We start from the raw sequence: 134,153 nt of genomic DNA, 5'->3' as shown, positions 1-134,153 counted from the left end.
ATTTCCTTCATTTCAGTTTTCTTCCCTCCCCAGGATACCTGAAAATTCACTATCGCATATTAAAGGCTGTACATGTAATACATCTACTAATAAAGATGGACATTAAAGTTAATTATTAAAAAATTACACTTTTCATTAAGACATGTATTGATAAAATTATTGTGAATAGTTGTGGTGTCTGGAAAGCAATTTTTGTTAAATATAACAATTTTCAGGCGAGTGGTGCATAAGCTTGTTATTTAGTGACTAAATTATTTCCACTGCATTCACAACAGTTCTAATGTGTTTGCTTGTTCCACATGGCCTGCTACTGAGTTGTTTTCGGAACTGAAACCTATAAGAACATTAAGATGCACCATGGCCCAGAATCGTTCATTGGAACTAGGATTAATATCAATTGAAAGTACTCCAAAATAAAAGATTTAACCTGAATATTAAAAGGGTAGGAAAGTATTAAAACGACACCATAACGTCTTAACTTCCAATCTTCTTCCTGGTTCAGGTCATGTACAGTAAAATGACATAATCAGTGGAGTCATGCCGAGGTTGAAAGTTTAAGCCTCACCTGGAGCCTGGTTTTCTGTCTTGAAAAAAAAATGTTGTTCCACAACGGCATGAAATGATCACGTCTTTCACTCTACTTCTCTCTTGTAGTAAAGCAGATCTTGCTAGGCGAGCATTTGCTCCGGTAAATTAGGTCACTTTTCATGTTAACTCACGTCTTCTAAACACAACATTTCCTGGTGCATGTTTTCTCCATGAAAAAAAAGTCATTTTCCCTTACATGATTTCTCGCTTTGTTTCATCAAAGAGTGCAGAAAGAAGAAAGAAAGGAAAAGCGTCGTAAATGAACTCTGCAGCCCTTGGGAGATGTCAAGCGCATTGGACATGAAAAGTGCCCAATAAAGCCATTTCTCTTCGTTTCTCTTACAGTCGGGGCTCCTGTTGCGTGTAAAGGAGGCAGCTTGCTCAGCCAGCAGACTCAGTGCTTACTGAACGCAGATGGCTCAGAGCGGTGTGTCCAAGCGGCTGTAAAAGAGGAGAATTCTGCTGGCGCCGTAGCTTAGTTGCTTTAAGTATCTGTGTCGTTAACTGGAGATCCTGGCTCCACATCCCAGCTGTGCCTTTCTTCCTGTCTTTTCGTGCAGAAAGTACCATTTTGGACAACCGCATAGGGCTTGATTTAGTTTAATGCATGAATGCATTTCCTTTCTGCAACAACTTGTTTTTCAAGAAATTCATACAGCTTGTGAAAAATGAAATTTAATTCTTGGCTATCAGAGCAGAAGGAATATTGCCGACTGGCAAGAAAATGCAAGCAATGTTTATTTTTTGACCGGAAAGGTGCGAATGGAGAAAAGCCTCTCTCGTCAGTCTCTGTGGCGCAATCGGCGAGCGCGTTCGGCTGTTAACTGAAAGGTTGGTGGTTCGAGCCCACCCAGGGACGGGCTTCTTATTATTGTCAATGTGAACACTGGCTCCGCTAAAGCCGAAACCTTAACCCTCTTTATATTTGCCGAAAATGCGAGTCTTTTGCCCGTGTCCAACAACAACACTTGAGACCGGGGAAGTCCAATAGTGACCAACACCGCAACTCCCCAGACAACCATATTCACCCATGGAAAAGTATCTTCGAAGGGCTGGCGGGAGATATCATTTATACTCCTGTTGCGTCCTCTGCTAAAATAGTTTAGAAATACAACGCAGATTTGTTTGAAAATTTGACAAGCATTGTTACGTTAGCACTGTGAAGTTGGATGTTGATATTTTGATATATTTACCTTCATTTTAACATAAATATAAACATAAATGCTGTACAATCTATGCTGTACAATCAAACACAGGCATATTTTGAGTCTCGTGCTGATCGTCCTGTGGATCCAAAAGAAAATTTTAAAGCTGATACATTTTCGATTGTAATTTGCATCTAGCTACAACGTCCCTGGAAAAGAGATTTTATTAGTTGCGTGCAATCGGTATCTTTTACTTTACGTGTGGTCGTGGAAATAGTTTTAAAAATGTTTTCTAAAGAAGATTGTATTGCCAGGACCTGCCTTTAGCGCTCAGTAGCGATTACGCTGTTGATATAGATGGAGAAGAAATGTCAGATGAATTGATGATCTAAGCTAAAATAGCCCTAACACGCCTCCTGTAACAGTGTTTGTATTCATAGCAAGAAATATTAGTTTTCAAACCCGAACGTTGCTTTTGCTTAAGTGTTATGTAACCATTAGCGGTTTCGGTAGCTTCTGAAGAGCGCACTTTTCCAAACTGAAGCCTATAAGAACATTATTCAAGATGCACCATGGCCCAGAATCGTGCATCGGGACAAGGATTAACATCAACTGAAAGTACTCCCAGATAAAAGATTTGATCGAAAAAAATTGAAAGAGTAGGCAAGTTTTAAAACAGCGCCATGACGTCTCGATTTCCAATCTCTTTCCTGGTTCAGGCCATGTCCAATGACATGAGCAGTGGAGTCATACCGAGGTTGTGAGTTCAAGCCTCACCTGGAGCAGCCTGGTTTTCTGTCTTGACAGGTAAACAGTGTTTTGTGTTATTTGCTAAATGGAGAGAGGATTCTGTGTTAATTGTGCTCCTCCTGGGAGAGGTCAAGATGAGAAGTTCACCAGGCTGGTGGTAAATATCCTGTCCAGGAATATCGTGGCTGTAGGGGGTCAGATCTATAGATGTAGTAAACACATCAGTGGAGACGGTGTGTCTGCTCTCTGTGAGAGAGCCGGGCGGGAAGAATAATCTGTGGTCTGGGAAGAAAAGACCCTCGTTGGAAGAGCGGCGCTCCTCACAGGAGAGAATGGAAAAATATCTTTTTCAGGGACGCTGATTTTTCTCTTTGGGGGAATTAAAAGCACATCTTGCGGGTGGTTTCGTGGCGCAGCGGTAGTTCGTTTGACTCCAGATTAGAACCTTGTGTGTTTAAATCACGTTGAAATCAGCTGATGTGTTTGCAGGTTCTGCTGGTACCAAACCTGGAAATTACACCATGCAGTTCAGTTTCATCTGAACGAAATAACAGTAGTACACACCACCCAGTCAGGAGCTTATGCAGCGAATCATCTTGAACACGACAAGAGAAAAGCCACACTGCACATCCGCGAAACATCACATCCGACTTTAGAGACAGTAACATCTGAGAACTGAAGCTTCAGACCTCGTTTTTATTACAGGTTCAAGCATACCTGAAAGTTAGGGAGTGTTTGGTCACTTTTGCATAAAAAAGTGTCTGAAGCCTGTAATTATAATTTGTCCTTTTTTAATTGTGGTTGAAATCCACTCCCATGTACCAAGACCTACAGTATATTCATGTTTGACTAACGATATTGGACATTAGCTGGTGTTTTTTGTAACGATTTGCTATTTCATGCAGGAAAGAAAGGAACCCAGACCCAACGTTTTCTTTCAGGTGCGGTCTATTTAAATACTGAACATTTATTTCTGAGGAGCCTGATTTAAATCACACAACCCCGGTAGAAGTCGAATCGACAATCTTATAAACCGAAATCAGACGCGTTATCCATTAAACCACTAGCCCCTTACTGTACGTAACTGAATTGCGCTTTGGTGAGTTCAGCGCCGCTACTAGTACACCACCACATCTACAATTTGTGAGAAACGTGTTTTTTACATTTTTATCAGTTTTAAAAAAATCATCACTTTTAAACAGACAACGCGTTTATGTGTCGCTCTGAATTTCTAATTGATTTAGAATTCAAAGAAAATAGCGTTTTGTTCCACAACGGCGTGAAATTATCATGCCTTTCACTCTGTCTCTCTTGTAGTAAAGCAGATCTTGCTAGGTGAGCATTTCTTCCGGTAAATTAGGTCACTTTTCATGTTAACTCACTTCTTCTAAACACAACATTTCCTGGTGCACGTTTTCTCCATGAAAAAATACATTGTCCCTTACATGATTTCTCGTTTTTTTTTCATCAAATAGTACAGAAAGAAGAAAGAAAGAAAGGAAAAGTGTCGTAAATGAACTCTGCCGCCCTTGGGAGATGTCAAGCGCATTGGACATGAAAAGTGCCCGATAAAAGCCATTTCTGTACGTTTCTCTTAGTGTCGGGGCTCCAATTGAATGTAAAGGAGGCAACATGCTCAGCCAGCCGACTCAGCGCTTACTGAACGCAGGTGTCTCAGAGCGGTGTGTCCAAGCGGCAGTAAAAGAGGAGAATTCTGCCGGCGCCGTGGCTTAGTTGGTTAAAGCACCTGTCTAGTTAACGGGGAATCTTGGCTCCAAATCCCAGCAGTCCATCGCCTGTGTTGCACTGGACACCCTGTAGATCATCAAAAGCATATTGAGCTAAATGGGTAAGCCATTTCACATCCTTTCTTAACTTGCTCAGCGAGCAGGCTCACCGCACACCGAACAAAGATGTGACAGAGCAGTGTATCCAACTGGCTGTAAAAGAGCAGTGCTTTGCTAGCGTTCTGGCTTAGTTGGTTAAAACGCCTGTTGAGTAAACTGGTGATCTTAGGTTCAAATCCCCGCGCTGCTTTTCTTCCTGTCTTCTCGCACCGTTTATTGTTATAGACAACATGCTTCTGCATTATGTTTAAAAGAAGTGTTCATTTCGTTTTTGGCACAACTTATTTTTCAAGAAATCCACAAATTGCGAAAAATAAAGGGCTCATCTTTCTTATCAATGCAAAATAATTACTGCCAGCTGGAAAGAAAATGACAACGATTCGTTTTTACTTTAGCCAAAAATCTGTGAATGTAGAAAAAATACGACACGTGTCAGTTTCTATGCCACACTCAGTCAGGGTGTCCTTCAGTTAAACACAACGTTGGTAGATCAAACGCACCCAGAGACACACTTCGAATTAATCCGATCTAAACATTACCTTCTCTAAATGTGACTGAGTTTCTTTCCACGTCCTTAGCCATCTTGATGTTTGGAGAGATTTTCAACTTTGGACACAAGTCAAACTACAAGTAAATAGTTGAGTACCTAAGTCAATATCACCGGGAATGTGAATATAAATGTAAACATCAATATTTCTGCTGTCTCCTGAGAAACACAAGTATAGAGTCAAAACACAATAAATAATGCTAAAAAAATATTCAGTTAACACCCAGATGTGACAAAACACATTTAAGACTTACATCCCCTTTAAATATGTATTTCCTTAATATCATTTCTCTTCCCTCCCCAGGATACCTGCAAATTCACTATCGCATATTAAAAGCTGTGTGTAAGTCTTACATGTGTTCTGTCACATCTGGGTGTTAAATAAATAGATGTGTTGTGTTATTTAATATGATTTGACTCCAAGATTGTGTTTCTCGGGAGACAGCAGAAATATTGGGGATTTGCGGCTACAGAAAATAATGTGAACTTTACAGGCAAAAGTAAGGTTACATTAAAGAAACAAAAACGTATCGTCACCCTTTTAAACGTGATTTTTTAAGACATTTAAAAATAGTATATCTTCTCTTGTCTGTGGCTGTTATCCTACAATAACGGTGGTGAAATAGCAGGAATGGGCGGAAAGAATCGGAGATTGAACAGAAGACTCATCCAGTCGATAGTAAGGTTGTGTAGGACCGCATACACTACGATGTCAGTGTTGAGTAGTGTGGTTTAAAAGCTTTTTCACTAACCAGTAAGGAGTCGAAACCTACAGTCTTCTGATCCGTAATCAGACACGTTATCCATTGTGCCACTGGCGTTTGCATCGCACTCCCATACAGCACCACATTGAGTTCGGAGCAGCTAGTAATACTGTACATCGCCACGGTCAACATTTTCTCAATTAGATTCATGTGTTTTGTACGTGTGTCTAATTACTCCGTCTTTCATTATGTCTGGTTTAAATTAATGTATCTTTAAAACAGACAAAGGGTTTATGTGTCTCCCTGAAATTCACACACGAAGAATAAAAGATATCGCGTTTAAAAAGAATACAAAGATGCCGGCGATAGAAAACGAAGAGTCTTAAGTGCGCGCTATCACTGAACTAAACTCCCGATCGGTAACTTGTCGGCGGGTTTTTAATTGTGTTAGGAAGCGCAAACAGTCAACAGTGTACATTTTAAAGGTCTAAGCAAAACAATCAGACTTGAGGATTAATCAGAACAGGAGCCTCTACTTCTTTGTATACTGAGGTTTCGGGTGAACATCAAAGTGAAAGACAAATTCGCAATTTTCACTTTTTGATTAAGGAACAAGAAAACACCATCATTTGAACTGGATTCAAACTAGAGACATAAGAAATGCCTGCTGTTTTTGTCTACAGTCTTAAGAGCTAGCAACTGAGCTATCGAGAGGTCGGAAAGTAAATGTTTTGTCACACGCGTAGCCCAATGCAGTGTAGTGTTCCTCTTTATTTAAATCCCAGTTCGATATCAAAATACTCACTCCCATAGTCTCGTTTAGTAGAAGAAATGGACCAGGCTTCTACTCTATAAACGTCCAGAGTTCTTATAAAACATTTGAAGGGACATCAGTGCAGGCAGAAATTGACTCTTTTTCTAGTGGGATCAGGATCACATAAAACCTTTCTTTTGAATTGAGAAGAGGATCATGGTGACACTCAAAACATACTTGTCTTTGCTTCTTTCGAGGACGAATGGATTATTGAACTGCAAACATTGGAACATCGGATCAAATCTCTCCACTACCGCAGTTGCTTCTTTGAGAGCTTCTATAAATATTTGAACTGAACGTCAATTTCAATCTTACGGATTTTGGTTTTCTTTTGATCGAAATTGCATTAAAATCCGAGCCTCTTTCACAGTTGTATAATACTTTCCCCTGCATCCTCAGATAAAAATTCTAAATACCACAAAGTTACAATATATGGAATAGCATTTATTTTAAATGTATTTTAAAATTTGCATTTATTTAGAGCTGCATTTAGTGCTAGGTAAAGATAACATTGCTAATATTGATGGAGTACAAATGGAAGATGGATTTATGAGCTAAAAGTCCTAAAATGCCTCTTGTAACAACTAAGGACTCGTAGCAAGATTTTTTTTCAAATCCAAACTTTGCTATTGCATTGCGTATTATGTAAACACGACCAGTTCCGGTTTCTGGTGCGTGCATTTTTTTCAAACTGAAATTCACAAGAATATTTTTCAAGATGCGCCATGTCCCAAAACCGTTTATCAGGACTACTATTAATATCAGGTGAAAGCAGTACAAAACATAAATTTAGCCGAAATATTAAGACACTATTGTCTGTCAGCTACTAAGCCATGTTCTCCAACGCTAGAAATATTGCTGCTCTCCTAAAGTAGCAAAAGACCGCCAACCCAACTTAGAAACAGAACACAAAGGCTCAAACCGACGGGAGTTGGATTCGAGCCCACGCGTGCAGAGCCCGATAGATTAGCATTGCGAATTCGTGCCAAAACTATTGAAATACATCAGAATCGTACCTGTACGTGGCTGGACGTCTTTGGATTTTAGGAAATTTATTTCAGCGTGTTTATTTTTTCTGCCTGTGATCTCGGAAAGAAAGACGCACTACCTGTTCACCGAAATATTCCGGGAGTTTGCTGTGGTTTAAGAGGAGTGTATGAAGGTAATAAAGGAGGGAGGACACGTGAATTGTATAGCTGCTGAACCCGGACACACACCGTCTCCAGCTACTGTTGAAGATTTACAGTTCAGAAAACTGCTGTCTCGAGCAGAAACTGATCTTCCTGCTTTAGTCAAGGTTATTGGAATCGGAGGTTACCGTGGGGTATAGCGCTTATATCTCTCTTCTCTGGCTAAACGGACAAGTTTAAGTTTACAACTGTAAAGTATAGAAATAGACAAAAAAAAGCTAAAATACTTCAGTAAGGCCGAGTAGATAGGAAAGTTTAATAAAATGTTCTGTAATATCAATTTCCGTCGATTTCCGAACTCTCTGTTCGAGCTCTGATATAATCTCGCTGCTCCTGCCGCTGTCACTGGGAGAGTGACTGCATTCCGTAGGGCTACAGGTTGATTTCACAATGCCACATTTAAAGGATAAACCGCAAGGAAAACAGATATGTTTTAATAAATCTTCTTCTGGCTTTATATTTCGGTCTTCCACATTTGAATACATACTTTGCAGTAAATCTTTACTCGATTACAGGCAGCCCGAACGTAAGGGAGAATCGAAGCCTATTTGACTTTCTGCTAATCACATTGAAGTGTTCACGAAGCATTTCCCTGCCCATTATGTGCCCGCAAACCGGTTTCTCCGTTTTCCTCTTCCTGTCATTGTCAGCGAGAGCAACAAGACGGGAAAATGCAGGACAGAGAGAAGGTATTATTTGTCAGGAGTGGGATTTGAACCGACACCTCTATTCAGAGACCAGAACACCCAAGCAATGGAAAGAAAGGAGCCCGTGAGTCTGGCGCCTTAGACCGCTCGGCCATCCTGACGAACTACACTTAGACATCTTAAAAGCACCAGTAGTTCACTAAACTGAGAAATGCTTTGCTGGATAAACGTAAAATTGCCTGTTGTAGCCTAAACGGACCGGGAAATTAAATATTCGGATCGATTCAGAGTGTGCTTTACAGCCTTCTTGTAATATTTTGATCTGCTAGGGCGCAGTCGTTTTTACAATCTGGATTATTTCAAAAAGACCGACATCAGAGTAATACAGCTTTCACGTTTGGGAACAGACCTTGTATTGTACATTTCTTACAGGTTTATTTTCCTGATTGCAACATACTGTAACATACAGCTGCATAAATCTCTATTACACGTCATTTATGAAGGCGTTTCAAATAGCAGCCACTGCAGGATTAACGCTTTTGGAGCATGTATTATATTGTAAATAATCTTATTTAAATAAGTTTAAATTCGCATACTGTTTTTCAGACAGCGCAAACTGTCTGAACTGTCTGACCTCCTACAACTTTCTGTGCCGCTGTCTAGATCTTAAAACAGCTGCAGCCAGAGTAGCCGTAATGGCAACACAGTGCTTTGAATTCGGCTTTTCTTATTTCTTCTGCAGAACCACCGGCATCGGAATATACTGATCCGCAAAAGAAGCGCTTTCGGTTTCTGATCGTTTTATTGAGCGCTGCTCTAACTTTACATTTGCTCGTAAAAGTTTTTCCCATGAAAAAAGTCATTTCCCTCATTACATGATTTCACTTTTTTTCTTTTCAACCAGTAGAAAGAAATAAAATATAATTCCATATAAGAGACACAGGTTGGATGGTTGGTGGTCTAAGGCATTGCGTTTAGGTTGCAGCTTTTCCTGGAGACCTTTGTTTAAATCCCACTTCTGACAAAGTAGAAACGATAAAATCCCTAAGTAGAAAGCATCTCGCATTTCACGTGTTTAATGTTAATTGTCTCAGCGGTTGCCTCGGTTAATGATGGATCTTCTCTCTTGCAGGGTGACGGCAAACTTCTTCAGAGAGGGGATCTCCCACGCACGGCTTTTCTTCATCAAAAGCAGAGACAAAAGAAACAGACTTCAAACTGAAATTAATTACTTCTTGATCGTTTATGACCGTCTTTAAAAAGCTGAGAGAAGGCGAAAACGTCTTTCGAAATGAGGAAATGTCTGCTGACAGTAAACACAGCTCCTCAGTGCTAAGTACCCGTTTGTTGCGCGGCAGAACGGGGTACGTTTCTGTGACAGGGCCCTGGTTTATTTTTTTAAATAGTTGAATCATATTGAAATGTTAAACAACGGAGCAAAAGTCGCCGTTGATCAGGATGGCCGAATGGTTAAGGCGTTGGATTTAAAAGCCAATGGGCAACTGTCCACGTGGGTTCAAACCCCACTTCTGGTAGAGTCTTGTAAATATTTTGAAGTGAGAGATAACTTTTAAGACTTACACTCTATTTAAATGTCATTTTACTTAATTTCAGTTCTCTTCACTCCCTGGGATAACTGAACTCACAATCGCATACTGAAGGCTTTACATGCATTACCTGTGATACAGCTTCTAATAAAGACGGAATGAAACTGTATTAATAATAACTCAGGTGGGTAGCTGCGTCAGCATGCGTAGGCTGCAAAGGAACAAGTAAGAGGTTTATTCCATGCTGAAAAAAAGAAGAAAGAGAACACAACGTTTCGGCCGTGGAGCCTTCTTCAGGTGACACCTGAAGAAGGCTCCACAGCCGAAACGTTGTGTTCTCTTTCTTCTTTTTTTCAGCATGGAATAAACCTCTTACTTGTATTAATAATAAATGACATTGTTTTAAATAAACGTGTATCGATAAACTTCATAATTAATAAAAGTGGTGTGACAGGAAAGCAAATTAAATATTACAATGATATTCCAAGCAACTGATGCGTAAATTCATTAGGTCGTGAAAGTTTTATTCCCACTATAAAGGGTAATATTCTAATGTGATCCAGTGTTCCGCTTAGTCTGCTTTTGAATTTCTTCATTTCAGTCAGTCCTCTATTTCAGTAACCTCTGGAGGGCTCAGGATTGGGTTCCTTGAAGTTAAGAACAGGTTAATTAAGGAGCTGCGGGCTGAGTTCGTTGTAGTCTTAAATTCAAGAATTCTTCGATTTTAAGAAAAAAGACAGGTATGTTTTGTGTCTCATGGGGATCCTCTTCTCGATCCAAATGAAAGGTTTAATATGATCCCTCTAGAAAAAAATAAGTCAATTTCCGCCTGGAGTGATCGATGCCCCATCAAACATTTCGTAATAGTCCTGGACGTTTATACAGTAGAATCCTGGTTCGTGTCTTAAATTCAAGATAAACAAGACTAAGGAAACGAGTTGGAAACTTGATGTTAAACTGGGATTTAAATCACCCGGAACATGACACTACATTGGGCAGTATGCGTGAAGAAACGACTTCTCTCATTCATTCGATAGCTCAGTTAATAGAGCGGAGGACTGTTGTGAAAACAGCGTTGAATCCTTAGGTTACTGGTTTGACTCCGGCTTGTAGGAAGGTGTCTTTTGTGTACTTTAATCAAAGACAATAAATAATTTTCACTCAGACGTTGATCAGAAGCTCAATAAACGACGAAGCAGAGGCTCCTGTTCTGAATTCCCCTCACGTCTGATGGTCTTGTTCTGACCGAGATCAATCTAAAGTGGTACAAGGGATTTTAACAAATCTGTTCTTTGAATTCAGGGCCTGCTCTGTCTGCTTTGTAATTCAAAAATAGATGCAAATGTCAAGTTTTTTGTAGATAAACGTATTTTCAAAAGTTAGGTACTTAATTGACTTTATGATTTGGTTTTGATTTTGAATCGTTATATTATTAAGTTTGTGCTTTCTCTGTTTTTATCGTATTGTGAACTTATTTTTTAAACAAATGCTTGCAAAGGCAAACAGGACACACAGTACAAGATACTGTGCACTTTTGGGAGTATAACAGGTTCGATATAAAATCGCAAAAATGTAAAAGGGGAAAATACCCCAGACTGCGTGTGAAGCCCTCCTTGAGGTAGGCTGTTGTTCTTTTGTTAGATAAATACGACGTACTGCGCACAAAATGCTGCATAAAACAACCTGATATTTTAATAATTATTATTTTATAATTTGATAAGCGTGAAGCCCCGGATTCAGTTCCCGTTATCTTCAGTCCTGATTTTTTTTAAACATGAGATCTTCCCTTCCTCTAGTTGAAGTCACACGATGAGAGCGAGTGTTTTTTCACGTTGCGATCCAAACAGTCTGACAGTGACCAAACCAGAACGGATTCTGCTGGGAGCCGAACTGAGCTCATTCTCACTCCCTGTGCTGAAAATGGAATTAGTTCTTCCACGAGCACCGTCTACAGCTGCTGGACAGTGCTCTGCGTTCTACTGCTCCGGCAATGCTTTTGACGAAAGACAGCTCACATGTGCGCTTTTAACCTTCTCGCAGCTACAGGCGAGACTGAAGCTGGCGATATGAAGACCCGCTGGTACACCTTATCTAATTTTCACAATCGCGATAGACTTCTTAAAAAAAGTAGCTATAGCCCTGAAAAAAAAGCATTACCTTTATCAGTTTTTACATGAATCGATTTTGACTCAAAATCGATTTTTTGATAGGTTCAATGTATATTTAAATTGAAATATAGCGTGCATACCTCATCAACCAACGGGCAGAGCAATATTTTACGTTGCCTTCCAGAGCTTCCAACATGTGGTGGATTTGTATGGTACCACTACAGCACTGGCGCAGGTGCAAAATCTACTTTCACACGACTATTTCAGTGTCTCTCACACATGATCCGGAGCGCAGGAGCCTATATCGCAGAGTTCAAATGTTATTGATTGGTGATCGTTCAGCGGGGGTCCGGACGTGTATAAGCGTATAGATGAAAACTTTAATGTATTGTTCGGTTTCAATCAAAATGCTTTACTACTACAAGAGAGAAGTATAGTAAGAAGGATGGAACAAAATGTATGATTTATTGGAAGAAAATTGTTTTTATTTGCATTCAAAATGAAGCAGAATTTTAGCGCCACACACAAACCCTTTGTCTTCATATTTTTAAACAGACATAAGTGTAGAAAACGTGTTTTTTTTTTACTTAGAAATTTTGGACTGGGGGCAATGTATTAGTAATAGTGTCGCTGAGTTTACTATGGTGCAATGGAGTAATAAGACCAGGGCCAGTGATGTAATACCTTTTCACCAAGAGATCGTAGGTTCAACTCCTGCCTGGTTCGGATTGCGTTATAACGGTTTACCTTCCTTTATATTGTAACGCCCTCGCCTGGTGGTGAGGAGGAAGCGCCCCTAGGCGCTCGTAGTACCGCGGGGCATGCTGGGAGTGGTAGCCGGGGAGAGTCTGAGGGTCAGCACGATGACCAGCGGCTGACCCTACCTGTGTAAATAATGTCCTAGTAATTCTAGTGCCCTGTGTAGTCCTGTAAAAGTGTAGTGTGTTGTTAGGTAATTACCACCCTAACAATGTGTACGTGTTCCGTCAGTCTCCTCCTGTGTGCGTAGATCCTGTGTTTGGTTTCGTGTGGTTTAAAACAAATAAAGCTAATGCTTGTTTGCTGATACCTTGATCAGCCTGTAGGTGGAGTTGTTGGATTGTTTTCTTGTTTTGTGGAAGCAGTGTTTGTTTTGCAGTTTACGAAATGGCAACTTTTGGATCCCGCAAGAATGCTGTGCGTTATGAGCTTTTGGATGACCTCTTCATGGATCGTATGCAGTTCAGCAGAAAAGTGTTGCAGAAGGAACTTGGCTTTGAACCTCGGCACTTGGATTTCATCTTTGCTCTCCCAGGTCAGAAAGCATTTGAGGTTGTATTTGCTACCTATCCTCTGTTTGAACAATGTGTGGATGTGTTTGAGGCAAAAAGAGGGAAAGTTCCTTATCTTGAGAAGATCAACTTGCAGCCTTTGACACAGAGAGAGAGGAAAACGGTGCATGTTGTTATGTTCTCGGAACTGGCAAAGACGGAGGACATTCACACCTGGCTTAACCAGTACTGCACCGTCCACCATGGAACTGAGGTTAGAGATGTTGACGGTATAAAAACAGGAGCAAGGAAATTCGAGGTTCGCTTGCTACCGGACAATGTAAATGGAGGCTTAAGGCACCTGCCCTCTACAATCCGGCTGGGCGCCTGCAATGGCTATGTTTTTTATGTGGGACAACCAAAGGTGTGTCGGCGCTGTGGTGCAGTGGGACACCTGGCATCGTCCTGCACTGTGAAATGCTGCAAGACCTGTGGCAAACAGGGACATTTAGCCTCTGCCTGTTCAATGCTGCCAAAGTGCAATTTATGTGGCTCGGAAGGACACGTTTTTAAGAACTGCCCTCACGCCTACGCCAATAAACTCAAAATGAGAAAGGATGAGGCAGTGCTTGTTTCAGCCAAACCGGCCCGAAAAGCCAAAGCAAACAACAAGTCAAACAAAGAACCCTTGTTGGACAAAGACTCTCAGCCTCCAGCCAGGATCAGTCCTGCTGTGGCTCCGGGGCCAGTGGAAGAGAGATCCACTACGCCCCCACAACCGCAGACTGCACCAGACAAGCACGAGGGTTTGAAAACCCCCGAGAACAGCGAGGACCCCTCCCCCACTCCTGCTCCTCAGAACGAGGGCCAGTGTGGGGCCCCCCGGTGGAGCGGGTCCAGCGAGGATACCCAGGATTCAGCGGAGCTGCTTTTCTCAGACTCTGCAAGTGCTACAGATGCCCTCCTCTCCTCCATCCAGTCCATCACGGAGGATCTGCAGCAGCTGGTGGGTGAGGGGGAAGAGGAGACTGGTGCATCGGCTGCACCCCTTTCCCCTCAGTGCTCCCAGGAGCTGGACGTGAGGAAAAGGAAAAATGACTCTGTTTTCTCCCCGAGCGAGGAGGAAGGAGAGCATGGTGATGGGAACAGCTGGAACCCCTCCACCCCTCCCTCTACCCCCTTCCTTGAAATGGACTCCGTGAACGCTTTTACTGCTGCCACCCTGATGAAGGCTCATTCAGAGGATGGCTGGCAGGAAATTGGTAAGAAGAAAAAGAAAAAGAAGAAGGTAACAGGTGAGACAGAAGAGAAATGTGTTTTGTAAAGACTGGTTCCACTTTCTTACGTAATACGGCTCTAAACATAATTTCTCTTAACACCAGAGGTATCAATGACAGAGTTAAATGCCAGTCTGTCTTTGATTACCTCCAGCAGAGAGAGGGAGATGTGTTGATGTTGCAGGTGTGTCCTTTAGCCTATCAAGAGAGGTATAAAAGCTTTGAAGATAGGTGGGATAAAGGGCCTTCTGTTTGGTCAGGGGACAATAACAACAGAGCCTCTGGCGTGGCCATTCTTTTCAAAGGATGGGCATTCATATTGAAAAGTATTCAGAGGGTCATAGATGGCAGGTTGCTTTGTGTGGCTGTCGAATGGGGGATCGTTAACCTGCGTCTAATCAATGTGTATTGTCCTACTGACGTGGGAGGAAGGGTGGAGCTACTCAAGGCACTCTTTCCCCTATTGTTATGTAGCACAGATGTGATAGTGGGAGGGGATTTTAATTGTATCTTAGAGCACACAGACAGGCAGTCTAGCTCTCCGATAAAATTGGATTCCAGCTCACTGGCCCTGCAAAACTTAGTTCAAGACTTTAAACTCTCAGACACATATAGATGTATATATCCCACAACAGCAGGATATACATGGTCAGGGAGGAATAGCAGCCCTAGAATTGACTATTGCTTTGTCTCAGAGAGAGTGAAAGTTGTTGGGGTCACTCTTCAGCCTGTCTTCTTCTCAGATCATCAGGCTTTAGGGTGTAGAGTGGAACTCCAGGGTGGGACTGTCTTTGGCCCAAGCCTCTGGAAACTCAACACAAAGCTGCTAGAGAACGAGGGGGTAGTATCCCACTACAAGGAGAAACTATCACAGTGGCTGTCCTTGCAGTGTCTGTACAGGTCAGTAGGAAAGTGGTGGGAGGAGGTGAAGGTGAGGACGAGGGCCTTTTTTATGGTGAGGGAAGGAAGGCTGCTGCCAGATGGAGAGGAGTGCTAGCCAGGAAAATAGCCAGCTACAGGTTGGCTATTTATCAGTCTTATTGCCTGGAGGTAGAAGCTGTTCTGTAGTCTGTTGGACTTGGACCGAATGCTTTGGTACACTTTACCGGACGGTAGGAGGGAAAATAGTTTGTGAGTTGGATGACTGGAGTCCTTGATAATGGACCTGGCCTTCTTCAGACATCTAGCTGAGTAGATCTCCGGGATGCTTGGTAGCTCAGAGCTGGTGATAAGCTGCGCTGACTTCACCACCCACTGCAATACTTTGCGATCCTGGGCGGAACAGTTCCCATACCAGGCACTGATGCAACCAGTCAGGATGCTCTCAATAGTGCACCTGTAGAAGTTGGCCTGGATATGTGATGGCATGCCGAACTTCTTTAGCCTGCGGAGAAAGAACAGGCGCTGCCGTGCTGTCTTGACCACAGTGTTGGTGTGGTGGGTTTAGGTTAAATCCTCTGAGATGTTAACTCCCAGGAACTTAAAGGTGCTGACCCTCTCCACTGCAGTCCCATTGATGTAAATAGGTGTGTGGGCTCCTCCTTGATGTTTCCTATAGTCCACAATCATCTCCTTAGTCTTACTGATGTTCACAGAGAGGTTATTCTCCTGGCAACATACTGCCAGGGTTTCAACCTCCTCCCTGTATGCAGACTCCTCACCATCTGAGATCAGGCCAATGACTGTTGTATCATCCGCAAACTTGATGATGGAGTTTGAGTTATGCCTGGCGACACAATCATGGGTAAATAAGGAGTACCTTCACCACCTGCGGACGTTCCGTCAAGAAGTCCAGGATCCAATTACAGAGGGAGGTGTTCAGTCCCAGGTCCTGGAGCTTGATGACGAGCTTTGAGGGCACTATGGTATTGAATGCTGAGCTGAAATCAACAAACAGCATTCTCACATATGTTCCTTTCTTATCCAGGTGTGAGAGGGCAGTATGGAGGGCAGTGGCAATAGCATTTTCTGTTGACCTGTTCTGGCAGTATGCAAATTGCAGTGAGTCTAGGGTGTCAGGCAGTGAGGAGGTGATGTATGCTTTGACCAACCGCTAGAAGCACTTCATGATAACTGATGTGAGTGCAACAGGGCGGTAGTCATTTAGGCAGCTGACTCTGGATTTTTTAGGAACAGGGACAATGGTGGTTTTCTTAAAGCAGGAAAGAACTATAGACTGAGCTAGGGAGAGATTAAAAATGTCTGAGAAGACATCTGCCAGCTGATCTGCACATGCCTTCAGAACACGGCCAGGGATGGCATCAGGGACAGGAGCCTTGCGTGGATTGGTCTTTTTAAGAAACTTTACAAACATCCGCTCTGGATACAATCAGTGGGTTTCCGTTTTGGATTTCTGGAATCTTCCTGACTGGATCTGCGTTGCTGACCTCAAACCGAGCATAGAATGAATTTAGCTCATCAGGAAGAGAGGCAGACTGTTGTGCGATATACAGTGGTGTGAAAAAGTGTTTGCCCCCTTCCTGATTTCTTATTTTTTTGCATGTTTGTCACACTGAAATGTTTCATATCATCAAACAAATTGAAATATTAGACAAAGATAACACAAGTAAACACAAAATGCAGTTTTTAAATGAAGGTTTTTATTATTAAGGGGAAAAAAAATCCAAACCTACATGGCCCTGTGTGAAAAAGTGATTGCCCCCCCTGTTAAAACATAAATCAACTGTGGTTTATCACATCTTTGGAAAGCTGAGTTCAATTTCTCTAGCCACACCCAGGCCTGATTACTGCCACACCTGTTCTCAATCAAGAAATCACTTAAATAGGACCTGCCTGACAAAATGAAGTAGACAAAAGATCCTCAAAAGCTAGACATCATGCTGCGACCCAAAGAAATTCAGGAACGAATGAGAAACAGAGTAATTGAGATTTATCAGTCTGGAAAAAGTTATAAAGCCATTTCAAAAGCTTTGGGACTTCAGCGAACCACAGTGAGAGCCATTATCCACAAAACATGGAACAGTGGTGAACCTTCCTAGGAGTGGCCAGCCGACCAAAATTACTCCAGGAGCGCAGCGACGACTCATCCAAGAGGTCACAAAAAACCCCACAACAACATCCAAAGAACTGCAGGCTCCACTTGCCTCAGTTAAGGTCAGTGTTCATGACTCCACCATAAGAAAGAGACTGGGCAAAAATGGCCTGCATGGCAGAGTTCCAAGACAAAAACCACTGCTGAGCAAAAAGAACATAAAGGCTCATCTCAGTTTTGCCAGAAAACATCTTGATGATCCCCAAGACTTTTGGGAAAATACTCTGTGGACTGACGAGACAAAAGTTGAACTTTTGGAAGGTGTGTGTCCCATTACATCTGGTGTAAAAGTAACACAGCATTTTAGAAAAGGAACATCATACCAACAGTAAAATATGGTGGTGGTAGTGTGATGGTCTGGGGCTGTTTTGCTGCTTCAGGACCTGGAAGACTTGCTGTGGTAAATGGAACCATGAATTCTGCTGTCTACCAAAAAATCCTGAAGGAGAATGTCCGGCCATCTGTTCGTGACCTCAAGCTGAAGCGCACTTGGGTTCTGCAGCAGGACAATGATCCAAAACACACCAGCAAGTCCACCTCTGAATGGCTTAAGAAAAACAAAATGAAGACATTGGAGTGGCCTAGTCAAAGTACTGACCTGAATCCGATTGAGATGTTGTGGCATGGCCTTAAAAAAGCGGTTAAGGCTCGAAAACCCTCCAATGTGGCTGAATTACAACAATTCTGCAAAGATGAGTGGGCCAAAATTCCTCCACAGCACTGTAAAAGACTCATTGCCAGTTATCGCAAACGCTTGATTGCAGTTGTTGCTGCTAAGGGTGGCCCAACCAGTTATTAGGTTTAGCGGGCAATCACTTTTTCCACACAGGGCCATGTAGGTTTGGATTTTTTTCCCCTTAATAATAAAAACCTTCATTTAAAAACTGCATTTTGTGTTTACTTGTGTTATCTTTGTCTAATATTTCAATTTGTTTGATGATCTGAAACATTTCAGTGTGACAAACATGCAAAAAAATAAGAAATCAGGAAGGGGGCAAACACTTTTTCACACCACTGTAGCTGGGTTGCGTTTTGTAGTCTGTAATGGTGCGTATACCACTCCACATTGTCCGTGTGTTGCAGCCGTGATAATATGACTCTAGTTTTACTCTGTAGTTGTATTTAGCTCTTTTGATGGCTTTCCTGAGGTTGTATCTGGATTTTTTGTATTTACCCATATCGCCAGAATTGAAAGCAGCTGTCCTAGCTTTCAGTTTGGCACGTATCTCACCATTTATCCACTGTTTCTGATTTGGATATGTGCGAACAGTAATCCTGGGAACCACGTCTTCAATACATTCGCTGATGTAGCCAGTAACATAGTCCGTATACAGATTGATATTATTTTCGGCAGCTTCGCGGAAGATCTGCCAGTCAGTGGTAGCAAAACAGTGATTTAGTATAAAATCGGATTCATCCGACCAACGTTGAATGGTTCTTAACGCTGGCCTCTCCTGTTTAAGCTTCTGCTTGTAAACGGGAAGTAGCAGAACGGAGGCGTGATCAGATTTGCCGAAAGGAGGTGGGGGGAGGGCTTTGTAACCATCCCGGAAGGGAGTGTAAACATTGACCAACGTGTTTGTTCCGTGCGTCGGGCAATCGATGTATTCATGTAGATTAGGCATTGTTTTTTTCAAGTTCGCACTGTTGAAATCACCCGCTATGATGAATGCCCCCTCAGGATGTGTATTCTCCTGTCTGTTAAGGTGAGAGTGTAGTTCATCCAGTGCCTTTGTGTAATTTGCCTGTGGTGGAATATACACCACTGTGAGAACTACCGATGTGAACTCCCTCGGGAGATAGAAAGGGCGACATTTTATTGTCAAATGTTCAAGATGTGTAGAGCAAGATGTTGAAATAATCTCCACGTCTGTACACCAGGAATTGTTTACCATGAAGATTACCCCGCCCCCTTTGCTCTTACCCGAATCCGTTGTTCTGTCCTGACGGTGAACAGAAAATCCTCTCGGGAGGATAGCAGAGTCCGGAACAGACGGGTCAAGCCAGGTTTCAGTTAATGCCAGCACATTGCTGTTCTTGATGTCCCGTTGGAAAGTAAGTCTTGCTCTCTGTTCACCCAGTTTATTGTCCAGTGACTGAACATTAGCAAGAAGTATACTCGGGGCTGGGAGCGATTTGCTGCGTTGCCTCAATCTTACCAGAACGCCTGCCCGTTTACCCCTCTTCCTATGATGCCGTCTTCTTCCCAGTACAGGTACAGGTGAGACACCACAGTCCAGATAGTCGGCAGTAATTATTGGTGTAGATTTAACTGTGCCAATATTCGATCTTATGTTTATAAGTGTTTGTCGGTTATAACTAATCACTGAGCAAGCAGTATGTGCAGTTAGCAGTACGAAAAACAACAAAAAATAAAAAAATAGACAAGGACGAATGGGAGCTCGCAGGACGGCAGCCTTCCCTGTCGGCCCCATCTTGCATGTTTTCTCCTGTGTCTCGGTGCAGTGTCAGTGAACTGTAGCATCCACTCAGTTTGTGAATATTGGGGTGACAAGTGCTCTGTGCTAGTCTATCTAGGTGCTATAAAATCCCTTTCATTTGTAGGAGAACAAGTCTTGTTCTGCATCTGCAGTTCATGCTTTTCTGATCACTGTGGCTGAACATTTCCTTTTGTTGGATTCAGAACCTCACCCGGACAGAAACTAGGATGAAAATTATTTTATTATTTTCAGTTCCTTTTCACGTTATCTATGTTCAGGCAACTCAAGTGTGTTTGACTACTTGGTGTTTATCTAGTTTAAAAAATGAGCTTTGACAATTTAATTTAGACAAGGTTATTGATGATATTTCCTTGCTATCTCAAAATTAAATTTTTTAGCCTCTTATGTATGAATATTATTTCCTTTTGAATTCTCCTCTAAGATCACATTAAAGGTTTTATTCTCTTCTCCTGTGTTTTCAGGGTCAGAGGCCAGTGCTCTCCCTGAAGCTGGGGAAAGGGCTCCTCTTGAACAGCAGCACAGTGAGGGGGAGTGGGGCTCCAGTCTGATGCAGGAGACAGAGCTCACTGCTGCAGAAGAGAAAGAAGCACTCAGTGAGCAGCACACAGACAGCAGACAGAGTGTCAAGGATCTGGACTCTGTGCCCATGATGAAGGCAGAGCCGGAGAGTGAGACACCTGGGCTCTTAGTATCTGAGGACTTTACAAAGAAGATTAATAATCTAGATACTAACAATATTAGACAAGGTTGTAAAGAACTTGACTGTGACTCTGTACAAAATCACAAAAAACAACTGTATGCATTTAATCTTAAAAAGCAGGATGTGGATCCTCAGTTGATTGACCCTGCAGATCAGCAGACTGATGTACCTGAAGAGAACAGTACTGAGTCACACACAGAGTTAGGACAGGGAGGAACAACAGCAGCTCCTACAGCGCTTGATGATAATAAGGCCTTGTTCTGTTAGAGTGGAGAGACTGTCATTGCAGAAGTGTTTTAAACAAATGAATAATGCTTTAGTATATAAGAACTTTACAGAGATGTATAATAATGTGGACACTAAGATTATATCAAAGATTATATCTGATGTGCTTGGTCCAATATCAGATATGGAAGAGTTACGACACCACAAACTGCGTGGCTGCGATAGGATCCCAGTTCGAAAGGAGTCGATGACACTGCTGGTTCTCGGTTTCTTTTAGTTAGAGGTCCGGAGAGGCATTTCAAGCTGGTTCCGGACATTCATTCCCTTTTCAAAGTCAGTTGTTTTGCTGTAGTCTGCATTATTTAGGCTGATTATCGAGGTTAGCCTTTATTTGGTCATGGGGACCTCGGTACTGTATGCTAATTCTAAAGACAGTTTCACCCATTTTCTGATTGCTAGGTTCTGTACCAGTGCAGACATGTCAAACAGTGAATGGCTGTACCTCTATTGTATCCGTGCTCAATGAATGAAATCAGTAATAAATTAATATATGTATAGTTGTACGAAAAACAAGTGGTTTATCGACTCATCTTCATTTGTAGATTTCGAGGCAGCTTCGATATTCGTTTTACAAACGGGGTTTTTTTTTATATGGGTCACACACATGCCATAGCAACAAAACATCTCTAGAGATGAGGCTATAGATCACCTTTCCATCCTCCAGGTTTTCCTCCCAAAGCCTACGGCACCAATGGCGACCCCTGCTGGCCGAGAGAGCAAAAGCTTGCAGCACCAGGTATTCCCAGGCGGTCTCCCATCCAAGTACTAACGAGACCCGACCCTGCTTAGCTTCTGAGATCAGACGAGATCAGGCGCGTTGAGGGTGGTGTGGCCGCAAGTGAAAGCAGTGGCGCCTGACTCGCTACTTGAAGCTGTGTGTGGCTGGGGCTCCGTGCCCCCCGAGCAGGACTGAAGGATCGATCGTGTGCAACTCTTTGGAAAGGAGCTTCATTCCAAATCGCATTGCGTGCCTGGATGTTGGCGAATGTGCTCCCTAGTGTTGGCTTGTCTCGCACTTGAGGAGGACAAACAAACTGCACGGAGGAGCACAAGGCAAGTCTTCACAAGACAAAAACCTCCAGTGCACAGCACTCTGAAAACATTTCTGGGCTGTTGCGTGTTTATTTCAGCACATAAAGCGCACCAGTCCAACACGTCGGCCGGGCGCGCGGCGCCTCCGCCCTCTTGTGGCCTTGCGGCGTCAGAGCAAGAGGTTCCTTCTCGCTGCCTTTCCGCTGTGTTGCAGAGCCCCGAGAGGGAACCTGGAGCGCACACTTTCTGGGGGGGGGGGGACAGTGTTCGCGCTCTGCCCCCGGTCTCTTGCACGAGTACTAAATCTCACGGCGCCAGCCAGCGGCCAGGAGACAAGTACAATATCGCGGGACAGGGGGGCCTCTTCATTGATTGTTACATATGAGACGGGGATTAGGAGGAGACCCCGACTGATTGGTAAAGGGGAACACTAACACCAGAGTGACACCCCCGGCGTCTCTTTTTGAGAGACGTCTTGGGATTTCTTAATGGCCAAGGAGGGTCGGGACCTCGGTTTTACGCCTCCCCCGAAGGACGGCGCCTGTTTGTGCAGCAGAGTGTCGCCATCAGGATGCTGGGGCATAAGAAAGCCACACAGACCGCAGGGTGAGCGCTCCCTACTGGTCCCAGTCACACCTCTTGCAGGAGCAGCAGCAACCTGAGCTTTTCCGGGGGGAATCTCCCATCAGGGTGCCGGCTAGGCTCACACCTGCTGGGCTGCTGTGGGTGAGCCCAGTCGAGAGTCGCAGGGTGAGATCTAGTCACCGGGGAGAAACGATACAAGCGAAGGATTACTCGGCTCCCAGCACTTGAAATGACCGACAAATGACTCGTTCCTGCTGGAGCTGAATGTACCTGCATGTGTCGTGTCGTCTTCTTCCTCCGCCCCGCTGTGTTTGCTGTATTGTCATTGAAGCCGGCCCCCGAGACGAGACGGGCTGTTCCTGTGCCCCAATTAACACTTTACAGGTGCCATTTCCCGGCATTGTGGCCATTGTCGGTGGTCACACGCGATAAGATAAGGTGGAGGAGAGCGGGGCATGCCCAGCGCCAGACATTCAAGGAGGGGGCTGTGCGAGGTGAGGTGAGGTGTGACACACCGGCTGTGCTGACCCCTGCGAATTCCCCAAATGTGGGAATCTCAAATGCATAATTTCTGGGAGTGGGGGCCTGCGTTCGCGCTCTCCCCTGATGTGCTTGGTCCAATATCAGATACAGAAGAATTACGACACCACGATCTGCGTGGCTGCGATAGGATCCCAGTTCAACAGGAGTCGATGACACTGCTGGGTCTCGGTTTCTTTTAGTTAGAGGTCCGGAGAAGCATTTCAAGCTAGTTACACTACTCCTTCCGGAGATTCATTCCCTTTTCAAAGTCAGTCGTTTTGCTGTAGTCTGCATTCTTTAGGCTGATTATCGAGGTTAGCCTTTATTTGGTCATGGGGACCTCGGTACTGTATGCTAATTCTAAAGACAGTTTCACCCGTTTTCTGATTGCTAGGTTCTGGACCAGTCGATAAACCACTTGTTTTTCGTATAACTATACATATATTCATTTATTACTGATTTCATTCATTGAGCACGGATACAATAGAGGTACAACCATTCACTGTTTGACATGTCTGCACTGGTAGATGTCCGATGATTCCGATGTCCACTTCCAAAATTTACTGGCGAACTGATGTCACTCATACGTGCGTGTCTTAAAGCGACAGCTACCAATTTCAGTGTAAGATTTCAAATATCCACTCCGTAACCACCCGGTTACACAAGCAAACTACATAAATATGAGAAAACACGCAAGAGAGTTGTCACTCAGAGTGTCGAAGGGTTGATGTATACTGGAGCTCAGTTGAAATGCAATGTCAGGACTTTTCCGAATTATGTCACACGAAGAGAGCAGAGCCTTTTCCACCCTGCCACATGTGTCTTGGTAACTCGCCATGATCGTATAGTGGTCAGTACTTTGTGTTGTGGCTGCAACAACCCCAGTTCAAATCTGGGTCACGGCAGAATAGGGGCGTCTGCTTTTACTACTTGCACGAATGAAGGCAAAAAAAAGTCAATCGATGGGAACGAACGGCGCTTTACAGAGGAGTACTGCCTGACTGGATCGTTGATGAACGACAAAGGCCACTCCGACCTCTTCTCTGTTTTCTTCAATGACTTACTAACGATCTTCTTCACATTCGCCCATGCAGGGGAAGCCAGTTACACCAAAGCAAACGCAGGAAAGTGCATTTCAAGCAGAGACCAGGAGGGACCTGTTTACACCGAGAGTGGTCGGAGTATGGAACAATGCGCCCAGCCCTGTTGCTGGAGCCGATTCTTGATGAGATTTTTAGCTCACTAAGAGGCCCCCGCTTATCTTTTGCTTATCTTTCTGTTGTTCTCGCAGGTGCTGCGCTGCTTTTGAGCCGACAGAGCTCATCTTGGTCTGTCGGCACAGCCCAATTGCAAATGATTGGCTCCGCGTACAGAAGGAACGTGCGTTTGGTACAAGAGTACATGAAGGCACCGGAAATACATTGGGAACAAATGACCGGTCGCTCAAGACCTCTGTGAAATACGGGAGCATGCAAAAAGAGGCTGTTTCCGCCCGGTCTCAAACCAGGGACCTTTCACATGTGAGGCAAACATGATTACCGCTACAGTACAGAAACCTGCAGGGGCCGCTGCTGGTGTCTCGCTTGCGTTTCGGGCTGAGAAAGGGAAGCGTCACTTTAGGCAGGGCGCGCTGGAGAGAGGAACAAAGGGCGTGATGAAACAAAATGCCGAAACCCGCGATCAAACCAGGGACCTTTAGATCTTCAGTCTTACACTTTCCCAACTGATCTATTTCGGCTGTGCGCGCTGCACACATCCACCTGCTCCAGCCTTCCTGTGTTGCGGCATGCGCACACCAAGAGGAGCGGGAGAGTGTTGCAGGAACGTCACTCAGAAGGAAAGCCACCCAGCTGCGCCCTCTGAGCTCTGCCCAGCGCATCTTGATCGCGTGGACTCCTGCCTGCGACGGGCAGGAAACAATTAGCAAGAACAGAACAACACCCCACAGGTGTCTCATGACCACACCTAAGGTTGTGACACGTGGAGGGGTGAGGGGTTGCCGGACTACTTTGGAGCAGAGCTTGGGCGGAGGGGGGGCGGGAAAGCAGACAAAGAGGTGACACCTCAAGGTCTGCACGATCACAGCTCTCCGCCGCCCCAGGCTTCAGCTCGATAAGCTACTGGATACACCTGCCCCTCCTCACACAGACCGTGGAAAACCCCCGAGTGGCAGGGCACTCTCTTCCTCCCAGGAGCCCTTGGACACGATGCACAGATAGAGCGACGGGAACCACCGCCTGCAACACGGCTCCAGGCAGGACTCCACTCCGCAGGAGCTGCAGAGCAGAGGAGATGGGGGCTGCTTAGCTCCTATGCAGAGACTTGAGCTGTTGTTGCTGCAGACACTGTATTTTCTTTTCTCAGGGTAAGAGTGAATGTTGAGTTGCCCTTAGAAATGAAGCAGAACACTTCAACGGTACTGGTGTGTGTTTGTGTGAGAGGGGGCTTAGCCCTCTTACATTTGCTAGTTCAAAGTTGTACAACCCATTTGTATCTGCTAGGCGGCGCAGCCGTTGTGTACAAAGAACGCTTTGAAAGGTGTCAAAAGCAACTCATTCCGAGTTGGTCGTTTGTGTTTTCGAAATGCTGAATTGCTGCGAAATGCTGAAATGATCTCACGGCTCCTTGGTTGTCATTATTTCTCCGTAAAGGAATCACAGCACGCGTCGGCTTCCAGCACGGTGGGTCGGGACATGATGCCGGGGGTCGACAAGAGCAATGTCTTCCTCGTTAGTATAGTGGTGAGTATCCCCGCCTGTCATGTAGGAGACTGGGGTTCGCTTCCCCGTCGGGGAGTCGCTCTTCTTCTACCTCCTTAGAGAAAGGACTGCCTTTCACTTCTCTGTGTCTTCTTTCACAGCACCATACATCGTTTCATTGCTCTCACTTTCAGAGCCTCTGCATGGCACACGACTCGACATAAGGACGCGCGTTAAAGTGAAAGCAGGAAGCGCTCACAAGTGACTCTGGACCTCAACACCTGTTGATGGGTTACATTTGTCAGACACAGCAGTGGAGCCCAAGCCCACCTATACACATACTCACACACACTGACAGATATATGCACACACACTCACACATTATCACACACTGAAAGACCCACATCCAAATATTCACACACAGACACTACACACACACACAGACACTACGAATACTTATAGACACACATCCACAAACTCACAAACATACACTCACACACCACACACAAACAGACACATACACTCATAACTACAAATACACTATAAATAACACTAATACAAATGCCACTAATATTGCAACAGTAACACTATCACTAAGACTTACACTATCATCCTCTCTAACACTGACACAAAATACTACTACACTAATAATACTAATAATAACAGTAATGCTATCACTAAAACTAACATGACTACTAGTGTAAATAATCTAACCTTATCTCTGTAATTATCACTAATATTAACAGGAATACTAGCATTAAAACAATCAATAGCACTATCATCATTAATACTCACATGAAAACTATCATTAATATTAAAACTACCGATTGCACTCACACTAATATTAACATGAAAACACTAATATTAGTATTAGTTGCTGTCCGTGACGTCACACTGCTCTTTGTGACGAAGGCGAGACACCTAGCCGTGGACAGTGACGTGGCGCCTGTTGCTGTGGTTACCATACTGATGATTTGTAAACAGTGGAAAAATGCATTTAAACTGTTACCTACACAAATTTATCAACTTGGAACATAATTTTTAAGCTCTAGCATACAATTCCTAAACAATCATTTGAATAATAATTCTTTAATTTCAGATTGAACATTGTTAACACTAAAGGCAATATGGTAATTGATCGATACAGGCTGTATTGACTGTTTTCTAGATATTAAAAACAGGGTCAAAATGGGAAAAGAATTAGTAGTCACCAATCCGTGAAGTTAATCAATTATTCTACGGTTCTCCAGTTGAATTAATTGGTTGTCGATAGATAAGTGATCAATAACTCTCCTCCGTGCGCTCTACTCGCCTCCCGCGGTCTCGCTCTCTGATCCTGGTGCTCTAGCTGGTGTCCGTGACGTCACAGCGCTCTTTCTGACGGAGCAGACATGTCTCCGCTGGAAGAGAGTGCTGTCCAGAGCCCAGGGGGCTTTTCTTACAGATATAACATCTCCAATAATAAAGACGATTCGTAACAGCTGGAAATGGAGAGTGACAAACCAAGGAATAAAATTCATTAAACCAAAAAAAATAGTTTACTTCACAGACTAAAATAATTGTATAGCATACTCCCGTAGAGCAGAAGAGAAAGGGCACAAGTCCCTGTAATGAGCTCTTTTAAGCATTTTAAACGAATCTCCACAGGATAGAAGCCAGGAGGATCAGACACCTGATCCTGAAGGTTGAAGAGTATCTCCTGGTTTTATTTCCACCCGAGCTCTCAGCTCCTCAGCCGGTTTGATGATTTAATTAACTGTATAACTGTTATCAGACTCTGTTTAACTGTATATTTATAAGACTGTCTGCGAGAGATGTGTGGGAGACGCTGAATCCCAGGGCTGGTGTGGAATCACACACAGACAGGTCTTCTGTGTGATCTGAGTCCCACTGCTCAGAGCTAAAGACTGGTCAACTGGTCACTATTGTAGACACAACCATTTGTCTGCTGCTGCTGAGAATCATAATACACTGGTAAGAGTGGCAATACTCACAACCAATTAATTCAACTGAAGAACCGTAGAATCATCGATTAACTTCACTGATTGGTGAGAACGAATTATTTTCCCATTTTGACCCTGTTTTTAATATCTAGAATACAATTCAACTGAAGAACTCAGATTGTCAGGATAAAGAGAAGGATGGAGATGAGCTTCTGTCTGTTCAGGAGGTAGGAGTTTTGGTAAAGTACTGAGGGATCCAATGCTCTGTGTGTGAGTCTGAGCTGTGAATCTGACTGAGAGGAGATACATTTTTTTATTCTGCCTGTGAGAAGTCTTTTCCTTTGCCAATCAATGTAACATCCCATTCAGATACTCTACACAGACTGTCAGAGTGAGAGAAAAGGAGAGAGAGATGGACAGATAAGAGCACACACGGCGAGAGAGACAGGAAGTGGGAGAGAGAGGAGAAGGAGCAGGAAGAGAGTGCAGGTGTTCAACCACACTGTGACCACAGGAGACAGGAGGCTTTTCTCAGCTGCTGAGGAGCTCAGGGCTCATGGCCACTCAGGCTCAGAGGCTCTGGCAGCAGTCAGGTCTGGGAGCTTCTCCTCATACTGACTCTGGAGCTCTAAGAGTCAGCCTCCATTCTGACAGGAATAGCCCCTCCTGTTCAGCCCTGAAAGACACACTGAGAGAGCTGTTAGAGCCCTGAGACAGCTGTGTGGGTAGAAGACCTGTCACCCTGTAGAGCTCTGAACACTGGGCTCCCCTGTGTTCCTCACTGTACAGGAACAGAGCTCTGACTGGACTCCCTGTGTGTCTCTGTACAGCAGTAGAGCTCTGAGCACTGGGCTCCACTGTGTGCCTCACTGTACAGGAACAGAGCTCTGACTGGACTCTCTGTGTGTCTCTGTACAGCGCTAGAGATCTGAACACTGGGCTCCCCCATGTGTCTTCCTGTACACCTCATCACACTGCACTGCACAAACCACAAACTCACTGCACAGTCTGACCTGCAGTTCCAGTAAAGCTCTGTCGAAACAGGCCCATTTCCTAAAGACAGGGGAGTGAAGAGATAGTGCAGTTTTACTGAAGATAATATGTCCCTCTGTAAAAATGTGCTTTCATGTCATTATATGACATTTTTTCATGCTTGCCCAGCAGGAATTGTGGCCTTAAATCACAGCTGTTCAGCTGTAATAACAAGAACTGATTGTTTCTAGTTAATCATTTTGTTGTTTTTTAGTACTTTGAAACAGACTCCTGCTCTTCTGCTCCTGTAGTTATTATGGTGAAGCTGCAACAAATACTACTGCTGCTATTACTACCACTAAATACTGCTACTACAACTATGACAGCTACTACTACTGCTGCCACTGATACAACAGCAACTAGTAATATTTTACTGCTACTACTAAACCTACTGGTACTACTGTTCCTACTGCTGCAGGTACTAGTGTTACTGCTACTACTGCTGCCACTGCTACTACTTCTGCTACTATTAATAAGGAGGATGAGAGCTGTGTTCTCACTGTTCAGCCTTGGTCTATTAACAAGTACTGATGTTTTCTTTTTGTTGTTTTTCCGACTTTGACTCCTGCTCTTCTGCTCCTGCTGCTGCAATTATTAAAGTGAAGCTCCGACACAGCTCTACTATATTGTTGAACTAAAGATTTTAAATACAGCATAACTACTACTACTATTGTTACTATTGCTCATGGTTCTAGTGTTACTACTGCTACTACAGCTACTACTACTGCTGCCACTGATACAACTGCAACTAATAAAATTTTACAGCTACTGCTACTGCTACTACTAATGTTTCTAAAGCTACTAGTAGTACTGTTACTGCTACTAATACTGCTGCTACTGACACAACTGCTACTACCACTACTACCATTATTACTGCGACCATGACTTAAGATTCTAATACTAATTCTGATACTAATACTCCTGCTACTATGACTGCTGTCATTACTACTAATAGTGATACAAACAGAGCACTCACAGCTCTGTAGACATTGGTCTGGACTCTAGAAAGTGATTCGATTTGCAAGCAGCTTTGGACCTCAACACCTGTTGATGGGTCACTTCTATCAGACACAACATTGGAGCCCAAGCCCACCTACAAACACATTCACACACACTGAGAGATACAGTATACACCTACACACTCACACACATTCACACACACAGACACTACACTTACCGACTTGCACCATACGCATTTATACACACAATCAGACACATACATGCACAAATACAAACTAGCACACATTCACAGACACACACATACTGTAGACACTACACTCAGAGATACACACCCACACACTGATACGCACACAATTACAGAATCACACATAGACAGTACACATACTCACAGACACAAACTCACACACTGACGGACACCACATACACTCTTACCTACAGTTACACTATAACAAACACAAACAAAAATACCACTAATATTACAACAGTAACACTATCACTATGACTAACACTATCATTATTACTAACAATAACACAAACTTACTACTACACTACTAATACTTATAATAACAGTAATGCTATCACTAAAACTAACATGACTACTAGTGTAAATAGTCTAACAGTAAATCTATAATAAGCACTAATAGTACATGAATACTAGCATTAATATTAAAACTACCAGTTGTACTCTCACTAATATTAACAGGAATACACTAGCATTAGTATTAGTAGCTGTCCGTGACGTCACACCGCTCTTTGTGACGAAGGTGAGACGCCTAGCCGGGCACAGTGATGTGGCGCGTGTCATACTTATGATTTGTAAACAAATGGAAAATGCATTTAAACTGTTACTTTAACAAATTTATCAACTTGGAATATAATTCTCTAGCTCTAGGATTAAATTCCTAAATAATAATTTGAATAACCATCCTTTAATTTCGGATTGAACATTATTAACACTAAACGCACTATGGTACTGTAATTGATCGATACAGGCGGTATTGACCGTTTTCTAGATATTTAAAACAGGGTCAAGAACGGGAAAAGAATCAGTACTCACCAATCGGTGAAGTTAATCGTTAATTCTACGGTTCTTCAGTTGAATTAATAGATTGTTGATAGATAAGTGATCAATAACTCTCCGCAGCGCGCTCTGCGCGCCTCCCGAGGTCTCGCATTCTGATCCCGGCGCCCTGGCTGGTGTCTCTGACGTCACAGTGCTCTTTCTAAAATATATAACATCTCCAAAAAAAAACACACCGGGCTTTGAAGAGAGGCGATTCATAACAGCTGGAGAAGGTGTGATATTTGTGTGCGTTAGCAGTGAAACTGCATGTTGATTGATGAAGGGCTGAGCGGGAAACAACGGTTGCTCAGGGTCACAGGTCATAGTGAATTTAGGAGCTAACTGGTTCGGAGTTACAGGTTAAATAATAAAGAGTTTGTTCGAGTGTCACATCTTCGTCCTGGGTTCTTAATTTTTACACTATACGTGTACGAGAAACAAGACAGTGTGTGTGTGTGTGCCCTGGTGATTCTGGGAGACAGATCGAACCTGGGCTAAAAGAGAGGGGGCTTAGCCCTCTTACATTTGCTAGTTCAAAGTTGTACAACCCATTTGTACCTCCTAGGCGGCGCAGTCATCGTGCACAAAGAACGCTTTGAAAAGCGTCAAAAGCAAGTCATTCCGAGTTGGTCGTTTGTGTTTTCCGTTCAGACGCGAAATGCTGAAATGATCTCTCGGCTCCTCGGTTGTCATTTCTGCTCCGTAAAGGAAACACAGCACGCGTCGGCTTCCAGCACGGTGGGTCGGGACACGATGCCGGGGGTCGGAGAGAGCGATGTCTTCCTCGTTAGTATAGTGGTGATTATCCCCACCTGTCACGCGAGAGACCGGGGTACATCAGGACGCGCATTGAAGTGAAAGCAGGATGCGCTGCGATATGCACTGTGCAGATCCCGCCACACTAAGAGGTGAGTGGGTCTGTTCGATCACAGCTCTAGGCGAATCCCCAAACAGTGTGCGTGGCGACAAAAGAAGCCGGTCTGTTTCCGCCCAGTTTCGAACCGGGGACTTTGCACGTGTGAGTCGGACATGATAACCACTACACTACGGAAACGGTGGGAAACTGTGCCCAGCGGCCCAGTGCTGAGCTTAGTCAATGCGATTCAGCTGCTTCCAGTGCCTTTATTGGAGTGCGCTGATGGACCGTGCTCTCTCTCCAGAGACTAGCATGCCTGTCATGGACGGAGCAGGAAAGGCGGCGCCACATTCTACAGCCCTCTCCACGCAATCGACGAAATCGGGCTACAGAAGTAGAGAATTCTACAAGGCAGCGCCACATTCTACACATTCTATTGGGCCCGATTTTCTCGGTTCGAAACCGGGCGGAAGCAGGCCCGTTTAGTTTGACGCCACGCACACTGTTTGGGGATTTGCCTAGCGCTGTGATCGAACAGACCAACTCACCTCTTAGTGTGGCGGGATCTGCACAGTGGATGTCGCAGCACATCCTGCTTTCTCTTTAATGCGTGTCCTGATGTACCCCGGTCTCCCGCGTGACAGGTGGGGATACTCGCCACTATACTAACGAGGAAGACACCGCTCTCTGCTTAGTGTGCAAAACACTTACTTGGAGCATTGTGGGTGCTGTGGTTTAAATGCTATTGGTTTGTGAACAGAATACCCCTATCCCAGTGCATTGTGCCACATTAAATAAACGCACGAGAAAAAGAGATTCAGAACGCAAAGCTGTGTCAGTGTTCTGTGTAAAAAATCGGTTTGAACTTCATGGGAGCTGTTTTTAATAAGCTGCTGAGTAAAGAATATTTTAATCTTTCTGCTGTATTGTGCATATAGTTGACTCTTACCTTAATGAAAACAGGACGTAAAGGAAGAGTTTCTGAATTCAGACAAAGCTTTATTCCCGTGCTTACAGTCTGAGTAATTGGAGACTGCACAATTCTGTTGCCTATGGTCATATACGGGTTTTTCGCATGAAGCCGTATTGAACAGTATTTCTCGCGTTGTGAATACAGCGGTCCCCCGAGTTCCAGTTAGTGCGTAATTACGCATCGATGAAAAACCGGTTTAAAAAAAGATAATTAGCTCACTGATACTTTGATGTAGAGGCTGTGGAAATATCCACATGTGGTGGTCTTTAAAATGAATTTGGTTTGAAGGCGTTCTGTGCTTCCGTTGCGAAGATATGGACAAAAGAATATTCGTGCTTGGTCAAACAAATGTCATATAAACGAAAAAGTAAAGGCTTAGAAAGCATTCACAATGTATTTTATACACAAAGGAAGTATTCTCGCGATTCTAAGAGGTTTCGTGTAAAATCGTTTTCGAACTTCAAGCTAACTTTACCCCAGTCTATATTTAGCGTTCGGTAGCGATAACACTGCTGATATTGATTGAGTAAACATCTGCAATGTATTGACACCTTTATCTGAAGCGATAAGTCCTCGAACGCCGCTTATGAAGTCTTGGGATTCATACCAAGAAATACTTTTTGTTTTCCATCCCAAAATGCTGCTATTGCATTACACATTATATGAACATTACCAGTTTTGGTAGCTTCTGGGTGCGATTTTCCAAAACTGAAACTAATTACAAAATTATTTGAGATGAACCATGTCCAAAAATTGTAAATCATGACTAATATTAATATCAACTGAAATTACTACAGAAAAAAAAGATTTAACCGAGACATTCATAAGGCTATGCAAGCCTTAAAAGTAGAACAATTAATTTAATATAACTTTTATTTTTTTAGAAATGGGCTCATACAGCTGAAGACACTAACGTTTCTCTCCGCTAGAGTACGTGAATAACAGTTTAACCCAGAATGTTTGTAATTGTGATTTTGTTCAAATGCAATAAATCGTCTATCAGCAGTAAGAAATTATTAAGAAAGTATGAAATTGTTTTATTTCATAAACTGTAAGACGTGAAGAGAGTTTACAGTTCGTATCCTTCGTTTTGTCTTTTAACTTAAGCGTTCAGGATCCAAGCCCGTGTGCGGACGGTTGTGTTTCTTGAATCTCTTCGACTAAAGTCGTTGTTTAGTCTTCAGTTTTTTTCTCGAGTTGTACCATGGATATTTTATACGATTCAGCTTTCAGCTCAGTGCGGAGTGCAGAAGGAGGACTCGCTCGCTGAACGATCTCTCAAGAAATCCCGGGTAAGATTCAACAGGTGGTTTCCTCAACAGCCACGACAAGTCTGACTTTCTCTGAATTTCCTGAATATACTGTAACATTAAATTAGTTCAAATAATTTGGTAGTTAACACAACTAAATGCTTTGGAGGTATATTTAAAACAGCAGAAGAAGACTTCAGGCACTTCGAGTATGCATTAAATTAATTGTGTAAACCTGGATCTATATGAACAAGAGTTCTCTTGTTCATAATATCTTTTTATATTTGTTAATTGAATATATCAATTGAGTATATCTATTATATTTTTGAATGGGATGGGACTGTACACTGGTGGTTCCCAGGTGAAAACAGGGTTATTAAGCCATTGGACATTCAGAGATTATATGTTGTGTGGGCGAATGTAACCGTGTGCGAAAGTAAAAAAATCCTCTTAGATGATCAAAGAATAAGTTGGGTGGGTGAATGTAATTTTGCTCTAACAATCCTCTTAGATGAAGCGCTACAGATGCAGCCCCTGAAAGTGTATTCGACTTACCTGTATAGTACTGCTGACACAAATGTAGCCTCTACATCAGACAGAAAAGGCAATGTGTTTGCTTAATCGTGTGAAGGATCTCCTCGTGAATCTGTCTCATTCATCAATTGAAATAGAAGCCATTAGAATACGATACATGTTCACCCTCAACCCCGGAGCTGCTGGACGAGCTTGTTTCAGCTCAGTGAAGTTGGCCCCCTCCAAACAGCAAAAACGATGAAACCCACCTTGGTCTTTAGTGCTGTGTTTGTGCCGTTGAAAGTAGCATTTGTGCTACATTAATAATATTTTCTTGGAATACAGAAGTTGTCAATTTTAAAACATATTTGAATCGAAATGTGGTTTTGAGTTAGATATTGGCGTGTTCATGTAATTAGTCTGTGTTTGTCATTACTATATATATATATTGCCATGTTACTAGAACTTGTAGCTGAAGTTTACTAGTTGTGTTTTTATGATGATTAGCCATATGTTGATAACAATATTGTATATAATGTATAATTTGAACTACATATTTTCCTGGTGTGAATGATTGTATATTTTCAGAATAAATTTCTAAACCAAATCATTGGCTTGATTTACTAGTTTCTACCCCATAACATCTATCTTTGATGTATAATAGACCTTTAACCATATATGTATAATAGTCCTCTAAAGTTATCCGTATAATAGAACTCCAACCATTTATGTATAATGAACATATAATCATAGATGTCTAATTGACCTATAGTGACATACGTATATTAGAATTTCATTCTAGAGGAATTATGGACCACATTTATACAGTACGTCTAAGATATGAGTTTAATAGACGTATATTCTACATCGTTTGCCCATTGGGATGTCCCGATTTTAATTGAACAAAGCTAGATACACATTTTCTAATGCAGCCTTTATTACAAGACAGTTTATTTCTCGAAGGCATGTTATGTAAAAAAGAGAAAAACAAAAATATATGGATGACAATCTTTTAAAGCTGAAGATTTTACTTATGAGAAATTGTCATCTTATGTATCTAAATGCTTTTCAACCGCTGGTTTTAGAACTTTGCTGTGCTTCCTGCATCATTTTCAGTGTTATAAACTGGGTGTAGAGGGAGCCATCACTTTGTAGAGCAGTTGATAGGCTGGAGCTGTTCAGACTACTCTTGTTATTTCTCAAATGCTTCCATTGTTTTTCTTTCACGCTAGGACGCGAGTCTGTACATGTGTTTGGTTTTCGTTTCTCTGATTCTCATTGAAGATTTGGGAATTAACGATGAAAGAATCAGTTGCCTCGGAAGGCAGAAGCTTTGGTTCTCAATGATCTTGAAGAAACGCCCATGTAGCGTAGCGTGTGATGATTTGTACTACAAAACACCAAGTGCTCAATGTGACGTCTGCGTTTACCGTTGAAACTTTTCATCTCGGGTGAAAAAGCAGTTGTGTTGAATAGCTCCCCTCAGCAAAACCATGCTGGGCCCCTTACCCTGAAGTCGACAAATGGAAACCATCCTCTGCTATAAGCATTTTGCGCATGATTGATAAGTACACCATCAGTTTAATGAAGTGCATTGAAACTGATTTTTTCTCTCGTGTGTGCAAACTTCACACTTATGGTGCTCTTTAATCCTTACAAATATGCAGATGCCCAAATGTATCTTTGGATGTTCTAAGATCCTTGATAGTTTCCTCAAATTCTTCAAATGAACATCCATATCAAAGCAATTATGTTTATATATATATATTCCAGATGAGGTACATATAAAAAATATCAACGTACATTTGTACAGTGCTCATTTAATAAAAATTGTCAAGTATTGTCAAGTTCTCTAACAAATCTGTTTTCTAATTTTAAAATATTTTTGCTAAGGATACAACAGGTGTATAAATAAATTATCCCGAAAGCCAGTTGAAGATAAAATTCCACACGTGAAAATGTTTTTCTTGGACATTGACGTAGGTACTTAATTCTTTACTTGTTGTAGTTCCACACGAGTAAAACACATTTCCTCCAAAGTTCAAAAGGGTTTGCAAAGAAATCCCATCAATGTTTAGCGGAGATTATGTTTACATCGTAACAATCTGAGCTTGAACCACTAGCCCTTTGTTTAACAGCTGCACAGGGACACATTTTTTCACCATTCATACGTTTGTAGTTAAAGAAAATAAAATACTGGCATTTTCCTGCCAGCTGGCAGTATTTCTTCTGCACTGACGAAGAATAATCAAGAACTTTATTTAATCTTTCGCAGGCTATAATTTCCAGAAAAGGAAGTGAATACTTGTATTAAGCTAAATCAAGCCGACGGAGATGCACTGCTGTTGTTTTTCTGCACTTTTCGTTAAAAGGAGAAAGAATCACTGACATTTTTTGCAGTATTTCTTCTGTCCTCATAAGCAAGATTTGTATTTTATCTTCCAGAAGTTGTATGAATTTCTTGAAGTTTGGAAACAGCTTGTTCTAGAAAGGAAATGAACACTTGCTTCAAAGTAAATCAAGACATATCTCTCTCGCTGTGTGTGCCCTTATCTGTCCATCTCTCTCTTCTCTCACTCTGACAGTCTGTGCAGAGTCTCTGAAGGGGATGTAACACCACTTGGCAAAGAAGAAAAATTCTGAGGCAGAATAAAAAATCATTATTCTCTTCTTAGTCAGATTCACAGTTTAGACTCACACTCAGACTGAAGTTCAACTCCATACTGCTCTCTATCCTCACAATCCAGAACAAGAGTACATTCAGACAATCAGTGCTGCTACATGAATAATATCAGAACAGCCTGGACTCAGGTCACATCTCCCCCTTTTCTCCTTCCTCACAGCCTCTTAGAGACAGAAAAGAGCTCCTGGTTCTCCTCTTCGTGAACAGGGCTCAGGGTTCACTGATCTGGCAGCTGTGGGCTCTGTTCCAGGTCAGAAGCAACAAGTTTCTATTAACCCTTTCCAGGACTTCCAGCCCTTCAGTATTACTTTCTTTACTGTATTTCAGCCTCCAAAGATGTTTTTTATAAACGTTTTATAACACAAGTGAGTGTGGAATTATCTTAGTATTTATGTAATTAACACCAGTAGTGACACTGTGATCAGTATATTGATTATCAGTAGCCAATGGTCTGAAGGTCATGTCTACAATAGTGACCAGTTGACCAGTCTGTAGCTCTGAGCAGTGGGACTCAGATCAAACAGAAGACCTGTCTGTGTGTGATTCCACACCAGACCTGGGATTCAGCATCTCCCACACGTCTCTCAGAGTCTTATAAATATACAGTTAAACAGAGTCAAATAACATTTATACAGTTAATTAAATCATCAAACCCGCAGAGGAATTGAGAGATCAGGAGTCTGAAGATTACACTGAAGATTCGTGTAAAACCCTTAAAAGCGCTTATTTCAGGGACTCGTGCTCGTTCTCTACTGCTCCACATGGGTACGCTTTGTAACGCATTAATCTGCGAAGTCAACTATTTTTTTCTGTTTAATGAATATTTTTCCTAGGTCCGTCGCTCTCCTTTTCCAACTGTGATGATTCACTTCTCTTCACAGCCCGGTGTTTTCTTTTTTTATTTGGAGATGTTATATCTTTAAGAAAAGCCCTCTGGGCTCCGGACAGGAGTCTCCTCCAGCGGAGACGCTCTGCTCTGTCAGAAACAGGGCTGTGATGTCACAGACACTAACAGGATCGCCGGGATCAGAGAGCAAGACCGCGGGAGGTGCACGGAGAGCACGCAGGAGAGTTATTGATCACTTATCTATCGACAACCAATTAATTCAACTGAAGAACCGTAGAAAAATCGATTAACTTCACCGATTGGTGAGTATTGATTCTTTTCTCAACCCTGTTTGAATATCTAGAAAACAGTCAATAAAGACTATATCAATCAATTACCATAATGCGTTTAGTGTTAATAATGTTCAATCCAAAATTAAACAATGATTATTCATATTATTATTTAGGCAACTGTATCCTAGAGCTAGAAAATTATATTCCAAGTTGATAAATGTATGTAACAGTTTAAATGAATTTTTCCAATGTTTATAAATCATAAGAATGGTAACCACGGCGACAGGCGCCCCGTTGCTGCGTGCCTCTAAGTGTCTTGCATTCGTCACAGAGAGCGGTGTGACGTCACAGGCAGCAACTAATACTAATACCAGTGTCTTCATGTTAATATTAATCAGAGTACAACTGGTAGTTTTAATGCTAGTGTTCAAGTGAGTATTAATGACAATAACGCTACTTTTAATGTTCATTTTCATGTTAATATTAATTATAACTAAAGTGTTACGGTTAGAGTATTAACACCAGTAGTAATGTTAATTTTAATAATATCATTCCTGTTATCATTAGTAGTTTGTGTCAGTGTTAGTGATAGTGTTACTGTTGTAATATTAGTAGAATCAATTTGTGCTAGTTATCATGTATCTGTAGATAAGTGTGTTTGTGGTATCTGTGTGTGTGTTGTCTGTTCATGTGTGGGCTGTGTGTCTGTGAGTGTCTGTGAGCTTGTTGTGTCTGTTAGTGTGTGGGGTCTCTGAGTGTGTGGTGTCTATAAGTGTGTGTCTGTAAGTATGTGTAATGTCTATTTGTTTCTGTGAATGCATGCCTGTGAATGTGTGTGTATGGTGTGTGTCTGTGAGTGTGTGGTGTCTGTCAGTATGTAGTTTTATATTTGTAAGTGTATGTGTGGGTATGTCTGTCAGTGTGTGTAGTGTCTATGTGTCTATGTGAGTATTAATGATGATAGGATTACTGATAGTTTTAGTATGAATGCTAGTATTCATGTTAATATTAGTGAGAGAATATCTGGTAGTTTTACTAATAATATAAGTAAACATGTAAGAGTTTGTGATGATAGATACTTTTAATTTTAGTTTTAATGGTAGTATTCATGTAAATATTAGTGATAATTATACTGTTAGTGTCAGAGTATCATCATCATGTTAGTTTTCATGACAGTATTACTGTAATTATAAGTATTATTAGTCTAGTAGTAGATTTTGTCAGTGTTAGTAACAATGATAGTGTAAGTTTTGGTGATGGTGTTATTGTTGTAATATTAGCAGTATCTGCATTAGTGTTAGTTATAGTGCATCTGTACCTAAGAGTGTATGCGGTGTCTATTTGTGTATATAGTGTTTATTTGTGTGTCTGTGAATGTGTGTGAGTAAGTGTGTGGGTGTGTATCTGTGAGTGTGTGAGTGTGTGTATAATGTGTGTTGTGTCTGTGAGAGTGTGTTGTATCTGTGGGTGTAAATGTGTGTAAGTGTGTAGGTATATATCTGTCAGTGTGTGTAAATGAGTGTGGGCTCCACTGGTGTGTTTGACAGAAGTGACCCATCAACAGGTGTTGAGGTCCAGAGTAGCTTGTGAATTGAAACACGTTCTAGAGTCCAGACCAACATCCACTGTGCACAGCTGTGTATGTACCATACACTGATCGATTGCACCACTGGACCTCTGTAAGCCAGGCTCCTACACAGATTGTAAAACTGGCACAAACGTAGGGTGAAACACAGGGTTTTGGCTGTGGATACATCTCAACATGGGGGAAAGGGACAGTAAAATAGTAAGGAAAATACAAAAGAAGAAACTGAAATATATGTGCTCACTGTAAAGTAGGAAGAGGTGGTCAGACAAGCAAAACAGCTTTGCAGATAATGCGTAGCGACATTATTTTGTGTCAATCAGCTCACAGATTTCACTTCATGTGCCTTAAGCTGTGATTTGTATGATTGTTGAATGAGATTCTTCACAAGCCTGCTCAATTGCCAGTGGAGAGCTTCACGACACACACCTTCATGAAGACTCTCTTTAAGATGATTACACCTTTCATTGTCATGTCGCCTTCTTTGCATACAGTAGTAGCACCAACACCAAGAGAAAGGATGAGAAATGGCTTTTATCAAGTGATTGCAGTGTTTGTTTGACTGAGGATCCTTGTGTGCTGAACTGTGTAGTGCAGTAAAAGAGAAGGTTTGTGTCATTCAAGACTGTAACAGAACAGAACAATACAATTACAATGCTTTTATGAGCGTAAATATTAGTGGTACATCACAGTTCACAGTATAATGCTGAAAACAGGAGAACCTTCTCTACATTTTTGACTGATGTATTTAAAAGGCAAGAAATACTATCATTATCCAATTGAGCTCCTCTAAATGTTGTAGACTGATGATAAAATGTATAGAATTAGGTGACAATATTGGAATTCATTCAAATGCACAAAATTTATTTTCAGCAACAAAAATGCGCTCGAAAATATTTTACAAGAAAAACCTTACATTCACCCTCTACATTAGCAGAGAAAAGTAGGACAGATAGTTAGTGTCACTGGACACTGCGTCACAGAGGCTGATCTCTTCTCCCTCATTATGCAGGCTTACCCACTCATGAAGAACTGTCCTCCAGCGATATTCAGCTGCCATCACTGACTCAGACATGATGTTCGTGTACATATTATACCTTAATTGTACCTGGCACTGCATTTCAATAATTTGATCAAAATGTCTAATGAACAAACAATAATCAAATATTTCTTTCCTTCTTTTAGTAGATAAAGTCTTTGTCCAAAAATGAAGCATTTGTTCCTTTCCTCTCCTACCAGCCTTTATATGTCACCCAGTTTTCTCTGAGCCAACAGTGTGAAGTATGAGGCAGTCAAGGCTAACACAGCCGAGCGCTCTAAAGAGCTGGATTAAAGCTCCAGTCTCTTTGGGGGCGTTGAGTTGGATTCCCACTGCTGCCAAATATCTCCAACTATCTCTGTGTCAAGAAGAACTTGTTTTTTTCTTGTTACATCCCTGTGGTTTCAACCAATTTCAGACCAATTAATTTAAACAACCATGCTGTTCTTATGGCACGGCAAAAAAAAAACATGACACCGTCTTTAAAACACACATTTGCTGCAGAGGGAACAGGAGAACTCAGTCTTATAGTGTAATGTCATTTTCTCATGCTTGTTTTTAGATGATTGTGATCGAATCTATGATCAGATCTATGACCCTTTATAAATGTAGCACACATATAACGTGCCACGTTTTCAGAGAATTGCGTTAAATACAGGTCAGAAGAAAGTGACAAAATGTCCGCTAGGCAGTTCAGCAATTTCATCTGTGTTCTCTGTTGTTTAGGTGTAGAGTGCCAGCCGTTACAACCAGGAACCACACAGTTTCAGGCGTCAAAAAGACTTCCCCAAAACCCTGATTCTCTCCTTGCTCCGATGATGGCATCCACACATTTCCTGCAACAAAGCAGGGATACGGTCTTCAACAACACAATTGAAAAGCTTGTTTAGAGAACCACACAGTGTCAGGAATCAAAAAGACTCCCCTAAACCCTGATCCTCTCCTTCCTACAATGATGGCATCCAGACAATTCCTGCAACAAAGCCAAAAAAACGAGTGAAAAGAATACTCCCTACCCCTGCAATCTTTCGCAATGAAGGACCGTGTGTGGTCTGTGTTAAATACACTGTTCATCATTTATAATAATCATAAACCTTATTTTATATAGCTCCTTTAAAGGTGGTTTCTCAAAGTACTTTACAGAATGATAACAACAATAAAATAAAAAAATACACAAGATAAGCAGGATGAGGATATACAGTTAGAGGAGACAGTAGATGGTGGTACTAAGTACAGTAGAAGCAGAGGGGTAAGGAACAGTTAAATAAAGGTTCTTCTAAAGAAGAAGGTTTTGAGTCTGGATTTGAAGGAGCTTAGAGAAGGTGACTCTCTGATATGCTTGGGGACAGAGTTCCAGAGCTATGGGGCATAACGGGAGAAGACCCTGTCACCCAGGGAGTGTTGACGGGCTTGGGGGACATATAGGAGACCAAAATTAAAAGAGCAAAGATTGCAAGGTGGGGAGTTGGGCAATAACAGCTCAGAAAGGTACTGAGGTGCCAAGCCATGCGGAGCCTTATAGGTGAGCATGAGGATTTTGATGTCGACACAAAACTTGACAGGCAGCCAGTGCAAGGACTACAGGATAGGAATAATGTGATCACTGATCAGGCATAGTGCTAATTTCTCCATTGTGGGCGCTGGTTCATTTTCGACTGTCAGCTATTAATAAGTCCTCTATTTGACTTGATCAACACTAATCCCCAGAGATTAAATCAGTGAAAGATTTATTTGACAGTCTGTCCTGAGCTAAGTCTTTCAAGATAGTCTTTGTCAGCTGAACATCAAGGCAGAAAAAAGCTTTAATTTGTCTTCTCAACAGAAATGCTCATTGGTCCCTTCAGCCTTATGCTGGCAACAACAGCTGCCGAGAGTCAGTACAAACCATAGTGTGCCATCAGTTCCACTTAATATTGCTTTTGGCTACACCACAGAGAAAATATAATATCATGCCAGCAGCAAGGACTCGCTCGTGTGTACCATTGTGCTCAGCCTCTTGATGTGGAATTGGGAGTCCAACGGTTCTGTACACCTTCTCACACGCCTCAATTCATCTCTGATCTCTATAGGAGACTCAATACCCACTTCTGAAACTCTGAAATCATTCACATTTTGTATCAGCATTTGAAAGGAATTAGGTGAGGATTTTCTTACACTATTGTTATATTAGCATTACTGTAGTGTTGCTAATGTGCTACATGCAATTTATAATCCTACATTTTTAAAATTCCCACATTTGTAGTTGATTTTGTGTGATCTTCACCTTCACACTATTTTATGTGTCATTTATTGCTTATTAACGTACTATTTTTAACCAAAATAATATTAAGTAAGACCTGTATGTATTCAAATAGTATTATTATTATTTATACTTACTTGTCAAAAGAGGACTTCTGAGATTTTTGCAGATTTCTTCTTCGTTGAAAAACGTGAAAGTATTTAACCAAAATGGTGACTAACGAATATCAGCAATGCATTGTGGTATATAACCGGAAAAGTTACTGTGTTTCCAATGTCAATTATATATGCGTTTATTAATGTTGTCGATATTACGGTTGCAATTTAACATTGATAATACATTGCAGCAATGTGCTCCCTGCTGTGTGCTGATGTGCAACTTTAACGCATGCAGTTAGTAAGGAAACAGTCACTGTTGTAAGGTATTATATATAATGACATTATGGAATAGGATGGGGACAGGCCTGGCGTCACGGGGGGAGGGAGGAGTGTCGCCCCCTCAGTTCTGGACAAAAGGATTTTTGAACACATTCTCTCACTTAACCTGCACCCTAAAAAAAGTTGTACTTTGTCAATGGTCAGATAACACTAATTGACACTAACAGTCACTCGGACTGTTTGATGTGAAGGAGGGCTATCCGTCCAGGAACGGCACATATCAGTGTCATTATTGGGTGTCAACATTACGATCCTGTTTGCTCAGCTGGACCGATTCCTTGCAGTAGTTTATCCTTATACTTAAAATTCTTATATAACTAGACTAGTTATAGCAGTCTGTGCTTTCTGTTGGTTTTACAACTATTTTTTCTTAACGATTCAGAATCTCGTTACCGTCAGATGTAGCTGCAAAAACGAACGCGTTAGGTACTTTGTTGCTCCAGGCAATACTAACCGTGAGAGTGCTGAAAAATGTGAAACTGAACTTCATTGCAAATACCAGATTGCTAGTCTTTATTACAGAGATGAAGACAAATTTCAGCGGCCAAGTTCGTTGCAATCGACCCATTGTAGATACTGATCAGCCTCAAGAAAAAAACATTACTTGTGCCTTTAAAACAAAAAAAAGAAAAACAGAGTTGTAGGTATTGAGGTAATTTCAGGTAGAATGTAAGAACTAAAGTTAACTAATCCCACAGTAATGCGTGGGGTCCTATCAATAGAAAAAAATAGTTGTAACCCGAAAACACAACAACCACAACACGAGAAGTCTTCCGGAAACCTAGGTAAATCCCTGTAGAGGTCTAACAGCTATAAAAACAAACAAATGAAACAACTTAAAAAGATTGCAGGGTCCAACCCCGTCCATTCCTATTTCGTTTGCCAAGATTTACTTTATCTATATCGTCAATTGTCTTGCAATGTAGAAATCTCTGTAATAAGAAGAAAAGAACTATCAGTAGTAGTTAATAATCCTTCGACAAAGAAACGGGTGCATTCAAAACACCAGCCTCCACTGCTTGTTAGGATGGCTGAGTGGTCTTAGGTGCCAGACTCAAGGACTCAATCATGTGTAGTGACAGTTTTATGTTATTCACAACACGGATTTCCATTCATGTTTATTAAGATCTGTAATTTGTATGTTGATTGTATGAGAACAGTTTCTTCAAAAGTCCTGTCAATTAACAGTGGAGACCTAGCCGACGTATGTCTTCATGAAAACGCTCTTTAAGGCGATTACAAATGTCTTGAACAAATCTGTGTCATATTTTTAAAATAGTTTAGCTCAAGATGCAACGGGAGTATAAATGAATTCTCCCGCCCTCCATTCCAAGATAAAACTCCATGTGTGAATCTTATTTTACGTGAAGTTGATGATGTTGGTCACTATTGGAAATTGCCCAGTGATATTGACTCAGGTACTCAGTTGTTACATGCTGTAATTCGATACATGCAAAGCATTTGCATTCCCTCCAATTATCAATAAAGTCAATAATGTATTAAGCATTACATGCCACTTCTTCCCTAGATGATGTTCATGTTGGATCAGTGAGAAAGGCATGCCAGGTTGTACTTTAACCAGCACCTTATTATCATTTTAGTCCCAACCTGACCGCACTAAGCAATTGTACCACAGAGACTCAAATGGGTCGGTTTTCTCCATTTACGGTTTTTGGGAAAAAAATAATCTGCATTTTTAAGCAAGATTGTATTTCAAATTTCACAAATTGTAAGTATTTCTGGAAAAACTCTGTTGCAGAAAGAAACTGAGTAGACGGGAATAGCCCAGTCAGTAGAATATCGAACTTTTCTTCTCAGGGTCCCTATTCAGGCGGCTGATATTCTTGCAACTACTTATTCCATGCTGAAACGAGCAGGAAACAACATTTCAGCAGTGGAGCCTTCTTTGGGTGTGATATAGAATAAACCTTTACTTGTTTCTTTCAAATGAATTTAAACCTCATCTCCAGCACCTAAACTCGTCAGTTGCTTTCAGTAGCTAAAGACGCAGGCCATACTGCTCCAGGTGAGGTTCAAACTCACAACCTCGGCATAGCTCCGCTGGGTACTGCCATACTGTATGTGGTGTACAGGTACAAGTTCACTGCGTGTTGTAGATTACAGGTTTGGTACCAGCAAAACCAGCAAACACATCAACTGATCTCAATGTGATTTGAACACACAAAGCTCTAATTTGGAGTCAGAGTCGCTACCATTGTGCTACAAAGTCACTCACAAGATTTGCTTTTAATTCCCCCAAAGAGAAAAATCAGCGTCCCTGAAAAATATTTTTTTCATTCTCTCCTGTGAGGAGCGCCGCTCTTCCAACGAGGGTCTCTTTCTATGGGTGAATATGGTTGTCTGGGGAGTTGCGGTGTTGGTCACTATTGGACTTCCCCGGTCTCAAGTGTTGTTGTTGGACACGGGCAAAAGACTCGCATTTTCAGCAAATATAAAGAGGGTAAAGGTTTCGGCTTTAGCGGAGCCAGTGTTCACATTGACATTAATAAGAAGACCGTCCCTGGGTTTGGCTCGAACCACCAACCTTTCAGTTAACAGCCGAACGCGCTCGCCGATTGCGCCACAGAGACTGACGAGAGCGACTTCTCTCCATTCGCACCTTTCCGGTCAAAAAATAAACATTGCTTGCATTTTCTTGCCAGTCGGCAATATTCCTTCTGCTCTGATAGCCAAGAATTATGCACCAGGAAATGTTGTGTTTAGAAGACGTGAGTTAACATGAAAAGTGACCTAATTTACCGGAGCAAATGCTCGCCTAGCAAGATCTGCTTTACTACAAGAGAGAAGTAGAGTGAAAGACGTGAGCATTTCACGCCGTTGTGGAACAAAACGCTTTTTTCTTGGAATTCTAAATCAATTAGAAATTCAGAGCGACACATAAAGGCTTTGTCTGCTTAAAAGTGATGATTTTTAAAAACTGATAAAAATGTAGAAAACACGTTTCTCACGTAGAAATTTAAGATGGGGGTGGGGTATTACTAGTAGCGGCGCTGAACTCACCATGGTGCAATTCATTTACGTGACGGGCTAGTGGTTTAATGGATGAGGCGTCTGATTTCGGTTGATTAGATTGTCGATTCGACTTCTACCGGGGTTGTGTGATTTAAATCAGGCTCCTCAGAAATAGATGTCCGTAATGTAAATGAACCGCACCTGAAAGCAAACGTTGGGTCTGGGTTCCTTTCTTTCCTGCATGAAATAGCAAATCGTTACAAAAAAACACCAACTAATGTCCAATAGCGTTAGTCATTTAAGTAAACATGAATATACTGTAAGGTCTTGGTACATGGGAGTGGATTTCAACCACAATTAAAAAAGAGCAAATTATAATTACAGGCTTCAGACACTTTTTCATACAAAAGTGACCAAACACTGCCTAACTTTCAGGTTTGCTTGAACCTGTAACAGAAAGGAGGTCTGAAACTTCCATTCTCTGATGTTACTGTCTCTAAAGCCGGACGTGATGTTTCGCGGATGTGCAGTGTGCCTTTTCTCTTGCCGTGTTCAAGATGCTTCGCTGCATAAGCTCCTGACTGGGTGTTCCGTACTGCGCTGTTACTTCGTTCAGATTACCCATGCGGTGTACAGATAAAACCCAACTGCGTGGTGTAAGTTCCGGCACCAGCAGCACCTGCAAACTCATCAGCTGACCTCGACGTGATTTGAACACGCGACCTTCTGAACTGGAGTCAGTCGCGCTACCGTTGCGCCACGAGGTCACTTGCCTCAAGTGCTTTTAATTCCCCCAAAGAGAACAATCAGCGTCCCTGGAAAAGTTTTTTTTCATTCTCTGCTGTGAGGAGCGCAGCTCTTCCAACGAGGGTCTCTTCTTCCCAGACCACAGATTATTCTTTCCGCCCGGCTCTCTCACAGAGAGCAGACACACCGTCTCCACTGATGTGTTTACTACATCTATAGATCTGACCCCCTACAGCCACGATATTCCTGGACAGGATATTTACCACCAGCCTCGTGAACTTCTCATCTTGACCTCTCCCAGGAGGAGCACAGTTAACACAGAATCCTCTCTCCATTTAGCAAATAACACAAAACACTGTTTACCTGTCAAGACAGAAAACCAGGCTGCTCCAGGTGAGGCTTGAACTCACAACCTCGGTATGACTCCACTGCTCATGTCATTGGACATGGCCTGAACCAGGAAAGAGATTGGAAATCGAGACGTCATGGCGTTGTTTTAAAACTTGCCTACTCTTTCAATTTTTTCGGTCAAATCTTTTATCTGGGAGTACTTTCAGTTGATGTTAATCCTTGTCCCGATGCACGATTCTGGGCCATGGTGCATCTTGAATAATGTTCTTATAGGCTTCAGTTTGGAAAAGTGCGCTCTTCAGAAGCTACCGAAACCGCTAATGGTTACATAACACTTAAGCAAAAGCAACGTTCGGGTTTGAAAACTAATATTACTTGCTATGAATACAAACACTGTTACAGGAGGCGTGTTAGGGCTATTTTAGCTTAGATCATCAATTCATCTGACATTTCTTCTCCATCTATATCAACAGCGTAATCGCTACTGAGCGCTAAAGGCAGGTCCTGGCAATACAATCTTCTTTAGAAAACATTTTTAAAACTGTTTCCACGACCACACGTAAAGTAAAAGATACCGATTGCACGCAACTAATAAATTCTCTTTTCCAGGGACGTTGTAGCTAGATGCAAATTACAATCGAAAATGTATCAGCTTTAAAATTTTCTTTTGGATCCACAGGACGATCAGCACGAGACTCAAAATATGCCTGTGTTTGATTGTACAGCATAGATTGTACAGCATTTATGTTTATATTTATGTTAAAATGAAGGTAAATATATCAAAATATCAACATCCAACTTCACAGTGCTAACGTAACAATGCTTGTCAAATTTTCAAAGAAATCGGCGTTGTATTTCTAAACTATTTTAGCAGAGGACGCAACAGGAGTATAAATGATATCTCCCGCCAGCCCTTCAAAGATACTTTTCCATGGGTGAATATGGTTGTCTGGGGAGTTGCGGTGTTGGTCACTATTGGACTTCCCCGGTCTCAAGTGTTGTTGTTGGACACGGGCAAAAGACTCGCATTTTCGGCAAATAGAAAGAGGGTTAAGGTTTCGGCTTTAGCGGAGCCAGTGTTCACATTGACAATAATAAGACGCCCGTCCCTGGGTGGGCTCGAACCACCAACCTTTCAGTTAACAGCCGAACGCGCTCGCCGATTGCGCCACAGAGACCGACAAGAGAGCCTTTTCTCCATTCGCACCTTTCCGGTCAAAAAATAAACATTGCTTGCATTTTCTTGCCAGTCGGCAATATTCCTTCTGCTCTGATAGCCAAGAATTAAATTTCATTTTTCACAAGCTGTATGAATTTCTTGAAAAACAAGTTGTTGCAGAAAGGAAATGCATTCATGCATTAAACTAAATCAAGCCCTATGCGGTTGACCAAAATGGTACTTTCTGCACGAAAAGACAGGAAGAAAGGCACAGCTGGGATGTGGAGCCAGGATCTCCAGTTAAAGAGACAGGTACTTAAGCAACTGAGCTACGGCGCCAGCAGAATTCTCCTCTTTTACAGCCGCTTGGACACACCGCTCTGAGCCATCTGCGTTCAGTAAGCACTGAGTCTGCTGGCTGAGCAAGCTGCCTCCTTTACACGCAACAGGAGCCCCGACTGTAAGAGAAACGAAGAGAAATGGCTTTTATTGGGCACTTTTCATGTCCAATGCGCTTGACATCTCCCAAGGGCGGCAGAGTTCATTTATGACACTTTTCCTTTCTTTCTTCTTTCTGCACTCTTTGATGAAATAAACCGAGAAATCATGTAAGGGAAAATGACTTTTTTTCATGGAGAAAACATGCACCAGGAAATGTTGTGTTTAGAAGACGTGAGTTAACATGAAAAGTGACCTAATTTACCGGAGCAAATGCTCGCCTAGCAAGATCTGCTTTACTACAAGAGAGAAGTAGAGTGAAAGACGTGAGCATTTCACGCCGTTGTGGAACAAAACGCTTTTTTCTTGGAATTCTAAATCAATTAGAAATTCAGAGCGACACATAAAGGCTTTGTCTGCTTAAAGTGATGATTTTTAAAAACTGATAAAAATGTAGAAAACACGTTTCTCACGTAGAAATTTAAGATGGGGGTGGGGTATTACTAGTAGCGGCGCTGAACTCACCATGGTGCAATTCATTTACGTGACGGGCTAGTGGTTTAATGGATAAGGCGTCTGATTTCGGTTGATTAGATTGTCGATTCGACTTCTACCGGGGTTGTGTGATTTAAATCAGGCTCCTCAGAAATAGATGTCCGTAATGTAAATGAACCGCACCTGAAAGCAAACGTTGGGTCTGGGTTCCTTTCTTTCCTGCATGAAATAGCAAATCGTTACAAAAAAAACACCAACTAATGTCCAATAGCGTTAGTCATTTAAGTAAACATGAATATACTGTAAGGTCTTGGTACATGGGAGTGGATTTCAACCACAATTAAAAAAGAGCAAATTATAATTACAGGCTTCAGACACTTTTTCATACAAAAGTGACCAAACACTGCCTAACTTTCAGGTTTGCTTGAACCTGTAACAGAAAGGAGGTCTGAAACTTCCATTCTCTGATGTTACTGTCTCTAAAGCCGGACGTGATGTTTCGCGGATGTGCAGTGTGCCTTTTCTCTTGCCGTGTTCAAGATGCTTCGCTGCATAAGCTCCTGACTGGGTGTTCCGTACTGCGCTGTTACTTCGTTCAGATTACCCATGCGGTGTACAGATAAAACCCAACTGCGTGGTGTAAGTCCCGGGTTCGGCACCAGCAGCACCTGCAAACTCATCAGCTGACCTCGACGTGATTTGAACACGCAACCTTCTGAACTGGAATCAGACGCTCTACCGTTGCGCCACGAGGTCACTTGCCTCAAGTGCTTTTAATTCCCCCAAAGAGAACAATCAGCGTCCCTGGAAAAGTTTTTTTTCATTCTCTGCTGTGAGGAGCGCAGCTCTTCCAACGAGGGTCTCTTCTTCCCAGACCACAGATTATTCTTTCCGCCTGGCTCTCTCACAGAGAGCAGACACACCGTCTCCACTGATGTGTTTACTACATCAATAGATCTGACCCCCTACAGCCACGATATTCCTGGACAGGATATTTACCACCAGCCTCGTGAACTTCTCATCTTGACCTCTCCCAGGAGGAGCACAATTAACACAGAATCCTCTCTCCATTTAGCAAATAACACAAAACACTGTTTACCTGTCAAGACAGAAAACCAGGCTGCTCCAGGTGAGGCTTGAACTCACAACCTCGGTATGACTCCACTGCTCATGTCATTGGACAAGGCCTGAATCAGGAAAGAGATTGGAAATCGAGACGTCATGGCGTTGTTTTAAAACTTGCCTACTCTTTCAATTTTTTCGGTCAAATCTTTTATCTGGGAGTACTTTCAGTTGATGTTAATCCTTGTCCCGATGCACGATTCTGGGCCATGGTGCATCTTGAATAATGTTCTTATAGGCTTCAGTTTGGAAAAGTGCGCTCTTCAGAAGCTACCGAAACCGCTAATGGTTACATAACACTTAAGCAAAAGCAACGTTCGGGTTTGAAAACTAATATTACTTGCTATGAATACAAACACTGTTACAGGAGGCGTGTTAGGGCTATTTTAGCTTAGATCATCAATTCATCTGACATTTCTTCTCCATCTATATCAACAGCGTAATCGCTACTGAGCGCTAAAGGCAGGTCCTGGCAATACAATCTTCTTTAGAAAACATTTTTAAAACTGTTTCCACGACCACACGTAAAGTAAAAGATACCGATTGCACGCAACTAATAAATTCTCTTTTCCAGGGATGTTGTAGCTAGATGCAAATTACAATCGAAAATGTATCAGCTTTAAAAATTTCTTTTGGATCCACAGGACGATCAGCACGAGACTCAAAATATGCCTGTGTTTGATTGTACAGCATAGATTGTACAGCATTTATGTTTATATTTATGTTAAAATGAAGGTAAATATATCAAAATATCAACATCCAACTTCACAGTGCTAACGTAACAATGCTTGTCAAATTTTCAAAGAAATCTGCGTTGTATTTCTAAACTATTTTAGCAGAGGACGCAACAGGAGTATAAATGATATCTCCCGCCAGCCCTTCAAAGATACTTTTCCATGGGTGAATATGGTTGTCTGGGGAGTTGCGGTGTTGGTCACTATTGGACTTCCCCGGTCTCAAGTGTTGTTGTTGGACACGGGCAAAAGACTCGCATTTTCGGCAAATAGAAAGAGGGTTAAGGTTTCGGCTTTAGCGGAGCCAGTGTTCACATTGACAATAATAAGAAGCCCGTCCCTGGGTGGGCTCGAACCACCAACCTTTCAGTTAACAGCCGAACGCGCTCGCCGATTGCGCCACAGAGACCGACGTGAGAGGCGTCTCTCCATTCGCACCTTTCCGGTCAAAAAATAAACATTGCTTGCATTTTCTTGCCAGTCGGCAATATTCCTTCTGCTCTGATAGCCAAGAATTAAATTTCATTTTTCACAAGCTGTATGAATTTCTTGAAAAACAAGTTGTTGCAGAAAGGAAATGCATTCATGCATTAAACTAAATCAAGCCCTATGCGGTTGTCCAAAATGGTACTTTCTGCACGAAAAGACAGGAAGAAAGGCACAGCTGGGATGTGGAGCCAGGATCTCCAGTTAAAGAGACAGGTACTTAAGCAACTGAGCTACGGCGCCAGCAGAATTCTCCTCTTTTACAGCCGCTTGGACACACCGCTCTGAGCCATCTGCGTTCAGTAAGCACTGAGTCTGCTGGCTGAGCAAGCTGCCTCCTTTACACGCAACAGGAGCCCCGACTGTAAGAGAAACGAAGAGAAATGGCCTTTATTGGGCACTTTTCATGTCCAATGCGCTTGACATCTCCCAAGGGCGGCAGAGTTCATTTATGACACTTTTCCTTTCTTTCTTCTTTCTGCACTCTTTGATGAAACAAAGCGAGAAATCATGTAAGGGAAAATGACTTTTTTTCATGGAGAAAACATGCACCAGGAAATGTGTTTAGAAGACGTGAGTTAACATGAAAAGTGACCTAATTTACGGGAGCAAATGCTCGCCTAGCAAGATCTGCTTTACTACAAGAGAGAAGTAGAGTGAAAGACGTGAGCATTTCACGCCGTTGTGGAACAAAACGCTTTTTTCTTGGAATTCTAAATCAATTAGAAATTCAGAGCGACACATAAAGGCTTTGTCTGCTTAAAGTGATGATTTTTAAAAACTGATAAAAATGTAGAAAACACGTTTCTCACGTAGAAATTTAAGATGGGGGTGGGGTATTACTAGTAGCGGCGCTGAACTCACCATGGTGCAATTCATTTACGTGACGGGCTAGTGGTTTAATGGATAAGGCGTCTGATTTCGGTTGATTAGATTGTCGATTCGACTTCTACCGGGGTTGTGTGATTTAAATCAGGCTCCTCAGAAATAGATGTCCGTAATGTAAATGAACCGCACCTGAAAGCAAACGTTGGGTCTGGGTTCCTTTCTTTCCTGCATGAAATAGCAAATCGTTACAAAAAAACACCAACTAATGTCCAATAGCGTTAGTCATTTAAGTAAACATGAATATACTGTAAGGTCTTGGTACATGGGAGTGGATTTCAACCACAATTAAAAAAGAGCAAATTATAATTACAGGCTTCAGACACTTTTTCATACAAAAGTGACCAAACACTGCCTAACTTTCAGGTTTGCTTGAACCTGTAACAGAAAGGAGGTCTGAAACTTCCATTCTCTGATGTTACTGTCTCTAAAGCCGGACGTGATGTTTCGCGGATGTGCAGTGTGCCTTTTCTCTTGCCGTGTTCAAGATGCTTCGCTGCATAAGCTCCTGACTGGGTGTTCCGTACTGCGCTGTTACTTCGTTCAGATTACCCATGCGGTGTACAGATAAAACCCAACTGCGTGGTGTAAGTCCCGGGTTCGGCACCAGCAGCACCTGCAAACTCATCAGCTGACCTCGACGTGATTTGAACACGCGACCTTCTGAACTGGAGTCAGTCGCGCTACCGTTGCGCCACGAGGTCACTTGCCTCAAGTGCTTTTAATTCCCCCAAAGAGAACAATCAGCGTCCCTGGAAAAGTTTTTTTTCATTCTCTGCTGTGAGGAGCGCAGCTCTTCCAACGAGGGTCTCTTCTTCCCAGACCACAGATTATTCTTTCCGCCCGGCTCTCTCACAGAGAGCAGACACACCGTCTCCACTGATGTGTTTACTACATCTATAGATCTGACCCCCTACAGCCACGATATTCCTGGACAGGATATTTACCACCAGCCTCGTGAACTTCTCATCTTGACCTCTCCCAGGAGGAGCACAGTTAACACAGAATCCTCTCTCCATTTAGCAAATAACACAAAACACTGTTTACCTGTCAAGACAGAAAACCAGGCTGCTCCAGGTGAGGCTTGAACTCACAACCTCGGTATGACTCCACTGCTCATGTCATTGGACATGGCCTGAACCAGGAAAGAGATTGGAAATCGAGACGTCATGGCGTTGTTTTAAAACTTGCCTACTCTTTCAATTTTTTCGGTCAAATCTTTTATCTGGGAGTACTTTCAGTTGATGTTAATCCTTGTCCCGATGCACGATTCTGGGCCATGGTGCATCTTGAATAATGTTCTTATAGGCTTCAGTTTGGAAAAGTGCGCTCTTCAGAAGCTACCGAAACCGCTAATGGTTACATAACACTTAAGCAAAAGCAACGTTCGGGTTTGAAAACTAATATTACTTGCTATGAATACAAACACTGTTACAGGAGGCGTGTTAGGGCTATTTTAGCTTAGATCATCAATTCATCTGACATTTCTTCTCCATCTATATCAACAGCGTAATCGCTACTGAGCGCTAAAGGCAGGTCCTGGCAATACAATCTTCTTTAGAAAACATTTTTAAAACTGTTTCCACGACCACACGTAAAGTAAAAGATACCGATTGCACGCAACTAATAAATTCTCTTTTCCAGGGACGTTGTAGCTAGATGCAAATTACAATCGAAAATGTATCAGCTTTAAAATTTTCTTTTGGATCCACAGGACGATCAGCACGAGACTCAAAATATGCCTGTGTTTGATTGTACAGCATAGATTGTACAGCATTTATGTTTATATTTATGTTAAAATGAAGGTAAATATATCAAAATATCAACATCCAACTTCACAGTGCTAACGTAACAATGCTTGTCAAATTTTCAAAGAAATCGGCGTTGTATTTCTAAACTATTTTAGCAGAGGACGCAACAGGAGTATAAATGATATCTCCCGCCAGCCCTTCAAAGATACTTTTCCATGGGTGAATATGGTTGTCTGGGGAGTTGCGGTGTTGGTCACTATTGGACTTCCCCGGTCTCAAGTGTTGTTGTTGGACACGGGCAAAAGACTCGCATTTTCGGCAAATAGAAAGAGGGTTAAGGTTTCGGCTTTAGCGGAGCCAGTGTTCACATTGACAATAATAAGACGCCCGTCCCTGGGTGGGCTCGAACCACCAACCTTTCAGTTAACAGCCGAACGCGCTCGCCGATTGCGCCACAGAGACCGACAAGAGAGCCTTTTCTCCATTCGCACCTTTCCGGTCAAAAAATAAACATTGCTTGCATTTTCTTGCCAGTCGGCAATATTCCTTCTGCTCTGATAGCCAAGAATTAAATTTCATTTTTCACAAGCTGTATGAATTTCTTGAAAAACAAGTTGTTGCAGAAAGGAAATGCATTCATGCATTAAACTAAATCAAGCCCTATGCGGTTGACCAAAATGGTACTTTCTGCACGAAAAGACAGGAAGAAAGGCACAGCTGGGATGTGGAGCCAGGATCTCCAGTTAAAGAGACAGGTACTTAAGCAACTGAGCTACGGCGCCAGCAGAATTCTCCTCTTTTACAGCCGCTTGGACACACCGCTCTGAGCCATCTGCGTTCAGTAAGCACTGAGTCTGCTGGCTGAGCAAGCTGCCTCCTTTACACGCAACAGGAGCCCCGACTGTAAGAGAAACGAAGAGAAATGGCTTTTATTGGGCACTTTTCATGTCCAATGCGCTTGACATCTCCCAAGGGCGGCAGAGTTCATTTATGACACTTTTCCTTTCTTTCTTCTTTCTGCACTCTTTGATGAAATAAACCGAGAAATCATGTAAGGGAAAATGACTTTTTTTCATGGAGAAAACATGCACCAGGAAATGTTGTGTTTAGAAGACGTGAGTTAACATGAAAAGTGACCTAATTTACCGGAGCAAATGCTCGCCTAGCAAGATCTGCTTTACTACAAGAGAGAAGTAGAGTGAAAGACGTGAGCATTTCACGCCGTTGTGGAACAAAACGCTTTTTTCTTGGAATTCTAAATCAATTAGAAATTCAGAGCGACACATAAAGGCTTTGTCTGCTTAAAGTGATGATTTTTAAAAACTGATAAAAATGTAGAAAACACGTTTCTCACGTAGAAATTTAAGATGGGGGTGGGGTATTACTAGTAGCGGCGCTGAACTCACCATGGTGCAATTCATTTACGTGACGGGCTAGTGGTTTAATGGATAAGGCGTCTGATTTCGGTTGATTAGATTGTCGATTCGACTTCTACCGGGGTTGTGTGATTTAAATCAGGCTCCTCAGAAATAGATGTCCGTAATGTAAATGAACCGCACCTGAAAGCAAACGTTGGGTCTGGGTTCCTTTCTTTCCTGCATGAAATAGCAAATCGTTACAAAAAAAACACCAACTAATGTCCAATAGCGTTAGTCATTTAAGTAAACATGAATATACTGTAAGGTCTTGGTACATGGGAGTGGATTTCAACCACAATTAAAAAAGAGCAAATTATAATTACAGGCTTCAGACACTTTTTCATACAAAAGTGACCAAACACTGCCTAACTTTCAGGTTTGCTTGAACCTGTAACAGAAAGGAGGTCTGAAACTTCCATTCTCTGATGTTACTGTCTCTAAAGCCGGACGTGATGTTTCGCGGATGTGCAGTGTGCCTTTTCTCTTGCCGTGTTCAAGATGCTTCGCTGCATAAGCTCCTGACTGGGTGTTCCGTACTGCGCTGTTACTTCGTTCAGATTACCCATGCGGTGTACAGATAAAACCCAACTGCGTGGTGTAAGTCCCGGGTTCGGCACCAGCAGCACCTGCAAACTCATCAGCTGACCTCGACGTGATTTGAACACGCAACCTTCTGAACTGGAATCAGACGCTCTACCGTTGCGCCACGAGGTCACTTGCCTCAAGTGCTTTTAATTCCCCCAAAGAGAACAATCAGCGTCCCTGGAAAAGTTTTTTTTCATTCTCTGCTGTGAGGAGCGCAGCTCTTCCAACGAGGGTCTCTTCTTCCCAGACCACAGATTATTCTTTCCGCCTGGCTCTCTCACAGAGAGCAGACACACCGTCTCCACTGATGTGTTTACTACATCAATAGATCTGACCCCCTACAGCCACGATATTCCTGGACAGGATATTTACCACCAGCCTCGTGAACTTCTCATCTTGACCTCTCCCAGGAGGAGCACAATTAACACAGAATCCTCTCTCCATTTAGCAAATAACACAAAACACTGTTTACCTGTCAAGACAGAAAACCAGGCTGCTCCAGGTGAGGCTTGAACTCACAACCTCGGTATGACTCCACTGCTCATGTCATTGGACAAGGCCTGAATCAGGAAAGAGATTGGAAATCGAGACGTCATGGCGTTGTTTTAAAACTTGCCTACTCTTTCAATTTTTTCGGTCAAATCTTTTATCTGGGAGTACTTTCAGTTGATGTTAATCCTTGTCCCGATGCACGATTCTGGGCCATGGTGCATCTTGAATAATGTTCTTATAGGCTTCAGTTTGGAAAAGTGCGCTCTTCAGAAGCTACCGAAACCGCTAATGGTTACATAACACTTAAGCAAAAGCAACGTTCGGGTTTGAAAACTAATATTACTTGCTATGAATACAAACACTGTTACAGGAGGCGTGTTAGGGCTATTTTAGCTTAGATCATCAATTCATCTGACATTTCTTCTCCATCTATATCAACAGCGTAATCGCTACTGAGCGCTAAAGGCAGGTCCTGGCAATACAATCTTCTTTAGAAAACATTTTTAAAACTGTTTCCACGACCACACGTAAAGTAAAAGATACCGATTGCACGCAACTAATAAATTCTCTTTTCCAGGGATGTTGTAGCTAGATGCAAATTACAATCGAAAATGTATCAGCTTTAAAAATTTCTTTTGGATCCACAGGACGATCAGCACGAGACTCAAAATATGCCTGTGTTTGATTGTACAGCATAGATTGTACAGCATTTATGTTTATATTTATGTTAAAATGAAGGTAAATATATCAAAATATCAACATCCAACTTCACAGTGCTAACGTAACAATGCTTGTCAAATTTTCAAAGAAATCTGCGTTGTATTTCTAAACTATTTTAGCAGAGGACGCAACAGGAGTATAAATGATATCTCCCGCCAGCCCTTCAAAGATACTTTTCCATGGGTGAATATGGTTGTCTGGGGAGTTGCGGTGTTGGTCACTATTGGACTTCCCCGGTCTCAAGTGTTGTTGTTGGACACGGGCAAAAGACTCGCATTTTCGGCAAATAGAAAGAGGGTTAAGGTTTCGGCTTTAGCGGAGCCAGTGTTCACATTGACAATAATAAGAAGCCCGTCCCTGGGTGGGCTCGAACCACCAACCTTTCAGTTAACAGCCGAACGCGCTCGCCGATTGCGCCACAGAGACCGACGTGAGAGGCGTCTCTCCATTCGCACCTTTCCGGTCAAAAAATAAACATTGCTTGCATTTTCTTGCCAGTCGGCAATATTCCTTCTGCTCTGATAGCCAAGAATTAAATTTCATTTTTCACAAGCTGTATGAATTTCTTGAAAAACAAGTTGTTGCAGAAAGGAAATGCATTCATGCATTAAACTAAATCAAGCCCTATGCGGTTGTCCAAAATGGTACTTTCTGCACGAAAAGACAGGAAGAAAGGCACAGCTGGGATGTGGAGCCAGGATCTCCAGTTAAAGAGACAGGTACTTAAGCAACTGAGCTACGGCGCCAGCAGAATTCTCCTCTTTTACAGCCGCTTGGACACACCGCTCTGAGCCATCTGCGTTCAGTAAGCACTGAGTCTGCTGGCTGAGCAAGCTGCCTCCTTTACACGCAACAGGAGCCCCGACTGTAAGAGAAACGAAGAGAAATGGCCTTTATTGGGCACTTTTCATGTCCAATGCGCTTGACATTTCCCAAGGGCGGCAGAGTTCATTTATGACACTTTTCCTTTCTTTCTTCTTTCTGCACTCTTTGATGAAACAAAGCGAGAAATCATGTAAGGGAAAATGACTTTTTTTCATGGAGAAAACATGCACCAGGAAATGTTGTGTTTAGAAGACGTGAGTTAACATGAAAAGTGACCTAATTTACGGGAGCAAATGCTCGCCTAGCAAGATCTGCTTTACTACAAGAGAGAAGTAGAGTGAAAGACGTGAGCATTTCACGCCGTTGTGGAACAAAACGCTTTTTTCTTGGAATTCTAAATCAATTAGAAATTCAGAGCGACACATAAAGGCTTTGTCTGCTTAAAGTGATGATTTTTAAAAACTGATAAAAATGTAGAAAACACGTTTCTCACGTAGAAATTTAAGATGGGGGTGGGGTATTACTAGTAGCGGCGCTGAACTCACCATGGTGCAATTCATTTACGTGACGGGCTAGTGGTTTAATGGATAAGGCGTCTGATTTCGGTTGATTAGATTGTCGATTCGACTTCTACCGGGGTTGTGTGATTTAAATCAGGCTCCTCAGAAATAGATGTCCGTAATGTAAATGAACCGCACCTGAAAGCAAACGTTGGGTCTGGGTTCCTTTCTTTCCTGCATGAAATAGCAAATCGTTACAAAAAAAACACCAACTAATGTCCAATAGCGTTAGTCATTTAAGTAAACATGAATATACTGTAAGGTCTTGGTACATGGGAGTGGATTTCAACCACAATTAAAAAAGAGCAAATTATAATTACAGGCTTCAGACACTTTTTCATACAAAAGTGACCAAACACTGCCTAACTTTCAGGTTTGCTTGAACCTGTAACAGAAAGGAGGTCTGAAACTTCCATTCTCTGATGTTACTGTCTCTAAAGCCGGACGTGATGTTTCGCGGATGTGCAGTGTGCCTTTTCTCTTGCCGTGTTCAAGATGCTTCGCTGCATAAGCTCCTGACTGGGTGTTCCGTACTGCGCTGTTACTTCGTTCAGATTACCCATGCGGTGTACAGATAAAACCCAACTGCGTGGTGTAAGTCCCGGGTTCGGCACCAGCAGCACCTGCAAACTCATCAGCTGACCTCGACGTGATTTGAACACGCAACCTTCTGAACTGGAATCAGACGCTCTACCGTTGCGCCACGAGGTCACTTGCCTCAAGTGCTTTTAATTCCCCCAAAGAGAACAATCAGCGTCCCTGGAAAAGTTTTTTTTCATTCTCTGCTGTGAGGAGCGCAGCTCTTCCAACGAGGGTCTCTTCTTCCCAGACCACAGATTATTCTTTCCGCCTGGCTCTCTCACAGAGAGCAGACACACCGTCTCCACTGATGTGTTTACTACATCAATAGATCTGACCCCCTACAGCCACGATATTCCTGGACAGGATATTTACCACCAGCCTCGTGAACTTCTCATCTTGACCTCTCCCAGGAGGAGCACAATTAACACAGAATCCTCTCTCCATTTAGCAAATAACACAAAACACTGTTTACCTGTCAAGACAGAAAACCAGGCTGCTCCAGGTGAGGCTTGAACTCACAACCTCGGTATGACTCCACTGCTCATGTCATTGGACAAGGCCTGAATCAGGAAAGAGATTGGAAATCGAGACGTCATGGCGTTGTTTTAAAACTTGCCTACTCTTTCAATTTTTTCGGTCAAATCTTTTATCTGGGAGTACTTTCAGTTGATGTTAATCCTTGTCCCGATGCACGATTCTGGGCCATGGTGCATCTTGAATAATGTTCTTATAGGCTTCAGTTTGGAAAAGTGCGCTCTTCAGAAGCTACCGAAACCGCTAATGGTTACATAACACTTAAGCAAAAGCAACGTTCGGGTTTGAAAACTAATATTACTTGCTATGAATACAAACACTGTTACAGGAGGCGTGTTAGGGCTATTTTAGCTTAGATCATCAATTCATCTGACATTTCTTCTCCATCTATATCAACAGCGTAATCGCTACTGAGCGCTAAAGGCAGGTCCTGGCAATACAATCTTCTTTAGAAAACATTTTTAAAACTGTTTCCACGACCACACGTAAAGTAAAAGATACCGATTGCACGCAACTAATAAATTCTCTTTTCCAGGGATGTTGTAGCTAGATGCAAATTACAATCGAAAATGTATCAGCTTTAAAAATTTCTTTTGGATCCACAGGACGATCAGCACGAGACTCAAAATATGCCTGTGTTTGATTGTACAGCATAGATTGTACAGCATTTATGTTTATATTTATGTTAAAATGAAGGTAAATATATCAAAATATCAACATCCAACTTCACAGTGCTAACGTAACAATGCTTGTCAAATTTTCAAAGAAATCTGCGTTGTATTTCTAAACTATTTTAGCAGAGGACGCAACAGGAGTATAAATGATATCTCCCGCCAGCCCTTCAAAGATACTTTTCCATGGGTGAATATGGTTGTCTGGGGAGTTGCGGTGTTGGTCACTATTGGACTTCCCCGGTCTCAAGTGTTGTTGTTGGACACGGGCAAAAGACTCGCATTTTCGGCAAATAGAAAGAGGGTTAAGGTTTCGGCTTTAGCGGAGCCAGTGTTCACATTGACAATAATAAGAAGCCCGTCCCTGGGTGGGCTCGAACCACCAACCTTTCAGTTAACAGCCGAACGCGCTCGCCGATTGCGCCACAGAGACCGACGTGAGAGGTGTCTCTCCATTCGCACCTTTCCGGTCAAAAAATAAACATTGCTTGCATTTTCTTGCCAGTCGGCAATATTCCTTCTGCTCTGATAGCCAAGAATTAAATTTCATTTTTCACAAGCTGTATGAATTTCTTGAAAAACAAGTTGTTGCAGAAAGGAAATGCATTCATGCATTAAACTAAATCAAGCCCTATGCGGTTGTCCAAAATGGTACTTTCTGCACGAAAAGACAGGAAGAAAGGCACAGCTGGGATGTGGAGCCAGGATCTCCAGTTAAAGAGACAGGTACTTAAGCAACTGAGCTACGGCGCCAGCAGAATTCTCCTCTTTTACAGCCGCTTGGACACACCGCTCTGAGCCATCTGCGTTCAGTAAGCACTGAGTCTGCTGGCTGAGCAAGCTGCCTCCTTTACACGCAACAGGAGCCCCGACTGTAAGAGAAACGAAGAGAAATGGCCTTTATTGGGCACTTTTCATGTCCAATGCGCTTGACATTTCCCAAGGGCGGCAGAGTTCATTTATGACACTTTTCCTTTCTTTCTTCTTTCTGCACTCTTTGATGAAACAAAGCGAGAAATCATGTAAGGGAAAATGACTTTTTTTCATGGAGAAAACATGCACCAGGAAATGTTGTGTTTAGAAGACGTGAGTTAACATGAAAAGTGACCTAATTTACGGGAGCAAATGCTCGCCTAGCAAGATCTGCTTTACTACAAGAGAGAAGTAGAGTGAAAGACGTGAGCATTTCACGCCGTTGTGGAACAAAACGCTTTTTTCTTGGAATTCTAAATCAATTAGAAATTCAGAGCGACACATAAAGGCTTTGTCTGCTTAAAGTGATGATTTTTAAAAACTGATAAAAATGTAGAAAACACGTTTCTCACGTAGAAATTTAAGATGGGGGTGGGGTATTACTAGTAGCGGCGCTGAACTCACCATGGTGCAATTCATTTACGTGACGGGCTAGTGGTTTAATGGATAAGGCGTCTGATTTCGGTTGATTAGATTGTCGATTCGACTTCTACCGGGGTTGTGTGATTTAAATCAGGCTCCTCAGAAATAGATGTCCGTAATGTAAATGAACCGCACCTGAAAGCAAACGTTGGGTCTGGGTTCCTTTCTTTCCTGCATGAAATAGCAAATCGTTACAAAAAAAACACCAACTAATGTCCAATAGCGTTAGTCATTTAAGTAAACATGAATATACTGTAAGGTCTTGGTACATGGGAGTGGATTTCAACCACAATTAAAAAAGAGCAAATTATAATTACAGGCTTCAGACACTTTTTCATACAAAAGTGACCAAACACTGCCTAACTTTCAGGTTTGCTTGAACCTGTAACAGAAAGGAGGTCTGAAACTTCCATTCTCTGATGTTACTGTCTCTAAAGCCGGACGTGATGTTTCGCGGATGTGCAGTGTGCCTTTTCTCTTGCCGTGTTCAAGATGCTTCGCTGCATAAGCTCCTGACTGGGTGTTCCGTACTGCGCTGTTACTTCGTTCAGATTACCCATGCGGTGTACAGATAAAACCCAACTGCGTGGTGTAAGTCCCGGGTTCGGCACCAGCAGCACCTGCAAACTCATCAGCTGACCTCGACGTGATTTGAACACGCAACCTTCTGATCTGGAGTCAGACGCGCTACCGTTGCGCCACGAGGTCACTTGCCTCAAGTGCTTTTAATTCCCCCAAAGAGAACAATCAGCGTCCCTGGAAAAGTTTTTTTTTCATTCTCTGCTGTGAGGAGCGCAGCTCTTCCAACGAGGGTCTCTTCTTCCCAGACCACAGATTATTCTTTCCACCCGGCTCTCTCACAGAGAGCAGACACACCGTCTCCACTGATGTGTTTACTACATCTATAGATCTGACCCCCTACAGCCACGATATTCCTGGACAGGATATTTACCACCAGCCTCGTGAACTTCTCATCTTGACCTCTCCCAGGAGGAGCACAATTAACACAGAATCCTCTCTCCATTTAGCAAATAACACAAAACACTGTTTACCTGTCAAGACAGAAAACCAGGCTGCTCCAGGTGAGGCTTGAACTCACAACCTCGGTATGACTCCACTGCTCATGTCATTGGACATGGCCTGAACCAGGAAAGAGACTGGAAATCGAGACGTCATGGCGTTGTTTTAAAACTTGCCTACTCTTTCAATTTTTTCGGTCAAATCTTTTATCTGGGAGTACTTTCAGTTGATGTTAATCCTTGTCCCGATGCACGATTCTGGGCCATGGTGCATCTTGAATAATGTTCTTATAGGCTTCAGTTTGGAAAAGTGCGCTCTTCAGAAGCTACCGAAACCGCTAATGGTTACATAACACTTAAGCAAAAGCAACGTTCGGGTTTGAAAACTAATATTACTTGCTATGAATACAAACACTGTTACAGGAGGCGTGTTAGGGCTATTTTAGCTTAGATCATCAATTCATCTGACATTTCTTCTCCATCTATATCAACAGCGTAATCGCTACTGTGCGCTAAAGGCAGGTCCTGGCAATACAATCTTCTTTAGAAAACATTTTTAAAACTGTTTCCACGACCACACGTAAAGTAAAAGATACCGATTGCACGCAACTAATAAATTCTCTTTTCCAGGGACGTTGTAGCTAGATGCAAATTACAATCGAAAATGTATCAGCTTTAAAATTTTCTTTTGGATCCACAGGACGATCAGCACGAGACTCAAAATATGCCTGTGTTTGATTGTACAGCATAGATTGTACAGCATTTATGTTTATATTTATGTTAAAATGAAGGTAAATATATCAAAATATCAACATCCAACTTCACAGTGCTAACGTAACAATGCTTGTCAAATTTTCAAACAAATCTGCGTTGTATTTCTAAACTATTTTAGCAGAGGACGCAACAGGAGTATAAATGATATCTCCCGCCAGCCCTTCAAAGATACTTTTCCATGGGTGAATATGGTTGTCTGGGGAGTTGCGGTGTTGGTCACTATTGGACTTCCCCGGTCTCAAGTGTTGTTGTTGGACACGGGCAAAAGACTCGCATTTTCGGCAAATAGAAAGAGGGTTAAGGTTTCGGCTTTAGCGGAGCCAGTGTTCACATTGACAATAATAAGAAGCCCGTCCCTGGGTGGGCTCGAACCACCAACCTTTCAGTTAACAGCCGAACGCGCTCGCCGATTGCGCCACAGAGACCGACAAGAGAGCCTTTTCTCCATTCGCACCTTTCCGGTCAAAAAATAAACATTGCTTGCATTTTCTTGCCAGTCGGCAATATTCCTTCTGCTCTGATAGCCAAGAATTAAATTTCATTTTTCACAAGCTGTATGAATTTCTTGAAAAACAAGTTGTTGCAGAAAGGAAATGCATTCATGCATTAAACTAAATCAAGCCCTATGCGGTTGTCCAAAATGGTACTTTCTGCACGAAAAGACAGGAAGAAAGGCACAGCTGGGATGTGGAGCCAGGATCTCCAGTTAAAGAGACAGGTACTTAAGCAACTGAGCTACGGCGCCAGCAGAATTCTCCTCTTTTTCAGCCGCTTGGACACACCGCTCTGAGCCATCTGCGTTCAGTAAGCACTGAGTCTGCTGGCTGAGAAAGCTGCCTCCTTTACACGCAACAGGAGCCCCGACTGTAAGAGAAACGAAGAGAAATGGCTTTTATTGGGCACTTTTCATGTCCAATGCGCTTGACATCTCCCAAGGGCGGCAGAGTTCATTTATGACACTTTTCCTTTCTTTCTTCTTTCTGCACTCTTTGATGAAACAAAGCGAGAAATCATGTAAGGGAAAATGACTTTTTTTCATGGAGAAAACATGCACCAGGAAATGTTGTGTTTAGAAGACGTGAGTTAACATGAAAAGTGACCTAATTTACGGGAGCAAATGCTCGCCTAGCAAGATCTGCTTTACTACAAGAGAGAAGTAGAGTGAAAGACGTGAGCATTTCACGCCGTTGTGGAACAAAACGCTTTTTTCTTGGAATTCTAAATCAATTAGAAATTCAGAGCGACACATGAAGGCTTTGTCTGCTTAAAGTGATGATTTTTAAAAACTGATAAAAATGTAGAAAACACGTTTCTCACGTAGAAATTTAAGATGGGGGTGGGGTATTACTAGTAGCGGCGCTGAACTCACCATGGTGCAATTCATTTACGTGACGGGCTAGTGGTTTAATGGATAAGGCGTCTGATTTCGGTTGATTAGATTGTCGATTCGACTTCTACCGGGGTTGTGTGATTTAAATCAGGCTCCTCAGAAATAGATGTCCGTAATGTAAATGAACCGCACCTGAAAGCAAACGTTGGGTCTGGGTTTCTTTCTTTCCTGCATGAAATAGCAAATCGTTACAAAAAAAAACACCAACTAATGTCCAATAGCGTTAGTCATTTAAGTAAACATGAATATACTGTAAGGTCTTGGTACATGGGAGAGGATTTCAACCACAATTAAAAAAGAGCAAATTATAATTACAGGCTTCAGACACTTTTTCATACAAAAGTGACCAAACACTGCCTAACTTTCAGGTTTGCTTGAACCTGTAACAGAAAGGAGGTCTGAAACTTCCATTCTCTGATGTTACTGTCTCTAAAGCCGGACGTGATGTTTCGCGGATGTGCAGTGTGCCTTTTCTCTTGCCGTGTTCAAGATGCTTCGCTGCATAAGCTCCTGACTGGGTGTTCCGTACTGCGCTGTTACTTCGTTCAGATTACCCATGCGGTGTACAGATAAAACCCAACTGCGTGGTGTAAGTCCCGGGTTCGGCACCAGCAGCACCTGCAAACTCATCAGCTGACCTCGACGTGATTTGAACACGCAACCTTCTGATCTGGAGTCAGACGCGCTACCGTTGCGCCACGAGGTCACTTGCCTCAAGTGCTTTTAATTCCCCCAAAGAGAACAATCAGCGTCCCTGGAAAAGTTTTTTTTTCATTCTCTGCTGTGAGGAGCGCAGCTCTTCCAACGAGGGTCTCTTCTTCCCAGACCACAGATTATTCTTTCCACCCGGCTCTCTCACAGAGAGCAGACACACCGTCTCCACTGATGTGTTTACTACATCTATAGATCTGACCCCCTACAGCCACGATATTCCTGGACAGGATATTTACCACCAGCCTCGTGAACTTCTCATCTTGACCTCTCCCAGGAGGAGCACAATTAACACAGAATCCTCTCTCCATTTAGCAAATAACACAAAACACTGTTTACCTGTCAAGACAGAAAACCAGGCTGCTCCAGGTGAGGCTTGAACTCACAACCTCGGTATGACTCCACTGCTCATGTCATTGGACATGGCCTGAACCAGGAAAGAGACTGGAAATCGAGACGTCATGGCGTTGTTTTAAAACTTGCCTACTCTTTCAATTTTTTCGGTCAAATCTTTTATCTGGGAGTACTTTCAGTTGATGTTAATCCTTGTCCCGATGCACGATTCTGGGCCATGGTGCATCTTGAATAATGTTCTTATAGGCTTCAGTTTGGAAAAGTGCGCTCTTCAGAAGCTACCGAAACCGCTAATGGTTACATAACACTTAAGCAAAAGCAACGTTCGGGTTTGAAAACTAATATTACTTGCTATGAATACAAACACTGTTACAGGAGGCGTGTTAGGGCTATTTTAGCTTAGATCATCAATTCATCTGACATTTCTTCTCCATCTATATCAACAGCGTAATCGCTACTGTGCGCTAAAGGCAGGTCCTGGCAATACAATCTTCTTTAGAAAACATTTTTAAAACTGTTTCCACGACCACACGTAAAGTAAAAGATACCGATTGCACGCAACTAATAAATTCTCTTTTCCAGGGACGTTGTAGCTAGATGCAAATTACAATCGAAAATGTATCAGCTTTAAAATTTTCTTTTGGATCCACAGGACGATCAGCACGAGACTCAAAATATGCCTGTGTTTGATTGTACAGCATAGATTGTACAGCATTTATGTTTATATTTATGTTAAAATGAAGGTAAATATATCAAAATATCAACATCCAACTTCACAGTGCTAACGTAACAATGCTTGTCAAATTTTCAAACAAATCTGCGTTGTATTTCTAAACTATTTTAGCAGAGGACGCAACAGGAGTATAAATGATATCTCCCGCCAGCCCTTCAAAGATACTTTTCCATGGGTGAATATGGTTGTCTGGGGAGTTGCGGTGTTGGTCACTATTGGACTTCCCCGGTCTCAAGTGTTGTTGTTGGACACGGGCAAAAGACTCGCATTTTCGGCAAATAGAAAGAGGGTTAAGGTTTCGGCTTTAGCGGAGCCAGTGTTCACATTGACAATAATAAGAAGCCCGTCCCTGGGTGGGCTCGAACCACCAACCTTTCAGTTAACAGCCGAACGCGCTCGCCGATTGCGCCACAGAGACCGACAAGAGAGCCTTTTCTCCATTCGCACCTTTCCGGTCAAAAAATAAACATTGCTTGCATTTTCTTGCCAGTCGGCAATATTCCTTCTGCTCTGATAGCCAAGAATTAAATTTCATTTTTCACAAGCTGTATGAATTTCTTGAAAAACAAGTTGTTGCAGAAAGGAAATGCATTCATGCATTAAACTAAATCAAGCCCTATGCGGTTGTCCAAAATGGTACTTTCTGCACGAAAAGACAGGAAGAAAGGCACAGCTGGGATGTGGAGCCAGGATCTCCAGTTAAAGAGACAGGTACTTAAGCAACTGAGCTACGGCGCCAGCAGAATTCTCCTCTTTTTCAGCCGCTTGGACACACCGCTCTGAGCCATCTGCGTTCAGTAAGCACTGAGTCTGCTGGCTGAGAAAGCTGCCTCCTTTACACGCAACAGGAGCCCCGACTGTAAGAGAAACGAAGAGAAATGGCTTTTATTGGGCACTTTTCATGTCCAATGCGCTTGACATCTCCCAAGGGCGGCAGAGTTCATTTATGACACTTTTCCTTTCTTTCTTCTTTCTGCACTCTTTGATGAAACAAAGCGAGAAATCATGTAAGGGAAAATGACTTTTTTTCATGGAGAAAACATGCACCAGGAAATGTTGTGTTTAGAAGACGTGAGTTAACATGAAAAGTGACCTAATTTACGGGAGCAAATGCTCGCCTAGCAAGATCTGCTTTACTACAAGAGAGAAGTAGAGTGAAAGACGTGAGCATTTCACGCCGTTGTGGAACAAAACGCTTTTTTCTTGGAATTCTAAATCAATTAGAAATTCAGAGCGACACATGAAGGCTTTGTCTGCTTAAAGTGATGATTTTTAAAAACTGATAAAAATGTAGAAAACACGTTTCTCACGTAGAAATTTAAGATGGGGGTGGGGTATTACTAGTAGCGGCGCTGAACTCACCATGGTGCAATTCATTTACGTGACGGGCTAGTGGTTTAATGGATAAGGCGTCTGATTTCGGTTGATTAGATTGTCGATTCGACTTCTACCGGGGTTGTGTGATTTAAATCAGGCTCCTCAGAAATAGATGTCCGTAATGTAAATGAACCGCACCTGAAAGCAAACGTTGGGTCTGGGTTTCTTTCTTTCCTGCATGAAATAGCAAATCGTTACAAAAAAAAACACCAACTAATGTCCAATAGCGTTAGTCATTTAAGTAAACATGAATATACTGTAAGGTCTTGGTACATGGGAGAGGATTTCAACCACAATTAAAAAAGAGCAAATTATAATTACAGGCTTCAGACACTTTTTCATACAAAAGTGACCAAACACTGCCTAACTTTCAGGTTTGCTTGAACCTGTAACAGAAAGGAGGTCTGAAACTTCCATTCTCTGATGTTACTGTCTCTAAAGCCGGACGTGATGTTTCGCGGATGTGCAGTGTGCCTTTTCTCTTGCCGTGTTCAAGATGCTTCGCTGCATAAGCTCCTGACTGGGTGTTCCGTACTGCGCTGTTACTTCGTTCAGATTACCCATGCGGTGTACAGATAAAACCCAACTGCGTGGTGTAAGTCCCGGGTTCGGCACCAGCAGCACCTGCAAAATCATCAGCTGACCTCGACGTGATTTGAACACGCAACCTTCTGATCTGGAGTCAGACGCGCTACCGTTGCGCCACGAGGTCACTTGCCTCAAGTGCTTTTAATTCCCCCAAAGAGAACAATCAGCGTCCCTGGAAAAGTTTTTTTTCATTCTCTGCTGTGAGGAGCGCAGCTCTTCCAACGAGGGTCTCTTCTTCCCAGACCACAGATTATTCTTTCCGCCCGGCTCTCTCACAGAGAGCAGACACACCGTCTCCACTGATGTGTTTACTACATCTATAGATCTGACCCCCTACAGCCACGATATTCCTGGACAGGATATTTACCACCAGCCTCGTGAACTTCTCATCTTGACCTCTCCCAGGAGGAGCACAATTAACACAGAATCCTCTCTCCATTTAGCAAATAACACAAAACACTGTTTAGCTGTCAAGACAGAAAACCAGACTGCTCCAGGTGAGGCTTGAACTCACAACCTCGGTATGACTCCACTGCTCATGTCATTGGACATGGCCTGAACCAGGAAAGAGATTGGAAATCGAGACGTCATGGCGTTGTTTTAAAACTTGCCTACTCTTTCAATTTTTTCGGTCAAATCTTTTATCTGGGAGTACTTTCAGTTGATGTTAATCCTTGTCCCGATGCACGATTCTGGGCCATGGTGCATCTTGAATAATGTTCTTATAGGCTTCAGTTTGGAAAAGTGCGCTCTTCAGAAGCTACCGAAACCGCTAATGGTTACATAACACTTAAGCAAAAGCAACGTTCGGGTTTGAAAACTAATATTACTTGCTATGAATACAAACACTGTTACAGGAGGCGTGTTAGGGCTATTTTAGCTTAGATCATCAATTCATCTGACATTTCTTCTCCATCTATATCAACAGCGTAATCGCTACTGAGCGCTAAAGGCAGGTCCTGGCAATACAATCTTCTTTAGAAAACATTTTTAAAACTGTTTCCACGACCACACGTAAAGTAAAAGATACCGATTGCACGCAACTAATAAATTCTCTTTTCCAGGGATGTTGTAGCTAGATGCAAATTACAATCGAAAATGTATCAGCTTTAAAAATTTCTTTTGGATCCACAGGACGATCAGCACGAGACTCAAAATATGCCTGTGTTTGATTGTACAGCATAGATTGTACAGCATTTATGTTTATATTTATGTTAAAATGAAGGTAAATATATCAAAATATCAACATCCAACTTCACAGTGCTAACGTAACAATGCTTGTCAAATTTTCAAAGAAATCTGCGTTGTATTTCTAAACTATTTTAGCAGAGGACGCAACAGGAGTATAAATGATATCTCCCGCCAGCCCTTCAAAGATACTTTTCCATGGGTGAATATGGTTGTCTGGGGAGTTGCGGTGTTGGTCACTATTGGACTTCCCCGGTCTCAAGTGTTGTTGTTGGACACGGGCAAAAGACTCGCATTTTCGGCAAATAGAAAGAGGGTTAAGGTTTCGGCTTTAGCGGAGCCAGTGTTCACATTGACAATAATAAGAAGCCCGTCCCTGGGTGGGCTCGAACCACCAACCTTTCAGTTAACAGCCGAACGCGCTCGCCGATTGCGCCACAGAGACCGACGTGAGAGGCGTCTCTCCATTCGCACCTTTCCGGTCAAAAAATAAACATTGCTTGCATTTTCTTGCCAGTCGGCAATATTCCTTCTGCTCTGATAGCCAAGAATTAAATTTCATTTTTCACAAGCTGTATGAATTTCTTGAAAAACAAGTTGTTGCAGAAAGGAAATGCATTCATGCATTAAACTAAATCAAGCCCTATGCGGTTGTCCAAAATGGTACTTTCTGCACGAAAAGACAGGAAGAAAGGCACAGCTGGGATGTGGAGCCAGGATCTCCAGTTAAAGAGACAGGTACTTAAGCAACTGAGCTACGGCGCCAGCAGAATTCTCCTCTTTTACAGCCGCTTGGACACACCGCTCTGAGCCATCTGCGTTCAGTAAGCACTGAGTCTGCTGGCTGAGCAAGCTGCCTCCTTTACACGCAACAGGAGCCCCGACTGTAAGAGAAACGAAGAGAAATGGCCTTTATTGGGCACTTTTCATGTCCAATGCGCTTGACATTTCCCAAGGGCGGCAGAGTTCATTTATGACACTTTTCCTTTCTTTCTTCTTTCTGCACTCTTTGATGAAACAAAGCGAGAAATCATGTAAGGGAAAATGACTTTTTTTCATGGAGAAAACATGCACCAGGAAATGTTGTGTTTAGAAGACGTGAGTTAACATGAAAAGTGACCTAATTTACGGGAGCAAATGCTCGCCTAGCAAGATCTGCTTTACTACAAGAGAGAAGTAGAGTGAAAGACGTGAGCATTTCACGCCGTTGTGGAACAAAACGCTTTTTTCTTGGAATTCTAAATCAATTAGAAATTCAGAGCGACACATAAAGGCTTTGTCTGCTTAAAGTGATGATTTTTAAAAACTGATAAAAATGTAGAAAACACGTTTCTCACGTAGAAATTTAAGATGGGGGTGGGGTATTACTAGTAGCGGCGCTGAACTCACCATGGTGCAATTCATTTACGTGACGGGCTAGTGGTTTAATGGATAAGGCGTCTGATTTCGGTTGATTAGATTGTCGATTCGACTTCTACCGGGGTTGTGTGATTTAAATCAGGCTCCTCAGAAATAGATGTCCGTAATGTAAATGAACCGCACCTGAAAGCAAACGTTGGGTCTGGGTTCCTTTCTTTCCTGCATGAAATAGCAAATCGTTACAAAAAAAACACCAACTAATGTCCAATAGCGTTAGTCATTTAAGTAAACATGAATATACTGTAAGGTCTTGGTACATGGGAGTGGATTTCAACCACAATTAAAAAAGAGCAAATTATAATTACAGGCTTCAGACACTTTTTCATACAAAAGTGACCAAACACTGCCTAACTTTCAGGTTTGCTTGAACCTGTAACAGAAAGGAGGTCTGAAACTTCCATTCTCTGATGTTACTGTCTCTAAAGCCGGACGTGATGTTTCGCGGATGTGCAGTGTGCCTTTTCTCTTGCCGTGTTCAAGATGCTTCGCTGCATAAGCTCCTGACTGGGTGTTCCGTACTGCGCTGTTACTTCGTTCAGATTACCCATGCGGTGTACAGATAAAACCCAACTGCGTGGTGTAAGTCCCGGGTTCGGCACCAGCAGCACCTGCAAACTCATCAGCTGACCTCGACGTGATTTGAACACGCAACCTTCTGAACTGGAATCAGACGCTCTACCGTTGCGCCACGAGGTCACTTGCCTCAAGTGCTTTTAATTCCCCCAAAGAGAACAATCAGCGTCCCTGGAAAAGTTTTTTTTCATTCTCTGCTGTGAGGAGCGCAGCTCTTCCAACGAGGGTCTCTTCTTCCCAGACCACAGATTATTCTTTCCGCCTGGCTCTCTCACAGAGAGCAGACACACCGTCTCCACTGATGTGTTTACTACATCAATAGATCTGACCCCCTACAGCCACGATATTCCTGGACAGGATATTTACCACCAGCCTCGTGAACTTCTCATCTTGACCTCTCCCAGGAGGAGCACAATTAACACAGAATCCTCTCTCCATTTAGCAAATAACACAAAACACTGTTTACCTGTCAAGACAGAAAACCAGGCTGCTCCAGGTGAGGCTTGAACTCACAACCTCGGTATGACTCCACTGCTCATGTCATTGGACAAGGCCTGAATCAGGAAAGAGATTGGAAATCGAGACGTCATGGCGTTGTTTTAAAACTTGCCTACTCTTTCAATTTTTTCGGTCAAATCTTTTATCTGGGAGTACTTTCAGTTGATGTTAATCCTTGTCCCGATGCACGATTCTGGGCCATGGTGCATCTTGAATAATGTTCTTATAGGCTTCAGTTTGGAAAAGTGCGCTCTTCAGAAGCTACCGAAACCGCTAATGGTTACATAACACTTAAGCAAAAGCAACGTTCGGGTTTGAAAACTAATATTACTTGCTATGAATACAAACACTGTTACAGGAGGCGTGTTAGGGCTATTTTAGCTTAGATCATCAATTCATCTGACATTTCTTCTCCATCTATATCAACAGCGTAATCGCTACTGAGCGCTAAAGGCAGGTCCTGGCAATACAATCTTCTTTAGAAAACATTTTTAAAACTGTTTCCACGACCACACGTAAAGTAAAAGATACCGATTGCACGCAACTAATAAATTCTCTTTTCCAGGGATGTTGTAGCTAGATGCAAATTACAATCGAAAATGTATCAGCTTTAAAAATTTCTTTTGGATCCACAGGACGATCAGCACGAGACTCAAAATATGCCTGTGTTTGATTGTACAGCATAGATTGTACAGCATTTATGTTTATATTTATGTTAAAATGAAGGTAAATATATCAAAATATCAACATCCAACTTCACAGTGCTAACGTAACAATGCTTGTCAAATTTTCAAAGAAATCTGCGTTGTATTTCTAAACTATTTTAGCAGAGGACGCAACAGGAGTATAAATGATATCTCCCGCCAGCCCTTCAAAGATACTTTTCCATGGGTGAATATGGTTGTCTGGGGAGTTGCGGTGTTGGTCACTATTGGACTTCCCCGGTCTCAAGTGTTGTTGTTGGACACGGGCAAAAGACTCGCATTTTCGGCAAATAGAAAGAGGGTTAAGGTTTCGGCTTTAGCGGAGCCAGTGTTCACATTGACAATAATAAGAAGCCCGTCCCTGGGTGGGCTCGAACCACCAACCTTTCAGTTAACAGCCGAACGCGCTCGCCGATTGCGCCACAGAGACCGACGTGAGAGGTGTCTCTCCATTCGCACCTTTCCGGTCAAAAAATAAACATTGCTTGCATTTTCTTGCCAGTCGGCAATATTCCTTCTGCTCTGATAGCCAAGAATTAAATTTCATTTTTCACAAGCTGTATGAATTTCTTGAAAAACAAGTTGTTGCAGAAAGGAAATGCATTCATGCATTAAACTAAATCAAGCCCTATGCGGTTGTCCAAAATGGTACTTTCTGCACGAAAAGACAGGAAGAAAGGCACAGCTGGGATGTGGAGCCAGGATCTCCAGTTAAAGAGACAGGTACTTAAGCAACTGAGCTACGGCGCCAGCAGAATTCTCCTCTTTTACAGCCGCTTGGACACACCGCTCTGAGCCATCTGCGTTCAGTAAGCACTGAGTCTGCTGGCTGAGCAAGCTGCCTCCTTTACACGCAACAGGAGCCCCGACTGTAAGAGAAACGAAGAGAAATGGCCTTTATTGGGCACTTTTCATGTCCAATGCGCTTGACATTTCCCAAGGGCGGCAGAGTTCATTTATGACACTTTTCCTTTCTTTCTTCTTTCTGCACTCTTTGATGAAACAAAGCGAGAAATCATGTAAGGGAAAATGACTTTTTTTCATGGAGAAAACATGCACCAGGAAATGTTGTGTTTAGAAGACGTGAGTTAACATGAAAAGTGACCTAATTTACGGGAGCAAATGCTCGCCTAGCAAGATCTGCTTTACTACAAGAGAGAAGTAGAGTGAAAGACGTGAGCATTTCACGCCGTTGTGGAACAAAACGCTTTTTTCTTGGAATTCTAAATCAATTAGAAATTCAGAGCGACACATAAAGGCTTTGTCTGCTTAAAGTGATGATTTTTAAAAACTGATAAAAATGTAGAAAACACGTTTCTCACGTAGAAATTTAAGATGGGGGTGGGGTATTACTAGTAGCGGCGCTGAACTCACCATGGTGCAATTCATTTACGTGACGGGCTAGTGGTTTAATGGATAAGGCGTCTGATTTCGGTTGATTAGATTGTCGATTCGACTTCTACCGGGGTTGTGTGATTTAAATCAGGCTCCTCAGAAATAGATGTCCGTAATGTAAATGAACCGCACCTGAAAGCAAACGTTGGGTCTGGGTTCCTTTCTTTCCTGCATGAAATAGCAAATCGTTACAAAAAAAACACCAACTAATGTCCAATAGCGTTAGTCATTTAAGTAAACATGAATATACTGTAAGGTCTTGGTACATGGGAGTGGATTTCAACCACAATTAAAAAAGAGCAAATTATAATTACAGGCTTCAGACACTTTTTCATACAAAAGTGACCAAACACTGCCTAACTTTCAGGTTTGCTTGAACCTGTAACAGAAAGGAGGTCTGAAACTTCCATTCTCTGATGTTACTGTCTCTAAAGCCGGACGTGATGTTTCGCGGATGTGCAGTGTGCCTTTTCTCTTGCCGTGTTCAAGATGCTTCGCTGCATAAGCTCCTGACTGGGTGTTCCGTACTGCGCTGTTACTTCGTTCAGATTACCCATGCGGTGTACAGATAAAACCCAACTGCGTGGTGTAAGTCCCGGGTTCGGCACCAGCAGCACCTGCAAACTCATCAGCTGACCTCGACGTGATTTGAACACGCAACCTTCTGATCTGGAGTCAGACGCGCTACCGTTGCGCCACGAGGTCACTTGCCTCAAGTGCTTTTAATTCCCCCAAAGAGAACAATCAGCGTCCCTGGAAAAGTTTTTTTTTCATTCTCTGCTGTGAGGAGCGCAGCTCTTCCAACGAGGGTCTCTTCTTCCCAGACCACAGATTATTCTTTCCACCCGGCTCTCTCACAGAGAGCAGACACACCGTCTCCACTGATGTGTTTACTACATCTATAGATCTGACCCCCTACAGCCACGATATTCCTGGACAGGATATTTACCACCAGCCTCGTGAACTTCTCATCTTGACCTCTCCCAGGAGGAGCACAATTAACACAGAATCCTCTCTCCATTTAGCAAATAACACAAAACACTGTTTACCTGTCAAGACAGAAAACCAGGCTGCTCCAGGTGAGGCTTGAACTCACAACCTCGGTATGACTCCACTGCTCATGTCATTGGACATGGCCTGAACCAGGAAAGAGATTGGAAATCGAGACGTCATGGCGTTGTTTTAAAACTTGCCTACTCTTTCAATTTTTTCGGTCAAATCTTTTATCTGGGAGTACTTTCAGTTGATGTTAATCCTTGTCCCGATGCACGATTCTGGGCCATGGTGCATCTTGAATAATGTTCTTATAGGCTTCAGTTTGGAAAAGTGCGCTCTTCAGAAGCTACCGAAACCGCTAATGGTTACATAACACTTAAGCAAAAGCAACGTTCGGGTTTGAAAACTAATATTACTTGCTATGAATACAAACACTGTTACAGGAGGCGTGTTAGGGCTATTTTAGCTTAGATCATCAATTCATCTGACATTTCTTCTCCATCTATATCAACAGCGTAATCGCTACTGTGCGCTAAAGGCAGGTCCTGGCAATACAATCTTCTTTAGAAAACATTTTTAAAACTGTTTCCACGACCACACGTAAAGTAAAAGATACCGATTGCACGCAACTAATAAATTCTCTTTTCCAGGGACGTTGTAGCTAGATGCAAATTACAATCGAAAATGTATCAGCTTTAAAATTTTCTTTTGGATCCACAGGACGATCAGCACGAGACTCAAAATATGCCTGTGTTTGATTGTACAGCATAGATTGTACAGCATTTATGTTTATATTTATGTTAAAATGAAGGTAAATATATCAAAATATCAACATCCAACTTCACAGTGCTAACGTAACAATGCTTGTCAAATTTTCAAACAAATCTGCGTTGTATTTCTAAACTATTTTAGCAGAGGACGCAACAGGAGTATAAATGATATCTCCCGCCAGCCCTTCAAAGATACTTTTCCATGGGTGAATATGGTTGTCTGGGGAGTTGCGGTGTTGGTCACTATTGGACTTCCCCGGTCTCAAGTGTTGTTGTTGGACACGGGCAAAAGACTCGCATTTTCGGCAAATAGAAAGAGGGTTAAGGTTTCGGCTTTAGCGGAGCCAGTGTTCACATTGACAATAATAAGAAGCCCGTCCCTGGGTGGGCTCGAACCACCAACCTTTCAGTTAACAGCCGAACGCGCTCGCCGATTGCGCCACAGAGACCGACAAGAGAGCCTTTTCTCCATTCGCACCTTTCCGGTCAAAAAATAAACATTGCTTGCATTTTCTTGCCAGTCGGCAATATTCCTTCTGCTCTGATAGCCAAGAATTAAATTTCATTTTTCACAAGCTGTATGAATTTCTTGAAAAACAAGTTGTTGCAGAAAGGAAATGCATTCATGCATTAAACTAAATCAAGCCCTATGCGGTTGTCCAAAATGGTACTTTCTGCACGAAAAGACAGGAAGAAAGGCACAGCTGGGATGTGGAGCCAGGATCTCCAGTTAAAGAGACAGGTACTTAAGCAACTGAGCTACGGCGCCAGCAGAATTCTCCTCTTTTTCAGCCGCTTGGACACACCGCTCTGAGCCATCTGCGTTCAGTAAGCACTGAGTCTGCTGGCTGAGAAAGCTGCCTCCTTTACACGCAACAGGAGCCCCGACTGTAAGAGAAACGAAGAGAAATGGCTTTTATTGGGCACTTTTCATGTCCAATGCGCTTGACATCTCCCAAGGGCGGCAGAGTTCATTTATGACACTTTTCCTTTCTTTCTTCTTTCTGCACTCTTTGATGAAACAAAGCGAGAAATCATGTAAGGGAAAATGACTTTTTTTCATGGAGAAAACATGCACCAGGAAATGTTGTGTTTAGAAGACGTGAGTTAACATGAAAAGTGACCTAATTTACGGGAGCAAATGCTCGCCTAGCAAGATCTGCTTTACTACAAGAGAGAAGTAGAGTGAAAGACGTGAGCATTTCACGCCGTTGTGGAACAAAACGCTTTTTTCTTGGAATTCTAAATCAATTAGAAATTCAGAGCGACACATGAAGGCTTTGTCTGCTTAAAGTGATGATTTTTAAAAACTGATAAAAATGTAGAAAACACGTTTCTCACGTAGAAATTTAAGATGGGGGTGGGGTATTACTAGTAGCGGCGCTGAACTCACCATGGTGCAATTCATTTACGTGACGGGCTAGTGGTTTAATGGATAAGGCGTCTGATTTCGGTTGATTAGATTGTCGATTCGACTTCTACCGGGGTTGTGTGATTTAAATCAGGCTCCTCAGAAATAGATGTCCGTAATGTAAATGAACCGCACCTGAAAGCAAACGTTGGGTCTGGGTTTCTTTCTTTCCTGCATGAAATAGCAAATCGTTACAAAAAAAAACACCAACTAATGTCCAATAGCGTTAGTCATTTAAGTAAACATGAATATACTGTAAGGTCTTGGTACATGGGAGAGGATTTCAACCACAATTAAAAAAGAGCAAATTATAATTACAGGCTTCAGACACTTTTTCATACAAAAGTGACCAAACACTGCCTAACTTTCAGGTTTGCTTGAACCTGTAACAGAAAGGAGGTCTGAAACTTCCATTCTCTGATGTTACTGTCTCTAAAGCCGGACGTGATGTTTCGCGGATGTGCAGTGTGCCTTTTCTCTTGCCGTGTTCAAGATGCTTCGCTGCATAAGCTCCTGACTGGGTGTTCCGTACTGCGCTGTTACTTCGTTCAGATTACCCATGCGGTGTACAGATAAAACCCAACTGCGTGGTGTAAGTCCCGGGTTCGGCACCAGCAGCACCTGCAAAATCATCAGCTGACCTCGACGTGATTTGAACACGCAACCTTCTGATCTGGAGTCAGACGCGCTACCGTTGCGCCACGAGGTCACTTGCCTCAAGTGCTTTTAATTCCCCCAAAGAGAACAATCAGCGTCCCTGGAAAAGTTTTTTTTCATTCTCTGCTGTGAGGAGCGCAGCTCTTCCAACGAGGGTCTCTTCTTCCCAGACCACAGATTATTCTTTCCGCCCGGCTCTCTCACAGAGAGCAGACACACCGTCTCCACTGATGTGTTTACTACATCTATAGATCTGACCCCCTACAGCCACGATATTCCTGGACAGGATATTTACCACCAGCCTCGTGAACTTCTCATCTTGACCTCTCCCAGGAGGAGCACAATTAACACAGAATCCTCTCTCCATTTAGCAAATAACACAAAACACTGTTTAGCTGTCAAGACAGAAAACCAGACTGCTCCAGGTGAGGCTTGAACTCACAACCTCGGTATGACTCCACTGCTCATGTCATTGGACATGGCCTGAACCAGGAAAGAGATTGGAAATCGAGACGTCATGGCGTTGTTTTAAAACTTGCCTACTCTTTCAATTTTTTCGGTCAAATCTTTTATCTGGGAGTACTTTCAGTTGATGTTAATCCTTGTCCCGATGCACGATTCTGGGCCATGGTGCATCTTGAATAATGTTCTTATAGGCTTCAGTTTGGAAAAGTGCGCTCTTCAGAAGCTACCGAAACCGCTAATGGTTACATAACACTTAAGCAAAAGCAACGTTCGGGTTTGAAAACTAATATTACTTGCTATGAATACAAACACTGTTACAGGAGGCGTGTTAGGGCTATTTTAGCTTAGATCATCAATTCATCTGACATTTCTTCTCCATCTATATCAACAGCGTAATCGCTACTGAGCGCTAAAGGCAGGTCCTGGCAATACAATCTTCTTTAGAAAACATTTTTAAAACTGTTTCCACGACCACACGTAAAGTAAAAGATACCGATTGCACGCAACTAATAAATTCTCTTTTCCAGGGATGTTGTAGCTAGATGCAAATTACAATCGAAAATGTATCAGCTTTAAAAATTTCTTTTGGATCCACAGGACGATCAGCACGAGACTCAAAATATGCCTGTGTTTGATTGTACAGCATAGATTGTACAGCATTTATGTTTATATTTATGTTAAAATGAAGGTAAATATATCAAAATATCAACATCCAACTTCACAGTGCTAACGTAACAATGCTTGTCAAATTTTCAAAGAAATCTGCTTTGTATTTCTAAACTATTTTAGCAGAGGACGCAACAGGAGTATAAATGATATCTCCCGCCAGCCCTTCAAAGATACTTTTCCATGGGTGAATATGGTTGTCTGGGGAGTTGCGGTGTTGGTCACTATTGGACTTCCCCGGTCTCAAGTGTTGTTGTTGGACACGGGCAAAAGACTCGCATTTTCGGCAAATAGAAAGAGGGTTAAGGTTTCGGCTTTAGCGGAGCCAGTGTTCACATTGACAATAATAAGAAGCCCGTCCCTGGGTGGGCTCGAACCACCAACCTTTCAGTTAACAGCCGAACGCGCTCGCCGATTGCGCCACAGAGACCGACGTGAGAGGCGTCTCTCCATTCGCACCTTTCCGGTCAAAAAATAAACATTGCTTGCATTTTCTTGCCAGTCGGCAATATTCCTTCTGCTCTGATAGCCAAGAATTAAATTTCATTTTTCACAAGCTGTATGAATTTCTTGAAAAACAAGTTGTTGCAGAAAGGAAATGCATTCATGCATTAAACTAAATCAAGCCCTATGCGGTTGTCCAAAATGGTACTTTCTGCACGAAAAGACAGGAAGAAAGGCACAGCTGGGATGTGGAGCCAGGATCTCCAGTTAAAGAGACAGGTACTTAAGCAACTGAGCTACGGCGCCAGCAGAATTCTCCTCTTTTACAGCCGCTTGGACACACCGCTCTGAGCCATCTGCGTTCAGTAAGCACTGAGTCTGCTGGCTGAGCAAGCTGCCTCCTTTACACGCAACAGGAGCCCCGACTGTAAGAGAAACGAAGAGAAATGGCCTTTATTGGGCACTTTTCATGTCCAATGCGCTTGACATTTCCCAAGGGCGGCAGAGTTCATTTATGACACTTTTCCTTTCTTTCTTCTTTCTGCACTCTTTGATGAAACAAAGCGAGAAATCATGTAAGGGAAAATGACTTTTTTTCATGGAGAAAACATGCACCAGGAAATGTTGTGTTTAGAAGACGTGAGTTAACATGAAAAGTGACCTAATTTACGGGAGCAAATGCTCGCCTAGCAAGATCTGCTTTACTACAAGAGAGAAGTAGAGTGAAAGACGTGAGCATTTCACGCCGTTGTGGAACAAAACGCTTTTTTCTTGGAATTCTAAATCAATTAGAAATTCAGAGCGACACATAAAGGCTTTGTCTGCTTAAAGTGATGATTTTTAAAAACTGATAAAAATGTAGAAAACACGTTTCTCACGTAGAAATTTAAGATGGGGGTGGGGTATTACTAGTAGCGGCGCTGAACTCACCATGGTGCAATTCATTTACGTGACGGGCTAGTGGTTTAATGGATAAGGCGTCTGATTTCGGTTGATTAGATTGTCGATTCGACTTCTACCGGGGTTGTGTGATTTAAATCAGGCTCCTCAGAAATAGATGTCCGTAATGTAAATGAACCGCACCTGAAAGCAAACGTTGGGTCTGGGTTCCTTTCTTTCCTGCATGAAATAGCAAATCGTTACAAAAAAAACACCAACTAATGTCCAATAGCGTTAGTCATTTAAGTAAACATGAATATACTGTAAGGTCTTGGTACATGGGAGTGGATTTCAACCACAATTAAAAAAGAGCAAATTATAATTACAGGCTTCAGACACTTTTTCATACAAAAGTGACCAAACACTGCCTAACTTTCAGGTTTGCTTGAACCTGTAACAGAAAGGAGGTCTGAAACTTCCATTCTCTGATGTTACTGTCTCTAAAGCCGGACGTGATGTTTCGCGGATGTGCAGTGTGCCTTTTCTCTTGCCGTGTTCAAGATGCTTCGCTGCATAAGCTCCTGACTGGGTGTTCCGTACTGCGCTGTTACTTCGTTCAGATTACCCATGCGGTGTACAGATAAAACCCAACTGCGTGGTGTAAGTCCCGGGTTCGGCACCAGCAGCACCTGCAAACTCATCAGCTGACCTCGACGTGATTTGAACACGCAACCTTCTGATCTGGAGTCAGACGCGCTACCGTTGCGCCACGAGGTCACTTGCCTCAAGTGCTTTTAATTCCCCCAAAGAGAACAATCAGCGTCCCTGGAAAAGTTTTTTTTTCATTCTCTGCTGTGAGGAGCGCAGCTCTTCCAACGAGGGTCTCTTCTTCCCAGACCACAGATTATTCTTTCCACCCGGCTCTCTCACAGAGAGCAGACACACCGTCTCCACTGATGTGTTTACTACATCTATAGATCTGACCCCCTACAGCCACGATATTCCTGGACAGGATATTTACCACCAGCCTCGTGAACTTCTCATCTTGACCTCTCCCAGGAGGAGCACAATTAACACAGAATCCTCTCTCCATTTAGCAAATAACACAAAACACTGTTTACCTGTCAAGACAGAAAACCAGGCTGCTCCAGGTGAGGCTTGAACTCACAACCTCGGTATGACTCCACTGCTCATGTCATTGGACATGGCCTGAACCAGGAAAGAGATTGGAAATCGAGACGTCATGGCGTTGTTTTAAAACTTGCCTACTCTTTCAATTTTTTCGGTCAAATCTTTTATCTGGGAGTACTTTCAGTTGATGTTAATCCTTGTCCCGATGCACGATTCTGGGCCATGGTGCATCTTGAATAATGTTCTTATAGGCTTCAGTTTGGAAAAGTGCGCTCTTCAGAAGCTACCGAAACCGCTAATGGTTACATAACACTTAAGCAAAAGCAACGTTCGGGTTTGAAAACTAATATTACTTGCTATGAATACAAACACTGTTACAGGAGGCGTGTTAGGGCTATTTTAGCTTAGATCATCAATTCATCTGACATTTCTTCTCCATCTATATCAACAGCGTAATCGCTACTGTGCGCTAAAGGCAGGTCCTGGCAATACAATCTTCTTTAGAAAACATTTTTAAAACTGTTTCCACGACCACACGTAAAGTAAAAGATACCGATTGCACGCAACTAATAAATTCTCTTTTCCAGGGACGTTGTAGCTAGATGCAAATTACAATCGAAAATGTATCAGCTTTAAAATTTTCTTTTGGATCCACAGGACGATCAGCACGAGACTCAAAATATGCCTGTGTTTGATTGTACAGCATAGATTGTACAGCATTTATGTTTATATTTATGTTAAAATGAAGGTAAATATATCAAAATATCAACATCCAACTTCACAGTGCTAACGTAACAATGCTTGTCAAATTTTCAAACAAATCTGCGTTGTATTTCTAAACTATTTTAGCAGAGGACGCAACAGGAGTATAAATGATATCTCCCGCCAGCCCTTCAAAGATACTTTTCCATGGGTGAATATGGTTGTCTGGGGAGTTGCGGTGTTGGTCACTATTGGACTTCCCCGGTCTCAAGTGTTGTTGTTGGACACGGGCAAAAGACTCGCATTTTCGGCAAATAGAAAGAGGGTTAAGGTTTCGGCTTTAGCGGAGCCAGTGTTCACATTGACAATAATAAGAAGCCCGTCCCTGGGTGGGCTCGAACCACCAACCTTTCAGTTAACAGCCGAACGCGCTCGCCGATTGCGCCACAGAGACCGACAAGAGAGCCTTTTCTCCATTCGCACCTTTCCGGTCAAAAAATAAACATTGCTTGCATTTTCTTGCCAGTCGGCAATATTCCTTCTGCTCTGATAGCCAAGAATTAAATTTCATTTTTCACAAGCTGTATGAATTTCTTGAAAAACAAGTTGTTGCAGAAAGGAAATGCATTCATGCATTAAACTAAATCAAGCCCTATGCGGTTGTCCAAAATGGTACTTTCTGCACGAAAAGACAGGAAGAAAGGCACAGCTGGGATGTGGAGCCAGGATCTCCAGTTAAAGAGACAGGTACTTAAGCAACTGAGCTACGGCGCCAGCAGAATTCTCCTCTTTTTCAGCCGCTTGGACACACCGCTCTGAGCCATCTGCGTTCAGTAAGCACTGAGTCTGCTGGCTGAGAAAGCTGCCTCCTTTACACGCAACAGGAGCCCCGACTGTAAGAGAAACGAAGAGAAATGGCTTTTATTGGGCACTTTTCATGTCCAATGCGCTTGACATCTCCCAAGGGCGGCAGAGTTCATTTATGACACTTTTCCTTTCTTTCTTCTTTCTGCACTCTTTGATGAAACAAAGCGAGAAATCATGTAAGGGAAAATGACTTTTTTTCATGGAGAAAACATGCACCAGGAAATGTTGTGTTTAGAAGACGTGAGTTAACATGAAAAGTGACCTAATTTACGGGAGCAAATGCTCGCCTAGCAAGATCTGCTTTACTACAAGAGAGAAGTAGAGTGAAAGACGTGAGCATTTCACGCCGTTGTGGAACAAAACGCTTTTTTCTTGGAATTCTAAATCAATTAGAAATTCAGAGCGACACATGAAGGCTTTGTCTGCTTAAAGTGATGATTTTTAAAAACTGATAAAAATGTAGAAAACACGTTTCTCACGTAGAAATTTAAGATGGGGGTGGGGTATTACTAGTAGCGGCGCTGAACTCACCATGGTGCAATTCATTTACGTGACGGGCTAGTGGTTTAATGGATAAGGCGTCTGATTTCGGTTGATTAGATTGTCGATTCGACTTCTACCGGGGTTGTGTGATTTAAATCAGGCTCCTCAGAAATAGATGTCCGTAATGTAAATGAACCGCACCTGAAAGCAAACGTTGGGTCTGGGTTTCTTTCTTTCCTGCATGAAATAGCAAATCGTTACAAAAAAAAACACCAACTAATGTCCAATAGCGTTAGTCATTTAAGTAAACATGAATATACTGTAACGCTTACGGCCGACAGGTACTGTGTAAGAGCCGGCGTACCAGAGCAGGTGACGTCACCGCCCTTCCCTGTGATAGCAGGACTACAGCTACGGGGCTGTAGAGAGATCTCTCTTTAGCTCACGGTGCTGGGTCGCTGCAGAGAGACGCGGAAGTCCCGGGTTCGAGCCCCGGACAGTGTGGGGCCGACCTGATGCGGCAAGGGCGCCCGCCAGAGCCCCCGTTGCGTTACATTGGTGTCAGAAGCGGGGTGGGATAGCCCTTCGCCGGGGACGGCGATTTAAGCGGGGGAGAGTGTAACGCTTACGGCCGACAGGTACTGTGTAAGAGCCGGCGTACCAGAGCAGGTGACGTCACCGCCCTTCCCTGTGATAGCAGGACTACAGCTACTGGGCTGTAGAGAGATCTCTCTTTAGCTCACGGTGCTGGGTCGCTGCAGAGAGACGCGGAAGTCCCGGGTTCGAGCCCCGGACAGTGTGGGGCCGACCTGATGCGGCAAGGGCGCCCGCCAGAGCCCCCGTTGCGTTACAATACTGTAAGGTCTTGGTACATGGGAGAGGATTTCAACCACAATTAAAAAAGAGCAAATTATAATTACAGGCTTCAGACACTTTTTCATACAAAAGTGACCAAACACTGCCTAACTTTCAGGTTTGCTTGAACCTGTAACAGAAAGGAGGACTGAAACTTCCATTCTCTGATGTTACTGTCTCTAAAGCCGGACGTGATGTTTCGCGGATGTGCAGTGTGCCTTTTCTCTTGCCGTGTTCAAGATGCTTCGCTGCATAAGCTCCTGACTGGGTGTTCCGTACTGCGCTGTTACTTCGTTCAGATTACCCATGCGGTGTACAGATAAAACCCAACTGCGTGGTGTAAGTCCCGGGTTCGGCACCAGCAGCACCTGCAAACTCATCAGCTGACCTCGACGTGATTTGAACACGCAACCTTCTGATCTGGAGTCAGACGCTCTACCGTTGCGCCACGAGGTCACTTGCCTCAAGTGCTTTTAATTCCCCCAAAGAGAACAATCAGCGTCCCTGGAAAAGTTTTTTTTCATTCTCTGCTGTGAGGAGCGCAGCTCTTCCAACGAGGGTCTCTTCTTCCCAGACCACAGATTATTCTTTCCGCCCGGCTCTCTCACAGAGAGCAGACACACCGTCTCCACTGATGTGTTTACTACATCTATAGATCTGACCCCCTACAGCCACGATATTCCTGGACAGGATATTTACCACCAGCCTCGTGAACTTCTCATCTTGACCTCTCCCAGGAGGAGCACAATTAACACAGAATCCTCTCTCCATTTAGCAAATAACACAAAACACTGTTTAGCTGTCAAGACAGAAAACCAGGCTGCTCCAGGTGAGGCTTGAACTCACAACCTCGGTATGACTCCACTGCTCATGTCATTGGACATGGCCTGAACCAGGAAAGAGATTGGAAATCGAGACGTCATGGCGTTGTTTTAAAACTTGCCTACTCTTTCAATTTTTTCGGTCAAATCTTTTATCTGGGAGTACTTTCAGTTGATGTTAATCCTTGTCCCGATGCACGATTCTGGGCCATGGTGCATCTTGAATAATGTTCTTATAGGCTTCAGTTTGGAAAAGTGCGCTCTTCAGAAGCTACCGAAACCGCTAATGGTTACATAACACTTAAGCAAAAGCAACGTTCGGGTTTGAAAACTAATATTACTTGCTATGAATACAAACACTGTTACAGGAGGCGTGTTAGGGCTATTTTAGCTTAGATCATCAATTCATCTGACATTTCTTCTCCATCTATATCAACAGCGTAATCGCTACTGAGCGCTAAAGGCAGGTCCTGGCAATACAATCTTCTTTAGAAAACATTTTTAAAACTGTTTCCACGACCACACGTAAAGTAAAAGATACCGATTGCACGCAACTAATAAATTCTCTTTTCCAGGGACGTTGTAGCTAGATGCAAATTACAATCGAAAATGTATCAGCTTTAAAATTTTCTTTTGGATCCACAGGACGATCAGCACGAGACTCAAAATATGCCTGTGTTTGATTGTACAGCATAGATTGTACAGCATTTATGTTTATATTTATGTTAAAATGAAGGTAAATATATCAAAATATCAACATCCAACTTCACAGTGCTAACGTAACAATGCTTGTCAAATTTTCAAAGAAATCTGCGTTGTATTTCTAAACTATTTTAGCAGAGGACGCAACAGGAGTATAAATGATATCTCCCGCCAGCCCTTCAAAGATACTTTTCCATGGGTGAATATGGTTGTCTGGGGAGTTGCGGTGTTGGTCACTATTGGACTTCCCCGGTCTCAAGTGTTGTTGTTGGACACGGGCAAAAGACTCGCATTTTCGGCAAATAGAAAGAGGGTTAAGGTTTCGGCTTTAGCGGAGCCAGTGTTCACATTGACAATAATAAGAAGACCGTCCCTGGGTGGGCTCGAACCACCAACCTTTCAGTTAACAGCCGAACGCGCTCGCCGATTGCGCCACAGAGACCGACAAGAGAGCATTTTCTCCATTCGCACCTTTCCCATCAAAAAATAAATATTGCTTGCATTTTCTTGCCAGTCGGCAATATTCCTTCTGCTCTGATAGCCAAGAATTAAAATTCATTTTTCACAAGCTGTATGAATTTCTTGAAAAACAAGTTGTTGCAGAAAGGAAATGCATTCATGCATTAAACTAAATCAAGCCCTATGCGGTTGTCCAAAATGGTACTTTCTGCACGAAAAGACAGGAAGAAAGGCACAGCTGGGATGTGGAGCCAGGATCTCCAGTTAAAGAGACAGGTACTTAAGCAACTGAGCTACGGCGCCAGCAGAATTCTCCTCTTTTACAGCCGCTTGGACACACCGCTCTGAGCCATCTGCGTTCAGTAAGCACTGAGTCTGCTGGCTGAGCAAGCTGCCTCCTTTACACGCAACAGGAGCCCCGACTGTAAGAGAAACGAAGAGAAATGGCTTTTATTGGGCACTTTTCATGTCCAATGCGCTTGACATCTCCCAAGGGCGGCAGAGTTCATTTATGACACTTTTCCTTTCTTTCTTCTTTCTGCACTCTTTGATGAAATAAACCGAGAAATCATGTAAGGGAAAATGACTTTTTTTCATGGAGAAAACATGCACCAGGAAATGTTGTGTTTAGAAGACGTGAGTTAACATGAAAAGTGACCTAATTTACCGGAGCAAATGCTCGCCTAGCAAGATCTGCTTTACTACAAGAGAGAAGTAGAGTGAAAGACGTGAGCATTTCACGCCGTTGTGGAACAAAACGCTTTTTTCTTGGAATTCTAAATCAATTAGAAATTCAGAGCGACACATAAAGGCTTTGTCTGCTTAAAGTGATGATTTTTAAAAACTGATAAAAATGTAGAAAACACGTTTCTCACGTAGAAATTTAAGATGGGGGTGGGGTATTACTAGTAGCGGCGCTGAACTCACCATGGTGCAATTCATTTACGTGACGGGCTAGTGGTTTAATGGATAAGGCGTCTGATTTCGGTTGATTAGATTGTCGATTCGACTTCTACCGGGGTTGTGTGATTTAAATCAGGCTCCTCAGAAATAGATGTCCGTAATGTAAATGAACCGCACCTGAAAGCAAACGTTGGGTCTGGGTTCCTTTCTTTCCTGCATGAAATAGCAAATCGTTACAAAAAAACACCAACTAATGTCCAATAGCGTTAGTCATTTAAGTAAACATGAATATACTGTAAGGTCTTGGTACATGGGAGTGGATTTCAACCACAATTAAAAAAGAGCAAATTATAATTACAGGCTTCAGACACTTTTTCATACAAAAGTGACCAAACACTGCCTAACTTTCAGGTTTGCTTGAACCTGTAACAGAAAGGAGGTCTGAAACTTCCATTCTCTGATGTTACTGTCTCTAAAGCCGGACGTGATGTTTCGCGGATGTGCAGTGTGCCTTTTCTCTTGCCGTGTTCAAGATGCTTCGCTGCATAAGCTCCTGACTGGGTGTTCCGTACTGCGCTGTTACTTCGTTCAGATTACCCATGCGGTGTACAGATAAAACCCAACTGCGTGGTGTAAGTCCCGGGTTCGGCACCAGCAGCACCTGCAAACTCATCAGCTGACCTCGACGTGATTTGAACACGCAACCTTCTGATCTGGAGTCAGACGCGCTACCGTTGCGCCACGAGGTCACTTGCCTCAAGTGCTTTTAATTCCCCCAAAGAGAACAATCAGCGCCCCTGGAAAGGTTTTTTTTTCATTCTCTGCTGTGAGGAGCGCAGCTCTTCCAACGAGGGTCTCTTCTTCCCAGACCACAGATTATTCTTTCCGCCCGGCTCTCTCACAGAGAGCAGACACACCGTCTCCACTGATGTGTTTACTACATCTATAGATCTGACCCCCTACAGCCACGATATTCCTGGACAGGATATTTACCAGCAGCCTCGTGAACTTCTCATCTTGACCTCTCCCAGGAGGAGCACAATTAACACAGAATCCTCTCTCCATTTAGCAAATAACACAAAACACTGTTTACCTGTCAAGACAGAAAACCAGGCTGCTCCAGGTGAGGCTTGAACTCACAACCTCGGTATGACTCCACTGCTCATGTCATTGGACATGGCCTGAACCAGGAAAGAGATTGGAAATCGAGACGTCATGGCGTTGTTTTAAAACTTGCCTACTCTTTCAATTTTTTCGGTCAAATCTTTTATCTGGGAGTACTTTCAGTTGATGTTAATCCTTGTCCCGATGCACGATTCTGGGCCATGGTGCATCTTGAATAATGTTCTTATAGGCTTCAGTTTGGAAAAGTGCGCTCTTCAGAAGCTACCGAAACCGCTAATGGTTACATAACACTTAAGCAAAAGCAACGTTCGGGTTTGAAAACTAATATTACTTGCTATGAATACAAACACTGTTACAGGAGGCGTGTTAGGGCTATTTTAGCTTAGATCATCAATTCATCTGACATTTCTTCTCCATCTATATCAACAGCGTAATCGCTACTGAGCGCTAAAGGCAGGTCCTGGCAATACAATCTTCTTTAGAAAACATTTTTAAAACTGTTTCCACGACCACACGTAAAGTAAAAGATACCGATTGCACGCAACTAATAAATTCTCTTTTCCAGGGACGTTGTAGCTAGATGCAAATTACAATCGAAAATGTATCAGCTTTAAAATTTTCTTTTGGATCCACAGGACGATCAGCACGAGACTCAAAATATGCCTGTGTTTGATTGTACAGCATAGATTGTACAGCATTTATGTTTATATTTATGTTAAAATGAAGGTAAATATATCAAAATATCAACATCCAACTTCACAGTGCTAACGTAACAATGCTTGTCAAATTTTCAAACAAATCTGCGTTGTATTTCTAAACTATTTTAGCAGAGGACGCAACAGGAGTATAAATGATATCTCCCGCCAGCCCTTCGAAGATACTTTTCCATGGGTGAATATGGTTGTCTGGGGAGTTGCGGTGTTGGTCACTATTGGACTTCCCCGGTCTCAAGTGTTGTTGTTGGACACGGGCAAAAGACTCGCATTTTCGGCAAATAGAAAGAGGGTTAAGGTTTCGGCTTTAGCGGAGCCAGTGTTCACATTGACAATAATAAGAAGCCCGTCCCTGGGTGGGCTCGAACCACCAACCTTTCAGTTAACAGCCAAACGCGCTCGCCGATTGCGCCACAGAGACCGACAAGAGAGGCGTCTCTCCATTCGCACCTTTCCGGTCAAAAAATAAACATTGCTTGCATTTTCTTGCCAGTCGGCAATATTCCTTCTGCTCTGATAGCCAAGAATTAAATTTCATTTTTCACAAGCTGTATGAATTTCTTGAAAAACAAGTTGTTGCAGAAAGGAAATGCATTCATGCATTAAACTAAATCAAGCCCTATGCGGTTGTCCAAAATGGTACTTTCTGCACGAAAAGACAGGAAGAAAGGCACAGCTGGGATGTGGAGCCAGGATCTCCAGTTAAAGAGACAGGTACTTAAGCAACTGAGCTACGGCGCCAGCAGAATTCTCCTCTTTTACAGCCGCTTGGACACACCGCTCTGAGCCATCTGCGTTCAGTAAGCACTGAGTCTGCTGGCTGAGAAAGCTGCCTCCTTTACACGCAACAGGAGCCCCGACTGTAAGAGAAACGAAGAGAAATGGCTTTTATTGGGCACTTTTCATGTCCAATGCGCTTGACATCTCCCAAGGGCGGCAGAGTTCATTTATGACACTTTTCCTTTCTTTCTTCTTTCTGCACTCTTTGATGAAACAAAGCGAGAAATCATGTAAGGGAAAATGACTTTTTTTCATGGAGAAAACATGCACCAGGAAATGTTGTGTTTAGAAGACGTGAGTTAACATGAAAAGTGACCTAATTTACCGGAGCAAATGCTCGCCTAGCAAGATCTGCTTTACTACAAGAGAGAAGTAGAGTGAAAGACGTGAGCATTTCACGCCGTTGTGGAACAAAACGCTTTTTTCTTGGAATTCTAAATCAATTAGAAATTCAGAGCGACACATGAAGGCTTTGTCTGCTTAAAGTGATGATTTTTAAAAACTGATAAAAATGTAGAAAACACGTTTCTCACGTAGAAATTTAAGATGGGGGTGGGGTATTACTAGTAGCGGCGCTGAACTCACCATGGTGCAATTCATTTACGTGACGGGCTAGTGGTTTAATGGATAAGGCGTCTGATTTCGGTTGATTAGATTGTCGATTCGACTTCTACCGGGGTTGTGTGATTTAAATCAGGCTCCTCAGAAATAGATGTCCGTAATGTAAATGAACCGCACCTGAAAGCAAACGTTGGGTCTGGGTTTCTTTCTTTCCTGCATGAAATAGCAAATCGTTACAAAAAAAACACCAACTAATGTCCAATAGCGTTAGTCATTTAAGTAAACATGAATATACTGTAAGGTCTTGGTACATGGGAGAGGATTTCAACCACAATTAAAAAAGAGCAAATTATAATTACAGGCTTCAGACACTTTTTCATACAAAAGTGACCAAACACTGCCTAACTTTCAGGTTTGCTTGAACCTGTAACAGAAAGGAGGTCTGAAACTTCCATTCTCTGATGTTACTGTCTTTAAAGCCGGACGTGATGTTTCGCGGATGTGCAGTGTGCCTTTTCTCTTGCCGTGTTCAAGATGCTTCGCTGCATAAGCTCCTGACTGGGTGTTCCGTACTGCGCTGTTACTTCGTTCAGATTACCCATGCGGTGTACAGATAAAACCCGACTGCGTGGTGTAAGTGCCGGGTTCGGCACCAGCAGCACCTGCAAAATCACCAGCTGACCTCGACGTGATTTGAACACGCAACCTTCTGATCTGGAGTCAGACGCTCTACCGTTGCGCCACGAGGTCACTTGCCTCAAGTGCTTTTAATTCCCCCAAAGAGAACAATCAGCGTCCCTGGAAAAGTTTTTTTTCATTCTCTGCTGTGAGGAGCGCCGCTCTTCCAACGAGGGTCTCTTCTTCCCAGACCACAGATTATTCTTTCCGCCCGGCTCTCTCACAGAGAGCAGACACACCGTCTCCACTGATGTGTTTACTACATCTATAGATCTGACCCCCTACAGCCACGATATTCCTGGACAGGATATTTACCACCAGCCTCGTGAACTTCTCATCTTGACCTCTCCCAGGAGGAGCACAATTAACACAGAATCCTCTCTCCATTTAGCAAATAACACAAAACACTGTTTAGCTGTCAAGACAGAAAACCAGGCTGCTCCAGGTGAGGCTTGAAGTCACAACCTCGGTATGACTCCACTGCTCATGTCATTGGACATGGCCTGAACCAGGAAAGAGATTGGAAATCGAGACGTCATGGCGTTGTTTTAAAACTTGCCTACTCTTTCAATTTTTCGGTCAAATCTTTTATCTGGGAGTACTTTCAGTTGATGTTAATCCTTGTCCCGATGCACGATTCTGGGCCATGGTGCATCTTGAATAATGTTCTTATAGGCTTCAGTTTGGAAAAGTGCGCTCTTCAGAAGCTACCGAAACCGCTAATGGTTACATAACACTTAAGCAAAAGCAACGTTCGGGTTTGAAAACTAATATTACTTGCTATGAATACAAACACTGTTACAGGAGGCGTGTTAGGGCTATTTTAGCTTAGATCATCAATTCATCTGACATTTCTTCTCCATCTATATCAACAGCGTAATCGCTACTGAGCGCTAAAGGCAGGTCCTGGCAATACAATCTTCTTTAGAAAACATTTTTAAAACTATTTCCACGACCATACGTAAAGTAAAAGATACCGATTGCACGCAACTAATAAAATCTCTTTTCCAGGGACGTTGTAGCTAGATGCAAATTACAATCGAAAATGTATCAGCTTTAAAATTTTCTTTTGGATCCACAGGACAATCAGCACGAGACTCAAAATATGCCTGTGTTTGATTGTACAGCATAGATTGTACAGCATTTATGTTAAAATGAAGGTAAATATATCAAAATATCAACATCCAACTTCACAGTGCTAACGTAACAATGCTTGTCAAATTCTCAAACAAATCGGCGTTGTATTTCTAAACTATTTTAGCAGAGGACGCAACAGGAGTATAAATGATATCTCCCGCCAGCCCTTCAAAGATACTTTTCCATGGGTGAATATGGTTGTCTGGGGAGTTGCGGTGTTGGTCACAATTGGACTTCCCCGGTCTCAAGTGTTGTTGTTGGACACGGGCAAAAGACTCGCATTTTCGGCAAATATAAAGAGGGTTAAGGTTTCGGCTTTAGCGGAGCCAGTGTTCACATTGACAATAATAAGAAGCCCGTCCCTGGGTGGGCTCGAACCACCAACCTTTCAGTTAACAGCCGAACGCGCTCGCCGATTGCGCCACAGAGACTGACGAGAGAGGCTTTTCTCCATTCGCACCTTTCCGGTCAAAAAATAAACATTGCTTGCATTTTCTTGCCAGTCGGCAATATTCCTTCTGCTCTGATAGCCAAGAATTAAATTTCATTTTTCACAAGCTGTATGAATTTCTTGAAAAACAAGTTGTTGCAGAAAGGAAATGCATTCATGCATTAAACTAAATCAAGCCCTATGCGGTTGTCCAAAATGGTACTTTCTGCACGAAAAGACAGGAAGAAAGGCACAGCTGGGATGTGGAGCCAGGATCTCCAGTTAACGAGACAGATACTTAAAGCAACTAAGCTACGGCGCCAGCAGAATTCTCCTCTTTTACAGCCGCTTGGACACACCGCTCTGAGCCATCTGCGTTCAGTAAGCACTGAGTCTGCTGGCTGAGCAAGCTGCCTCCTTTACACGCAACAGGAGCCCCGACTGTAAGAGAAACGAAGAGAAATGGCTTTTATTGGGCACTTTTCATGTCCAATGCGCTTGACATCTCCCAAGGGCTGCAGAGTTCATTTACGACGCTTTTCCTTTCTTTCTTCTTTCTGCACTCTTTGATGAAAGAAAGCGAGAAATCATGTAAGGGAAAATGACTTTTTTTTCATGGAGAAAACATGCACCAGGAAATGTTGTGTTTAGAAGACGTGAGTTAACATGAAAAGTGACCTAATTTACCGGAGCAAATGCTCACAGCAAGATCTGCTTTACTACAAGAGAGAAGTAGAGTGAAAGACGTGATCATTTCATGCCGTTGTGGAACAAATTTTTTTTTTTCAAGACAGAAAACCAGGCTCCAGGTGAGGCTTAAACTTTCAACCTCGGCATGACTCCACTGATTATGTCATTTTACTGTACATGACCTGAACCAGGAAGAAGATTGGAAGTTAAGACGTTATGGTGTCGTTTTAATACTTTCCTACCCTTTTAATATTCAGGTTAAATCTTTTATTTTGGAGTACTTTCAATTGATATTAATTCTAGTTCCAATGAACGATTCTGGGCCATGGTGCATCTTAATGTTCTTATAGGTTTCAGTTCCGAAAACAACTCAGTAGCAGGCCATGTGGAACAAGCAAACACATTAGAACTGTTGTGAATGCAGTGGAAATAATTTAGTCACTAAATAACAAGCTTATGCACCACTCGCCTGAAAATTGTTATATTTAACAAAAATTGCTTTCCAGACACCACAACTATTCACAATAATTTTATCAATACATGTCTTAATGAAAAGTGTAATTTTTTAATAATTAACTTTAATGTCCATCTTTATTAGTAGATGTATTACATGTACAGCCTTTAATATGCGATAGTGAATTTTCAGGTATCCTGGGGAGGGAAGAAAACTGAAATGAAGGAAATACATATTTAAAGGGGTGTGTTCTGTCATATCTGGGCGTTTGAATAGATTTGTTGTATAAGTTATTGTGATTTCACTCTATACTTGTGTTTCTCAGGAGTTTTTTCTATACATTGGGGATTTGAGGGTATAGAAAAAACGTTGTGCTGTACGGGTAAATGTAAGGATATGTAGAAAAAAACATATTGTCACCTTTGTGAACGTCATTATTAGATACCTGTTGATCGTTTAGCGACCTAGGCCTCCCTCTGGACTCTGCACTGAATTAAAAGCTACGGGAGCTCCTCACTGCTTGTCCTGCATTGTTACCTGTGCTCTCGTCTACATTATCTACATGCAGAACAGCACCAAGAACACCATAAACTTTGTGACGGAAAGTGCTGAAGAGCATGAAAAATATTGAACATTTTAAACATTCATAGAACAACTTGAAAAACTGAGGGACAAAAGACCATCTATTTCGCAGGTTCACAGTAGTTGCAAGAAAATCAGTCGCCTGACTAGGGACCTAGAGATAAAAAGTTCGATATTCTACTGGCTGGGCTATTCCTGTCTACTCAGTTTTTCTCTGAAACAACATTTTTCAAGAAATTTGCAAAATTTTAAATACAATACTTGCTTAAAAGTGCAGATTATTTTTTACCCAAAACTGCAAATGGAGAAAACCAACTCGTTGGAGTCTCTGTGGTACAATTGCTTAGTGCGGCCAGGTTGGGACTAAAATGATAGTAAGGTGATGGTTCAAGTGCATCCAGGCACACCTTTCTCATTGTTCCAACGTGAACATCTATGGAAAAAATGGCATAAAATGTTTAACAGATTATTGACCTAATTGATACTGACGTCTTACCACTTGTCCACCACGCTTGCGGTTCTGCTTACTTTCCCATCAAGGCTAGCACGTTTTTTAAAATACAAAAAAGTTAAATCTTTGAGCACAAATTGCCATGGTAGGAGGAATAAAGCAAATATGACTGTTCAAATTAATTCTACTGAAACTGATTTAATCACGCAGAATCTACAACAACAAAACCATGATTCTTAACAAGGAGATACTGGGGAGCAGTGGGATTCCAACTCAAGCCCCCGAAGAGATGAAGCTTTAATCCAGCTCCTTAGAGCGCTCGGCCGGGTTACCCTTGATAGTGGCTTTTCAGCACTTGTAGTCTGACTTTGTGGTGTTGAGCTGCATGGAAGAGACTGCACCTCCTTTTTCTGAGATGCTTTCTCTCACTTGGTGAAATATTAACTTCTTTGGCCTTCTGAATATAGTTCTTCTGTTAAGCAGGCTTCAGACTCTGCTTATAGCGCCCATGCAGAGATTTTATTTTTACAGGAAGACTCATTCTGAAACGTTTCTCTGTAGTTTTAGAAAAGCTTTGAACAGCGTATTTTATACTATGCACAAACAGTATTCTAATTTCACACGGCAGATCGATGCAGCAATCGTGCTCGATTTGACTGTTATTCTGAAATACTTCTAGCAAACATATTTAGGTTTCCTTGAACCTTTAATTAAAAAAATTACTTTGTGATGTTCCGCAGATGTGTAGTGTGCCTTTCCTTTTGTCGTATTCAAAAGTATTCACTGCGTGAGCTCCTCACTGCGTGTCGTTTACTCTACTGTGATTTCTTTTAATTTATCTACATGGAGTCAGGTGACAAGATCACCTTGAACATTTTCGGTTTGTGAAAGGAAAAACTAAAGAAAATACAAGTGATGAACATTTAAAATAACCACAGTACAGCTAGAAGAGTGAAAGATAAAAGACGATTTAGAATGACATTCACAATAGATTTAAGAAAAGCACAACCGCCTGAACAGGGACTTGAACCCTGGACCCTCAGACTTAAAGTCTGATGCTCTACCCACTGCGCTATCCAGACTCTGGAAAAAAGCAGACACTGCTGGGATCCTCGCAAGTCACATGTTTCTTCTTGTGCTGAAGCACAGTCATACCTGACCCGTCTGGAATGACCACTGACAGACTTTATCCAGAAGCGACGGCACCACTCCCAGTAGAATGAGAGAGAAATACAGAACAACATGAGGAGTCAAGGGGCTCCCACATTTCATCTTTCCTCACATTACTCAGTTTTTCACTAAGAATTTGACCTTTTCACAATCAGATTTTTTCACATTTAATAAGATCTTTTAATCAATTTTAATATTGTTTTTTGGAACAATAAATAAAAAAAAAACTTTTAATGCCTAGGTTGTTTACGTGTGCACACCCTTTATAAAGGGGGTTGCAACTATGCTGAAATTTAACCAGTCACATTTTAGATAATGTACAAAGGTTACAGATGCAGCCATTCAAAATGCGCGGGTGATACCGCATTATTTTGCGGTATGCTGTACGCAGTCTACCGCAAGCTACCGGTAAATACCGCAAGTTACCGTAAATTCTCCTATAATACGACAAGCAAAATAATAGTATCCGGAATTTCCGCAAGGTGGAGCTAATAAAGCTCAACCTCTCATGTTTGAGCTGTGGCCATCAAAGTCTTTAACGAAGATATTACTAATAGTATTAATAATGAATGACCTTGGACAAGCTGTAAGTGTAAACTCAAAGTATTGCCCTGGTCAACATTCTTTTTTTCATTGACCGTCTTTGTAAAAGTAACACCACAGCATTTCGCAATCACGCATTTGTTTCCAATCATGCAAAGTACAGTGATTCACCATGCCTTTCACATGCTCATAAAAGAGATTGATTTAGGAACATAAACATATTACCGTATGCAAACTGTACTGTATACAGTATGTATATGTATATTTAATGTCTTAACTGTGCCCGTTTAAGTATTGAATATTCATATCTAATTTTACCACTGAAGGGAAATCTTAGTAGCTGAGCATAAAAAGAATAGGAGTATACTGCAACGCGTGTGAAGGCCATAAAAGATATTAATTTTGGAACATAAACATATATGGCTGGTCTCGGTACTTTAAAGAAAACATACACAAAACATGGTTTCATTATGACCAGAATCGGTCTTGAGATATTTTTAACTTGATTTACAGTATTTGAGAGGTATGTCTTAACACCGATACTACAGTGCTTAAGTACTGCTCACGTATATGTTTCTAGGTTTATATTATGCATTTCATACGGTCAAATTACTTTTGAGCAACTAATAAGAAGCGCGAAACGGATGCATTTTAGTTTCGTTTTGTGCTGGGACCCGTGGATTGATTAGAGATATCAAGTACATACAAGTCATTTTTTAAATGTTGTAGTTCATCTTGAAAAAATGTTACGAGTACATCATCTATCAACAATTACACAGGTTCTGTTTCCATATTGCGGATTTTGGTTACGTAATATTATTTTCTAGATTTCACGTTGTGAATATATGATTTGGGCAAACAGAGCCGCAAAGAAGTACATTATGGGTTGTTGTTTTTTATCTAGTTTTATCTAGAACAAGCGATGCTTAAACCTTTGTCTGATTCTTGTGAAACTATCCACACGACAGTTACAGTACCTAGGAGTTGACTTCAGTGATGTCACTGATGGGATGTTTCTAAAAATCCATCCTCTGTAAAACGTCTTCTCTAGTTGTCCTGCATATGTATTCGCTAATGAAGCTGTGTGTTCTGAGCCTGGATCTCTACATTTCTGTATGAACCAGCTTAGAGGGCTAAAGACAGCTTGTGTTTAAATTGAGTGTAAGGCAATTTATGCTTCTAAAGTCATGGTCAGCATTTATTATTGTACTGTGCTGTAAACTTGTTCTGTGCCAAGTCACATTATTTTATAGCGTTTTTATAGCATTATCAAATCCGGTGGCGCTGTGTGTTAGTTTCCCGACTCCCATGTCACATGGTCTGTGATTGAAACTTGTAAAACCGGTTTAATTCGTCACACCCAGCACTCCGGTTGTAAAGTAGAAGCAGGCGAGATTTCCAGCGAAAAACACCTCCCCCTTCTTCAGGTGTGAGGGTCTTCTGCTCAGAAAGAAACGCTAAAATGTAATGTAGGCTCTGAATGGGTTCAATTATGATTTGGGCTTGATTAAGGTCACTGCCTTTTATCTAAAACCCTACTTGAATCCTTCTAAACTAAAAATCAGTGTTAGTGAGTTCTAAATAAAGAGGTATCCAGGTAACAGTGAAACGGGCGGACAGTTTGGGGAGATCGCCCGTTTTCCATGTAAATAGTTCCCTGGTTCCGCACACCTTGGTGTTTCTCTCGCTCTCTCTTGGGTCACCTGATCATTAGCTCGAAAGATTTGAGTGCTTTGTGTATATTCTAATGGTAGTGGGGGCAGGGTGTGTGGGAACAGGTTTGGTTGAAATTGCATTGGAGATCTATGTTCTTCACACCTGAAACATTTTCTATGAAAGCATTTTCTTCGCAGTTTAACCGATCTTGTTACAGCATGTTACAGTTTACTATTATTAACCATATTAATTTTAAGTGCTTAATGTAAAATCTTGTAAAAATATATTTTCATTGTTCAAATATACATTAAGTCTGACTATCATATAATAAGTTAAATACAAAACTAAAGAAAAAATAGGGTTAAATATAATTCAAAATATTTTGCTAACAATGTTAACTGTTTATGAATAATAAAATGTATTAACTAAGGAGTAGGATGGCACAATTGTTAGTATGTTTTTTGTTTTGTTTCTTTTTCATAAATACAACAGTAGTACCTGATGTCTCAGTGGCTTTCAAAATTAAGTTATGCATGCAAACCTGTGAACTAGAAAGATAACTAAGATATCCATCCATTTATAATGGTGGCAAAGTGGTTAGCATTGCTATCTTGCAGCACTAGGGTCCTAGGTTCAATTCCTGCCATCCTGTGTGTGGGGGGTTTACATGTTCTCTCTGGGTTATATGGTTTTTCTCCATATGTGTGATATGACTCCCTCTCGCACTCCAAAACATACTGGTAAGTTAATTGGTTTATGGGAAAACTGGCCCTGGTGTGTGTGTGTTTGTGTCTGTCTGTCCTGTGATGGACTGGCGCTATGTCCAGGGTGTATTCTGCCTTGTGTCCGTCGCTTACTGGGATAGGCTCCAAATCCTCTGTACTGGATAAAGAGATTAGAAATGGATGGAAGTAAAGGCACTGTGTGGATGGAACTATACACAGTGTTAGAAACCCACTATGAAATGGCAGCATCTCAGTGAGAATAAAACATTTTATAGTACTGGCTTAAGGAAACAGCCTTTCCACCTCTCTTGCACATCAGTATCCATACCTAGTTATTTAAACAAATTGTCTCTAATTATAAACATCTTAATATACTAGCTCTGTGGATCCGCATCAGCTATGTTTGCCCATTCCTTCAATTCATGTGCATCCAACACACAGTTCAATGCCAGCAACTACACATAATCTAAAATACAATCCTTATTTCAGTATCTATGTAAACATATAGTCTGTTAACTTCATCATCTTCATCAAAAGTATGCCTAACCCCATTAGGAAGTGTTCTTGTTATAAGTGTATTCCTCAGCTTTCCCCAAATTATCTTCTTCTTGCCAACATCTCTAGTCTTTTATCCTGCAATAACTCAGCCAACACTTAAATCTCCAAAAGCTGCTTGTGTTAATTTCTTTAAATCACAAATATCATGTGTAAATACTGGCCATGTAATACTCTGCATTGTGGAATAATAGTTTATTTTAAAGGGAACTAGAGAAACTAAGAACTAGAGAAATCAAGAAAGGCTTTTTTTCTAGAATTAATAAATGCACATCCTGTTCACTCGGGAAATTAAATCCACACTGAGCAATCTTCAATATGTTCAGAATATGACAGCAAGAATCCTATCAGGGATGCATTACACCTGTTTTCAAGTCCTTGCACTGGTTACCTATCAGATTTCGAGTCAACTTCAAAATCCTTATCCTCCTTATATACTGTCCTACAACTGTTATTATTGATCTCCGAATTATTGTACTTGACATGACTTCATTCAGCCTTTCCTGAACGTCTATGACAGGCAGAGAGAGTGCTGTTTCTGGTGCAATCTTTTGCAGCTGACATTTCACTGTTTTAAACGAACAAGAAATTAGATTGCTCATAAATCACTTATTCTATATAAACACAGCGTAATTGCCCTCCGAAAATCCTCTTTTTCTTGTTCGTTTTAGAGACCTTGATCGAAACTGATTTTAGATGTCAGAAAGGATTTATTCTCTCTGTATTTCCTACATTGCTTTGTCGAGATTTTAACTTTATATCTAGGCTCAGATTTCAACTATAAATCGTACAGTAATTAATAGCAGTAAATACTGATGTTTATACATAAAAAAGTCATGCCTTGGAGTATAGACCCCCAAAGGAATGCCATAGACTCAAACTGCAAAATAAACATACAGAAAGAAAGTATTTGTATTGTAATTGCAAATCCTGGTACTGTATGAGTGATTGGTATGACTTTCCTCATTACAAATCTCTTATTAGAATTTAAATTTCTCTGTAACTCCAGGTCAGAACAGAGAAAATGTAACTGCCTTAAGGAGTTTACGATTATGAAAAATAGAAGGATAAGCATGATACGTATGTCTTCTTTCATTTTCTAAGTCATGTTACTGAGCACCAAATCTTATTGAGAATATGAATCCATTTAAGGTTTATACCATTAAAGTAACGGTTTATTCCATGCTGAAAATGTTTGTACCAGACTTTTTTGAGGCCTGTTTAATTGTGTCTGAAGTCTGATGTTGTAAATTTGATTGTTAAAAAGATCCATGAAAATGTCACTACTAAAGTTAGCTGGTACTGTTGGTATTGTAAGTGGCAAGTAGAGCTCATATTTTAGATTTTGTGTAGTTGCTAGCGTTGAACTGTGTGTTGGATGCACATGAATTGAAGGAATGGGCAAACATAGCTGATGAAGATCCACAGAGCCAGCATATTAAGATGTTTATAATTAGAGGCAATTTGTTTAAATAACTAGGTATGGATACTGATGTGCAAGAGGGGTGGAAAGGCTGTTTCCTTAAGCCAGCACTATAAAATGTTTTATTCTCAGTGAGATGCTGCCATTTCATAGTGGGTTTCTAACACTGTGTATAGTTCCATCCACACAGTGCCTTTACTTCAACCCATTTCTAATCTCTTTATCCAGTACAGAGGATTTGGAGCCTATCCCAGTAAGCGACGGACACAAGGCAGAATACACCCTGCACATAGCGCCAGTCCATCACAGGACAGACAGACACAAACACACACACACCAGGGCCAGTTTAAATCTAACCTCAGAACCTTTCTTTTCAGAAGACTTAGTGTCTGTATCTGCTTCATTTTCTAATTTTGGTAGCACCTCTAACTGCTTGTCTTTCTTATATGCATTTACTTTGTAATCTGTGGTCCTTTTATCTGTTTTTACATCTACTGTATTGCTTTGAGATGCCACCTTTAATGGTGATAAATCAAATAAAGTTTTTTATTACTGTTATAGGGAAACATGATCAGATTTAAAAAGATCTAAAGTATACTAGTTTGTCACTCTTCTCATTCCCTTTGCTAAATGACTTTTCATACTAATCTGATCAATCTAACTGCCAGTTTTCTGTGCTTTCTCTATCCTGCTAGATTTGCAATTATTCTGAAAATTTTCATCTTGAAATAATTCATTTCTAAATACCTTTTTCACTGTTAACATCTTGCAGCAACTCTGCGACAAAATATACACTCTGACAGTTCATCCTGCTACCAACATTAAGATTTGTTTTAAATAAAACAAATCTTAAGATTTCTATATTTATGTCTTTATTTAGTGGTTTCATTAGTGACAAAGGCTAAACTTTCTTGGAAAAATGTCTTTTATGTGTTGCGGAAAAATCTGACTCGCTTTAACAAAATATGTTTACAAATCCTTTCACCTGGCATTTTCGTAGTTAGAAATTATGGAACGCTCTGTTAAAAGCAAGGGAGTTTTTATGTCTGTTGCAGTTCTTTTGCAACATGAATATAATTATATCGTTATTAATTTCTTGAGATACGCGATTCCATATTATATTCCCTTTTAATCAAATTCTAAAAGTATGCTTGTTGACTCCAGTATCGCGTTAGTTAAAGACTTTGATGCTTAAAATGTTTAGGGAGAAATGGAATACTGGTGTGTATGTTTTCTTTAAAGTACCGAGACCAGCCATATACTGTATGTTTAAGTTCCAAAATTAATATCGTTTATGGACTTCACACGCGTTGTAGTATGCTCCTATTCTTTTTATGCTCAGGCACTAAGTAAAAGGAGATGCTTCATATTGCTTGACTAATTTTAAAAACTAAGTTAGAAATGCAGACGCTCCCTCGGTGCGCTGGCTCTTACACAGTGCCTGTCTGCCGTAAGCGTTACAATATACATACCCAACACTGCTTGTACCCATCTGTCATGCAAATAAAACACCTTGAATTGAATTGAGGGGAGAGGGGGGGAATACTAAAGCCAATACTGGCTCAATACCCTCGATGGGCTTTGACGTGCTAATGCGTTTGTTTAACAGTCCGGGTGTGGCAGGCTTCCAATGTCAACTCGACTCGATTGGAAGACAATGAACGTATTTTGTGATATTTAGAAATATAAATTTGTTTGGTGCGAGTGAGGTTTTATTTAATCTCTGACCAAGGGAAACGTTTCATTTTTTCAAAGAAATGTTTGTTAAAAAATAAAGTCATAGTTCTATGGGATTCAATCACAGACCATGTGACATGGGAGTCAGGAAACTACTGTAACACACAGCGCCACCGGATTTAATAACGCAATAAAAACGCTATAAAATAATGTGACTAGGCACAGAAAAAGTTTACAGCACAGTACAATAATAAATGCTGACCATGACTTTAGAAGCATAAATTACCTTACACTCAATTTAAACACAAGCTGTCTTTCTGTATGAACCTCTAAGCTGGTTCATACAGAAAATGTAGAAATGCATTAGCCTGATTATGATTAAAAAACACATAATTAAACACGCGTTTGCGATTTAAATCAGAACACGATTTAAATCAATATAAATGTCTGTATTGTAACGCATACTGTCCAGCCTCCATTTCTCTATAAAAATTTACTCTGTTGCACACACACACACAATAGAAGGAGGAACCGCTGTCAGAAGGGAAGATATGTTCAAAATATCGCAAATATCGATCATGTTGCGATATTTTGAAATATAAAAGTCAATTGATTGTCCGTAATATCGCTATTCTATTTTTTCGAAGAAATGTTTGTTAAAAGGAAAGTCAGGCACCAGCTGGATTCAAACACACAACCTGTCAGTTGGTAGTCACGCACCTAAACCAGTCGGCTACAAGACAGCTCGCATGAACAGACAGGCGAAACAGCCCTACACAGCCCTGTCGCAGCACACGAATACCGTTATTAAATTCTTTAGATACGCGATTCCATATTATATTCCCTTTTAATCAAATTATAAAAGTATGCTTGTTGACTCCGGTATCACGTTAGTTAAAGACTTCAAAGCTTAAAATGTTTAGGGAGAAATGGATACTGGTGTGTATTTTTTTCTTTAAAGTACCAAGACCAGCTATATACTGTATGTTTATGTTCCAAAATTAATATCGTTTATGGCCTTCACACGTGTTACAGTATGCTCCTATTCTTTTTATGCTCAGCTACTAAGATTTCCCTTCAGTGGTAAAATTCAATATCTACAACGGGCACAGCAAAGACGTTTACTGTAAGTCTTTCTACGACAGACCAACGGACCACGAGTGCCCCTGTCGGTCAACCAATCACGTACTGCGATGCCACGCGTCATCTTGCATCATACTGAGCGACGTCACCTGCGGTACGTGTCTGTGACGCGCACTTTGAATGGCTGCATCTGTACCGGAAAATAATGCGGTATCGCCCGCGCATTTTGAATGGCTGCATCTGTAAATGAGGCAACTTGCAAGGCGAGCAGGCTCGGTGCACACCGAACGCAGATGTCTCAGAGCAGTTGAGACGTGTCCAAGTGGCTGTCAAAGGACGGCCCTTTGCCGGCGCCGTGGCTTAGTTGGCTAAAGCGCCTGTCTAGTAAACAGGAGATCCTGGGTCCGATTCCCAGCGGTGCCTTTCTTCCTGTCTTACTGTACAGAATTTATCCTTACGGGCAAATCCCATCCCTTTTAATTCAGGTGAATGCAAGTGTTCGTTTCCTTTCTGGAACAACTTGTTTTGAAAGAAATCTATACAGCTTGCGAAAGATGAAACACAAATCTTGCTTATCAGTGAGGAAGAGGTACTCCCAGCAGGCCAGCTAATACCAGCAGTGTTTTTTTTTCACCCTAACCCAGAGAATGGAGAAAAGCGAGGCGCCTGTGGCTCTGCAGTGTAATCAGTTCGCGAGTTCGGCGGTTAGCTGAAAGAGTGGCAAATGGAGCTCGCCCCAGCCCGTCCTTATTCTTTTAAAGAGGATAAAAAATTAACTTCGCCGCCATTACTACCAGCTTTAAAAGACTGCCATGGGCACGGAAAAAAACACACTACAGATGACTTTTCTGGAACCGAAGCAGAGATTCCTTTACGAACCAACTGATAAAGCTCAGCCAGTGAATACTGTTAACAGAATGTGAAAGCACGATCAACTTTGTAACTGCAACCACAGGAAAAACAGCAAGAAGCAGGCTCCATTCCCCATTTAAATCTGTCGTGCGAGGCATGCTTCTTGAACGCATGAAGTAAATCCCACGATCGCTTTTGAACTTGGACAAAGTACTTCCAAAGGAGCGCTATGCGCAAAGATTTAACAAGCTCAACCCCCGCCAACGATTCGGTGTGAAGAAGCAGAACATTCAAGTTTCACAGACAGAAGCGGCACGCCAGCACAGCCAACATTAAAACGGAGGGCACACTACGATTTGCATTGACACAAAAGTGATCTGGGCAGACGTCGTTCCCTGCATAACACAAAAAGTGGCAAAGCGCTTTTGGGTTGAGAGGACGCAAGAAGGTTTTTGTTTTGTGCCTTGATGTCAAGCTGAGAAAGTATCTTTAAACACTTTGCTTAGTTTCTCGAGAGACTGCCAAAAAGCAGTTCGCTCCCTTTCGTCTGAAGTCAGCTGAAAGGAGGGGGCGACAGAAGCACCTGGCAGCGGTGGGATTCAAACCCATGCCCCCGAAGAGACGGGAGCCTTAATCCGGGGCCTTAGACCGCTCAGCCACGCTACCCGCTATGCGCTGTCTCTTTGTCTCATTACTGTACTTGCTCGGAGGAGGTCGGGTGGGTTTTGCTCTTGTCGCCCGACTTAGTGGCGTTATGACCGTGGAACCGACTGCACCTGCTTTTTCTGAGATGCTTCCCCTCTCATGGCGAGATCTCGACTTCTTTAACACCTCTGGATAAAGATCTTCTGTGGAGCAGGTTTCAGACCTCTGCGTACAGCACCCTTTTATTTTTACAGCAGCCGCATCCGGAAAGTTGTCTTTTACGTTTTATTTGAACAACAAAACTACATACAATACAAACAAGAGCACATATAACGTATCAAGAACATCGTCAGGGGCACATGCTATAATACAATTACACTTTATGAAAAACGATTACACAAGGTAAATAAAGATAAGGTCCGCACAGCTTGTTCTTACATTTCGAAAGAGTCCGTAAATACCCCTTTACGTCTATTTTGAACTGTTCAAACGTAGGACTCTTCCCAGACCATTTCAATTTATACCACATTCCTAAACGAGGATGCATCTCCTGTTTAAGAACTATTTTGGCCGTGTAGCTTATACAACACACCCACAGTATTCTAATGGTGGACTGCAGATCTGTGCTATAGTTCAGTCGAATTCGAAGGATCCAGCAATCGTACTGGATTTGACTGGGATTCTGAAATGTCTCTTGCAAAGGTATTCGGGTTTGCTTGGACCTTTAAAAAAAAGTGATCTGAAACTACCCAGCTTACAATCTCTGAGGTAGTTGTCACTAAACTCGGACGTGATGTGGCCCACATGTGCCGTGTGCCTTTACTTTTGTAAAAAACTGGTATTGGGAAAATTAGTCGAAACCCAAAACAGTAACATACTTAAGAGTAAATGCCTCCTAATAGCTAGCAAGTGCTCCTAGTTAGTAAAGTTGTTTGTGTCCCTGCCTGTCACGTGGGAAACTGGGGTTTGATTATCGACGGGGAGACAGCTAGTTTTTTATGATCAGATTCCAATCTTTAATGCTGTGTGTGAGAGTTTACGTAACTTTCCTTTTCTCACATTTTCTGACGACTATTCCGAAGGAGCGCCCTGTCAACTCCTAATACTTTTAAAAAAATCTGCCTGCATGTTTGATTATTTTTGTTTTATTTAGAAAAAGTTCAATATTGATCATAACTAAAGAAAATAATGATCAGAAACAAAAACAAAATGTTGAAGATGCGACTCAATCTTGAATCAGAGCTGGGTGACACGGGCTTCTGTTCTGATATGGTTGTACGAGAAACAGGAGGAATCTTTTCTCTCCTATGGAGCATGAGCTGAATCAGGAATGAGACATTTCGTGTGTTTGTGCATATGTCAACGCATGACCTACATCGTAAAACTAAAACTAAATTAAAAACTAACATTAAGTTTTCAGAGACATTCATTTATATACAAACAAGAGACAGACAAAGCAATAATTCTACATTAACTTGTCCTGCACTGATCAGACTAATTGAAATGGTCTGATTCAGAGCCTGTGCAGCTCGTGCTAATACAACATTTTCCTTTGATTTCCTTTGAGGGCGGAGTTGTCTTTAAAATCTGGATTAAATAAAAAGGAGTGACGTCAGTGTAAAACAGCTTTCCTTCTTGGGGAACAACGGTTGTGTTCCATATTTCTAATTATTTTGGTTTCAAGATAGCAATTTAGTATGAAACATAAAAGCCAGCTGGATAAAGCTGTTACACGTCATTTACAATGGTCTTTCAACTAATAGCCCGTGCAGGGATCAAACCCCAGCTGTTGGTACGAGTTGCGTAAGGCTCTGCAACATGCAGATGAGAAACTAACCTCTGCTTCGTCATTATATACACAGTGAGCTATATATGCGGGCTTACTGCCCCCTACGGGCTCTGTATTTGATTGTGGTACAAGACCGGCCGTGGAGAAATGAAGTGAAGAGGGTGTGTTCATTAAAAGGCTCATAGCATCCCTGGATGGTCTCAAACCACCACCCTTTTGGTTAACAACCGAGCCACAAAGACTCATGTACAGCTTAACACTTCTCGGTCTCGGTGTAAGTGATACACTCCGTAAAATTTCTGGAGAATCATTTGTTTTTAAAGGAAAATCGCCAACAGCAGCCGAGATCTATTGGAGTTTTTTCATTCTATACTGCAATTTCTGAAGGGTGCCCTGTGAAAATACGAATTTTGACGAGAAGGGATGGACATATAAGGTCAGTAGGCTTGGGGAATTGGACCTTATGGTGAAGGCTGCAGGCTCGGCATCAGCAGAACCTGATCAATATCGGTTGACTCCGATATACTTTGACAACTTAACTTCTGGATTTAGAGACATTTACCTTAGTGTCGGTATACTAAGATGTTTTGGTAACGAGGAAGGAGGGACAAAGCAAATTGGCAGAATGAGTGCTATTTTGTTGACTACAAGTCCTCACATGCCAGAGGGTCAATATTAAAAAAAACGTAACAGTATAATCTCTTGTACTTCACGATTTAATGGTGTCTGTCACATTGTATCTCACACCTCAGTGTCAGAATTCTGAGACGAGTTTATAATCAGGAGGGTGGGCCATAGCCATTCAGCAGAAATTGCATTCACCTTTTCCCAATGCATTCTCACATGCCATTTTCTCACATGCCATGCTCAGAGGGTCATATTTTTAAAATGGTATCATAAAATGTCCTGAAGTTCAGGATTTTGACAGTCTGTTATATTGTGTCTCACACCTTGATGTCAGAAATATTAGACAATTTTAAAATCAGGAGGGAGGGCCCTAGCAATATAGCAAACATTGCATTTACCATTTGACAATGTATTCTCTCATGCCATGTTCAGAGGGTCGTATTTAAAAAACAGTACAGTACAATGTCCTGAAGTTCAGGATTTTGATAGTCTTTTCCATTTTCTCTCACACATCTGTGTCAGAATTTTTAGACATTTTTATAACCAGGAGGTAGGTTCGATCACCCTCTGCTCATCCTCAGTTAACCATATAGTCTCATATGCCATGTTCTAAATGTCCCATTTAAAACTGCTATATTAAAATTTCTTGCAAAATGCAAGAAATGTTTGAGACTTTTTATGATCAGAAGGCAAGGTCCTGGAAAATATGCAGAAAGTGCCAGTGAATTTACGTTTTGCCTTTGTCTTATTTACTCGTGGTATAACATGCCAGTTTGTTTTATTGTGAGTTGTGTTTCTGAAATGTGTTTCATACAAAAATGCAATTTGGACAGTCTCTACTTACATATCCCTCTTTACTGAGGATATGTACAGTGATACATCCGGATAAGTATTTTTAAAAATGACTGTAGAGAGCCATCTACAGGCGAAAGACGACATAACATCACAGCAGCAGCATTTAAGATGGAACGAAAAACGCAAAGCAGCTGGCGAATAAGAAGCAAACTTCAGCCTTGTTAATGCAATAGCATTAGGCGAGGTGGAAAAATATTTCTTGCTCTGAATCTTAACATTTTTATAGGAGGTGTTCTAGGACTTCTTGCCTCAGAAAAAAAAAAACTGCCAGTACATCAGTTATTTCTACTCCATCAATAGCAGCAGTGTTATCAGTACTGAGCCCTAAATGTAGGTCCTATCATCATATAAAAAGTCGAAAGTAACGACTGCATTCAACTGATAAAATGTATCTTCTATGAGAGTTATATCTTTATCCAAAATACATCGGAAACAAATTTGCACGTTTTTTGGGGGGGATCCTTAAGACTGAGACTCAAAACTTTTTTTTTCCTTCTTTCCAGGAGGAAGGATTATTCAGATGCAAACATTGTCCCAAAATCAATGTACTCTCTATAGATATTCAAATCCTCAAATTCTTCATCTGAACGTTGATATTGAAATATGATATCGTACAAATTGTGGTTTTCTTTTTAAAGCAAATTTTATGCTTTAAATTAAATAAATTCTATTTATTATGAATGTGCTGGAAATTTTTCAGTACTTTAGAGGGTTCTGTGTCATTTAAATTTCCAGTCATTTCTATATCAGTCTGAAGGCCTTGCAGTAAAGATTGCAATTCATCCTAAAATGCCAAGTTTCCCACTGGTGATACATACAAGGAAATGAATGTATATTTTCCCCCCAAATCAACAAATTTAAAATCAAATACCTCCCTCATCTGCAGGTGGAGAGAATAATGTCAGAATAAATACAGGTTTAAAAGTCAGGAGCATTGATAGTCCTATTTTAAAATGACACTAAAATGCTCACAATATATTAGAAAGCTCTGTAAAATGCAAAAATAATAAAAAAAATATTAAAACAAGGTACAAAGAAATAATACACAGTTATAAAGCTCAGGAATTATCAATGTGAAGTTACAATGGGTTGATTGTGTTTCATGTGATTTAAAAAATAAAATGTTTGCAAAAAATCCACTTACAATATGCTATAAATGGCAAGAATACTTAACCTTTTACTACCAGTGACATATTTAGCCAATGTCCGCCTGGAATTTCCTCCCCCTTAAACATTTGTTATATCTCTGCAGCAGAACATAGCAGGAGCCTGGTTCAGGTCTTAACTTGAAGCTAACCCCCTTGGCTTTGAGTGTGAATAGTCAAATTTCTTATATTTCTTAATGTGTCCACTCAGCAGACAAACATATGGAAAAAAAACAAAAAAAACATTTTTGGCGAACATTTTTTTTGGTCTTCAGAGGTCAGAGTTTTCAACTATATGCATGTCAAGGGCCTGGGAATGATTTGTTAACCTTGTTCTAGGTGGCTACTAGCTTGGATAAAAATTTGGGACAAATTGATCAATTAGAAAAAATTCTACATCATGTTTTGTGAAGACTGGACCTGGAATGAAATTTCATGCCTATAATAAAAAAAAAGCATAAAAATATTGAAAATAATAAGAATAAAAACCATTGCAATTGCTATAAAAACCTTAAGACACTGCTAGAGAGCCTTTATCTGCTGTTATGCAATGAAAAAAAACCTCAGAGTTGCCTTCTGGTGTGAAAAAAGGAGCACTGATAAGAAACTGATAAAAAACTGATTGATTATCCCTTCTGAGTCAATGATTGACAACTAAAAATGCAGCCTGAAGCTTCTAGAGGAAGTCTCACCCCCTAAGGGCTCTGAATGGCTGAAAACACAAAGAATGACAGCGTTTTTTACCAATCAAATCGCCTTATTTCTGGCGCTCGTTCTTCAAAAATTTATTACGTAATCAGTAACGTTTACTAGTCTCTAGCTCTTGAGATAAACTAGTCTGGGTTATTTTGGATATATATCATGCTCCAGAATAAGGTAAAAACATGGGATATATATATATTTGCTGGTTTTTGCTTTTGCGGTTTTGTTGGTAAAAATGTATGATATTGACATGCTGTGCTTGCCGGGTTGCCGTGTGTTTCTATTGGGATTCTGCTAGTTCATTAATTTATTGGTTTATTGCATAATAGTGTCATGTCTGTGGAAACAAACTTTATGGTTTTGTTGTGGTGATATTTGAGAATACGTGCATGTGAGAAAATTTGTGGAGCGGTTTCAAACAAACGTTGTTTATCTCGCGTTTATCTTAAAAATAAAAAGTGTCATCTGGGGAGACAGGAGTGGTCCTCGGTGACCGCGATCCGGACTAAGTTAACAGGTGTGTAATTTAAAAAAAAATAAAACAAGTTAAAAATAAATACTAAATGGGTTTAACATTCAGGAATGTAATCGGTCAGATGCTTACGATAAGTGATGCTGGTGTTTCGTGTGATTTAGCGAATTCAAAAAAATATTCATTTTAAAAACGCAAGAGCTCGTATGAAAAAAAAGTTCGTAAGTATCTTTGTTACAACAGCCGCGCCAGAACTATTCAGATACTGTACATCAGAAAAGTATCTGAACTTGACTGGTTTATATTCAGTTATGTGCATTGGGAACGAAAGGGAGACTTAGATGGATTTTATTAGGGTTTTAGGAATCAGAAAATTTATTTTTACACGTTTATGCCTACGAGCAGAAATAACTTCCTGCTTTCAGCGCTTTTTTTGTTTCTGCTTCTTACCTCGAACAGAGAAACCCAGTACTGACTCACAGAAACACCCCGGAGTTTCTGGGATTTAAGAGGGATGTATGCAGCGGTGTTACGAGTCTGGAAGGAGGAGACGCGCATTCCGCACGGGGAGCGTAGAGCAATGAGACGCACCTGCTGCGCGCTGAGTCCTGTCCTATATAACCGCTGAGCACGGACACACAAGAGTCTCCAGCCAGTGTTGGAGATTTATTATTTCAATGTTTTTTTTCCTTTTGAGCAGAAGCTGGGTTTCTTCCTCTAGTTAAAGTTATCGGAGTTGTGGTTACTGTGCTAGACCGTCGGGAATAGCGCTTTTATTTTTTTTTATCAAACAGTCTGCTGTATACTGTACGTGAAATAAAGATAAGAGTGCTTTCTTGATACTTCACAAGAGTATACATAATTCACGAGCTGTATTATAAAAAATGAACTGGAAGAAAAGGAATAGGGCTGGAGTTTATAGACTGTGATGCAAATACAAGAGTAGGAGAGGAGGGGACTAGTTCAGGAGCACAACCGGCCCTCTCCTGCCCATTCTCCCACCAGGGTCTGTTGTAACCCAGTGTGAAATTCAGCTCCTTGCAGTTCAGCTTTTGATCACTCAGCTGAGAAGCCCTGGGAATATGGGGCAAATAAAGGAGATAGCAACCAGACTAGAGGGAGAGTTTTTATTCCTAAGGGATGACTTGTTTTACAACAGCAGACAACTTAAAGAAACAAAAACCTCTGTTCTGCTGCTCCAGGTTGGTTCCACTGGGAACAAGTGTGGCCAGGAGCTCATGAACAGTAATTAGGGGTTGTTTCCACAAGGGGGGCTGGAGTAAGTTAGATGTCAAGGGCAATAAAACTCATTAGACCTAATTGACCAGTTAAAGTGAGTTGTTCTGCTTTCTGCACAGAAACCAGTGCTCTCTTCTCAATGTGTGGGTGAGTCTGTCAGTGATATAACAGCTAGGCAGGACTGCCACTGTGGTCTATTTCATCACCTGTGACCCCATCTTCCAAAGACAATAGTCCAATCTAGCATAGAGTGTCCCGGACTGCTCCGTCAGTGACAGTGAGAGGTTTATCTTGTCTCTTGTTCCGCCAGAATGTAACAAATAGTGACCTCTTAATGGAGGAAACTTTAGCTTTTGTAGGTAATTATACCATTTGACAATGTTACAGGTGTTGGGGCGGGGGGGGGGGGGAACCCCTAGTGATCCCACAGTCTCACATAGACAATGGCCAGTCTACACAAACCTCCAGTCAACACAGCCCTGACCCCTGTTATGTCACCCAGGTCTACACTGTGAGACAATGATTATTTAGGAAAATTGTAAGGAATGCATTCCAAAGCAGTCAATGGAAGTATGGAATTAAAATAGTCAAGTCTTGATAAATAGAGTATATTATCTATTTATTATACCTTTACATTGTGATAAAAACAAATTTCAAGTCCATTATGAGCGCACACAGCATATTAAAGATGGGTCTCTGCACTGTAAAGGAATCTCAGTTCACTTATAAAAACTTTAGCTAATAAACCTGAAATGCCATTTCTTTTACTGCTTGTTCTTTAAGGTACTTACTCATTGACATTATGTAGATTAAAATAAGACTATTCACAAAGAAAAAGCATTTATCACAAATGTATCATGCCAAATAAACTCTAGTAATCAAGAGCAATTAAGAAAAGGAAACAAAACCATCTTTTGAGGATGCCAGATAGAAATGTAAACACACACTCACACGTGGGGCCAATCTTACCAGAAATCAATTAACCCACCAATGATCTTGGACTGATGTCTGAAAACCAGAGCAAACAGTACAATATTAAGGTACTAAAGCTATTAGTAGAACAGATCTAGCTTCTCAACATAATACTTATGTCTGAACTTCATTGAATAGTAACACTTCAATCTTTCATATTCAATAGTTTTCACAAAATCAACAGCTGAGGACAGACCGCCATATACCTTTATCCAGTGGTTTTCAGAGCAGAGACATCCGTGTGGGCAAGAGTTTTTTCCCTGAGGTCCACTGCACGTCAGCTAGCCACGTTCTGGCTGGGTCGTGTGTACTCCTGGGAACGTCGCCTGTAATGAATATTGGGGACTTTGTACAAATTAATAATGTGAGCATATTAATATGATTTGTGTTGAAGCCAAACATAGACAATCACTGTTAAAACTTGAATTCAACCTCCAGTGTCTGCTTTTGAAATGCTGATCATCACCCGTCTTCTGGCTTCTAGATGCACGTGTTAATGGATATTTCTTGTCTTCTTTTTTTTCCCCCCATATGCTCTTCTCTGTATCATTAAGTACTTCTGGGTCATTTCATGTACCTCGTGGCATCTTGGCCGGTGGTGAATGGCATGCAGCTGCTCTAAAAATAACATGCCTATTAATATGATGTTGAAGACAAAACCAAAACAATACAACTTTGTTTTGCACTTTAAAATTGATCACAAGCTTGTCATATTTACAGTCATCAACTGATTTAGGCTGCTGTTCCTGTGAAAAATGTCCTTTGTTTAAGAAAGATTCAATTTAAAATCTTTAGGTTTTAAATATAAACCACTGGCAATATGGTAATCACTTTTACAACTTTTAAGAAGTTGCAAGATCCATATCCCTTCCTTATGAACTTGAACTTGAACTTGAACTTTATTGCCATATGTAACCGGTACTGGTACAATGGAATTCTTACTTACAGAAAGTCTCTCGATTGTAAAACAAGTGTAAAAAACAAGACAAAGTGCAAACAGTGCATCAAGACAATGTACAAACAAACAATAGACAATGTGCAAGTAAACATGTAGACAGGTTGAATGTAAACAATACAGACGTGTAAACAATGACTGGAGATGTGCAATAGATAAGAAATCATAAAGAGGTAGATGGTGATGGTGTAGGTGAGGTCCGAAGGGGATGGCTAAATGTGTTCGCCAGTCTCACTGCTTGTGGATAGAAGCTATTGAAGAATCTAGTGGTAAGTGTCCGTATGCTCTTATATCTCTTGCCTGAGGGCAGTGGGGTGAAGAGCTCATACCCGGGGTGGTGACTGTCCTCTGTGATTGCCAGAATTCTATCACGGCAGCGGTCCTCATAGAGCTGTTTAATCTCGGTGAGACCGCAGCCGATGATCTTCTGGGCCATATTGACCATTCTCTGCAGTGCCTTTCTTTCTCGCGAAGAGGTGTTGCCATACCACACGGTGATCCCGTTGGTGAGGACGCTCTCGATGGTGCAGCGGTAGAAGTTCACCAACACATGTATTGGCATCCCCCATCGCTTGAGGCACCTCGAGAAATAAAGGCGCTGCTGAGCCTTCTTCATGATAGAGTCAGTGTTCACAGTCCAGGTTAGATCTTTAGAGATGTGAATTCCTAAAAACCTAAAGCTGGTGACTGTTTCCACTTCCATTCCATCAATACTGAGTGGGCTGTGAGTGTATGGCCTGTGTCTCCGAATGTCCACTATTAGCTCTTTCGTTTTCTTTATGTTCAAGTCCAGGTTATTGCTATGACACCACCTAAGCAGCTGTACAACTTCATCCATGTAAGTGGACTCGTCATCATCACTGATCAGTCCTATTATGTGGTGTCATCGGCAAACTTAATGATGCGGTTGTTGCTGTGTCTTGCTGTGCAGTCATGAGTAAATAGGGAGTACAACCTTGGACTCAGACAGCAGCCTTGTGGGGTTCCAGTGCTCAGGGTGAGTGGTGTTGATGTTTTATTGCCTATCCGCACCACCTGTGGTCTCTCGATAAGAAAGTCCAGCAGCCAGTTGCAGACAGAGTTGCACAGACCTAATCCCCTGAGCTTTGTCACCAGTTGACTGGGTATGATGGAATTGAATGCTGAACTGTAGTCCACAAACAGCATTCTCACATACGAGTTCTTAGTGTCCAGGTGTTCCAAGGCTGTATGTAGAGCCAGGGAGACAGCATCATCCACTGATCTGTTGTTCTGGTAGGCGAACTGCAAGGGGTCCAGGGACTCTGTGATGGAGGAGTTGATGTGTGACAACACCAGCTTCTCCAGGCATTTCATCACCACAGATGTTAATGCTACTGGGCGGTAATCATTCAGGCATGTCACTTTTGCCTTTTTGGGGGTTGGAACAATAGTGGTTTTTTTGAAGCAGGTGGGGACCATGGACTGTGACAGGGAGGAGTTAAAGATGTCCGTAAGCACTGTGGTCAGCTGGGCTGCACATGTCCTTAGGACTCGAGGTGGTATCCCATCAGGCCCTGCAGCCTTACGGATTTTCACCCTGCTCAGAGTCTTCTGCACGTCCTGCTCTGAGAGTTTCAGAACAAACTCGCCCTGCACACTTGGGGTCTTCTCAGCATTGCCCGTGTTCAGAGCATCAAAGCGGGCATAGAAATGGTTCAGCTCGTCAGGCAGGGATGCGTTGTTCGTGTCAATCTCCTGGCTGCAGCCCTTGTAGCCTGTGATTGACACAGCCTCCGGGTGTCAGCGCACTGCGTTTCAAGCCGCACTCTGTAGCTCCGTTTGGCGTGTTTTATGGCTTCCTCTAATGCATACCGTGATTTCTTGTACAGCTCTTTGTCCCCCGATTTGAACGCGATGGATCTATCTTTTATCTCAGACCAACAACGCACTGACCTGTTCGCAATGGGGGAGGTCTTCAGCTTCTGTTTGTACTCAGGAAGCAACAGGAGAGCGATGTGGTCCGACTTACCGAAACTCGGTTTGGGAAGCGCTTTGTATGCTCCTTTTATTGTTGTGTATCAGTGATCCAAAATATTGCCTCCTCTTGTCGGTACTGTGACATGCTGAATGTATTTTTGCAGTACTTTCCTCAGAGTGCAGTGGTTGAAGTCGCGAACTACAATTGAGATGGCTTCTGGGTGGGAGTTTTCGTGCTTGTTGATAATGTCGTGTAGTTCACTATGTGCTGCTTCCACGCAGGCTTGAGGTTGAATGTAAACGGTTGTGATGATAGTGGCGGAAAACTCCCTCGGCAAATAAAAGGGTCGACATTTTATGGTCAGGTGTTCTAGATTCGGCGAGCAGGATTTAGAGATTACCTTCACGTCGGTGCACCACTTGCTGTTGACCAGGAAGCAGACGCCTCCTCCTTTGTGTTTGCCGGTTGCTTGGTGGTTTCTGTCCATGCGGTAAATGGTGAACCCCTTTGGCTGGATGGCGGTGTCCGGGACGCATGCATTCAGCCAGGTTTCAGTGAAGGCATAAACACAGCAGTCCCTCAGGTCCCTTTCCGCGTTGATCCGACAATGTAGCTCATCTATCTTATTGTCCAGTGACTGAACATTAGCTAACAAAATAGACGGCAGCGGTGGTCTGTGCGGACGCCTTCGTAGTCGCGCTAGTACGCCGCCTCGTCTCCCCCGGCGTCTGCCCACCTGTTGTTGTTGTTTGCCGCATCTTTGTCCGATCCAGCAGGTGGGGTCCGGTACGTGAAAAAAGTTGTTTGATGACATTAAGGAGTCTGTCCTCAGGTTTAAAAGCGTTTGTCTATCATAAGTAATGACAGACATTGAGCGTCCAACACAAAACAAGAGTATTAACGTATAAATAAACATTAAAACAGACACACAACGAGAGAGCTTTCTGTAAACCATCGCCATCTTTCCATCTTTTCTTATATCCTTGCTGATGAGAATGAGAAATGCTATTTTCAAGACATTAACACGAATATAATTTTTACATTAATTCCAAGGTACAAGAAAATGAATATCTTCAAAATATGCACTTTAATATACTTACTTAGTTTCTTTTTTGGAAATGGTCAGTGAACCAACCACTCCAGAGCTTGTCCTTCACCTTGAAATTATTTCCTGGAAATGCTGTAATCACAGAGGAGCTCTTCTCCCCTCAACAATGTCCCTTTTTGTCACAGACAGAATTATGACAGGCTGTTCGTTGATTATAAATGACTTTCTTACAGCCCTTACATTGTCTTTTCTCTTTGATTGATTTATCCATCTTCCGATTTGCCTCCTTATCCGGGAGGCAGGCTCAGTGTTTTTCACGAGCATCAATGCACAGTTTTTGTGCAGGTTCATCTGAAAAGAAAAGACATCTCATGTCTCCCTCTGTCATCTGTGAGCTTCAGCAGTTGTCTTTGTGATGACCTTGCCATTGTAATCACACACCACCTCTCCCTTCTGGAAACACCTGGAAGTCACAAACTTCTTCCCCTTCACAGTGTAGTGTGCTCTCACGAGGCACCAGTTCTGTAGGGTTTGGGCATTTACGGGGACAATTATTAATTGTAGCTGTAAATCACAAAATTGATTCTTTTGATGGCTTTAGAATCCAACCATGTGATATAACTCAAACAACGCACACACACAGGTACTAATACATGAGGATACATTTATTAATACATAGAATATGCATGTAAACCTAACAGATCTTATCGAGAGGGTTATCAGAATACAAAAGGTATATATTCAGTCAGTTACCAAGAGTTACATATATCAAGAGGACATACGTTCAGTATATCATTCATTTAGACCGTTTCGTAAATGAACTTGGTTATAACTTCTACATTAGATACTCAAAACAAGTACTCTTAGGAATTAAATTGATATCAACTGGTTGGGATAAAAATTGAAATCTCAAGCAGTAATGCATTGAAGTTGAATACTCATCCAATCTCTGGGGATTCAGATCTCCTGCGGGCTCTCTGGCTCCGTGCCAGGCTGTGCTGTGCGGCTTGCGACGATGCACTGCTGATGCTCACCGACCGGCTAGTTAGTGTTGGCTTTAACTAGCAGAGTTTGTGCACAGGAGAAAAGATGAATGTGGGTCACGAGGCTTGCTGCTGATGCTAACCTCGGGTGGATCCTTTGGTTACTCTCTGTCAACCTCCGCTCTCGACTCTTAGAACAGAGGAAAGTTCTGGCACTTGGACACACTGGCTGTTCCGTGGTTGTCCAGGCTCAGGATGGGATGGTCAGGAGGCGCGCTGCGAGAATGTCCTACCCTTGGGAGCCTTCTACTCCTGGGCCGTCCTGCCCTGGAATTCTCCTTTAGAATTCTCCTTAGAAAAGTCTTTAGAATAGTCTTGGAGCTCTGTGTTGCCTGTTTTTACCTGGAGGAACTTCAGCTCATTCATTGTCTGAAAGTTCCATGGGCATCAGAATCCCACGTGGGTTACTCGGCCCTACCAGTCCCTGATGGGTTGATCAAGGTGAGATATGAGTCACTTACTCCTGACACTTAGGAATGTAGTCCAGATGTCCATCTGGCACTCCCTAGACAGATAGGCGCCAATGGATGACCATTGATCATGATAGCTAGGCTTAGCTAAGTGCATCCCCATTTGGGAGCTGTCCCTTATCAAAAGAAAACATCTTTAAATCAGCCTGCATGAATAGCTTCTCTGTGGCTGCACCACAGAGATGAACAGAGAGAGATGGGGCCTCATTTGGGAAAGCACAGCAACACTTAATTCTGTCTTATTAGTAAGCATTGCTGCTACATATCCCCCCTTTTTGAAGGTCACGAGGTCCTGAGGCGTTGTTGCCTTCAAAACAAAACTGAGTTAAGTGATGTCCCTTGTCATTAGAACATTAACCTTAAATGTCCACATTACTCCTCGAGAATTCATACCGGAACCAGCATTGGGAACAAACAGGATGAATAAAATCTGGAGTATGTATAAACACGGTAGGAGACATCATCTCAGTCTAGGCATTACACATCAGGAAGTTCACTGTCAGTATCTGATACCTCTGTAGGCAGATATTTGGGAAGAAGTAACTTCCTTTCTTTTGACATGCTACCTTTGACTCATTCATGCTACCCGGAGTACATCTTGATGTAAGAGTACAGCATTCAGAGTACACTGTCAGTCATGACCCAGCTACCCGGCAGTAGTGTTACAATAACAACAGTTCCTGTTCCCAGCCCCCCTGATAAACCACGACACCTGTGTTGGGCACCTGCCAGGGTGGGTTGGAGGTTTGTTCCATTAAAGCAAACTAACTACCTGTACCTCTTCAGGGCGTAGTGTTTCTTGGATTTCTATCCAATTCAATAGTGTGTCACCTGAAGGCATCCACGACCTCAAGTTTGGTCTTATATTGTCTGGTTCCAGACCGTACAGTGTTAAGTCACCAAGCTGTACTATGGCCTCCTCGGGAACTTGCAGGAAACTGTTGGTTAGGTAGCTGCATTGTGGTAGTTGTATCATGCCTGTCACAAGTCATAGTGACAGTTAAGTGTGGTGTGCTGACCAGCCATTTACTTCCCACCTGCTCTTCATGGGGTTCATTAACCTCCCTCTGCTCGTTAGTAGCTTTACACCCTTCATTGGTGAATCATTTAGACACAGCCAATGGATAGCTTTGGTAGCCATACCCATCTCAAGATTTGGAACCAAATTCAATCTTGGATTGCCTTCTGGGTGAGCTATGAGCGATGGGGTGGCTAATGTCACATACTCCTCTACTGAGAAGAGTGGAATCAAGTGGGTTGAGAATTGTGCCATGGCTAGACTGGCTACAGTGGCACTGAACTCCCTTAACAGGTCTTGTGTCAACGTTCTGGCCTGTTGCACACAAGCATAAACCCACTGTATAACACCGGCAATCATGTCCACTGGTTGGGGAATAAGGTTTAACCCTGTTGCATAGGAAATTGCCTGTAGGGTTTTCCCTATGCTTTCCAACTTTTGCTGCTGTTGATACAGTCTGTCACTACCCTCTGGCATCTCTGACACCTGCCTTCTTGGGGCAGTCAGGGTGAGAGTGCCAGTAGCAAACAAACCTACCAGAAATAGCAAATGCACAACAGTGGCGGCAGCAATCACTCCTCCCAAAAGTCTTTTAGGGTGGCTGATCCCAGTCATCTCCTTCTGAGTGACTGTTGCCTTTCTATGCTGGCTCAGCGTGTACATGGTGTCTTTCTCAGTATGCCATGTGGCATCTTGGGCACCGACATCCTGGAAATCTGGGGAGATCTGACGCAGCTGCTGATGCTGCTCCTCCATTTCCAGGGCATCTGCTTTTTCGATTTGTTCATGCCTGTGCTCTAGGAACCCTGCAGGGGGTGGTGCAGCGGTGGAGCATGCCTGACCCCCGGCTGAGTGGTCATCTGGAGCACCTGAGTGATCTGGAATTGTTACCCCATTCTCACTGTTCAGGTCCACCCTGCACACTTCCTGATTGAGGAATCCCTCTATCGGCATGTTTACAGTCGTTCGCTGGGGGCCGGTGTAGGACACCTGCTCGCTCCCCCCTTCCCTCGCTAGGGGTTCAGGGAGCTGCCCCAGCACTGGGATAGCCAGTTCACAGTCTTCGAACTCGCTATCACACACCAGGCCCGTGTCAGTGCAGGCGGGGATTCTGACACCCCACTTTTCCGTGTTCTGCACTGGCAGGCGGGTGGCTTGACCATCCAGCTCCAGTCTGGCTGAACCACTGTTGGTCAGCCTCAGACTGACAGACTGAGCTGGTGGCTGTAGGAAAACCGGCTTGGCTTTCATTCCATGTCCCATATGGGGGACTGGGTGTGTTGGAAACCCTGCCGTTGAGGCAGGAAAATCAGGTCGGTCTCACTCACTACCTGGTAGTTGTGAGAAATAATGTTACCTGACTGCAGGTTCCCTGGGTCACAGCAGAGGGAATCGGCATCTGGGATCAGGTGTGTCCACAGCGCAGTAGTCTCAGCGTCCAGCTGGACCTCCTGTCTAACCTGTGAATGTTGCACCAGGGGCACCTGGTGGTGGCCCTGTGACAGCTGCTCAAGCAGATCCTCACTGATAGAGGACCTCTCAGGGCTAAGGGTGAGGGCTACATCACCAACCTGCTCTCCTGCCATCTGGATCCCTTCCACCACTGCAGGGTGGTGGTCCTGACCCCTCTTGGGTGCCAGGGTGCACAGGGAAAGCTCCTTTTCATCGCCAGGTGGGGAGATCTGCTCCTCTTTAGGGATGTAAAAGGGGTGTGCTTTACCTAGTGGATCAGGCGGCTGCTTGGAGCACCGCTCCTGTGGCATGGAGGCTGTTGTGACCTCAGCCGGGACATGACTTCCCTGTATATCCGGGGAACAAGAAAATATTTTTATTTCTTGTCCAGAGGGAACAGAAGGAATCTCCACATAGGCTTCTGTGTTCGGTGGGCACTGTGTGAGCACAGTCTGCCTCTTGGTCCCCCTTTCCTTCTGTACAGAAGGCTTAGGAGCCTTGACCTGTTTCCACACTTTGCCTTTCTGGTGATCCACCAAAGGTTCCTCTCTGAGTCGCATGCCCTTTTCTTTTTCTACCATTTGAGCTTGCTGTATGACATCAAACACCTTTCAACCTCAGTGTCAATCAATGTCTCACTGTGTAAGACATCTCCCATGGCAGCCTTGAGGTAAAAGCTTCCTGCTTTTCCTCTCTGTTTTACTGCCTGCTCTGTGACTTCAGGGGTGGAGTCAGCACTCGCTTAGGAGTGGCTGACCTCATCCAGGCAGGAACCCTTCCACTCAATCAGATAGACTGAGGGAGGGAGAGGGGGCCGGTCTCCGCCTCCTCCAGTGAAGAGTATCAGCTCATTCACGCTTCCGGCAGCCTTGTGGAGCGGTTGTCTCTGTCCTAATAAAACTTGTTCAAGCCTGGCTAGGCGGGAGTTTACTGAATCCTTTTGTTCAGCTTTATCTAGCCCTTTCCCTCCCCCGGTGTTCTCATGGCACTTAGGACGCTGGGTGCGGTCCTGTGTGCCTGCTTTGGAACGGGGCTTAGCCAGCTCAGGAGCCTGTGCTCCTTCGAGCAGGGGGGAATTAACCCTGCTGGCTCTGATGGCGAACACAGTCGCTTTAACAGCTTTTTGCTCAGAGCGACTTTGGACATCATACTCCCAGGCTTTCTGCACGAATCTCTTAATATCAGTCATTTTCATGGTCTGTGCATCTGTATGCATTAAGATCATCTTTCTGACTGACGGGTGGAGATTCGCAATGAATAAACCCTTGAAATGTGTGTTCTCTTCGCAACCCTCATAATTTCCCCTGCAAAATGAGTTAGTCTAAGTCTCTCGTAATATTCGCGAGGGGACTCTGCTCTCTCGTGCTTAATGTTAAGGGCGGCGGCTATCGCGGCAGTCAGGTCAATAAACGCACTGTATTCTCGGATAAGTGCTTGACACAGCTCTTCAAAGTCATCACAGACTTTCTTCATCTGCCTAGCCATCCACTCATGTACAGCTCTGCTGCTAGTTTTCCTGACCAGAAACACTTTCTCCTGGTCTGTGGCGTTTGGCAGGTACTGCAGGGTATACCTGAGGTCTTGAATATAACTCTCGATATTATTCTCTGACACTGCAGGGTCATATCTCTCCATGTCCTTCGCTAGCTCTCTCAGAGAATGGAGGTTTATTCTCCTAGCTTCTCCGCTGACGGAGATATGACGGAGATCGTGGTCAGACCTGTCGCTGCTAGAGAGAGTGCTTAATAGCGACTCGAATTCAGACCTTTTAGCAACCATCGTTAAACTTAAAGAGTATTACTTTTAAGTACGAAATCACAGTTCTACCACAGAAAACCACAAGATCAAGTATGCAATCAACCCGGTTGATCGCAAAAGATCACAAAACAATCAAGCACTGCTTAAAGAGCAAGGGGAAATTTTTTCCTTTCGGCTTTCAGCACACTGTATTGTCGCGTATGAAACCCGCGGCGTTTTATATTGAATTATTCTGCTTGGTTGACTCATTTCAGTCTTACCATAGCCCAGGTATGACTGAAATGACTCCAGGGATGCCAATAAATGTAGTGTGCTCTCTGAAGGCACCAGTTCTGTAGGGTTTGGGCATTTACGGGGACATTTATTAATTGTAGCCGTAAATCACAAAATGATTCTTTTGATGGCCTTAGAATCCAACCATGCGATATAACTCAAACAACGCACACACACACGGGTACTAATACACGAGGATACATTTATTAATACATAAAATATGCATATAAACCTAACAGATCTTATTGAGAGGGTTATCAGAATACAAAAGGTATATATACAATCAGTTACAAAGAGTTACATATATCAAGAGGACATACTTTCAGTATATCATTCATTTAGACCGTTTCATAAAGTGAACTTGGTTACAACTTCTACATTAGATACTGAAAACAAGTACATAACTCTTAGGAATTAAAGTGATATCAACTGGTTGGGATAACAATTGAATTCTCAAGCTGTAATGCATTGAAGTTGAATACTCATCCAATCTCTGGGGATTCAGATCTCCTGCGGGCTCTCTGGCTCCGTGCCAGGCTGTGCTGTGCTGCAGATGCTCACTGACCGGCTAGTTAGTGTTGGCTTTAACTAGCAAAGTTTCTGCACAGGAGAAAAGATGACTGTGGGTCCCAGCAAGTCAGGAAGAGGACTGGTTCATTCCTGATGAAGTGCTAGTTCTGAATAGTGATTCAGCTGTCCACAGATTACGACCTGTTCACGAGGCTTGCTGCTGGTGCTAACCTCAGGTGGATCCTCTGGTTACTCTGTGGCAACCTCCGCTCTAGACTCTTAGAACAAAGGAAAGTTCTGGCATTCGGACACACTGGCCATTCCATGGTTGTCCGGGCTGAGTCTCAGGATGGTCAGGAGGCGCGCTACGAGAATGTCCTGCCCTTGGGAGCCTTCTGCTCCTGGGCTGTCCTGCCCTGGAATTCTCCTTTGAATTCCCTTTAGAAAAGTCCACGAAATAGTCTCTCAGGCCCTCTGTGTTGCCTGTTTTTACCTGGAGGAACTTCAGCTCGTTCATTGGCTGAAAGTTCCATGGGCATCAGAGTCCCACGTGGGTTACTCGGCCCTACCAGTCCCTGATTGGTTGATCAAGGTGAGATGTGAGTCACTTACTCCTGACACTTAGGAATGCAGTCCAGATGTCCATCTGGCACACCCTAGACAGATAGGCGCCAATGGATGACCATTGATCATGATAGCTAGGCTTAGCTAAGTGCATCCCCATTTGGGAGCTGTCCCTTATCAAAAGAAAATATCTTTAAATCAGCATGCATGAATAGTTTCTCTGTGGCTGCACCACAGAGATGAACAGAGAGATGGGGCCTCATTTGAAAAAGCACAGCAACACTTAATTCTGTCTTATTAACAACCATTGCCGCTACAAGTGAAAGGCTGAAGTGAAATAGAGCGGGGACGAAGGCAGTGAAAAGAGAGAAAGTGGGAAGAAGAGAAAAATGCAAGGGAAAAAAAGTAGCATCGTAAAAGAGGTGACGGAGCTGTCCTCTCTATAAGAAGGGTGCCAGCGAGCCTTGGTCTTGCTTACGGCCACACCCCCTTGAGCACGCCTGATCTCGTCTGATCTCGGAAGCTAAACAGGGATGGGCCTGGTTAGTACTTGGATGGGAGACAGCCTGGGAATACCAGGTGCTGTAAGCTTTTAAGCGCAGGAGGCGCCCTATCCCCGCTCGCTTGCTCATTCCCCTGTTCACACGTGCAGTGCGGCTTGTCCGTCTGTTTATTTGTCAGATTTGGCGAGACACGGGTGCTTGTGTATTAGCGTGAGCGGTTTTTATTCTGATCATTAACAGTTTCTCAAGTCTGCAAAGGATCGAGGAAAGGTTTATCGCCAGCTGAAAAGAGACGCAGCCCTTCGGCTGTGGAGACTTGTTTGGCTGGCATTCGGGGAGTCGCGTTTTTCAGAATTGTACTGAGATGGTTTTCCACAGAGCTCAGATGTCAAAGCACAGCAGCAGCTCTCCACAGCGATCCTCTATAGCGCCCTTTCTCCCGCAGCTCCGTCCTCATTGGAAGGAAGCAAGAGTGAAAGGCTGAAGTGAAATAGAGCGGGGACAAAGGCAGTGAAGAGAGAGAACGTGGGAAGAAGAGAAAAACGCAAGGGAAAAAAGCAGGGTCGTAAAAGAGGTGACGGAGCTGTCCTCTCTATAAGAAGGGTGCCAGCGAGCCTTGCTCTCGCTTACGGCCACACCCCCTTGAGCACGCCTGATCTCGTCTGATCTCGGAAGTTAAACAGGGATGGGCCTGGTTAGTACTTGGATGGGAGACTGCCTGGGAATACCAGGTGCTGTAAGCTTTTAAGCGCAGGAGGCGCCCTATGCCCGCTTGCTCGCTCATTCCCCTGTTCACACGTGCAGTGCGGCTTGTCCGTCTGTTTATTTGTCAGCTTTGGCGAGACACGGGTGCTTGTGTATTAGCGTGAGCGGTTTTTATTCTGATCATGAACAGTTTTACAATTCCGCAAAGGATCGAGGAAAGGTTTATCGCCAGCTGAAAAGAGACGCAGCGCATCGGCTGTGGAGACTTGTTCGGCTGGCGTTCGGGGAGTCAGGTTTTTCAGAATTGTATTGAGATGGTTTTCCACAGAGCTCAGATGTCAAAGCACATCGGCAGCTCTCCACAGCGATCCTCTATAACGCCCTTTCTCCCGCAGCTCCGTCCTCATTGGAAGAAGCAAGAGTGAAAGGCTGAACTGAAATAGAGCGGGGATGAAGGCAGTGAAGAGAGAGAACGTAGGAAGAAGAGAAAAACGCAAGGGAAAAAAGCAGCGTCGTAAAAGAGGTGACGGAGCTGTCCTCTCTATAAGAAGGGTGCCAGCGAGCCTTGCTTTCGTTTACGGCCACACCCCCTTGAGCATGCCTGATCTCGTCTGATCTCGGAAACTAAACAGGGATGGGCCTGGTTAGTACTTGGATGGGAGGCCATCTGGGAATACCAGGTGCTGTAAGCTTTAAAGCGCAGGAGGCGCCCTATCCCCGCTCGCTCGCTCATTCCCCTGTTCACACGTGCAGTGCGGCTTGTCCGTCTGTTTATTTGTCAGCTTTGGCGAGACACGGGTGCTTGTGTATTAGCGTGAGCGGTTTTTATTCTGATCATGAACAGTTTTACAATTCCGCAAAGGATCGAGGAAAGGTTTATCGCCAGCTGAAAAGAGACGCAGCGCTTCGGCTGTGGAGACTTGTTCGGCTGGCGTTCGGGGAGTCAGGTTTTTCAGAATTGTATTGAGATGGTTTTCCACAGAGCTCAGATGTCAAAGCACATCGGCAGCTCTCCACAGCGATCCTCTATAACGCCCTTTCTCCCGCAGCTCCGTCCTCATTGGAAGGAAGCAAGAGTGAAAGGCTGAAGTGAAATAGAGCGGGGACGAAGGCAGTGAAGAGAGAGAACGTGGGAAGAAGAGAAAAACGCAAGGGAAAAAAGCAGCGTCGTAAAAGAGGTGACGGAGCTGTCCTCTCTATAAGAAGGGTGCCAGCGAGCCTTGCTCTTGCTTACGGCCACACCCCCTTTAGCACGCCTGATCTCGTCTGATCTCGGAAGCTAAACAGGGATGGGCCTGGTTAGTACTTGGATAGGAGACCTCCTGGGAATACCAGGTGCATTAAGCTTTTAAGCGCAGGAGGCGCCCTATCCTCGCTCGCTCATTCCGCTGTTCACACGTGCAGTGCGGCTTGTCCGTCTGTTTATTTGTCTGCTTTGGCGAGACACGGGTGCTTGTGTATTAGCGTGAGCGTTTTTTATTCTGATCATGAACACTTTTACAAGTCCGCAAAGGATCGAGGAAAGGTTTATCGCCAGCCATTTATTCTTATCATGAACCTTATATACTGTATCTCTACATCCCATAACCTTTAACGGCAGGTGCCTGGGTGTGGACATGTTGTGATGTAATATTTATTTTAAAAGTAAACATTTTAGTAAAGTCTGTTATATTGTTAAAATCTATAAGCGTTATAAAGATCAATTTTTGCTCGTGCTTATAAGTTATCGCTGCTAAATGCGTCTTATTCAATTATTTTAACACTTTTATGACCTATCCACTAAAATATAAAGTCCCGCCCTACAATGCTCTTCTCAAAAGATAAAATAAGTTTTACATTTTTTGATTCAATGTAATTTCTTTTCTAGAGAAACACACATCATTTGAGGATTGGGTTGCATGTTAATATTTTTAAGGTTTAAAGACTTTACGTTCACGGTACGTGGAAAATCATTTCAAACTTTTGAAAAGTTGTTGAGAATTTGTCATTGAAATAAGCTTACATATTTTAATTCAACGTGATTACTTTTCACTCTCGATAAAACACGTGTGATTTTGGGGCGGGGGGATATGGTGGGGCGTTCTAAAACATCACAACCATTTGAAAAATGTCTTGAGCATGGTTACAAATTTGGAGTTTATGTTTAAATTAGCCGACTTGCCAGTTTTGAAGTGTGACACCTGAGCTGTGAGGCCCCGATATTGACTGCTGCGAAAATGGCTTCTTTGAGTAGTGAATCATCGGATTCCTCTGCTATGCAAACTGAAGAAGTAGGTTGCTAAAATATTTTTTCTGATAGTGGAATTGTTGTTTCAATCTGCGTTTAGCGTATTTCGTTTTCAACACTTTGCCTTCTTTTTAGCAAAAGCTGACCCAGCACTCAGTGGTGTGTGACAGTGGCTGTCATGTGAACTCTGACGGTGATTCAGGTGTTGGGGGTCCGTCAACGACTGATGAAGAGTTGCTACAAATGGTAAATATTAAACCACAGCAAGTTCGAAGCAAACGAAGAACTCTAACACAAAAGAGGCATTACAATTTAAATATTTTACGTAAAAAGCATGCCTATTTATTTTGTTAAGCCTTCCTTTTCTTTTTTCCTTTAATAGAATAACGAAGAGGTCGATGCATCAATCTTCAAACTACCATCAAGCTTGAATGTTTCGTGTCTGTTCATGTGTGTTCGCCAAAATGTGATTAATGATGATGTTCAACCCAGTTTAGCTAACGATGGCTCTAATGAGCCCGATGCTATGGATCAGATTGTAAAGTCGGTGGTATGTTGCACCTTCAACCATTGTTTAAAGGGGGTTGTGGTTGATGAATGCACGGCCTGTTTGATTAATCATCCAGGTCAACGGGGTCACACATGCCTGGTTGTCGGGTGCGCGGATGGGTACTGTGGTGTCTCCGGGGGAAAGTTTATGTAAATGAAAGTAGTACTCACACCACACTTTTCTTTCCTGAGTTTCGTGGCGTTTCTTCCTCCAACTATCTTCCAAATACAGTCCGTAATCCGTTCCCTTAATCCTGATCCGATCCGAGTTCCAAAAGTCCGTAATAAAGCCAATCCGCGATGTATCCTTATCCAGTGTCCGTAATCCAAAAACCATAAACCTTTTCTCCTTTCAGTAGTCCGTTATTCTTTAGCCCGATCTTTAACATACACCTCTTTCCTCTCTTTTCCTCCAAACCGCATTCACCTTATCGGCTTCCGCCCTGTTCACTGCCTCCAGGGCACTTATATTTCGGTTCCTGATGCGGCTCAGCTCTGTCTCATTGTTTCTCAGGGTAGACCCTTTCCATTTACCGGTCAGCTGATTCTTTTTGGCAGCCATTTTGCTAAGGTCCATATCTAGTATTTTAAGTAGGTCATTCCGAAAATACCTGTTATGAATGACCCTTCCCCTGGTCATGTTACAGTACAAAGATGTGTTGTTTGCCGCATTAGAAATTTATAAGTGTCTCAGTTTAGCCCGAATTTTATCGGCTGTTCTGTACATCACCAGTGGCCTGGGTGCCTATACATTTACAGATGATACTGAGCGGAGTATAAAGCACTTGTTGAGAAAAATAATTGACGACCGCTCGCCATATGAGTATGTACGCTCCTTACTTGTAAAGGTAGATGGAAAAATACTACACGTGACTTTTGGTGCGTTGCAAAACTTATTTTATACTTATTTATACTTATTTTTACAGAAAAGAAAAAAAGATCTATGTAAAACCAGGGCTGTGAAATACTCGCAATGTGAATAGAGCTTTCACTCTGTTTTACAGACACAGGTGTGCCATTGTGAGAAGAACGAAAAATTTCGAATGTATACGTAAGAATTCTTACAAAAAGTGCTTTACACTCTTCTTTCTGCAAAGTTTGAAATGAAAATCAATTAACTGAATGCTAATGTCCTTGAATTTGTTAAAGAGATAGATGTGCATGTAAAGAACATGAGTGAAATTACTGCTATTCTAATGTTTTCAGATCAGAAACTGAAGCCTGGCGGATTCAGCGGTGTGTATTCCAAAATACAACGTATTTTACATAGAACCTGTGGTAACACTGTCCCTCTGATCACTCAGGCTAATTTATTTGCTCTGTTAGGGTCGCCCAGTTCGGTGTTCATGGCTATAGAAATGGCAAGAGAAAGGGCATTATGAATGCTTTTTCAGATGCTGCTGAGTTTCTGAACAATTTTGGGGCGATAGCTACAACTAATTTTCTGCACCATCATTTAATTGGCGATTGCAAGCAGTAGTCTGTAATGTGTGTGAAAAGTTTAAAAGTGTATACTGGGATGTTTCTGTAATTTAAAACCTACTGATGAAATAAAGTGGTTTACATTTCACATGCTATTTGTCCTGTGAGTTCTTTCTGTGACACTTTAGTCAGTCAGTTAGTCAGTGTGCGTGTGTGCGCTCACATCCCGGAAACTCGCGGCACTCACCAGACTTCCCACACCGCATATTCCCTAGGGTTATAATAGATTGCATTCAAACCTGCAGCAGACATGATCACCTTCCATCCCTCGTTGCTAATACGCTCTTTCACACGCTTATTTATAAATCGAAGGGGATGCGGTGGTGGGCATTTGGACCCTGAGGCCTGGGGCTGCTAGGGGTGGAAGGCGGGACAACAACACTCATTATGCCAAACCATTGGCTCTCGAGGGGGCGGGACATCCGCCCATAACATTGCACCATTGGCCGATAAGGGGGCAGGACATCTGCCCATGGTGGCCTCCCATTGGCTGAAAAAGGGGGCGTGGTACCTGTCAAAATGTTTGATGAAAGGTGTCGCTTTATTCTACTCCCGGGCCAAAAACAGCCCTCGGATCATCAACTCAATCAGGAACTCCCAGTCTCACAACTGCATTCCCTCGGTGCTTCCCTACCACCCTAACCCAATTTCTATCCCCAGGACCATCATTAACAATGACTACATTTTACAGGACGATCCCTCCATTGGTACTCTTTTTTCCGACCGCCCAATCATCTCTTATCGCTGACCACCACATAAGCTTCTTGTTCACAGCTCCCTCACACTCAGCACCTTCCCCTGCAATAGCACTCGCTGCATCACTGGCAAATACATATCTAACGACATTCAGGGCATCACAGGACAATTCCAGATAACCCTGACAACATCCTGTATCTCATTTACTGTATCTCTTGCAAAAAATGCCCAGCTATCTACATTTGGGAAACCGAAAGGAGACTAGGAGAATGCTTCAGAGAACATATTAGGGCTGGGAAGGTTAAAGATTTCTCCAAGGCCATAGTTTTTCTTTTCACCTCAAATAGCCAGGATCTCTCAATGACTGACTTATTTTAATGTAATCTTCTTTATTCTCTTGCAGGTTTTGACTTCACACCTTTCTTCACCTCTCTCCATTTTGCACTTCCTGTGTGGCCTCTCTGCTGCTCCTGCCTCCTCCCCTCTCCCAGCTTTTGTTCTTCTGTGCTATTTAATCTTTGTAAACTGCCCTGTCTTTCTCACACCTGAAGAAGGCTTCACAGCCGAAACATTGAGTTTTCTCTCTTCTCTTTTCAGTATGGAATAAACCTATTACTTGTTCCTTTGCAGACTACACATGCTGACATAGTTTAGTTCAGGTGGGTAGCTGCTTCAATATACATTTGTAAATGTCAATTTAAAAGTGTAAAAATAGTAAGATTGTAACTCCACTTTAAAACGTGGCAAGAAATAGACACATGGCAGGCTACACCCTGGAAAGGACACCAGTCCATCCCAGGGCAAAGATATAAAAAATAAACATATAGGCAGCACATATCAAGCCTTACAAGAAATCATTAACACCCTCAACACACACCACAGGTCCATTAAACTCAAATACACCAAGCATGGTAGCCTGATAGACTTCCTAGACACCACCACATACAAGGTTTCTTCCTTCAACAACACAGACAAACTGGACATCAAGGTATTTTTCAAAGACACATTCACACGGGTTACTGCACAAGGATAGCTTCCACCCAAAACATACTTTAAAAGGACTGGTAAAATCACAACTCCTACACTTCCACAAAATCTGTACACAACAACAAGACTTTGAGGAAGCCAAATACACACTCTTCCAAGCTTTATGCCAGAGAAGATACACACAAAGTTTCCTCAAAAATGTGGCACAAACATTTTAAATAGAAAAACTCCAGATGACAGAAAAATACCCCTCAACACATCATATTCTCAACTCGGCATAAAAACCAACCAAAAACCATGATATTAGAAAACACAAACATACTAAGGGAGCACAAAATCTGCACACAGAAAAAAACAAAAACCTTCAGCATTAATTAGTCCAAAGCAAGCTAAAACCTGTACAAAACAGATCATATACACCAAGAGCCAAACATTTCATAACAGAAAACAATGATCCAAAACAAAGAAACTAAAGAAATCTTCCAGTTGCAAAGGGCACTCTCAGAAAACATCAATAACGCCATCTACAGCATCCAGTGCAAAAAGTGCGGGGTGACCTATGTGGGGGGAACGGGTAACTCCATCCGAACCCAGCTGACACAACACAGGTACATCAGGAACCACGGGACTGGAAAGCAACCCCAACTGGACAGAGATAGAAAGAAAGAAAAAGGAAAGGGAGTGGATCAAAAGACTTAATACTATCTTTACACAAGACCTGAACATCAGAAAAACCGGGAGGGTTTTAGTCGTTGGAAGGAGAGTGTTCTCCTTGTCCCAGATGGTCCCCTCTCGGATAAAATCTGGGAGAAGGAGCTTTGTTCCCCTCTCCTAACTAGCCAGATCCTACAGGGACTTGAACTCTTCACCATACTAACACGCAACAAACAGAAGAGTAACTGAAACCAATCAGCTATGGAAACTCGCACAGCTTCCACAGTCCTACTAGGGCGGAAAACAAAAGACCCTGATTGCCTATTGAGGTGTTAATGGTCCATGCATAATCCCCACCAGGGAAAGCAGAAACCCATTCACCAACTGAAACTGCACCTACTCATACAGAAACGTACAGAAGGAACACAGACCATAGGATACAAACTAGCCCCCTAGGAGGAACTACAACACACTGCCCCTTACAAAACAGGATAAAAACAGGCCAGCATGGACACAGTGTCCCAGAACAATGCCTGAAGAAGACCCAGGCAGAAACATACCGACACACAGAAAGGCAAGATTGTCTTCCTATGGAGCCACAGATTCTACAGAGGTAAAGCTGCCTAACAGTGGAAACCTAACGGTGTCAACGAAGCTTTAGGCATTTAAATGGTAAGTATGGATCAATCCAGAGTTGACAACGCACGCAACCATACGGTCACCCTCCACACTGCCTACACAACAAACATGTCAAACAGACAGGATACCTTCCAACAAGGAACCAGGATCATCTACAAAATGATCCAAACAGTCCACCATTTACAAAACACAGCAGTTTTATTGGACGGGAGAACCGAGCACCTGCCAGCCTACGACGGAAGACCAAGGAACTCATAAAACCTGCCAAGCCACCCAAACTCACATATTTGAAGCTGGTAAGCAATGCCAAAAATTGGCTTCACACCACACTGCAGATCCTCGAAGAGCAAAATCTGTCATACAACTAGAGGATCTTGAGCTTCCCCACTGGGAGGAAGCTTTCACACTTGCTTCCAACTGATCAAAGAAACATTATGGGAGGAAATTGCAGAACACCACCTTTGGACCCTACAGTACACAAGCTATCAATACTGGGTTAGGGAAGGACACTCGGGCAGATCAAATTATCACAGAAGTTTTTAAATTCTATAACGGCTTCTACTGGAAAGACTGCGAACAAGACCAAGTAAGAGTTAAGTTGTTTTATAAAGTCATTATTTTAGAGCAAGGTATAATTCTGATAAAAATAC

General features: G+C 42.4%; 33 non-coding genes and 4 pseudogenes across 33 annotated transcripts; 7 read left to right on the top strand and 30 right to left on the bottom strand.

Moving 5' to 3' along the window:
- The first annotated feature begins 1,373 nt into the window (after window positions 1-1,373).
- Window positions 1,374-1,447, top strand: trnan-guu (transfer RNA asparagine (anticodon GUU)). Its single transcript has one exon. It is a non-coding gene; the product is annotated as a tRNA-Asn (tRNA).
- An 8,237-nt stretch (window positions 1,448-9,684) lies between these two features.
- trnal-uaa (transfer RNA leucine (anticodon UAA)) lies at window positions 9,685-9,767 on the top strand. Its single transcript has one exon. It is a non-coding gene; the product is annotated as a tRNA-Leu (tRNA).
- Window positions 9,768-21,634: 11,867 nt separating this feature from the next.
- On the bottom strand, window positions 21,635-21,753 carry LOC148825187 (5S ribosomal RNA; annotated as a pseudogene).
- Window positions 21,754-47,111: 25,358 nt separating this feature from the next.
- Window positions 47,112-47,183, bottom strand: trnaw-cca (transfer RNA tryptophan (anticodon CCA)). The gene has a single exon. It is a non-coding gene; the product is annotated as a tRNA-Trp (tRNA).
- A 1,435-nt stretch (window positions 47,184-48,618) lies between these two features.
- Window positions 48,619-48,692, bottom strand: trnan-guu (transfer RNA asparagine (anticodon GUU)). Its single transcript has one exon. It is a non-coding gene; the product is annotated as a tRNA-Asn (tRNA).
- A 1,598-nt stretch (window positions 48,693-50,290) lies between these two features.
- trnaw-cca (transfer RNA tryptophan (anticodon CCA)) lies at window positions 50,291-50,362 on the bottom strand. The gene has a single exon. It is a non-coding gene; the product is annotated as a tRNA-Trp (tRNA).
- A 1,435-nt stretch (window positions 50,363-51,797) lies between these two features.
- On the bottom strand, window positions 51,798-51,871 carry trnan-guu (transfer RNA asparagine (anticodon GUU)). The gene has a single exon. It is a non-coding gene; the product is annotated as a tRNA-Asn (tRNA).
- A 1,594-nt stretch (window positions 51,872-53,465) lies between these two features.
- Window positions 53,466-53,537, bottom strand: trnaw-cca (transfer RNA tryptophan (anticodon CCA)). Its single transcript has one exon. It is a non-coding gene; the product is annotated as a tRNA-Trp (tRNA).
- A 1,435-nt stretch (window positions 53,538-54,972) lies between these two features.
- trnan-guu (transfer RNA asparagine (anticodon GUU)) lies at window positions 54,973-55,046 on the bottom strand. The gene has a single exon. It is a non-coding gene; the product is annotated as a tRNA-Asn (tRNA).
- Window positions 55,047-56,644: 1,598 nt separating this feature from the next.
- On the bottom strand, window positions 56,645-56,716 carry trnaw-cca (transfer RNA tryptophan (anticodon CCA)). Its single transcript has one exon. It is a non-coding gene; the product is annotated as a tRNA-Trp (tRNA).
- A 1,435-nt stretch (window positions 56,717-58,151) lies between these two features.
- trnan-guu (transfer RNA asparagine (anticodon GUU)) lies at window positions 58,152-58,225 on the bottom strand. The gene has a single exon. It is a non-coding gene; the product is annotated as a tRNA-Asn (tRNA).
- A 1,598-nt stretch (window positions 58,226-59,823) lies between these two features.
- trnaw-cca (transfer RNA tryptophan (anticodon CCA)) lies at window positions 59,824-59,895 on the bottom strand. The gene has a single exon. It is a non-coding gene; the product is annotated as a tRNA-Trp (tRNA).
- Window positions 59,896-61,330: 1,435 nt separating this feature from the next.
- On the bottom strand, window positions 61,331-61,404 carry trnan-guu (transfer RNA asparagine (anticodon GUU)). Its single transcript has one exon. It is a non-coding gene; the product is annotated as a tRNA-Asn (tRNA).
- A 1,598-nt stretch (window positions 61,405-63,002) lies between these two features.
- trnaw-cca (transfer RNA tryptophan (anticodon CCA)) lies at window positions 63,003-63,074 on the bottom strand. Its single transcript has one exon. It is a non-coding gene; the product is annotated as a tRNA-Trp (tRNA).
- A 1,436-nt stretch (window positions 63,075-64,510) lies between these two features.
- On the bottom strand, window positions 64,511-64,584 carry trnan-guu (transfer RNA asparagine (anticodon GUU)). Its single transcript has one exon. It is a non-coding gene; the product is annotated as a tRNA-Asn (tRNA).
- Window positions 64,585-66,183: 1,599 nt separating this feature from the next.
- trnaw-cca (transfer RNA tryptophan (anticodon CCA)) lies at window positions 66,184-66,255 on the bottom strand. Its single transcript has one exon. It is a non-coding gene; the product is annotated as a tRNA-Trp (tRNA).
- A 1,436-nt stretch (window positions 66,256-67,691) lies between these two features.
- trnan-guu (transfer RNA asparagine (anticodon GUU)) lies at window positions 67,692-67,765 on the bottom strand. Its single transcript has one exon. It is a non-coding gene; the product is annotated as a tRNA-Asn (tRNA).
- Window positions 67,766-69,364: 1,599 nt separating this feature from the next.
- On the bottom strand, window positions 69,365-69,436 carry trnaw-cca (transfer RNA tryptophan (anticodon CCA)). The gene has a single exon. It is a non-coding gene; the product is annotated as a tRNA-Trp (tRNA).
- Window positions 69,437-70,871: 1,435 nt separating this feature from the next.
- trnan-guu (transfer RNA asparagine (anticodon GUU)) lies at window positions 70,872-70,945 on the bottom strand. The gene has a single exon. It is a non-coding gene; the product is annotated as a tRNA-Asn (tRNA).
- A 1,598-nt stretch (window positions 70,946-72,543) lies between these two features.
- On the bottom strand, window positions 72,544-72,615 carry trnaw-cca (transfer RNA tryptophan (anticodon CCA)). The gene has a single exon. It is a non-coding gene; the product is annotated as a tRNA-Trp (tRNA).
- Window positions 72,616-74,050: 1,435 nt separating this feature from the next.
- On the bottom strand, window positions 74,051-74,124 carry trnan-guu (transfer RNA asparagine (anticodon GUU)). Its single transcript has one exon. It is a non-coding gene; the product is annotated as a tRNA-Asn (tRNA).
- Window positions 74,125-75,722: 1,598 nt separating this feature from the next.
- trnaw-cca (transfer RNA tryptophan (anticodon CCA)) lies at window positions 75,723-75,794 on the bottom strand. The gene has a single exon. It is a non-coding gene; the product is annotated as a tRNA-Trp (tRNA).
- Window positions 75,795-77,230: 1,436 nt separating this feature from the next.
- trnan-guu (transfer RNA asparagine (anticodon GUU)) lies at window positions 77,231-77,304 on the bottom strand. Its single transcript has one exon. It is a non-coding gene; the product is annotated as a tRNA-Asn (tRNA).
- A 1,599-nt stretch (window positions 77,305-78,903) lies between these two features.
- Window positions 78,904-78,975, bottom strand: trnaw-cca (transfer RNA tryptophan (anticodon CCA)). The gene has a single exon. It is a non-coding gene; the product is annotated as a tRNA-Trp (tRNA).
- A 1,435-nt stretch (window positions 78,976-80,410) lies between these two features.
- On the bottom strand, window positions 80,411-80,484 carry trnan-guu (transfer RNA asparagine (anticodon GUU)). The gene has a single exon. It is a non-coding gene; the product is annotated as a tRNA-Asn (tRNA).
- A 1,598-nt stretch (window positions 80,485-82,082) lies between these two features.
- Window positions 82,083-82,154, bottom strand: trnaw-cca (transfer RNA tryptophan (anticodon CCA)). The gene has a single exon. It is a non-coding gene; the product is annotated as a tRNA-Trp (tRNA).
- A 1,436-nt stretch (window positions 82,155-83,590) lies between these two features.
- trnan-guu (transfer RNA asparagine (anticodon GUU)) lies at window positions 83,591-83,664 on the bottom strand. Its single transcript has one exon. It is a non-coding gene; the product is annotated as a tRNA-Asn (tRNA).
- Window positions 83,665-85,799: 2,135 nt separating this feature from the next.
- Window positions 85,800-85,871, bottom strand: trnaw-cca (transfer RNA tryptophan (anticodon CCA)). Its single transcript has one exon. It is a non-coding gene; the product is annotated as a tRNA-Trp (tRNA).
- Window positions 85,872-87,306: 1,435 nt separating this feature from the next.
- trnan-guu (transfer RNA asparagine (anticodon GUU)) lies at window positions 87,307-87,380 on the bottom strand. Its single transcript has one exon. It is a non-coding gene; the product is annotated as a tRNA-Asn (tRNA).
- Window positions 87,381-88,977: 1,597 nt separating this feature from the next.
- On the bottom strand, window positions 88,978-89,049 carry trnaw-cca (transfer RNA tryptophan (anticodon CCA)). Its single transcript has one exon. It is a non-coding gene; the product is annotated as a tRNA-Trp (tRNA).
- A 3,108-nt stretch (window positions 89,050-92,157) lies between these two features.
- trnaw-cca (transfer RNA tryptophan (anticodon CCA)) lies at window positions 92,158-92,229 on the bottom strand. The gene has a single exon. It is a non-coding gene; the product is annotated as a tRNA-Trp (tRNA).
- A 1,422-nt stretch (window positions 92,230-93,651) lies between these two features.
- Window positions 93,652-93,725, bottom strand: trnan-guu (transfer RNA asparagine (anticodon GUU)). Its single transcript has one exon. It is a non-coding gene; the product is annotated as a tRNA-Asn (tRNA).
- Window positions 93,726-105,082: 11,357 nt separating this feature from the next.
- On the top strand, window positions 105,083-105,156 carry trnat-agu (transfer RNA threonine (anticodon AGU)). The gene has a single exon. It is a non-coding gene; the product is annotated as a tRNA-Thr (tRNA).
- A 20,377-nt stretch (window positions 105,157-125,533) lies between these two features.
- On the top strand, window positions 125,534-125,652 carry LOC148825156 (5S ribosomal RNA; annotated as a pseudogene).
- Window positions 125,653-126,188: 536 nt separating this feature from the next.
- Window positions 126,189-126,307, top strand: LOC148825155 (5S ribosomal RNA). The gene has a single exon (XR_016092832.1). It is a non-coding gene; the product is annotated as a 5S ribosomal RNA (ribosomal RNA).
- A 535-nt stretch (window positions 126,308-126,842) lies between these two features.
- LOC148825154 (5S ribosomal RNA) lies at window positions 126,843-126,961 on the top strand (annotated as a pseudogene).
- Window positions 126,962-127,497: 536 nt separating this feature from the next.
- LOC148825153 (5S ribosomal RNA) lies at window positions 127,498-127,616 on the top strand (annotated as a pseudogene).
- The last annotated feature ends 6,537 nt before the right edge of the window (window positions 127,617-134,153 follow it).

The sequence above is a fragment of the Atractosteus spatula genome, chromosome 10, assembly GCF_055471065.1.
Source record: "Atractosteus spatula isolate fAtrSpa1 chromosome 10, fAtrSpa1.hap1, whole genome shotgun sequence".
Taxonomy (NCBI): domain Eukaryota; kingdom Metazoa; phylum Chordata; class Actinopteri; order Semionotiformes; family Lepisosteidae; genus Atractosteus; species Atractosteus spatula.
This window is presented reverse-complemented; position numbering and strand designations above follow the sequence as displayed.